The following is a 144179-nucleotide window of genomic DNA, read 5'->3' on the forward strand; positions in this document are numbered from 1 at the left end:
ACACCCAGTGCTCATCCCAACAAGTGCTCCCAATGTCCATCACCATTAGCCCATCCCCCTTCCTATCTCCCCTTTAGCAACCCCCAGTTTGTTCTCTGCATTTAAGAGTCTCTTACAGTTTGCTCCTTCTCTGATTTTATATTTTCTTTCCCTTCCCCTATGTTCATCTGTTTGGTTTCTTAAATTCCACATATGAGTGAAGTCATGTGATATTTGTCTTTCTCTACCTAATTTATTTCACTTAGAATACACTCGACTTCCATCCACATTGTTACAAATAGAAAGATTTCATTTATTCTTGAGAGATAGAGACAGCGTGAGCAGGAGAGGGACAGAGATAGAGGGAGACACAGATTCTGAAGCAGGCTCCGGGCGTTGAGCTGTCAGCAAAGAGCCTGATGGGGAGCTTGAACCCACGAACCTCGAGATCAGACCTGAGCTGAAGTTGGATGCTTAACTGACTGAGCCACCTAGGAGCCATAAGATTTCATTCTTTTTGATAGCCAAGTAATATTCCATTATATATATACACCACATCTTCTTTATCCATTCATCATCTGATGAACATTTGGGCTCATTCCATAATTTGGCTATTGTTGATAGTGCTGCTATAAACATTGGGGTGCATGTGTCCCTTCAAATTAGCATTTTTTTATCCTTTGGATAAACAGTCTGCAGTACAATTGTTGAGTTGTAGGGTAATTCTATTTGTAATTTTTTGAGAAACCTCCATACTGTTTTCCAGAGTGACCGCACCAGTTTGCATTCCCATGAACTTGCAAAAGTGTTCCCTTTTCTCCACAACCTCACCAGCATCTGTTGTTTCCTAAGTTGTTAATTATTCTAAATTTTTGTTCAACTATATTGCTTATATTTGTTTTGAACAAGTCTCTGGCTGTGATTTCTTCTTGACCTTTCTTTTGGGGAAAATTCCTCCTTTTTATTATTTTGGCTAAGTTTTTGTCTTTTGCATATTTTAAAAGCTTGCTATGTGACTTGCACCTGAGAGTACTTTTAGGGGTCATACATTGTCCAGGGCCTGGCACTCCAGGAGGTGTTTCTGGTCTATGCCATGTGCACTCTGCTGTTGCATTTAGGATGCTCTTACCCACTTGTCAGTCCTCTGCAGAGCTCCTCCTTGCTTGCAGTGGTAGAGTGCTTGGACTTTTAACTAGGTGTGCTTTGATTTGTTTGTTGAAGTAACCCTGGAAAACAAAGCGGTGGAGGACAGGGGGAGCCTAATAAAAAGAGAAAAGGAAAGGGAACACACACACTCACACACCACATACACACACACACACACACACACACACACACAGAAAGAGAAAGAGAGAGAGAGAGAGAGAGAGAGAGAACCAAAAAACTGTAAGGCTGATTCCAAGGAAAAAGAAAAGAAAGAAAACAAAAAGCAGAAGAGAAAAGAAGGAAAAAGAATTTAAAAAGCCTGGTCCAAGAAACAAAAGATGAAATGACAAAAAACAAATCAGAAACTATATGCCTGATTACAAAAGAAAAAAAGGAGGGAAAAAAAGAAAATGGGAGGAGTTGTCTGTTAGTGTCTAGGAGGTGGTGGCTGTGATGCTCTGGAGATGCTGCTTTCGAGAAGAGGCCAGCTGCATTGGCTCAGTCAGTCTTGCCCCTGTAAAGAAGTGGTTGCCAGGCACAGAAGAGCAGGGTTTGGTGTAAGTGGGTCCCGCCTCTAATGGGGATTGCAGTGCTGCTCTCTGAAGTCCTGCGGGGGGGGGGGGGGGGGGGGGGGGCAAGGGGGGCTGGCGGGAAATGGCACCACCCCAGTCTTTCAACCTCAGTCCAGGGAATCTCAATCCCCACTGCTCAGGCAGCCCTCACAGAATAGCGATGGCAGTCAGCTCGTCCTGCTCCACAACTATCCTGCGCCTTCTCCCTGGTGGATTGGCTGGATTCAAAACTCAAAGTCTTAAAGGACTCAGCACGGATCCATTCCCCTCCTCTGGAGTAGAGCCTCTCCACCCAGCTGACTAAAGGCCTTTGGCTGGCATCTGCAGGGTCTTTTGTCCTTGGGGGGCGGGGGGGGGGGGCAATAAACTCTCTTCCAAAAGTACCCCAAGAAGGGGACTGCTCTCTCCCAGTGCACCCGAGATGTAGACACCATGCTATGCACTCCGGAGCCAGCTCTCTTCTCCCCAGGAATTCGTACCACGGCTCCTCTCCAGAGAAAGTCTCAAATTGCCAAAATCTCAGAGTTTGAGCTCCAAAAGCTGTTGAAACAAGAACTGGGAAAGTTGAGCACTTCCAAAACCTCAAAGTTTGAGCTCCAAAAGCTGTTTGCAAAAAAGAACCGGGACACTCAGTACTTCTTGCTCCACAGTCCAGGGTCCGGTGACGTTTCCTCTTGTGCTAACTCTATGCCACACTCCTTCAACTCCTCTCTCTTTCTCTCCCTTTTGTCTCTCCACAGAAAGTGTTCCCTCCCCTCCATGGCTCCACTGTTTTCTCTCCCCCAATTCAGATCCATGTACCTGGCATCCGCCAAGCTGTCTCCTTCCAACTGTGGAGATCCTTCTGCTGCTCTGCAGATCTACTTCCTGGATGTTCCAAGTAATTTGATGTCAATACAGCTGTGTTTGAGGGACAAGGAAAGCCCATGGTCCCCCTATTCTCAGCCATCTTAACTCCTCCCCTATATGTATATTTTTAAAACTATTGTTAATGGCCTCATCTTTCTTTTTTATTTTTTAATATATTAAATGTACATAATATATTAGTGCAATAATGCAATATATATATATATATATATATATATATAATTTGTTCATAAATACCCAAATATAGATTAAGCCATATAAAGTGCTGATCTTATTATAGACTATGTTTTTAGAAATCTTCTTAGACCACTAAGAACATTTTGGAATAAATGCATATTCAGAAAATTTTGTGCATTATTATGAGCAAATTTTACCTATTTTCTCTTTGATAAACTTCCATTCTTGTGGAGTTTACGCAGTGATAATATTTGAAATTAAAAATTATACCAACCAAAATGAAACATATGTAAATAAAGATATCAGCACTTCTGTACGCACTAATTTCTGGTTCCTCCTTTAAATGATAGTAAGTGAATGTGTAGCACAGAAATTATATACCAATCATGGAATCCTGTAATTGCACTGATTAACTTTGATTTAATTACCAGATAGGAGTTCTCTAAGGAGCTCTTATTCTGAGAACTAAAAAAAAGCTGAATTATCCAGCTACTCCCACGCACACACATACTTAGCAGTTTTTAATTTAGAGTAATAGACACTTTAATGAGTTTTGAAAGATGAATTTTTCTTTTAATTATGTCACCTGTATCTCTTAAATCAACATAGGCAATGCCAGTATTTTTAGATAACCAACAGATGTCTTACCTACCACCCCAATACTTACTTGAGTAAAACCTTTCTCCTTTTTTACAAAAAAGTAAACAAATCTTAATGTTGCTATAATTCTTTTAATGAATTTGTATGAATATATTTTTGTTTCTTTGGAAATAATCTCCAAATTAATTTAGAGTATAAATGCAGGTAGCAAAGTTATCATCACTATATACTTCTATGGAATTATATCACACATGCATTTAATTTTCTAAAATTCCAATAAATATACTTGGGAAATAAGGAAGGAAAAAGATAGGAAGAAAAAAGGAAGAAGAGAAATAATTTACGTTTTCAGCTAATACACTTTCCATTTTCTTGATTTAGCATAGTCCCAGTGAGAAGAGGAGATAGGAGAAATGTATCTTCAATTCAGTCATTCTTCATTCCCATCTCTCTTTGTGTAAAAATTCCATGCAAACAAGTATGATACTAGTGTTTAAAATGTACCCTGTACACCATCTGGACTCTGAATACAATGTAATAATTTATCTTGTGCTCAACTGAAGAAGCAGCAACAGATTCCAGTTTGAAGACTAGCTATTTGGTTCCTTAGGAAATATGGTGTGTACATATATCATATTTTATAGATGATATAGAGAATTCTTTATGGCAACTTTGGTAACGTGATTTTCTCTTGCACACAAAATGTAGTACTCTTCATGTAATCTGTGACTATGTTATGCGCGCATATGTTTAGAAACATTGGGAGTGAGTATATAAATCACCTCAAAGTCATCACTGTGGTTCATACCCAACTCTGGTACACTGCTCCGGTCTTCAAATGATAGTCACTCCAGTCCACCTTTGTTGGCTGGGTTTCAGTTCCAAAGAGATTATCTCTTTGCTTGCTTGCTTGTTGGTCAGTTTGCTGGAGTATTTTTTTGTCATCAGTGCTATAATATCTGAGTCTTGGCATGTTTGAAAATGTCTTTCTGGGGCGCCTGGGTGGCGCAGTTGGTTAAGCTTCCGACTTCAGCCAGGTCACGATCTCAAGGTCCGTGAGTTCAAGCCCCGCCTCAGGCTCTGGGCTGATGGCTCGGAGTCTGGAGCCTGTTTCCAATTCTGTGTCTCCCTCTCTCTCTGCCCCTCCCCCGTTCATGCTCTGTTTCTGTCCCAAAATAAATAAAAAACGTTGAAAAAAAAATTAAAAAAAAAAAGAAAATGTCTTTCTGTCAGCTTTATGTTTGAAAACAGAGTTTCATTAGTGGGATAAGTTTTTTGGAATACATTTTCCTTTCCCTAAGAATTTTTAAGAATTCCTCAATCCTCTTCCAGCAGGTAATGTACAAAATTTCAAGACTATGTTAATTTGTTAATTTATTAAACTTACAGGTGATTTGACTTTTTTGCCTGTTGTGTATATTATTTCTTTATCTAGAAGTCCAGTGGTCTTGTAACTTCCTTTGACTATGTCTTGACTTTATTCTTTTGCATAAATCTTGATTGTGACATGATGAATCCTTCTGAACTATTAGTTCTCTGGTCCTTTTAGGTACTGTTTCCTGTTTTAGGTGAAATTTACATAACATAAAATCCACCATTTTAACCATTTTAAACTGTACGACTCAGTGGCTTTTAGTACATTCACAGTGTTGTGCAATCATCACTTCTACCTAATTTTAGAACATTTAAAACATGCTCTTCTAATGATAGGAGAAAAGCCCACCTTTGATGATAGTAGGATTCGATTTTTGGATATGCCAAAATTATTTTACATTTATGGCTTTTATATTTTTGATGTCATAAATATAGCTCCAATATACATCTTTGTACATACATTTTTGTCTGAATTTCTGATTACTTCCTTAGATCAAATCACTAGGAGCGAAATTATTGTACTTGAAGAGTGAGATAGATTCTTTTTTTTAAAATATAATTTATTGTCAAATTGGTTTCCATACAACACCCTATCCTCATCCCAACAAATGTCCTTCTCTCTGCCCATCACCACTTTCCCCTCTCCCCCACCCCACCATCTACCCTTAGATTGTTCTCAATCCTTAAGAGTCTCTTATGGTTTGCCTCCCTCCCTCTCTGTAACTTTTTTTTTCCTCCTTCCCCTCCCCCATGGTCTTCTGTTAAGTTTCTCCAGATCCACATATGACTGAAAACATATGGTATCTGTCTTTCTTTCTCTGCCTGGCTTATTTCACTTAACATAATACCCTCCAGTTCCAACCACATTGCTGCAAATGGCCAGATTTCATTCTTTCTCATTGCCAAGTACTACTTAAGATTCTTGATATATATTACTTTACATCATACCATTTTCCACTTTCTTAGTAATTCATACACTTCATTGAGGGCCATTGTTTTAAAAATGCTTATTATTTTGAAGCAGGGAGGGATTCATGGTATCTTTACTCATAGTCTCTTTACTCATTGCTTCCCACCCAGTGCTTGATTTGCAAATCTATACACAACAGTGGAGCTGTTAGTCTTCAATTTAAAACATTCCTTAAATATGACCTTCAATATTGTGTCCCCCCTCCCTCAAATATATTCAAGTCTTAACTCCTAGTACTTGTGAATATGACCTTATTTGGAAATAAAGTGCAGATATAATCAAGTTAAGATGAGGTATGTTGGTTTGATATACTGACCTTATATAAACCCTATATAATGAGTTTGATCTACTGATCTCATTATTAGAAGAGGTTAATTTGGACAAAGAAAAGGTGATGTAAAGATACACAGGGAACATCATGTGATGACAGAGACAGAATTGGAGTGTTGCATCTACAAGCCCAGGAACACCAAAGATTGCCAGCAACTAAAAGAAACTAGGAAGGAGGCATGGAATAGATTCTCCTTCAGAGTCTCCAAAAAGAACCAACCTTGCCCATATCCTGACTTCAGGCTTCTAGACCCCCAAACTGTGAGAGAATAAATTCCTGTTGTTTTAATCCACTTAGTTTGTGGTAATTTATTATGACAGCCCTAGGAAACTAATATAAATGTCAAATGCTAATACTACAGAGAGGTCAAGGAAGTTAAGGGCAGAAAGTGACAGTTTGGTTTAACGTGCAGGTAATTGATAGGACAGTGCATTGACAGAAGAGTATTAAGATTTAATACTTAAGAATATTATTGTGAGTGAGGAAGTGAAAATATTGAGTTTAGATATTTTGGTAAAGAAGGTCATGTGGGAATAGAAGAAGAGAGAGAAAAGTAGTAACTAACAGGAAATTGGTCAGAAAAGGGCTATTTTAACGTAGATTCTTACATATGTTTCAACCCTAAAGGGAAAAAAAAAGAGGGAAAGAGATGTGGAAAGAACAGGTAGCACAGATGAAAGAATGGGTCTTAGAAGATAAACCACTTTCACCAAAATGATAACAAATGATGAAAAGATGGTTGAAATGCATGGAAATGTGAAATTCTTGACTGATGTTCTTAATTTTTTTCAGATAAAGTGGAGACAACGTGCTGAGCAGAATAAGGATGATGGAGAAAGAACACTGAAGGTAAGTTGGGATTCGGGAAGATAGGAACTGATCACAGACAAACCCACATGAAAGGGTATCTAGTAGAGAGCAAGAATTTTCAAGTAGCACCTGTCTACACAATTGAGTGGAGTTGTATTGATTGTTGATTATTCATTGATTACCAGCAATACTCAGTAAACTGATTGTAAGAGCCCACAACTCAGAGAGTGAAAATAACCCAATGTAATTGTAAAGCAGCTATGATGAAATAACAAAGAAAAAATTGCAAAGCAGGAGTCAAAGTGTGGACTATCAGATCTGAAATTCATAAGAAAAAAGAGATCTCAACACAGTGGGAACGCTGAACATACTGAAACCAAAAGCATGAGAGAACTGTCAAAGAGAAGGTTGATGTCAGAGAAATCTGAAATTCTGACCAGCTCCTCTTTCTGAAAATAACTTCTCCACCGGCCAGCACTAATACCTGAAATTCCACCTTATCGTGCTTGTTTTTAAGAGGACTGTTAAAATAAAAATACAAGTATGAAATATGCCATACTGTTTCCTTAAGTTGTAAGAGTAAAAAAGGAGAAAAGAGAGGGAATAAGCAGGTCATCAGTTTCCATTCTATTATTATAAGTTGTTAGCAAAGTACTAGGGCACATTACCAATATGTCTTCTAAGCAAAAATATGGAGAACAAATAAAATTTGAAAGAAATGTAATCTATTAGCATAATAAAATAGGTAAATATTTCTTTGTCATTAGGAATAAATAACATTCACATAAAAGATCATACTTTGTATTAACATTTATGCAGGCAAATCAAGATTTAATCACTATTATGTAAAATCTATTAACATCTCCCATGATACCATGCTTGGCTTATTTCCTAGCATCCTCATGCATTTGCATAGGTTTTAAATGTGCTCAAACACACTCCTGAGGTTTTTGGGGTTTTTTTGTTTTGTTTTTTTTTTTTTTTTTGCTTACTATATTAATCTCTTTTTATTCTTTTGGAAATCTCTTCTAGGGTTAACTACTTCTGTTTGTTGATGATGAAATGTATAAGGAATCCACTTCAGAGGTTCACAAAGCTATGAGCACGGTCTTTCCCTCTACTTGAACTCAGAATTAAGACTTATGGTTCTTGGTTTGTTTTTTGGTTTTGTTTTTTAATATTCCAGCCCCAGAAGTAGTTTCCACTTCTTCAGGCAGTCTTATGCTTTCTAGCAGTAGTCTACAACCAGGCTCTAGCTTCTCCAGGACACTACACAGAATGGATTTAAATATGTAGTAAACTAAAAGCCTTTCTCTCAAATTGGTTTAAATGCATTTTTTTAGACAACCCACACGAAATTTTTTTTCTTAAAAACAATGCCTCCATTCCAAATAAATCAAGGTCAAAATAACTGAAGAGCTACAGATGACATCAGTCTCATTCATCTAAGTTCTAGTGTTGTGTGGAGGAAGAGAATTAGCCAGTTATGACAATGGGTGATACATCCAAAGTAACAGCCAAATTCATTAACATTTTTCCATTTCTAAACCATCCTTAAAGAAGATCACATATGGGGTCACACCATCTTTGTGGTAGTCCAGCAGGGCAACCATGCCATCTGGATCCATGTTTTCATCAATAAGGAATTGGTAGCTTTTGAAATTAGCTAGGATATGCTTGACCTGTTCTGCAGCCCCTGTCATAAAAGATTTTACTTTTTCTGGCTTCCGTTGTTAAAGTGTGCCTTTGATTGATTTCATATAATCTTTGATAAACTTCTTGTAGGCTTCTTTTGTGAAGCTGGATTCCTACAAGTGATAGTTCATGGTGATATCAACACCAGTGATTACTGTACTTCCAGTACCTTCACCCTTAGGGCCTTGCAGTGGATGCACTTCCACCAGTAAGTGAGTCATCCATGTTATTCACTGTCCTCCTGACCATCTTCCCCTCCACCTCCAGACACAGTGGGTCCGCAATCTCCTGAATCTTGTAGATGTCAGAGAACATCTCATTGTGACTGATGAAGTCCTGGTGGATGATCATAGACGGTAGCTGGAGAGGAGCCATCGTGGTGTTAGTTCAGCAGGCACCTAGAGGTCTGAACTAGCATGATGTAGCCTGAGCAGCACGGGGGAGGAGGGGAAAAGGGACAGAAAAGCCACACTCCCAAGTTTTGAATGTAAGAGTATAGGATCTTAAGAGATGCCTTCTGCTATGTTAACACTTCCTCTGCCCCTTCTCCTTCCCTCAGGAGTCCAAGACTAAAACTTCTGGCTTTCTTATAGTAAGAGAAAAAGGAATACCAGCAGACTGTATTCAGGTAGGGGCAGGATTCAGATTCTGGAGCTATAATGAGCAGATTATTCAACAAATTGTCTTAGGAAGAAGGCTAAGAAATGTTCCTTAGCCATTATCTTCTAAGCCTTCCCACTTTTCAAGGCATACTCTTCTGATAAGTCTGTTATTTGGCATTTCATTTCATCCTCACAAAGAAATTTTTATTACCTGAAGTGTAGGTGACATACAATGTGTACAACATAGTGATTCAACAACTCTATATATTATGTTATGCTCACCACAGGTGTGGCTACCATCTGTCACCATATTACACTCTTACAATACCACTGATTATATTCTCAAAGCTGTACCTTTCATCCCTGCATGGCTTACTCATTCCATAACTGGAAGCCTGTGTCTCTCACTACCATTCATCCATTTTGCCCATCCTCCCCTTTCCCCACTGGCAACCAACAATTTGTTCTCTATATTTATGGGTCTGCTCTTGCTTTTTTGTTGTTTTATTTTGTTTTTTAGATTCCATGTTTAAGTGAAATCATATGGTAGTTGTCTTTCTCTGACTCATTTCACCTGTCATAATACACTCTAGGGCCATCCATGTTGTCACAAATAGCAAGATATCATTTTTTTATGGCTGAGTAATAGTCCATTGTGTGTATATACCACATCTCCTTTATCCGTTCTTCTATCTATGGACACTTAGGTTGCTTCCATATCTTGACTATTGTAAATGATGCTACAGTAAACAGAGGGGTACAAATATCTTTTCCTCACAAAGAAATTCTTTAAGAGAAGTTGACAGAATACAGAATTCAATGAACACATCCCCTTGTTCAGTTGCACACTCCCATTTTTCTCTATACCTTCCTATTCCACTATTCATAATACTTGCTCTAATGTTAAAAATACTGTTGGACTACAAGCTCAGTGAAGATAGGGTTCATATCTGGCTTATATCTTTAGTTTTACCTGCTACATTCCTAGTACTTGGCACAGCTCTTGGAAGGAAATATACTCAATAACGATGAGGGGAATGACTGAAGCAATGAATGAACAATAAGTCCTCTATGGGGAAACAGATAGATTCTATAGAAGGTAGCTCTAAAAGGAAAGCCATGTCCTGGATTCCTCTCTTCCTCTGAAAGAACTCATTAAACCCCTTTTATTGTTAAGTACTTCTAATTCCATCATTATCACTTTTTTTTTCATATCATTTCCACTCATGGCAAAGTCCAATAAAGGCAAAATCACAGACATGATAAGTAAAGCAACAGAGTAAACTGAATGGATTTCTACACAAGTAGGCAATTTTACAACTTTAAATATTTGATCAAAATATGCATAATTATTACCAAGTCACCACATGACTCATTTGCTGAATGGTGCATGTCATACAAAAAAAAATTTTTTTTAATTCTTCCTTGATTTCATTAGAGAAGAAAGAAGTTTTCATTTGTAACTCAAGTAATTTCTAAATGGTGAATTGGCAGAAAGAAATAATCTGCCTTTCAAAAGAAAATGGTTTAGTTTAGAATTAGTAAGCAGGACATGTGGAATCTCTATCAAATTCACTTATGATTTGTCACATATTTTCATAGGCCTCACTGAGAAGAAATAGTAAATAATAACTTGATAATTATCATTTTCAGCAGGCATTTATTTTGAAGCAGAGTTGTATAATATATTTATTATCAGGTTGCTTCAAACTTATTTCTATATAGTACCTTGTTTATCCTAAAAATTACAATAAGGAAAACAGTATCATTACCAATCATCCTAAGCCTATTTGTACAGTAGTCACTGCAGTGGGGTGCCTGGGTGGCTCAGTCTGTTAGGTTTCCAACTTCGGCTCCTGTCATGATCTCTCAGTTCATGGGTTCGAGCCCTGCATTTGGCTCTGTGCTGACAGCTTGGAGCCTGCTTCAGATTCTGTGTCTCCCTCTCTTTCTGCCCCTCCCCCACTCACACTCTGTCTCTCTCTTAAAAAATAAACATCAAAAAATTAAAAAAGAACAATGATCACTGCGGTTTTTGAAAAATATGTTCTAACACCAGGAAACTAAAGAATACAGAATGTTCACAAATCACACACTACATTTTCTTGAAGCAAGTAAAACTTGCTATGCTAGTCTATCTTACTTGAAAACGTTTAGATAAAATGAGCAATGATAACAACAGCAAAGGGTGCTAACATTTATTAAGGTCTCCCTCTTGCCTCCTGTTGTTGAAACTACTTGCTCCATATAATTATAACTATGTAAATTTGATTTTTTTAATATTCATTTTCAAATGAGAAAACTGAATTTCAAAGAGTTCAATGTTTTGGGGGAGTTGCTAATATGTTTAGCCCTAATTCCCTTTATTCCTGACCCCAAGAAAATAATAAAGAAGAGTTTCTGCTCTGGAACATACTAATAAATTGCCTGTAACATCCATCTAAGCACAGACTACTTCCTCTTGCTTGTACCCTACAGAGCCCTGTTGCTCACATGTTGCCAGCCAAAGCTCAGAAGTCAGGCCCTCTGGTTTGCACAGGACACTAAGGTTACTGTCACACATCCTTATCAATGTGTCCTCACGACAGGCCGGAAAACCAAGGCGCCAAATGTCCAAAGCCGTATAACCAAATGAACATGTTTAAGTTGCTTACAAGATATGTTCACGCCAGGGAAATGAAAAGATGCAAGTCTCCTCATCGTATTTCAAGAAAACCGATGATCTATCCTCGGTGGGTGACGACATTCCAACGGGAGCAGAATCCTCCAGGAGAATCCATAGTCTCTGCCAGGGAGGAAGGCGGAGGAGACTGGTTTCTGGTGACGGAGATTAGAAGAGGAGAAACGGGTAGACTTTGCAAATGGGAGCGAGAGGAAAAGGGATCTGGTACGTGAGAACATAAACACACAAGCAGCAAGTGGGGAGAAATTCCAAGAGCCAGTGACACCTAACAAAATGCGCGTCTAGCTGTGCCCCCAGCTTGCGGCAGGTAATAGCCACACAAGCTCTTTCTGACAAATCTCTCCGCATCGTGCCCTCGCCCTAGAGGTGAATAGTTTAATTGGTTTAGAAACGAGCAGCCCACAATAGATGTCTGAGAACACAGACCTCAGTAAAAATATCTTGAAGTTAAAAGAGGAAAAACAATCTCGTACAGATTTTAATTACAGCTGAGAAAGTGCAGTCTTTCCAGAGCGTCTCACCGCGCCGAGCGCCTGCTGCGCAGCTACCAGTAGCGAATGAATGAAATGCAAAAGGGGCGACGGAGGAGAGGAGTGCAATCGTAGCCCTCGAAGGGGTTCGTCAGCTCCGCGGCCCCCACAACGTCACCAAAGCCGGGACTGTAAGAGACTATAAAGCCCGCTGCAGCGCCTGAACCTCAGTGATCCAGCCAGTGCCCGGGAACTCGCGCAGGGGCGATCCCGGAGTTCCCCGCAGGTGACAGCTCCTAACAACTCGCTTCTCGACTGTCTCATCCTTCCGGCCGGCTAGAGACGCAAACTCCTCGGAAAAAGTGCTTCCCCCGTTACCCATCACCTGCTGGCTCAAAGCATTTCTTAACCATCAAGGGCTGCGGTAGCCTCTCTACCTTGCTTCCAGGCGGCGCTGAGGTCTGCCCACCAGCAAAGGGACCAGGAAGCAGAGAAGACCTTCGGCTGGCGTCCGTGAGTGGGGAGATCGGGGCTGCAGACCAGCCTCGATGGGTTCTCTCTCCGCAGCCGCGAACTGGACCGACCGCGCGAGCACGGCGGGCGCGGATCCCGGGAACCTGAGCGCTGCGCTCGCGGCAGGGGCCGCTCCGGGGGCGACTGAGGCTGAGTGGCTGCACCTGCTAGTCCAAGCTGGCAACCTCTCGGCCTCGTCCTCTGCCCTAGGACTGCCCGCGGCCTCCCCGGTGCCTTCGCAACCCCGGGCCAACCTCACCAACCAGTTCGTGCAGCCGTCCTGGCGCATCGCGCTCTGGTCCCTGGCATACGGCGTGGTTGTGGCGGTGGCGGTGTTCGGGAACCTCATCGTCATCTGGATCATCCTGGCCCACAAACGCATGAGGACCGTTACCAACTACTTCCTCGTGAACCTGGCTTTCTCCGACGCCTCTATGGCCGCCTTCAACACCTTGGTCAACTTCATCTATGCGCTTCACAGCGAGTGGTACTTCGGCGCCAACTATTGTCGCTTCCAGAACTTCTTTCCCATCACAGCGGTGTTCGCCAGCATCTACTCTATGACGGCCATTGCCGTGGACAGGTGAGGAGAGAATAGGGAGGAAGGAGGGAGAAGGGAGAGCGAAAAGCTGGGCAGTGGGACAATGTTACCAATGACAGGGTGACAAGATGGATTTGATAAAAGGAAAGGGACTAGGAAAGAGCTCTTGGAGAAAGAAGTCACGAACACATTGATAATGCCCCAACTGGCTGAACCAGTTTCTGCTTCCATGGCTTCCCCCATTCTCCCTCAACGCCCCCTGATCTCTATTAATGGCATCTGGAGGGACTGAGAAGACCAATGAGAGAGATAGGGAAAGTCTGTCATTCCAAGTAGGACAAACTCAGCTAGAAACACTTAATACGAGCTTTCCCAAATGGCTGCAAACAATTGCTGCAAAACTTACGTTCTCTGTAAAATGTAGTTTTTGGTCTTCCTTCTCTCTGTAAGTCACTATTCTGTCAGAGAAATGGACAATGAGTCACCCTCCATCCTTCCTTCCTCTCTCTGGTCTGCTGGTCCTCATCCCCACCCATCCTATTCTCTATCCTTGCTCCAAAGCCAATAGTGGTTTGGCCTCCCAGTCATGGAACATCCATCAGAGGTAATAATACCTCTCCAAAAGATTGCTGTATGCTATAAGTTTCTACAGGGTCTTGGGTTAGATTTCACTTTTAATAATCTGGGGAGGCTATAAACTGGATACACCCTGTGCCTGGAAGATTACATACAATCTAATGTTTCAGATAATGGGCAACAACAACAACAAAATCCCAAATAATAAATGGTTACAAAACAATACACACCACTTTATACATAGCTATTTAAGGTAATTTTTTAGAATGTTCCCCCATCTACAGTGAGGATTCTGAGATTCTTAAGCAATTAAAAGAAGCTCCAATACTTTTCTGGTATCTAAATTTTTAAAGTTTCGGTTTGTATTTGCTCTCTCCTATTGAACATTATGAACTATGCATACTTGTGTCAAGACAATGGTAAACCCCTACCTATTATTGAAAGCTGTTTATACTCTAATTCAATATTATTCTTAAAAAAATCAGTAACAGTTGATCCCGTCCCTGTTTTGTGATTGGCAGCTTCACGGGGGATGTGTGGGGGTGAAGTGACTTTAACTTCAAGACTCAATGTCCTCAACTTTGAAAAGAAAAGCGAGCTTCTTTCTATATCAACAAAACTGTTTCAAAATAAAATGAGACAATATTCTCACTACATGAAGCCACTACCATGAGAAAAAATAAGACAAAACCAACTCTTTCCGTAAATCCATCCTCTGCATTTACCATTTTGAAACAGTGAGCACAAACTACTTTCACATGCTAGGCTTAGAGGATTAAACTGAAAGAGGAATGGTTAGGTGCCACTAATGAGGATAAATAAGCACAAAATCACATTTTTCAAAAGCCTCTGAAACTGCTAATCTTCCCTTTATCCCTGATCGTCTACATGTATCTCACCCTTTCACTTTTGTGGGGTCAGAAGTGTGTGTAAAGAAGGAACTGAAAAAATCAGCTCCAAGTTGAGGAACAGGGGAAATTGCCTCTGACCTTGCTCTACCAAGATAGAAATGAATGTTCCTTTGGTTTGAGAATCTGCCTTTTTGTTTTGTTTTGGGTTCCTTTCTAATCCATTACTTGTAAGCATGTGACTTTTAATGTGATCAGGAGGGACGTTAGCATATCATGTTATAAAATTCTCCTGAATATTCTTCTTGAGATACTAATAATTCATTATGAAATTTGATGAAAATTTAGTGTGTGTGAAATTGATGTTTCAAGCCTAAGGGGTCAAAAGGGGTATTTTTCCATTTATACAAAGTCTGAAGTGGTCTTGGAATTGCTTTAATTGATAATGTAATGTTATTTCAGTCACTGGCTTGAAATTAATGAATATTTTACTATTCATTACTATTTATTTAGTAGAAACATTATTTAATCACCAAAACAATACAAAATTTATGGAGCATGAAATTTGCAACAAAATTTGAAGCATGCTCAGCTCAGATTCTGAAAATCTTTTAAAAACTGTAATTTATAGTAAGACTTTGGGTAGACCACTGATGAAAAGAAATACAGAAATACAGAAAAACCTCATTAAGAAAATTTTTAGAATAAAATAAGACATATAAGTTATTAGAATTGCCAAAGTTTACCGTTCCACAGAATCTTTTTGCACTAGTGTCTTATCAAACATGAACTGGAAAAGTAGTCCTGTGATATCTGCAATTACTTTATAGATTCAAGTTTACATGCTTGACCTCCTCTGAGATATTTCAGGTGAGTCGTGGCGCCTTTGGTTATGGTTGCGTAGACTCTCCACTTCATATAGAACATAGGTAACAGTATGTACTCACAAAAATCATATTTTCCTGTATAATTAATGCTTTATTGAAATAATCACAAAGGTTATTAGTTCCCTAATTAGTTCTTATTGATAAAGGAATACATCATTTAAACTGCAGTGTGAACACTTGTCTTATTGAATTGTATTTTCTACCCTCATTTAATATAAACTGAATTGTATCCTCCCAGCCTCAATAGAAAACATATTTAACTCACTCTGTCCCTCTGCATAAAATCAAAAGATCTTCTGAGCTTAAAAACTATTTCAGCTTTGACACAGGCACAAATGGATTTTCTTCAGCTGCAGCAAAATGCTTGCAATCTCCTATGAACTTGGAAATTTTAGACCTGATTGTAGATAATCCCTTAATGAACACCTGTATTTCATAAATGGAGAACCTTACGGTAACGGTCACACATTTTGTTGAATAAAAGGCACTGCGTATTTCTTTAAGTGTTTGGTACTCATTCTGCACTGAGAGAATTGCTTGCTTTCTACTTCCACTTTTTTTTTTTTTTTGTATAATATTAGTATCTGTACTAACGATCTGAATGTGAGATCACAGGTTCTGGTCTCATCCTGAGACACATTACCTTCTGCTTTATTCGGAATCTGAGAAACAGTTTTTATTGGCTTAGAAACCATCTTTCAGTTCTACAAAGTTTCCTTTTGCCTGGAAGGCTACTTCAGCATCCCTACACACCCATAATACACACACACGTGCACACACACACACACACATACTGGAATTCTTTGCCAACAAGGTCACCGTTTCTCTTCACCATCCTTCCCAAATTTGCCATTTTGAATTTTAACATTTAAATATAACAATTATCTAAAAGATGCTAAGCTTTCCCAAGATCATACAATAAAGCCGAGATTCAAACCACTGTAATCCACTCAAGGGCCTGTGCTATTCTCAGCCTCTACGCTATTACGGCTCCTAAGGAATTCTGATGATTGAAGGGTTTAATTAGACAAAAATTATTACTTTCATTTAAATTAGAATTCAGTGCTTATTTATAGTACATAAACTATATAACTATATATATATTATATCTCTTACATGTATAATAAACACATCTTATATATATATATATATATATATATATATATATATATATATATAACCTTTGTTTTAATTAAGAATGTAGATATTGGAAATATATAAAAATATTGTCATTTGATTCATTTATGGCATATACTACTTGATATATGGGAATACTAAAAAACAGATAATATTTTCTCCCATTTTCTAAGTGCATTTTTGAGATCAAGTTAGAAGCTCTAGGAAGGTTTATTAATATATAGTAAAGAACAATTTCCAAGCTCATAGGCCAGTATTAATTGGAATATTTAATTAAAGAATTTTTAAAATGACATTCACTGTTTCTTACCTGGAAACCTTAAGGAACTAATTCAGTATGTTTTATTTAATAGTCCAAAAACATTAACAAAATAACAAAAAATACCTTATACTCTTGAAATCCAGGGACACACCAAGTATGGATAATTATTATTTTTTTGAAGTTTTTTAATGTTTATTTATTTTTGAGAGAGACAGAGACAGTGACACAGCATGAGTGTGGAGTGTGGGAGGGGCAGAGAGAGAGAGAGAGACAGACAGACAGAATCTGAAGCAGGCTCCAGGCTCCAAACTGTTAGCACAGAGCCCTATGCGGGGATCAAACTGACCAACAGTGAGATCATGACCTTAGGCAAAGTCAGAAACTTAACCTACTGATCCACCCAGGCACCCCTATACTGCAAATTCTTACAAAATTAGTCATGAGCACATAGTGAAAGCAATAAATATACATTAATCAAATGGGTAAAACATCAGATCATCATAGCATATGTCATCACAAATGCTTTTATATAACTAGCAGAACTCCAGTTGATATTAAGGTTATATTCAACATAATGGGAAAGAATATATTGAAAAAGAATTTGCAGCATATTTAACAGACCTAGTGTAAAAACAAAACCTTTAAAATATATAACACATTCTTACACACTAATAAGAAGATATAGTACTATATGAAAAGAACCAAAGTCATAAACTGAGTTGATAGAAGAAAAATTAAAATGTCTAACAAACATAAATTTATGGGTTGCTTACATTCTGTATCTCCGTTTCTTCACCTGCTATTTGCTCCTCAAGCTACTTAAATCTGATTTCATCTCCCAACACTCTATCTAGAGAGGCTTGTTGTGAAATCCAGGGGGCATTTCAGTCCTCAACTTCCTTGATTTTTCAGTAGTGGCCACCACCTATCATGTGGCTACTGTTTCTTGGCTTCCAATTTCCCTGGTCCCCTCCTTCTTCTTTGGCCTGTCTTCTATGCTTGTATTTCTGATTCTCTGCCTCTATGTAGTGATTAAATATATAGGTTCCTCAATGCTAAATCCTGGACCTGATTTTGTCCTAACTTTATTCTCTCTCCCCAAGTAAACTCATCTAAACCCATGGCTTTATTTTTCACTTTTGAATAAAGAGTTAGCATTTTTTTCTATTATCAAATTGGTTTCCTTTTGGATTATAAAAATGCATAACAATCTATACAGTAGACAAATATAAATGAATGAAAAATTAAGACTGGAGAAAATAAAGAGAGAAAATACAAACAAAATCAGTGTGAAGTTGTAACATGGATAGAGTCCTAACATTTATGAAAGAAAGAGTCCTAATCATTTATGAAAGGTGAACTTGAAATATGTCTGAGACTCTTAATATACATGCAAAAGAATACAATTAGTAATATAGTTTACACTATCTATAAAAATAATACATACACATTCCTTAAGGGCTAAGGGATTTCTAGTATTGAGTTTCAAGAAATTCTTTGTATGGGTAATAAAGAAGACACTGTCCTCAACAACATTGTCACAATGCAAAAGCAGGTTTCCTACAGATGTTTGTTAAGTGTTCCTCTGGGTGAGCTAGAGGCATGTGCCAAAGCAGAATTCAGTGAATGAAGTCTTCAGGGAACCAAATCTCTATTTGAACAGTTTCCAGGTGGCCAGATTTGATGCACTGAAGAAATTATAAGAAAGGATAAATCACATTTCTGCTAGAAGTATTTTCCTCACCTGAACTTTGGATATACCTTGGGAAGCAGATAACTCAAAGTTGTAATACACAGCTAAAACTCTCCAAATCATCTTTATTCCAGCCCCTAATCTCTGATCCTTATATATCCTCTATACCAGTCTTTCATTGCAATGTATTTTGTCACTCATTCATTTTAAGGGGCATATATTCACAGTGCAAAAATTCCAAATATCCAGCTCTCATTTTCATGACATATTTATATATATCTCACATATATGTATGATGTATATACACACACTCTGGTGTACAGTAAATTATACACATGCATAAATATAGATTTCTTTCCTTAAATTACTAAAATAATGTCACATTATTATGTCACTTAAAAATTTTTTTTAATGTTTATTTATTTTTGAGAGAGAGACAGAGCACAAGTGGGGGAGGGTCAGAGACAGAGGGAGACAGAATCTGAAACAGGCTCCAGGCTCCCAGCTGTCAGCACAGAGCCTGATGTGGAGCTAGAACCCACAAGCCATGAGATCATGACCTAAACAGAAGTCAGACACTTAAATGACTGAACCACCCAGGTGCCCAAAATTATTATGTCATTTTTAATTTAACAAACTACTAAACATTTATTGAACAAATTATAAATCTTAGACATTATTTGATATGAGAATTAGAAATTTATCTTACTCTATAATGTTCTTTAATTTTTAATAGATAATACATAAATTTGGTTTAAAACTCAAAAAATAAATGGCTCACAATTGAAAGTCCTGTATCTAAACCTTCTTCAAGCTCTGGTCATGTATATTCAATTATCTACTTGAGATTTCCACCTGGATGTCTGAAAAGCTCCTTAAACTCCACCAAACATGTTATCTTACCCCTAAACATTTTCCTCTTCCACTGTTTCCCATTTCAAGACACAGCACAAGGATCCATTCAGTTGTTCAAATAGCTCCCAAGTCTATTACCTTTTCTCTGTCTCTGTCTCCACTTCCCAAGTCCAAGCTACCATCATGGTCCTATTGTAAAAAAAGAATGATGCTTTCAAAATATATCTAAGAACATGATTCTTCACCCCTGCTTAAAACTCCTACCATGTTTTCCCACTGCTCATGTGAGAAAAAAAATATTCTTAAGCCAGACAATAATGACTGATTTCTTGACCTGTCCAATTTGATCTCATACTATAACTCAACTGCCTAAGCTCTGTTCCAGCCACTCCTATCCTCTTTCAAGTCCCTGAATGTATGATGCTATATTTTTGCCACAAAATCTTTGAACACAGTACACCATTTCAAATTCCCCTCTGACAATTCTTCATAAGTTAAGTGTACTCTTCTATTTATTCTTATAAAGTGTACTCTTCTATTCTACTTATCTATTAGATAAGAGCTCAAATGTCACTTTCACAGGGGAACCTTCTATGAGCCTTCTAATTTAAATAGATGTCCCTTTATCGACTCTCTTAGCATATGCCTGTCATGGCATTTTTCACATATTAAAATTCATATTTATATTTAAGACTATGTGATTAATAATTTCCTCTAATAGATTTGTAAACACCATGAACACAGGTTTCATTCTGATCTGAGTGCTCTTTGTATCCTTATGCCTGTCATACCGGTTTGCACATGATAAGCACACAGTCCAGACTTCTGAATAAATGAATCAGAAGAGTAATTAAACAAATGGAAATTAAAATAATGAGATATAAATCTTTGTCTATTAAAATTATCAGACATTGGCACGTATGTAGTGAAAAGGGCATTTTTACACAAACTTTTAGGCTGAACCTTATGTAACTGCCGCTTTTTATCATTTAAAATGTCAATTACTATTTCATATGGTTTAACCTAGCAGTTGTGTATATTTTGTCAAAATTTTTCAAGAGTTCAATTTGCCAATATATTCAAGGATATTTTTCAAACTAAAATTCAAAGAAATGAAAACATTAAAAATTCCAACAAAAGAAAATGATAGAGTAAATAATGAGGCATCTAAAAATGAAATTCCATGTAGAAATTTATTTTTTTATTTTCTTTTTTTCATTTTTTTATTTTATTTTATTTTTTTTAATATATGAAACTTATTGTCAAATTGGTTTCCATACAACACCCAGTGCTCATCCCAAAAGGTGCCCTCCTCAATAGCCATCATCCACTGTCCCCTCCCTCCCACCCCCCATCAACCCTCAGTTTGTTCTCAGTTTTTAAATCACATTTGAATACAACATAGGTCCTCTCAAGTCTCCAGGTACACATGTATTAATGTGGTAACATTAGCATAAATATCCAAAATTTTTAAAATGTTATAACCTTTCCTTATAAACCCCTTCTTACTAGTCTCCAATGATTTCAGAGTCCCTAGGGAGGTCTGACAAACAGTTCATCAGTAGTCCTCTTTAGCATTTCTATTCCCCCCATCCCACACTAGCGAAAAAAGAAAAGAAAGGAAAATCAGCATCCTTACATTGGTCCAGACCATGACAGTTTCTCTGGATGGGGAAGCCAAGTCCTACTCCAGATTGTTGTTTTGGGCAAATTTCATCTAAATCTGCAAAACTCGTAAGTCACAAACTTTGCCCTCGGCTTGAAATTTTTGTTACGATTATTTGTGTTGAAAGAGACTTTGGAAGAATGATCTTGTCCCTAATCTTTGCTCCATTAACAATTTCTTAATGACTAATATTCTTTCATCTTCTACTTTCAACTTTCTCTCCCTAGGGCTCAACAATAAATTGCATGTCCAGGATGAGGAATTGTCCATACCTCCTCTCCCCCATGCCTCATCACTCTGAACATAAATCATTTTTATTGAGGTATGATCACTGGTACATTAAATAAATTCTGCAAAATATAAAATTGGGGTTGGCAGACCTACCACTTCATTAGACACAGAGTTTGAATCCCATTGAGACTCAGCAGGATCTCTAACACATGAAGAATTTTTAGACTATGGATTAACAGTCTAACATAATTCTATACGTGCAATAAGATTGACTTGCTCTGATTGGTGAGACTTTTGTCAGTAATTTTATTTTGCTTTGTACTTTTCTTTTTTAATGATCTATAACAAAATGCACTTCTTTTACATGAAACAAATAATTAAAGTTCTGGAGATTGATGGTGAAGGCTGCACAACAATATGAATATACTTAATACCTGAGATGTACACTTAAAAACAGAGAAAACAGGGGTGCCTGAGTGGCTTAGTCAGTTAAGCATCTGACTCTTGATTTCAGCTCAGGTCATAATCTCATGGTTGGTGAGTTCAAGCCCCACATAGGGCTTTGCTCTAATAGCATGGAGCCTGCTTGGGATTCTCTCTCCCTCTCTCTCTGCCCCTTCCCAGTTCTCTCTCTCTCTCTCTCTCTCTCTCTCTCTCTCTCCCTCAAAATAAAAAAAAATAAACTTTTAAAAAATTGTTAAAATGGTAATTTTATATTTTGCCACAATACAAGTTTTTTAAATATTAATTAAAATACATATTTTTAAAGAACCAATAGTGACTCTAAGGTATATGCCAAACAGTTTGGACTCCAGAATAGAACAACAACTTGATTAACCTTTGTACAGACATTTTTGTGGTAGATGTGTTATGGCAACATTATTAAACACAGTTTCTAAGCTGAATTCAAATTTATGAAGAAATCTCTGGCAAGACAGTACTATTAACATTATAACAGATTAGTTTATAGGCTGTGAAGTCTTTTTCCCAGGAATTGTATAACAATATCTCAGCTGTGTGGAATAATTTAAAAGCCTGGCTAAAGGTACAAGGATAAATTTAGTTTGGTATGTGACATAGGTTTTTTTTATTTTATTTTTAATTTTTAAAAGTTTACATACAAATTAGTTAGCATATAGTGAAACAATGATTTCAGGAGTAGATTCCTTAATGTCCCTTACCCATTTAGCCCATCCCCGCCTCCCACAAGCCCTCCAGCAACCCTCAGTTTGTTCTCCATATTTATCAGTCTCTTCTGTTTTGTCCCCCTCCCTGTTTTTATATTATTTTTGTTTCCCTTCCCTTATGTTCATCTGTTTTGTCTCTTCAAGTCCTCATATGAGTGAAGTCATATGATTTTTGTCTTTCTCTGACTGACCAATTTTACTTAGCATAATACCCTCCAGTTCCATCCACATAGTTGCAAATGGCAAGATTTCATTCTTTTGATCGCCAAGTAATACTCCATTGTATATATATAACACATTTTCTTTATCCATTCACCCATCGATGGACATTTGGGCTCTTTCCATACTTTGGCTATTGTTGATAGTGCTGCTATAAACATGGAGGTGCATGTGTCCCTTCGAAACAGCACACTTGTAGTCCGGTGGGTGACATAGGTTTTTAAATATTTGCTTAAATCCCTCATTTTGAGCTTTTTTATCATCTATCAGATATCTTTCTTCCCATCTGCTCAAGTATCAAGGTTATTTAAAATTATCTTTTATGCATACCTGTAAAGTAAGGAAAATATGTATATGACTATATCACTAAGCAAGCAAGTGGGCTCAGTGTTCTAGAGCTGGCTAGAGGGAATCAACTGCATGCATTTCTTCCCAACTCAGCATTTAGTGATATTACTTTTGTAGCTTGAAATCATGGTTAGAGTTTACACTTTGAAAATCTGAAGACACTAGAAATCAGAAGTTTTGTTTTCTGTTTGATTTTTTTTCCCCTCAGAACTCTTGTAGTTAAACATTTACCAGCACATAACTCACTATATTTGTAGTTACTCTCTTAACAGATACTTCTCGAGTACCTTCCAACTACTAAACGTAGGTATGGTGCACATTGGAATAAACAAGTTAGATATGGCCCATACCCTAATGAAACACTGAATTAGTATATCTATCTTGAACCCTTCAGCTGTATTTCAGAATTTTAAATCCAACAACCTATTCAACTTCACCATTCAGATGTCTAACAGGCAGCTCAGACTTTACTGAGACTGAGATAGCCCCAGAGTTTACATCCCAACTGAGTTCCTGATATTCCTCCAAACTTACCCCTGCACTCTTCTGAGGTCAAAATCTGAGCCTCAGGCCAAAACTCTTGGAAGTAATCTTGCCTCATCTCTTCTTTCATACTCCATATCCAATCCATCAGCAAATCTAGCACCTTTATTTTCCAAATATATGTAGAATCTAATCACTTCTTAAGATGTCTACTGCTGCCTCCCTAGTCTGAGTGAATTCATGTCTCACCTAACCCACTTTCCTACTCTTGCTCTTGTTCCTCTGGTTTCTTCTAAATGCAACCACCAGAGTGATCCTGTTAATAATGAATCTGATCATTTCCCCTTCAATAAATTCTCCACTGGTTCCCCCGTTCTCTCAGGGTAGAAATCAAAGTTCTTACAGTGGTCTATAAGTAACTAGTCCTTTGTTACTCTCTGATCTTATCTCTTTCACTTACTGCTCCACCATCACTAGTTTTCACTGTTTCAGCAACATACAAGGCATATTTCTACTTCAGGATCTTACACTCTTTTTTTTTAAGTTTATTTTCTTTATTTTTGAGAGAGAGCAAGAGAGAGAATTCCTAGCAGGCTCTGCACTGCTAGTGTAAAAACTGACACGGGGCTCAATCCCACAAAACATGAGATCATGGTTCTCTGCGCTGAAATCAAGAGGGTGACTCTTAACTAACTGAACCACCCAGGTGCCCCCAGGATCTTACATTTTATGTGAAACATGCTTTTTTCAGATAGCCATATTGCCTATTCCCTGTACTGCTTCTGAACCATGACTAAGCTACTTAAAATTGCTTTATTCTTTCTTTTTTGTTTGTTTTTTTTGTTTGTTTTCATTTTTTTATTAAGTTGCTTATTTTAATTCCAGTATATTAACATACACTATTAGTTTCAGGTGGACAATACATTGATTCAACAATTCTTTTTTTTTTGTTTGTTTCTTTATATATATATATATATATATATATATATATATATGAAATTTATTGACCAAGTGGTTTCCATACAACACCCAGTGCTCATCCCAAATGGTGCCCTCCTCAATACCCATCACCCACCCTCCCTTCCCTCCCACCCCCCATCAACCCTCAGTTTGTTCTCAGTTTTTAAGAGTCTCTTATGCTTTGGCTCTCTCCCACTCTAACCTCTTTTTTTTTTTTTTCCTTCCCCTCCCCCATGGATTCCTGTTAAGTTTCTCAGGATCCACATAAGAGTGAAACCATATGGTATCTGTCTTTCTCTGTATGGCTTATTTCACTTAGCATCACACTCTCCAGTTCCATCCACGTTGCTACAAAAGGCCATATTTCATTTTTTCTCATTGCCACGTAATATTCCATTGTGTATATAAACCACAATTTCTTTATCCATTCATCAGTTGATGGACATTTAGGCTCTTTCCATAATTTGGCTATTGTTGAGAGTGCTGCTATGAACATTGGGGTACAAGTGGCCCTATGCATCAGTACTCCTGTATCCCTTGGATAAATTCCTAGCAGTGCTATTGCTGGGTCATAGGGTAGGTCTATTTTTAATTTTCTGAGGAACCTCCACACTGCTTTCCAGAGCGGCTGCACCAATTTGCATTCCCACCAACAGTGCAAGAGGGTTCCCGTTTCTCCACATCCTCGCCAGCATCTATAGTCTCCTGATTTGTTCATTTTGGCCACTCTGACTGGCGTGAGGTGATACCTGAGTGTGGTTTTGATTTGTATTTCCCTGATAAGGAGCGACGCTGAACATCTTTTCATGTGCCTGTTGGCCTTCTGGATGTCTTCTTTAGAGAAGTGTCTATTCATGTTTTCTGCCCATTTCTTCACTGGGTTATTTGTTTTTCGGGTGTGGAGTTTGGTGAGCTCTTTATAGATTTTAGATACTAGCCCTTTGTCCGATATGTCATTTGCAAAAATCTTTTCCCATTCCGTTGGTTGCCTTTTCGTTTTGTTGGTTGTTTCCTTTGCTGTGCAGAAGCTTTTTATCTTCATAAGGTCCCAGTAATTCACTTTTGCTTTTAATTCCCTTGCCTTTGGGGATGTGTCGAGTAAGAGATTGCTACGGCTGAGGTCAGAGAGGTCTTTTCCTGCTTTCTCCTCTAAGGTTTTGATGGTTTCCTGTCTCACATTTAGGTCCTTTATCCATTTTGAGTTTATTTTTGTGAATGGTGTGAGAAAGTGGTCTAGTTTCAACCTTCTGCATGTTGCTGTCCAGTTCTCCCAGCACCATTTGTTAGAGAGGTTGTCTTTTTTCCATTGGATGTTCTTTCCTGCTTTGTCAAAGATGAGTTGGCCATACGTTTGTGGGTCTAGTTCTGGGTTCTCTATTCTATTCCATTGGTCTATGTGTCTGTTTTGGTGCCAATACCATGCTGTCTTGATGATGACAGCTTTGTAGTAGAGGCTAAAGTCTGGGATTGTGATGCCTCCTGCTTTGGTCTTCTTCTTCAAAATTCCTTTGGCTATTCGGGGCCTTTTGTGGTTCCATATGAATTTTAGGATAGCTCGTTCTAGTTTCGAGAAGAATGCTGGTGCGATTTTGATTGGGATTGCATTGAATGTGTAGATAGCTTTGGGTAGTATTGACATTTTGACAATATTTATTTTTCCAATCCATGAGCAGGGAATGTCTTTCCATTTCTTTAAATCTTCTTCAATTTCCTTCATAAGCTTTCTATAGTTTTCAGCATACAGATCCTTTACATCTTTGGTTAGATTTATTCCTAGGTATTTTATGCTTCTTGGTGCAATTGTGAATGGGATCAGTTTCTTTGTCTTTCTGTTGCTTCATTGTTAGTGTATAAGAATGCAACTGATTTCTGTACATTGATTTTGTATCCTGCAACTTTGCTGAATTCCTGTATCAGTTCTAGCAGACTTTTGGTGGAGTCTATCGGATTTTCCATGTATAATATCATGTCATCTGCAAAAAGCGAAAGCTTGACTTCATCTTTGCCAATTTTGATGCCTTTGATTTCCTTTTGTTGTCTGATTGCTGATGCTAGAACTTCAACACTATGTTAAACAACAGGGAATGGACATCCCTGTCGTGTTCCTGATCTCAGGGAAAAAGCTCTCAGTTTTTCCCCGTTGAGGATGATGTTAGCTGTGGGCTTTTCATAAATGGCTTTTATGATCTTTAAGTATGTTCCTTCTATCCCGACTTTCTCAAGGGTTTTTATTAAGAAAGGGTGCTGGATTTTGTCGAAGGCCTTTTCTGCATCGATTGACAGGATCTTATGGTTCTTCTCTTTTTTTGTGTTAATGTGATGTATCACGTTGATTGATTTGCGAATGTTGAACCAGCCCTGCATCCCAGGAATGAATCCCACTTGATCATGGTGAATAATTCTTTTTATATGCCGTTGAATTCGATTTGCTAGTATCTTATTGAGAATTTTTGCATCCATATTCATCAGGGATATTGGCCTGTAGTTCTCTTTTTTTACTGGGTCTCTGTCTGGTTTAGGAATCAAAGTAATACTGGCTTCATAGAATGAGTCTGGAAGTTTTCCTTCCCTTTCTATTTTTTGGAATAGCTTGAGAAGGATAGGTATTATCTCTGCTTTAAACGTCTGGTAGAACTCCCCTGGGAAGCCATCTGGTCCTGGACTCTTATTTGTTGGGAGATTTTTGATAACCGATTCAATTTCTTCACTGGTTATGGGTCTGTTCAAGCTTTCTATTTCTTCCTGATTGAGTTTTGGAAGAGTGTGGGTGTTCAGGAATTTGTCCATTTCTTCCAGGTTGTCCAGTTTGTTGGCATATAATTTTTCATAGTATTCCCTGATAATTGTTTGTATCTCTGAGGGATTGGTTGTAATAATTCCATTTTCATTCATGATTTTATCTATTTGGGTCATCTCCCTTTTCTTTTTGAGAAGCCTGGCTAGAGGTTTGTCAATTTTGTTTATTTTTTCAAAAAACCAACTCTTGGTTTCGTTGATCTGCTCTACAGTTTTTTTAGATTCTATATTGTTTATTTCTGCTCTGATCTTTATTATTTCTCTTCTTCTGCTGGGTTTGGGGTGTCTTTGCTGTTCTGCTTCTATTTCCTTTAGGTGTGCTGTTAGATTTTGTATTTGGGATTTTTCTTGTTTCTTGAGATAGGACTGGATGGCAATGTATTTTCCTCTCAGGACTGCCTTTGCTGCGTCCCAAAGCGTTTGGATTGTTGTATTTTCATTTTCGTTTGTTTCCATATATTTTTTAATTTCTTCTCTAATTGCCTGGTTGACCCACTCATTCTTTAGTAGGGTGTTCTTTAACCTCCATGCTTTTGGAGGTTTTCCAGACTTTTTCCTGTGGTTGATTTCAAGCTTCATAGCATTGTGGTCTGAAAGTAAGCATGGTATAATTTCAATTCTTGTAAACTTATGAAGGGCTGTTTTGTGACCCAGTATATGATCTATCTTGGAGAATGTTCCATGTGCACTCGAGAAGAAAGTATATTCTGTTGCTTTGGGATGCAGAGTTCTAAATATATCTGTCAAGTCCATCTGATCCAATGTCTCATTTAGGGCCCTTGTTTCTTTTCTTTATTGACCGTGTGTCTAGATGATCTATCCATTTCTGTAAGTGGGGTGTTAAAGTCCCCTGCAATTACCACATTCTTATCAATAAGGTTGCTTATGGGGGCGCCTGGGTGGCGCAGTCGGTTAAGCGTCCGACTTCAGCCAGGTCACGATCTTGCGGTCCGTGAGTTCGAGCCCCGCGTCAGGCTCTGGGCTGATGGCTCGGAGCCTGGAGCCTGTTTCCGATTCTGTGTCTCCCTCTCTCTCTGCCCCTCCCCCGTTCATGCTCTGTCTCTCTCTGTCCCAAAAATAAATAAACTTTGAAAAAAAAAATTAAAAAAAAATAAGGTTGCTTATGTTTATGAGTAATTGTTTTATATATTTGGGGGCTCCAGTATTCGGCGCATAGACATTTATATGTGTTAGCTCTTCCTGATGGATAGACCCTGTAACTATTATATAATGTCCTTCTTCATCTCTTGTTACAGCCTTTAATTTAAAGTCTAGTTTGTCTGATATAAGTATGGCTACTCCAGCTTTCTTTTGGCTTCCAGTTGCATGATAAATAGTTCTCCATCCCCTCACTCTCAATCTAAAGGTGTCCTCAGGTCTAAAATGAGTCTCTTGTAGACAGCAAAGAGATGGGTCTTGTTTTTTTATCCATTCTGATACCCTATGTCTTTTGGTTGGTGCATTTAATCCATTTACATTCAGTGTTATTATAGAAAGATACGGGTTTAGAGTCATTGTGATGTCTGTATGTTTTATGCTTGTAGTGATGTCTCTGGGACTTTGTCTCACAGGGTCCCCCTTAGGATCTCTTGTAGGGCTGGTTTAGTGGTGACAAATTCCTTCAGTTTTTGTTTGTTTGGGAAGACCTTTATCTCTCCTTCTATTCTAAATGACAGACTTGCTGGATAGAGGATTTTGGCTGCATATTTTTTCTGTCTAGCACCATGAAAATCTCATGCCAATTCTTTCTGGCCTGCCAAGTTTCAAAAGAGAGATCAGTCACGAGTCTTATAGGTCTCCCTTTATATGTGAGGGCACGTTTACCCCTTGCTGCTTTCAGAATTTTCTCTTTATCCTTGTATTTTGCCAGTTTCACTATGATATGTCGTGCAGAAGATGGATTCAAGTTACGTCTGAAGGGAGTTCTCTGTGCCTCTTGGATTTCAATGCCTTTTTCCTTCCCCAGTTCAGGGAAGTTCTCAGCTATTATTTCTTCAAGTACCCCTTCAGCCCCTTTCCCTCTCTCTTCCTCCTCTGGGATACCAATTATGCGTATATTATTTCTTTTTAGTGTATCACTTAGTTCTCTAATTTTCCCCTCATACTCCTGGATTTTTTTATCTCTCTTTTTCTCAGCTTCCTCTTTTTCCATAACTTTATCTTCTAGCTCACCTATTCTCTCCTCTGCCTCTTCCATCCGAGCCGTGGTGGTTTCCATTTTGTTATGCATTTCGTTTAAAGCGTTTTTCAGCTCCTCGTGACTGTTCCTTGGTCCCTTGATCTCTGTAGCAAGAGATTCTCTGCTGTCCTGTATACTGTTTTCAAGCCCAGCGATTAATTTTATGACTATTATTCTAAATTCACTTTCTGTTATATTATTTAAATCCTTTTTGATCAGCTCATTAGCTGTTGTTATTTCCTGGAGATTCTTCTGAGGGGAATTCTTCTGCTTGGTCATTTTGGATAGTCCCTGGTGTGGTGAGGACCTGCAGGGCACTTCCCCTGTGCTGTGGTGTATAACTGGAGTTGGTGGGCGGGCCGCAGTCAGACCTGATGTCTGCCCCCAGCCCACCGCCGGGGCCACAGTCAGACTGGTGTGTGCCTTCTCTTCCCCTCTCCTAGGGGTGGGATTCACTGTGGGGTGGTGTGGCTCGTCTGGGCTACTTGCACCCTGCCAGGCTTGTGATGCTGGGGATCTGGTGTATTAGCTGGGGTGGGTAGGCAAGGTGCACGGCGGGAGGAGGGGCAGGCTTAGATCGCTTCTCCTTAGGTGATCCACCTCAGGAGGGGCCCTGTGGCAGCGGGAGGGAGTCAGATCCGCTGCCGGAGGTTTGGCTCCGCAGAAGTTGGATGTTTGCGCAGAGTTGGGTGTTTGCGGGGAGCGAGCAAGTTCCCTGGCAGGAACTGGTTCTCTTTGGGATTTTGGCTGGGGGATGGGCGGGGGAGATGGCGCTGGCGAGCGCCTTTGTTCCCCACCAAACTGAGCTCTGTTGTCAGGGGGCTCAGCAGCTCTCCCTCCCTTTGTCCTCCAGCCTTCCCGCTTCCCGAGCAGAGCTGTTAACTTATGACCTCCCAGACGCTAAGTCGCGCTTATTGTGGGAACACAGTCCGTCAGGCCCCTCCGCTTTTGCAAGCCAGACTCGGGGGCTCTGCTTGGCCGGCGAGCCGCCCCTCCGCCCCGGCTCCCTCCCGCCAGTCCGTGGAGCGCGCACCGCCTCGCCGCCCTTCCTACCCTCTTCCGTGGGCCTCTCGTCTGCGTTTGGCTACGGCGACTCCGTTCTGCTAATCCTCTGGCGGTTTTCTGGGTTATTTAGGCAGGTGTAGATGGAATCTAAGTGATCGGCAGGACGTGAGGTGAGCCCAGCGTCCTCTTAAGCCGCCATCTTGCAAAACCCACTTATCTCAATAAGATAATATTAACGCAAAATGCAAAACATGAAAATTTTTAAAAATAAAACTATTACATAAATAAATGAAAAATATTTATCTTCACAATAATGAAATAAATGCACATACACCTACAAATATTTTATATTAATACAGTGCTAAAGAAAAAAGCAGGTAGAAATAGAAATCAGAACAACCTTTCAAGAAATCAATTTGGTAATGTATATACTGAAATTGCTCATTACTTTAAGCACAACAATTTTACCTGTAGGTATCTATCCATAAAAAATAAAGTTGCAAAGAATGATTCATTGTTTGTAATTTTTTCACATTACAATAGGTCAGAAATAGACTTTCTTATGCATGTTTTAGGCTATTATATGGTGACTAAGAATAGTGTTTTGAAAATATTTATATTCAAAGAGCATGCAATAAAATATTGATTAAAGAGAATGTAGGTAATTATTTAAATAGATAAAAAATATAATTATATAATGATATATGAATAAATACACATACACAAAAATTAAATCGCATAAAGGAAATGAGAAATGAACCAGGATATATAGCAATGTTGTCTTTCAGTAGGAGGATTGTGGGGAATTTGTATTTTCTTCGCATACCCTAGGATCTGGGGAAAAACTGTAACTTTCTCTAAAGCAGGATAAGATTATTTTTCCAGAATTTCATTTTGTAGTGAGACCTGAATGTTCATATGCTTTCTCATTACTCTGTTATTTTGTGATTTATTCCATAGAAGCCTGGACAATGGTTCTGCCTTTTCTATAACCAGTTCCTTAGAACTCATCCTGAGTTTCTTTACATGTACCTGTTTCTGCAAATCTCTGGAGTTATATAAAAGAGTATATCTAATGACCCTTTGTACAGTATTTCCCATTTGTGTGCTATTTGGATACAGTTCAACTATTTGATTTGTTAATTTTCAGGGAAAAACACTCTGATAGGTTGTTTAAAAAAATCCTACAAGCACCACATATATAAAGATTCAAAATAAATGGAGATGGAGAAAATTGTTGACATTGTCTGATATGATGAACTTTCCTCTGTAGTTTTATGAAGTTCATTAATCATCTTCAAATCTTCCTCATCTTTACTAGGTTTTGTTATAGTCATTGTTTTGTTTTCTGTTCTATCAGCTACTGAGAGAAGTATGTAATAGTCCAACTATGAGAATGTATTTTTCATTTTAGTTCTGTCCATTTTGCTCTGCATATTTTATAGCAATGTTAATACAATTCTAGGATTTGTTATGCTTTCCTTTTAAATATATCTTTTTATCATTATTAAATGTCCATTCTTCTATTTAGTATCACTTCATGCCTTAAAGTCTAATGTTTGTGATACTTACACAGCCAATCTTTTCTGGGGGAGTTAATGTTTACATGATAACCTCCACTGTGCAAATGTTTTTATACCAAGAATATCTAATATTATTAGAAATCACAAATTTGATTTCAGTGATGTGTGGGAATCTAAGTTCCAACTATATAACTTCATTTCATTTCAAAATTCACATGCATTAAAACTGATTTTAATTGATATGCAAATGTAGGACTTTTAATGCACGTATAGATTCCTTTAACAGCCACCACAAACAGAACACAAAACAATTTTTCCCCTCATGCTATACCTTTGTATTCATACCCTCTCCCTGGCCTAAGTTCCTGTAATCACTGATTTATCATCCACCACTGTAGTTTGGTCATAATCATATAATATATACGCTTTGACACTGGATACTTTCACTACCATCTCTGAGATTTATCTAAGTTTTTGAGTGCTTCAAAAGCCTGGTCCTTTTTATTGCTGAGGATATTGCATTGTGTGGATGTACCAAAGTTTTTTCATCCCCCCTGGGAAAATATTTGGGTTGTTTCTAGTTTTGAGCAATTGTGAATAGAGCTGCTACAAACACCCATGCACAGAATTACGTGTGAACAAAAGCTTTCATTTCTCTAGGGTAAATAACAAAGAGTGAGATTGCTGCACCCTATGATAAAGGTATAAAGTTGTGCTACCGCCTCATTCCTGTTAGAATGCCTGTCATCAAAAACACAAGAAATAACAAGTGCTGGTGAGGATGTAGAGAAAAGGGAACGCTTGTGCACTGTTGGTGAACAGCCGCTATAGAAAACAGTATGGAAATGTCTCAAAAAATTAAAAATAGAACTCCCATATGATCCAGCAATTCCATTTCTGGGTATTTACCCAAAGAAAACAAAAACACTAATATGAAAAAAAATGTACCTTTATGTTCGTTGCAGCATTATTTATAATAGCCAAGATATGAAAGTAACCTGTATGTCCATCAGTAGATGAATGGATAAAGAAGATGTGGTATATGTATACAATGGTATATTACTCAGCTGCAAAAAAAAAAAAAAAAAGGAAAAGGAAAAGGAAAAAAAAAGAATGGAAACATACCATTTGTGACAACATGGATGGACCTAGAGGGTATTATGCTATGTGAAATAGTCAAACAGAGAAAGACAAATATCATATTACTTCACTTATATGTGGAATCTAAAAGATAAAACAAACAAAACAGAAACAGACTCATAAATAGAGAACAAACTGGTGGTTGCCAAAGGGGAGGTGGGTGGGTGGATGAGTGAGATAGATGAAGGGGATTAAGATGTACAAACTTCCAGTTGTAAAATAAATAAGTTATGAGGATGTAAAGCACAGTATAGGAAATACAGTCAATAATATTATAATAATGTTGTATGGTGACAGATAGTAACTACCCTCATCTTGGTAAGCATTTTGCAATGTATATAAATGTGAAATCACTGCGACGTACACCTGAAATTAATATAATATTGTATGTCAACTCTACTTCAATGAAAAAGAGAAACAAACTATGAAACTGTCTTCCACAGTGGCTGTACCATTTTGTATTCATACCAGCAGTATATGAGAGTTCTACTTATTGCAGATCTTCATCAGCAATTGATGCTGTCAGAATTTTTGTTTTTATTTTAGCAATTCTAGTGTGTGTACAGCTGTATCCCAGTGTGGTTTTAATTCACATTTCATTAATGGATAATTATGTTGGACATCTTCATGTGCTTCTCACGAATATTTATTTCTTCATTGGTGAAGTTCAAACCATTTGCCCATTTTTCAATTGGATTGTTTTCTTATAGTTGAGATACTATTTTGAATAGCCTTATTGAATCATGATTTACATTCCATAAAATACAGTCATTTAAGTACACAATTCAATAATTATTCATAAGTTTTTAGTTATGTAACCATTAACACAATCTAATTTTAGAACATTTTCATTACCCCAAAGAAAAACCTCACTGTAACTGTAGTCACTGCCCGATCCACACCCATACCTAGACAACTACTATGCTATTTTCTCCTGCTATAGATTTTCTTTTCTAGAATTTGGTATAAACGGAATCATACAATATCTAGTTTTTTGTGTATACTTGAAATTGGTTTCTCTGTTTTTATTTTTTAAGTTTTATTTATTTGTTTGTTTGTTTGTTTGTTTGTTTAGAGAGAAAGCAGGGGAGGGGCAGTGAGAGGGAGACAGACACAGAGAGAATCCCAAGTATGTTCTGTCAGTGCAGAGCCCGATGCAGGGCTCAAACTCACCAACCATGAGATCACCACCCAAGCTGAAATCAAGAGTGAGACAATTAACCAACTGAGCCACCAGGGCACCCCTGTTTTCTCTGTTTTTAAATTGGGTTATATGTCTTCTTATTAAATTGTAAGAGTATTGGTGTATTTTGGACACAAGTCCTTAATTGGACATATTATTTACACATATTTTCTCCCTGTCTTTGGCTTGTCTTTTCCCTTCCTTCATGGTGTATTTGAAGAGCAAAAATTTTTAATTTTGCTGAACTACAGTATATCATTTTTCCCTTCATTGTGCTTTTGTGGTAAATTCTAAGAAATCATTAGTTACTTCAAGATAGTGAAGATTCAGTTCTATGTGTTTTCTTGATAGTTTTATAGTTTTAGATCTTACATTTGTATATGATATCCATTCGGAGATGATTTTTATGTATAGTGTGAGATAACAGGACAAATCATCTTTTCTTGTGTGAATATCCAATTGTCCCAGTACTGTTTGTTGAAAAGACTACAGTTCCCCCCATTGAGTTGCTTTAGCACATGTGTCAAAAATCAAGCAATAAATATAAGTGTTTATTTCTGGACCCTTGGTATTTCTAGTTCATTGATCTATATGTCTATTTTTCTGCCAGTACTATACTATCTTGATTACTGTAGCCTTGTAATAGGTTTTAGAATATGGAAGTGTAAGTCCTTCAACTTTGTCCTTATTTTTCAAAATTGTTTTGACTATTCTAGGAGATTTGCATTTCCAAAATTTTTTAAGATCGGCTTTTTATTTATTTTAATTTTATTTAAATCCAAGTTAGTTAACATGTAATGTAATAATGGTTTCATTTTTGGTGCTACTGAATGGAATTTTTCAGTTCATTTTCAGATTGTGCATAGCTAGTATGTAGAAATCCAATTGATTGAACTTGTATCCTGTGACCTTGCTGCACTTATTGATTAATTCTAATGAGTTTTGTTTTTTGTGGATTCCTGAGGATTTTCACCATGGAAGATCATGCCATCTGCTAATAAAGACATTACTTTCTCCTTTTCAATATGGGTGACTTTTATTTCCTTTTTTTCTTTTCTTTATTTTTTCTTTTATTTTTGTTTGTTTGGCTTCTGCCTGATTGATTACCCTGGCTAGAACCTCCAGTACAACTTTTAATGGAACTGATGAAATGGGACATCCTTGCCTTTTTCCAGATTATAGGGAGAAAGAATTAAATTTTTAACAATTAAGTATTATGTTAATTGTAGATGTTTTCATCAATGCATTTTATCAAGTTGAAGAAGTTTTTCTATATTCCCCGTATATGGAGAGTTGTTATTCTGAAAAGATTTGGGATTTTGGTAAATTGTTTTCTGCATCTGTTGTCATGATCATGTGATCATTGTTCTTTATCCTATTACTATAGTATATTACATTAATCAATTTTCAGATCAAACTTGAATTTCAAAAATAATACCCACTTTTCCACGATGGATAATACTTTTCGTATGTTTCTGAAATAACCGACATATAACATTATATTAGTTTTGAGTATACAATATAACAATTTGACATTTGTATACATTATAAAATTATAAAGTATACAATATTTATAATATTGTATAAATTATAAAATTTTATTGTATAAAATTATATTAACTATAGTCTGGTTAACATCCATCACGACACAGTTAAAATAGTTTTCTTGTGATGAGTACTTTTAAGATCTATTCTGTTAGCAAATTTCAACTATGTAAACAGTATAAACTATAGTAGCCATGCTATATGCTACATCCTCATGACTTACTTATTTTATAACTAGAAGTTTGAACCTTTATGCACCCTTTGGTTCTGGTATCATTGTAATACTAACCTTACATAATGAGAGGGGGAAGTGTTTCCTCCTCTGTTTACTGGAAGAGTTTTGAGTATACAGTCTTTTGTTCCCTTTTAAGAATTCTTCAATTTGGGGGCACCTGGGTGGCTCAGTCAGTTAAGTGTCCGACTTTGGCTCAGGAATGATCTTGCTGTTCCCGAGTTCAAGCCCCACGTTGAGCTTTGTGCTGATAGCTCAGAGCCTGGAGCCTGTTTCAGATTCTGTGTCTCCCCCTTTCTCTCTACCCCTCCCCTGCTTGTGTTCTGTCTCTGTCTCTCTCTCTCAAAAATAAATAAACATTAAAAAATAAAATTAAAAAAAAAGAATTCTTCAATATTACCTAAGTTTCCTAATTTGTTGGCATATTGTTGTTCAGGAAGACTTGTTACAGTTATGGCCCACAAGGAAGAAAGACTATTAAGATAAAATTATCTTATATTTACAGGTGCATTGTAAGAGGAGAAAGAAGCAACTCTTACAAAAAAGTGAATAACTACATTTTCATTTTCTCAGTGTATCTCATGTGTGAACTGAGTGATCACCATCTAAAGAGTAGCCTCATGTTACTTTCTATCCACGTTTTCTAATTTATTTTCCTTCACAATGTTTACTACTATTTTGTTTCCTACTATATTCATAGCATCTAGGATACTGACTACATATAGTTGGCACTCTACATATTTCTTGTATGACTGGCTGAATGGATGAACAGAAGACATTTTTAAATTGTTCTCCTATCACTTCCTAACATTGAATAATGTGGGCACAATTTACCTTAATGAGATATAATGAAAATATAATTAAAAAGAAAAATAAGATATGAAAAAGCCTTCATTTTCCATCTTTATTATCCAAGTTGAAAGGTTATCCATTGCCTGTTTTCTTCCATTTGCACAGGTAAATAAGCCTTTACATCATCACAATGTAAATACTCACAGATTTGGAAATCCTCCTGCTTGGTGAGTGTCATCATTCCTATGATTTTAAGGATAATCTAGGGGAGCTGCTACATGCCAGTATTTACTTCGGAAAGCAGTCTGATGTGGTGTAGATCCACATTAGACAAAACTGGTGGGAATTAATTCCTAGTACACGCAAAGAAATTTAACAATCTCCAAGTGTAACACTGAATGTTCCCATTTAATCATTGAACCATTGAGTAGGAGTTGTTCTTATTGAAGTTGCATAGAAAATTGCATTACTCTCTGTATAGAAATATGTTTCAGATGGAGATTTAGAAAAGAAATAACTGATATACTGTACCACCCTGATGGGATAGGTTTGTATTAGAGAGCTAGGGACAATATCAAAAGATTTTCCAATCTTTAGATTAGAATTTTGGCATAAACTTATTTTTCTTTCCATGCCAATCACAAGTTTTAAGAACCATGTTAATTCTTTTTGTTTGTTTTTATCTCAAACTTACCTCTTTAGCTGGTTTTTTATTTTTGTTTTTGTCCTAAGTGTTAATTTCATTTTATTCAACATAGTTTGGGATGATTTAGATTGAGTGTCTACTGTGCCTGACATTATCTACATCTCTTTGTATATACTGTGTTATTTAATGACATTTTAACCTCATGATCATATTCTATTATTCCCATTTAGTAAAGTTAAGGAAACTATTCCTTTAAAAAAAATGCATACATGCTGAAGTCTCCTTTTGTAAACAGTTATTCACTCTATCCAAATATTCAATAACCTTAGAAGTAGTCAAATATTCAACTGTCCAAATATGCAATAGCCATTTGCAGTCAGTATTCAGCTCTCATTTGACTCCTATAGATACTTTGTTAGGTGCTACAGAACACAGAAATGAATAAATCAGAATCTCCAATGAGTTCAAATCAAAGTATGAGCATAATACTGTTGGAGCACTGAGAAGGTTAAAAACTAACTCTGGACAGAGGGAAGGGAAGAAATCCACAGTGATCATTCTGTAATCTGAGTGGAAACTGCAGGATGCCTAGAAGTTTAGCAGTCGTAGAACTTTACAATAATGTATGTATGAGCGAGAGGGAAATCATTCCAGCAAAGAAACTACCATGTGAGAAACATGAAATTGTCAAAGGATATGTGAGCTGGACAATTTCTATTTTTCAAGTCAGATCTTCTCTCTACTTATTCTATGCTTTTTTCTGTCCCCTCCTCCCAGGCTAATATTTCTGTGGACTATATGCATCGAAAGGGTCCCTTGCTCTCTGGCCTCTTCTTTGGCTTTGCCTAGTGGGAGACACTTGAAGGAGATGGGAGGAAGAGAGGAGAGCGACTTTGGAATGTATCCACTCTCCTTCCATTCAGGATTGCTGCAAATTGGCTAAGTCCAAAACAGTATCCATATCTCTTGTCAAGTGCTACTCCCCCAAGTGTTCATCTCCTCAGTTCAGATTATAGCATCCTTTCATCCTTGAGACCTGGGCAGGAGGACACCCATGCCTCCCAACTCCTTGCTGTTGCTAGTCCCAGGAATATTCATTTCAAGTTGATTTCCTTTAACAACTTTGTAAAATGGGGTTTGTAAATGGCTTATTTATTTAATTTTGTAAATGACCTCTTTATTAAACTCTCTTCAGTTTTCCCACTTAAGTGTGCCATTGTTTTTCCTGGAGCTCTGACTTATACAACATAGCAAGTTTCAGCAAAAGTTAAGATATTTAGTGCCAGTTAAGATATTTAGTGCCACTGTAGTAAAGTGTGTGCAGAATTGCAGCTAATCCTGTCAAAAGTGAAGAAACAGTGAAATTTTTAGAAAGATAACTTGAAAGACATTGTGAAGAAAGCTAAGAAAGAGTAGCATCCAGGAAACCCATTATGGTGATGTTGCAATAATCCAGGCATTGAGAGTTGGAAGAGAGGAACAGAACAGATTTGGTGATGTCAGAAGGTGGACTGATAAGATTTATGATTGTGCAAAGGAAATGAGAAAAAGAAGAGGTTCAGAGTAACTCATACATATATACAAATAATATTTATAATGAGTATACTGAAAAAAGTATTCATTTTCCAAAAATGAAAAACCTATTATTGAAACATAAGCTTTTTTTCATATATGCATAGTAATATTCATGTTTTTTCTGAAGATATTCACACTGTAAAAGGGTATATATAAAATAATTTCCATCCATTCTCATAAAGCTCTTAATGTCACTGTTGGTTAAAAAAAAATGTCTGCCAGGGGGGCCTGGGTGGCTCAGTTGGTTAAGCATTAGACTTCGGCTCAGGTCATGATCTCGCAGTCTGTGAGTTTGAGCCTCATGTTGGGCTCTGTGCTGACAGCTCAGATTCTGGAGCTTGCTTCAGATCTGTGTCTCCCTCTCTTTCTGTCCCTCCCCTGCTCATGCTTTGTCTCTCTCTGTCTCTCAAAAATAAATAAATGTTTAAAATTTTTTTAAAAAAAGAAAACTGTCTGCAAGAACTATGGATTTGCAGTACCAGTTATAATATGTGGTTTTACTTAATCACATGTATATAAAAGACATATAAAAGGAAAGCCAAGTAATTATAAGGGGAAGCTAATAGATGGAAGGAAATTTTGGCTCAATACTATTTGATATATAAGTCATACTGTAGTACTCTGCAAATTACACAAAGTTACTTCACTCGGTTGTCCCAACAATCTGCTTCTTGTCATAATTCTGATTATAAGGGCCTGGAACCATAATTAGTTTTCAGACAACCTCCCTCTGATTAAAATTATAATCTCAAAGTTATGCGGGAGACTACTTTCATCTATTTCAACAATTCACCTGAAGTTTATAATCCCTTAACTCACTCAGTAAGTGGTGATTCATTCTATTCCTGATTCTTCAGGGCCTTCAACAACAGAGGGAAAAAAAAAAAAAGTATTACCACTGGAGACAGTCCATTGTGCCCTACAGAGTTGTGATTCATCTTTCTCCAGAAAATGTGGTCTGAGCTCTACCTCCTGTAGCAATCTAAAACTGTTCTACTATCTACACTATAGCTCTTCATTTATGTGTATTAATACTTATTTTATATTTATATTAATGAAAATTAATATAAATATATAAACACATATATATTAATATGTGTATTAATATCTATTTTATATTTATATATTTTAATAATTATATACTTATATAATATATAACATATTTTATGTATTATATATTGTATATATTCTTTTTGAGAGAGAGAAAGAGAGAGGTAGAGGGAAAGGGAGAGAGAGACTTTTAAGCAGGCTCCATGCCCAACGTGGAGCCCAACTTGGGGTTCAATATCGCAATGAGATCATGACCTAAGCTAAAATCAGGAGTCACCCAGGTGCCCCAACATTTGACTAAAGCTTGCAAGTGTCTCAAGTCTTTTCTGGTTAAGAAATTTCATTTCCTTTACCCATTGACTATAATATGACCTGTCTATTGCCCTTACCTAGGAGTTTCTTTAGCTCTTATTCTAACTCCTCCATTTTGGGGCAAACTTTTGAATTCTCTCTTCATCTAAAAACTCTTTTCCTTATAGAATGAAATAAAATTGGATTGATTTTTTTTTCTTATTGACCTGAAAAAGGGCTTTGGATGCATTTTAGGAAGCATATTACCTTATAGTATAAATAGAATATCATGTATAATTACACTATACACAATTACATCTAGTGTTTTGTGTTATCTGTATAAAATATTGAATACTAAAAATATAAGTCCTTTTCAGCTTCAAATATATTTTAATGAAAGCATTGCTTTCAAAAAAATAATCTGCCAAGAGTTCAAAACTATTCTCATGGGGAATTAGTTTCTATATATATTATATATATAATTTATTTAATGTTTATTTTTTAAGAGACAGAAAGAAAGAGAGAGCATTAGCAGGGGAGAGGCAGAGAGAGAGAAGGAGGCACAGGATCTGAAGCGGGCTCCACACTGTCAGCAGAGAGCGCGATGTAGGGCTGGAACTCATAAACTGTGAAGTTATGACCTAGCTGAAGTCAGATGCTTAACCAACTGAGCCACCCAGGCACCCCAGGAACCAGTTTCTTAACAAAGTTAACTTTTCAATATATGATTGATAACATAAAGATGACTTTGTGAAAGCAGCACTTTCAAAGTGATATATAGAAGTGGTTATATATGTTCCCCTTAATTTTCTGAGACAATATAGAGATGACACAAAATATTAGTAAATTGGACTTTAAAAAAAGGGTTTATAGTTTTACAGTATTTATGGTATTTCATAGATGAAATAACCTATTATTTTCTGATTTTGAAATTATTTATCATCAGAGATAATATAAATAGCATAAAATAATTTTTAACAGTAAATTTTATATTGTTAATATAGAAAACTACTTCTATTTTTTTTTTCAACATTTTATTTTTGGGACAGAGAGAGACAGAGCATGAACGGGGGAGGGGCAGAGAGAGAGGGAGACACAGAATCGGAAACAGGCTCCAGGCTCTGAGCCATCAGCCCAGAGCCCAACGCGGGGCTTGAACTCACTGACCGCGAGATCGTGACCTGGCTGAAGTCGGACGCTTAACCGACTGCGCCACCCAGGCGCCCCGAAAACCATTTCTAAATTGAGGTCTGAAATGTTGAGGAGAAATTGTTTTATGTGGTACTCACTAATGAGGTAGCATTTTATTATAAATCATTTTGTAATTATTATAAATAATTAGAATTTAAAGATTACCTGATTTATATAAAGCTCTTAGAATAGAGTCTGGTACAGGTGTTAGCAATTATTGCTTTTATTGTTAAAAAAGAAAACCTAAATACATATTGGATATATATCAGTGAAGTCATGATTAATACCTCTCCAGCTTTATTTGACATCTTTGCTTTTCCTTCCTCTGTGCTGTAGAGAATCTGGCCTTTCTAGTTTCTCAAATACCTCTTGCTTCCTCTAACCTCAGTACTTGCTGTTCCACTTTTTCTTCAAATCCCAATTCTAATTAACTCCTATTTATTGTTCTAAACCAATGTTGCTTCCTCGGAGAAGCCTACTAATATCTCTACCATCATTTCAACCCACACCCCAGACTAGGTCAAATTGCCTATTTTAGGCTTTATGATTACTAGTACATGTCTTCTTAACACTGTGTACACAGTGGAGATAATTTTGCAGACTTCCTAAAGGATTGGGCTAGATAAACTAGCCTACTGACAGAAATGCAAAACTGGGCTAAACTTGTCAAGGGGTTGTAAATGACAGGGTCACCCATGGTACATGTAGAGTTCTTTAAAAATTGCAGAATATAAAATGAGTATAACAAAGAGAAGAAAAGTCAAGTTTAGAATCATAGGATAAAAAGTGGTGGTGTATTCTCCCCTCCCCTAAATTCCTAAATCCAATAAAATTTTGAAATCTGAAATGCTTTATATAATTGGATTTGTTGTGGAAATCATATGACAGTACAAGTTTGCATTCAGGTTCATAATGGGTGACATGAAAGTATTTTATACAGATTCAAGAATGGAAACAGAGGGTACCAAATAGGTTAGATTGTATTTCACTTAGAAATCATGGGGGAAGGTGCTGAACTCACACTGGCCATTACAGTAAAGCTCCATGGAAAGTTTAACCAAATATCCAAGAGGCGATGTTTCCCAAAGAACATTTAGGTAGTAATTTCTTACATATTTTGTGATTATTTGAATAATGTCTTTCTTCTGTGTTAGACTCTGAATTCTACAAGAGTAGGAACCATATCTATCTTATTTATCAATATGGTCAAAGAATGTAATAAAATCTTGGGAAAAAAGCATTCAAGAAATAATTGAAAACAAATAGCTGATAGTCAATTAATAAATGAATAGGTAAATCTAATTGCTGAATTTAAACCAAAAGTATATAAAATGAAAGTCAAGTACTTTCACTATTCTGAAACTTTATTTTTATTTTTAAAATTTTTTTAAGTTTTATTTATTTATTTTGAGAGAGAGGGAGTGAGTGAGCACACATGCATGCATTCAAGCGGGGGAGGAGCAGAGAGAGAGGGAGAGAGAGAATCCCAAGTAGGCTCTGCACTGTCAGCATGGAGCCCAAGGCAGGGCTTAATCTCAGGAAACCTGAAATCATGACCTAAGCCAAAATCAGGCGTTCGACACTTAACCAACTGACCCAGGCACCCTTGAAACTTTATTTTTTAAATCTAATTTTCTTCAAGTGCCAGTCTGTAAATTTTACTTATAAAAATCAAAAAATCTGGGTAAATAAGCAAGTTATTTGTTTCTTGCTTGATAATATTTTGAAGTTCCTATTATATGTGTACATATATTTGAATGTATGTATATACAAGCTTATTTTAATAAATACTTGTTCCCTTCAAAATTCACTAAGACAATAGTTATGACAAAATAATTAACTGGCTCACTCTTATTTAAAATACTTATGAAAAAGCATAAATAAAATTTGTCTGCAAAATGCCATTTCAAAAAAGATTATATTTCTCTCTAGTGATTTTTCAAAGCAGAAAATGCCTTAGCACCAAAGGCCAGAAGTTGAAACAGTATGGGTCATGAACAGCTGTTACAACGAATCTTTATTTTGTACAGACAATAGGCAGACCACATTATATATATGGGCTTTACAGCCTAAAACATTGTCTACCGTGACCGGAAGCAAATTGGAAAACAGCAAAATCCACATCATTTGAGGCAAATATTCTTTGCATTGTTAATCAAGTGCATATCTGAAGGCTGTACACTGTCTTTCATATCAAAATTTTAAAATGTGTAGAGGCATATAAAAATCCAGAAACAGAGCTTACTAAAAACGCTAACAAAAGGAAGAATCATACCAGATATCAAGAACAATCGCACATGGAAAAGGCTTGCTTATTGAAAGTAAGTAACGGTATGTCGAAATATTCTGTTTAGACATCAAAGAACCAGAAAAGACCCTTCAATTATATCAGAAAAGTAAGTGGTAAAAGAATGTGGTCTTGTCTTAGAATGGAAAGGAAAATTGATAAAAGATGGCATTTAAAATAGGAGCTTTCAGTGGATGCTTCTGAGAATTACAGACTCTATAAAACATAATTTTAAACTTGTTTGAGTGATATGCTAATTGAAAGAGTGAAGAATCCAATCTTAGCTATTACATATCAAATGATCATACTAAGGGCACTAATGTACTTGAGAATCTGTTTAGTAAAGGTAAGAATGGTAGTGAGAAGCTCAGACAAAAACCTTGGAAAAGCTAATGTGATCATATCAAAGATATGTATTTCTTTAAAGGAGAAATAAAGTACTAACAATCATTTGAGTGATATTATATCGCAGATTGGATTATTTCTTCTCAAGGTCCAGAGGATATTTATTTGGATGAGCCTAAGGATCCACTTTTTTCATGCCTACTTTTGAGCAAATTGTTATTGCTGGAGAGAGCCACAGAACAGGAAATATTGATGCCCCAATGAATTCCTAATTACCAGTTTCAAATTAATCTTGTCAGCAGTGCCTGGCAACTGTACCTACTTCTATGGCCAACTGGCTCTCCCTTTCTACAATGTTTTAACATTCCTTTATTTTCCTCAAACCATTACCATAATTCAATCTCCCTGGTAACACCTTATTTCAAGCAGCAATCATCTCTCACCCAAAACAAAACAATAGCCAGTTTACTTATTCCCACTGCTTGCATTATTTTCCTTCCTTCAATTAATACTAAAATCTCCTCACTAAAGTCTGATTATTCTCTTCCTTTGACTGATCACCTTGATTTTTCTCCATAGGACAAAAAATCTACGACCTGCTCTACAATTCTATCTCAGACCACTTCCTCCTTCACACTCTGTTTCCATTACAGTAGTCTTTATTCACGTGCACAATGCTTTCCCCATCCTTACCCTTCACTTTGGTTTCCTGGGCCTCTTGTACCAAAGTGCCACAGAGTGACTTGAAACAAGAGGATTTTACTGTCTTAACAGCTCTGGAAGCTAGAAGTCTGAAATCAAGGGATTGGCAAGGGCCATGCTCCCTCAGAAAACTGTAAGGAAATCCTTTCTTGCCTCCTCATAGCTTTCTGTGGTTTGCTGGAAGTCTTTGGCATTCCTTGTCTTTTAGATGCATCAGTCAAACCTCCATCTTCATGTGGCATTCTCCATATGTTTCTCTCTATTCCCAAATTTCTTTTAAATCAGTCATATTGGGTTAGGGCCCACCCTAATGACCTCATTTTAACTCACTTGCCTATATAAAAACCCCATTTACAACTAAAGTCACATTCTGTGGTATTGGGGTTTAGGACTTAAACATACCTTTTTTAGAGGGACACAATTCAACCAATAAAAACTCACCATTTATGCAGGAGTTTTCCACACGTCATTTGTTCTTCCAGAAATCTTCCTGGCAACCCTTACTCTTCTGCCACCTTGCCTAGTTACCTTTCCAAATTTCAACCCAGAATGACTTGTCTTAGGAAAGACTGAGTCACAACCTAAATATGTTTTTCCCAGTAAATGCATTCACCTGGCTATATATTCCTTGCCTTTTAACACTTATCACATTTGTAATTTTGTTTATTTTACATTCCTTGGTTATTATCTGTCTACTTCACTAGACTGTGAGCTCTGTGAAGGTAATTTCTCCTTACTATTGTTTCATATACCACAGTAGGCATTCAATAAATGTTTGGTTGAATGAATAACAGATCACACCAGAAATGACAAAAATGTCAGCTTGAAGTTCCTAAATTTCTGCCTTCACTGAAGTGTTAGTTAATGAGAACATAAATTGACTGTCTTCATATAATCCCAACAAAACAATATTCTATCTGTTTGGAAATAATTTCTGTAATATAGAGTAACTTAACATCAAAATCAAGAAGCAACTTGTACTATTTTGAATTATCTGTGCTGTAATAGTAATACAGGACTTTAACACTGTACATGCCAGTCAAATTCTCTTTTCAGTCTCAAAAAAATCAACTCTCTAAACATCCAAATTGCATTCATAAACTTCCAGGCAAGCAAAAAAGCAAAATATCATGATAGAGTTGAAGAATATTCAGTTCAGTACAACAAAATTTATTGATAAGTGCTGTGCTTGACTCTAGAAACTCCTTAAGCAACCAGCTAATATAATGAGAGAAATGCTGTGGTGAATCATAACCAACAGCAGTGGAAACAGAAATACCCAACTATAATTATTCCCTTTCTATGCTTGACTCTTGTCTTTAGTATTGCACATAAACGCTTTCAGATTCAGAGGCAAAATAGGATTCGTTGGACGGCATCTACCTTGAATATTTTTCTCTCTCTTCCACAATTCCTTATATGAACTGCCATATTCAAAGTCTTCATCTGTATCCATATGGACTTTGGAGACTGGCAGAACTGTTTTAGAATTCCAGCTTTTACCATCTGGGTCATTTTGACCAATCTCTTAATGTATTTAAGCTTCAGTTTCTTTTTCTGTAAAACAGAAATAATAATATTATCTGGTTGATTAGACTGTTTGGGATGTTAAATATATATAATGTGTATAATAAATTGCCTGCTTATGGTTGGCAGTCAGGAAATGTTGCTATTATTCACCAACATAAGCATAAGAGGTAAATTATAAAACAATTTTCAATTTCAAACATAGGCATTTTCAAAGCATAAGAGACTTAAAAACTGAGAACAAACTGAGGGTTGATGGAGGGTGGGAGGGAGGGGAGGGTGCGTGATGGGTATTGAGGAGGGCACCTTTTGGGATGAGCACTGGGTGTTGTATGGAAACCAATTTGACAATAAATTTCATATATTGGAAAACAAACAAACAAACATAGGCATTTTATTTTCATTGTGTGGTTCACTTTATTTCCAAAACTATGGTACTGTTTTTATGATTTTTTTACCTAACATTCATTTTTACCTATTAGCTGTCATACATAATAAATTAAGGATATTTCCTTTAAGTAAACTTCAACTAAAGTTAATATGATGAGTAGTACATAGGTAAGTTCCAATATATCTATCTATATCCAATTCTGCCTAATAGTCATAAAACAGAGGGCAATAAGCAAATTAAAAAAAAATTATTCTTATCTTGAAATATTTATTCTTAAAATTAAAATGTTTTGGACTTAAGTAATAGTCATTCTTTGATTATATTGTTGCCTTTGAAAAATTTACAGAAATCAAAATATATTTGAGAAACACATAATGGTCAATTGCAAAAACAATTTCAACAATGTTTTGTTGATAGAAATGTAAAAATATAATTAATTTTGTGTATAATTTCAAATTAATTTTCTTCTCTATTAGCCAGAATTTGGCAATTAGGCATATTATCCAATTTGAAACTGTCAATTGTTTCTCCCAGACATATTATTAATATTTTAACAAGTGAATAAAACTTGATTTTTGTTACCATATTCAAAGTTTCCAATTTCCCAAAACTTTGCTCTCTAAAAATCATATGTGTGTTTTGAGAGTCTCAAGTATATTTTTCTATAACTATTATGTTATACAAAGTTACACAGGCACTATGAAGATTTTCATGGTAAACCATGAATTCAATTTTAGAGGTAACAGCAAGGCATAGCCTCAGTCAAACTTGACTTATTTATTATTATCTGAATCCTGATCTTGTCTCGATATTTTTAGATGGAGTTGTTGATGATATCCTTTATAAGGGATTCCTCATTTTTGTCAGATAGGTTTATCCATATTAGTTCTCCAGAATTTTCTTCTAAAAAGTTAAACATACAGAAGAAAAATGGAGGACTTGAGGTACAGAACTCATATTTTTAAGCATTTACTATGCACTTTTCCAGTTCCATTCAACAGACATTTATGAATTCTGATAATGTGCAAGGCACAGCACAAATAATCAATACCTTTCACTTACCTTATTTCTATTGATCTTGACTTCACCCCTATGAGGTGAATGTTCTTGTTTCTATTTTTAAAATAATAAAGCTGAGGTTCAAAAAGTTTGCATAAGTGACAGAATAGGATTTGAAACCTCAGTATGCCTGATTCCTAAGACTATGCCATGATTATCATTCCATGCTGCCTCTACAAAGCAAAATCCTTATCAACTTGCTTACCAGAGACAGATAACTCCTTTGAAACTCCATTTTTAACTCTGCTAGCAAGAGAACCAACAAAATGGTTTTGTTTGTTTTTGTATAGGTATATGGCCATTATTGATCCCTTGAAACCCAGACTATCTGCCACAGCAACCAAGATCGTCATTGGAAGTATTTGGATTCTAGCATTTCTACTTGCCTTCCCTCAGTGTCTTTACTCCAAAATTAAAGTCATGCCAGGCCGTACTCTTTGCTACGTGCAATGGCCAGAGGGTCCTAAACAACATTTCACGTAAGTTAATTCTCTATTGTGGTTTTCAATTCAATTTATTGAACACTTAAAGAACTATAGGTTGGGAGCAACAATTAAGCAAATAAAACATAAACATTTCCCCAAGGGTCCATATGTTATTTGGGAAAAGAGACACATTGAAGTACTAGAATACATGGGTGCCTGGTTGGCTTAGTTGGTAGAGTAACTCTTGACCTCAGAGTTGTGAGTTTGAGCCCCACAGTGGGTGTAGAGATCACTTAAAATCTTAAAAAAAAAAAAAAGTTTAAAATACTACAATATGGTATGGTCAATAAGTTTTATAAATTACAAAGGTTACTAACATGAAAAATGAGATGACTTTTATATGGGGTAACTCTAGAGAGTTTCCTGGAGGAAGTGATAAAATCCCTGGAGATGAAAGCAATGCACAAAGGAAAGCAGGGTTGTTATTAATTGAGAAAAGAATGGGAAAGGAAGAACTGAAGCCCAAAGGTGCTGATTGTCCTTTTAAAGTCCTGGTTAGGGATAGGCAGTTCTGGTAGGTTCTTGGTTGTGCTCCTTTGTTTTAGCATTAAAGAAACATAAACACTAGGTTGGAAACTAATTATGAATGTTACACAATAGAATTTGGTATTTCATATTTTGGACACATCTTAAGAAAAGCAAAAGGAAAAAAAGTAATTGGGCAACTGTTTGCATTTTTTATTCCGATAATTTAAATTTTAATTCAATAAAATCTAATGCAGTGTCCTATTTTTTCTTTAAAAAATAACCAATGATGCAAATACAATGGTAATCTTTTATAATTTTTTTAATGTTTACTTATTTTTGAGAGAGAGACAGAACACAAGCAGGGGAGGGGCAGAGAGAGAGGGAGACAGAATCCAAAGCAAGCTCCAGGCTCTGAGTTGTCAGCACAAAGCTGGACATGGGGCTCCAACTCGCAAACCACAAGATCATGACCTGAGCTGAAATAGGACGTTTAATATAAGGGTCATTTTTTAAAGCAGTCACTTTATCAAACTTCTCTACCCAAAGTCCAGATTTGTTTTTAAGTTTTTATTATAATTCCAGTTAGTTAAGATACATTGTTATATTAGTTTCAGGTGTACAATATAATGATTCAACAATTCCATACATCATCTGGTGCTCACCATGAGAAGTGCACTCCTTAATCCCCATCACCTTTTTAACCCACCCCTTCTCACCCACCTCCCTTCCAATAGCCATCAGTTTGGGTTTTTTTTTTATTAAGAGTCTGTTTTTTTAATTTCTCTCTCTCTCTTTCCCCCTTTGCTCATTTGTTTTTTTCTTAAATTCTACATATGAGTGAAATCATATGGTATTTGTTTTTCTCTGACTTCCCAGAGTCCAGATTTTTAAAGAAAAATATTAGGAAGTATTTAATTGAAGGAAAAGCAGGAAATAGTTATTAAACTGAATACTGTTATTCTATCTGATATTAATAAATCTTAGCTGTATAACAAAATAAAAGTAATCATAATAATAAAATCAAGTTATTTGTTGACTGAATTGCTTCCCACTGACTGTAACTCAATACTTAAAAAGCTATCAGGAAGGCAAGGAGGTTTAAGATTCCCTTTACAAAGAAACAGGTATTGAGAAGACTAGTATACCGAATTCTTTAATTTCCTTAAAGCCTTCCTAAGACAGCGGAAACTACACAAAACTTTATACAAATTTTAATTGTGTGGTTATATTATCAGTTGCCCTTCTATTCCTCCCCAACTTCATCCTTATCAATTTTTTAAATATTTATTTATTACTTTTGAGAGACAAGGAGAGACGGGGGAGGGGCAGAGAGAGAGGGAGACAGAGGATCTGTCTCCATGAGATCGTGACCTGAGCAAAAGTCGGATGCTTGGCTGACTGAGCCAGCCAGGTGCCCCTACGTCCTTATCATTTCGACTTAAATCTATAAAAACGTAGAATTTAGTTTGCTAATTTATAGCATCTTGACACTGATGTGATTAACACACCCGAATGTTATTTACCAAATTAATAATGCTATCAAATGTGTCATGACATTAGAAATGCATGTAAATGTCTTTACCTGATTTTTTTTTAATTTTTTTTTAACATTTATTTATTTTTGAGACAGAGAGAGACAGAGCATGAATGGGGGGAGGGCCAGAGAGAGAGGGAGACACAGAATCTGAAGCAGGCTCCAGGCTCTGAGCTGTCAGCACAGAGCCTGATGCGGGGCTCGAACTCACGGACCGTGAGATCGTGACCTGAGCGAAGTCGGACGCTCAACCAACTGAGCCACCCAGGCGCCCTTTACCTGATTTTTTTAATTATAGTCATATATCTTGTGGATCCAGTGTGGTTTAGAATATCTAGTTACATTTTTTTCTTTGGATAAAAACAATTTATTTCAAATATTACTGATGTTGCAAGGGTATATAGAATAATTTTGCATATGAGAAAATACCTGTCAGTTGATTTGTTTATTCTGTCTCATCTTTTTGTCTCTGATGATAAATTTAATTAGGTTAGCTCAACAATTACCAAGCAGAGAAATGGCATTCGTCCAGAACCTCTAGGCAAGGAGAGCATGGGCAGTTTAAATTAGCACTGCAATGCAGCTATACTTTTTGTATATGAATCAAAGATTGGCAAGGATCAGCTGGTAGCATTTGGACAAATATAGTAGACAAGAGAATGATATTTTGATAAATTTGTGAAATGAGGACTTGGAGAAAATGTGGAAATAATCTTTGGAATTTTCAGTTATGATTTAAAAGAAAATGAATTCAAAGTTCCCCACATATTGCATCTCAATATGATCTTCAGCTTGCGTTTGTTTGTTTTTATTTCTTGCAGCTACCATATTATTGTCATTGTACTGGTGTACTGTTTTCCATTGCTCGTCATGGGTGTCACATACACCATTGTTGGAATTACTCTTTGGGGAGGAGAGATCCCAGGAGACACCTGCAACAAGTACCATGAGCAGCTAAAGGCTAAAAGAAAGGTACTGTTCATATAATTTTACCCAGCATTTGTGTAAGCGGCTCATCAGAGGGAAAAAACCTAGTTATGACATTTTAATATAATATGATTTAATGCTTTACTCCTATTTTTTTGTCTTGTTTTCTTTCTTTTTATCAACTCTTTCTTTCAATTTCTTTTTGTCTTCTATAAGCACTATCCATGTACAGAATCGGTCTGGAATAGTCATTTTCTTACAGGACTTTTATTTACCTTTTATAGAGTATTCTCAATTACTCCACCTGCAACTTATGAAATTTCACTTTAAGCCCAGTGATTATATTTCTGCAGCTGTAGCTATCTTTATCCTTTATTGAACAGAATGCCTCGGATGCCCTCTAATCATCCAGCAGTTTCCTTTATCCCCAGGATTTTTCTTAGTATGTGCTATAGTTTCCTAATATCCATCTTCCTATCCCTCTCCCACGCCTCCTGCCCCTCCCCTACCTCCAACCCGCCCCTCCCCTCCCTCATCCCCATCTGTACACAGCCATCATGTATGTCTGATTAAGAGATGAGAGCTGCATTAATATTCTTCTACAACTTATTGGGTGCATGAAAAAGCTTACTTTTGAACAATTCACATGAAACAAAAGCTTCTAAAGATTATTATGTTGACATTTTACTAGGATTATTTTTTTCATTAAGATGTTTTTACTATCATGTGACTCAATATGTGAAAGTTTAAACAAATGTGTGGAGTTAAAAAGAATCTTACAGTCATCTATTCCATCTTTCTCTTTTCAGTCGATGTATTCCTAATGCAAATCAGAAATGCTTTCCCAAAGATAAGAGTCATACTGATTATGCCAATTATTATTTATTCCATTTACGATTCCCTTATTTATGTAGAACTACTACCTACCACATGGACACTTCCCTTAAAAAACACTCAACAATTTAAAAACCACTTACCTACAAACACTCACTTAACAAAGATCAATCAGGTTTTAAAATCTAATGTAGAAATTTGATTCTATTTTAGTACTGATACGTTTTTCCTCTGTTATCGGTAAATAGTGGAACATAAGACTTATGTTCAGTTAACATTTCACCATGGTCTCTAGTATTTGGAAACAAAAGAGTAAGCATGAAGTTCACATTAATTTACTCATTTCAACCTATAATATTATGGATTTATTTCTCTTTCAAAAAATTACCTTAATGAAGTACACAAACAACTAAATCATGCCTTTAGCATCTAAAAAAAATTAAAATTTAAAATTTTAAAAAAGCCTCTAAAACTAGAAGAATTTCAACAACATGGTGACCTTAAATTAATAGTTTCTCTTTCTACTTTGTAATTTCAACCCTCACTTGCTAGCATCTTGCTCATATTGCAAGATACTCTTTGCAGGTACTATTTTCTTATAGCTATACTTCAGGTTCATCACATTAAATAACTGATACGGATTTCAGAATAATGTCTGTCTTTGTATTACTCACCTAGTTTCTCATCTTTCATTTCCTTCTTATGGCTTAGGCATCTTTTTTTTTCTTTTTTCACATTTTTTCCCTGTTTACTCCTAAACAAATTAAAATAAGCCCAGTATTTGTTGATTATAGTTCTCTTTTTCTCATATACATGTGATATCTTCTAGAAAGAAATGAAAATTTAATCTAACTGTTCCTCTTTATTTTTGATTTGAGTCCCAGGGACAGGAAAAGCAAGAGAGAATATTTTTGTCTTTGGCCTTATATACCTGATGAAAGTAAGGCATAAATATTTAATTTTTATTTCATTACTCTTCAATTTCAAAGTATGAATATCAACTCAAACTGAGAGAGTGACCCTTCTAGAACATTTTAAGAAAGCCAGACATTTAAAAGCTCCAGTCCATATTTCTCTGAGATTGTGTTCTGGGCTAAAATAATACAAAATGGCATTCATGCCATGAACTTCTCATAATAAATCAACTTGTCCCTGGATTTCGTTCACAGGCATTTATTAGTATGATCATCAGAATTAGTATGATCATCAGTATTTTGTCTAAAAATTTAAAATTTCAAAATTGAGCTGGCTTTCCTCTTAATTATTTGTATCCAAAATTAAAATATTGTCTGATATGGCTTGGAATATAGTTTTTTATCTAGTAATCATATGTTTTGGGGTTTTTTTAATGTATGTTTATTTTTGAGAGAGAGAAAGACACAGCACGAGCAGGGGAGCGGCAGAGAGAGAGGGATACAGAATCCAAGCAGGCTCCAGGCTCCGAGCTATCAGCGCAGAGCCTGATGTTGGGCTGAAACCCACAAACCATGATCATGACCAGAGCGAAAGTCAGATGCTCAATCGAATGACCTACCCAGGTGCCCCATATGATTTTTTATTTATTTTTTTTAACATTTATTTATTTTTGACAGAGAGAGACAGAGCATGAGTGGGGGAGGGGCAGAGAGAGAGAGAAACAAAATCTGAAGCAGGCTCCAGGCTCTGAGCTGTCAGCATAGAGCCCAACGTGGGGCTGGAACTCATAGACCAGGAGATCATGACCTGAGCGGAAGGCAGATGCTCAACCTGACCCAGGTGCCCCGCCCCATATGATTTTTATATTTTAATATGACAACTTAGGTCAAAAATATAAACCCTGCTCTGGATGAGCATTTTTAATTATACGCCATCTTCTGGAGAATAAATCTTTGATAATACAGATTGGATTCAGAGATTAAACAAGAGAGTATTGGTTATAACAGTGCAAATTCATCATGACCATGGGGGGAAACAACTCCATAAGAAACTCTCAGCCAGCCTCCTGGTAATAAATGAGTAGTGGAACCCCCAAATACATGAAAAAATGAAAGCTTAAGAAATTTTAGTCAAATCACTGAAATCTTTGCAACTATTGAGAAACATTGCTTTCATTTCTCTTTCTCCCCCAATCTGCAGAAATTGTGCTCAATTTCAAACATTGATTAAATTCTCTGAAGAACAGTCAGTAAAATAAATTACTATGTCGATGTTAAAGAGAATGTATCAATCCAAACATTAAACTAATATGAAACTTTCAGATAATTGAAGATTAACTTCCCTGTTCAATCTTTACATATGTCCTACCTAAGTATATATATATTGTTTGAAAATACTACTACTAGTTCTAGCCAACACCAGGTAAAAAGACTAAATATTAGTCCTAAGAAATAAGTTAATACTTCTGGAAATATTTCCTCATTAAAACTGGAGTGCTGAAAATGAAAATCACTATTAAAATCCAATGACTCTACAAAGCTCACTAAACGCTAGAAGGATTGTCTGATATTTGAGTCACATATATAGAACTAGTCTTCCAAAAAATGGTAACAATCACACTAACAAACTCTTTCCTATATAAGTGTATTTTACAACTTCAAAGCACATTGTATACCTCATTGCACAACCAGATATCCTTAATTTATAGTAAATGTTCTAGATTTTAAATTACTGTATGTTATATACCTATTGGCTTTCAATATAAGACTATTTAAAAATACATATTGAAATAATAATGTACCTTTAACGTAATAAAGTGATTAACTGAAGAATTCTGGCACTTTATTTTTTTTTTATTTTTAATTTTATTTAAATCCAAGTTAGTTAACATATAATATAGTAATGATTTTAGGGGTAGAATTTAGTGATTTATTTACCTATAACACCCAGTGCTGATCCCAACAAGTGCCCTCCTTAATGCCCATCACCCAGGTAGTCCATCCCCCCACGCAATACCCCTCCAGCAACCCTCAGTTTCTTCTCTATGGTTAAGAGTCTCCTATGGTTTGCCTTCCTCTCTCTTTTGCTTCTTATTTTTCCTTCCCTTCCACTATGTTCACCTGTTTTGTTTATTAAATTCCACATTATGAGTGACATCATATGATATTTATCTTTCTCTGACTTACTTCACTCAGCATTATACACTCTAGCTCCATCTTCATTGTTGCAAATGGCAAGATTTCATTCTGTTTGATCGCCAAGTAATATTCCATTATATATATATATATATATATACATATACATATATACACACACCACACCATTATACACACACCATTATATATATATATCTTCTTTATCCATTCGTCAGTCAACGAACATTTAGGCTCTTTCCATAATCTGGCTACTGTTGATAGTGCTGCGATAAACATTGGAGTGCATGTGCCCCTTTGAATCAGCATTTTTGTATCCTTTGAGAATCTCGGCACTTCAAACAAGTGTATTTTCAAATTGTAGCAAATTATAAAGTATTGATTAAAACCACACAATCCCAAAAGTCTTGGCTCTCATTAGTTTTATTATTTTTGTAGTAATTGGTTAATATTCTTGCCAAAGCTCTCCTTCAGGAAATGTGTACTATTTCATACATTACGTTGCTATAATATTCAAATTGAAAATTGAATTTGAAATATTTTTACAAAGTTTTAAGACAGAATGTTTTTCTAACATTATCCTGTTTACTGAACTTGTTATACTAATGCTTACATTCCAGTGTGAGAATAATTTAGTGTCTAGAAGAAAAAACTGACCCTGGTCTACTTTATTCTACTTACAGGTGGATATAGCCACAGATTTTGGCTACCTTTAAAACCCTGGCTAAGATACCATGTATGAAAGTAATCTACTTGAAGTCATAACAATTATACACCAAAATCTGAAACTGTATCTCTTTATGTTGGAATATAAAAAGTCATATTTTAAATACCTAGTGCAGGGGCACCTGGGTGGCTCAGTCAGTTAAGCATCTGACTTTGGCTGAGGTCATGATCTCACGGCTCGTGTGTTCGAGTCCCATGTTGGTCTCGATGATGACAGCTCAGAGCCTGGAGCCTGGTACAGATTCTATCTCCAACTTTCTGTCCCTCCCCTGCTTGCACACACTCTCTCTCTATATATAAATAATCATTAAAAAAATTTTAAATATCAAATGCATAACTCACAAGCTGATTTAAAATACATTTGCAGTTTAAAAAATCTATACTAGAATGATAGCTCTGATCATAAGCTAAAATTTAATGAATCCCTTTCTTACTGCTATTCTAGATTAAAATCAAATGCAGTATAAGGAGGAAAATATTTATATTTATAAATAAAAATATTTTAAGCACTTCTATATAGAAGTTCTTGATAATTTATCAACAATTTTTCATTCAGGCACTTTGAGAAAAGTTTGTGCTTTGGCTGGTGGATCAATGAGAATCATTAGAACATATCTGCTTTTTTAACTTTGAAAATTATCTAAATATTTTAGTCCATCAGGACACGATGAATATTTATATGATTGGGTCTTTAAAAACCTTACTGTCTTCAAGAAAAAGAACGAAGATCAAAACAAAGTAAAAAAATACTTGAAATTTATGGTAGATAGGAAGAATATTACCATGAAGTACTTCTAATTGAAACAGTGAAGCTTAAAGAAAACAAATACCTGTTCAGTTCACTAACTTTTACCCCACCTGGGGCTATAACCCGCAATCAGGAGTGCCTCCTGCACCTGAGCTTTGCATTGACTGCAAATGCCACTTGGTTTAAAACCTTTGATTAAATCTTCTCCCTGTTCTCTATGGGTGGCAGTGGATAGGAATCATTTTTTAAAGCCTAGAAAAGTTTCTATATATTTATTTCTGCTTTTCCAGTAATACTCAAGAAGAGTAATTGTTTACTCCTTTTTTGAAAAGATGGCACTTTAGGAGGAAATATCTACAGCCCTTCAGTGCTTGGCAATCACTTGAAAAGATTTCTCTATGGATTACCCATTAATATTTCTCATTCTGCAATCACAGGTGCAGGAAGATTGGGACCAGGTTCAGAAATCATGGATTTCTCACAGGAAAATTAAGTTTAGTGTGTGAAATCTATAACAAGTGCTACAAAATCAATCTGCAGGAATCTGTTGCATTTCTATACACTGATAACAAACTATCAGAAAGAAAAATGAAAATCTCACTTGCAATTGTATCAGAAGAAAGAAAATACCTAGGAACAAATTTAACCAAGGAGGTAAAGACCTGTACACTGAAACGATAAGGAATTGATGAAAGAAATTAAAGGTAACACAAATAAGTGAAAGTTCAGGCTCAGGGATTAGAAGAATTAATATGTTAAAATGTCCATACTACCCAAAGCAATCTACAGACTCAATGCAATTCCTATCAAAACTCCAATAGGATTTTTTTTTTACAGAAATAGAACAAACGATCCTAAAATACGAATGGAACCACACACACACACACACACACACACACACACACACAAAACCCTGAATAGCCAGCTAAAGCAAACTTGGAGGTATCATAAATGGAGGTATTATGATCCTTAATTTCAAACTATATTACAAATGTATAGTAATTAAAATATTATGGCATTAGCATTAAAGCAGACACATCAATCAATGGAACAGAACTGAAAGCCTAGAATTAACTCACACATATATGGTTGATTATTTTACAACAAAAGAGCCAAGAATGTAAAATAAGAAAAGGAGAGCATGCTCAATAAATGATATTGGGAAAACTAGACAGATACATACAAAAAAATGAAACTGGACCACTGTCTTACAATTCTCAATACTTCAGGACACACAAACACATAAATGTACACATGAGCATAGTATCAATTATTATAGGTTTTACAAAATCACTCTCTATATGGACAGATGAGATTGAATAAAACTCATCTACTGATGTGTGTTGTCTAAAACTTAGATCCAGCTCAAGTTTATTTATATGAGTTGTGGATTGAGATTCCAGTTTTATTTTCTAGATGCTTCTCTGTTGTATCCACCACTATTTATTGCATAACCCATCGTTTCCAACACTAACTTAAAATGTCACAACTATCATATTCTAAATTCCTCAAATGTGTTTGAGACTCAGTCAACTTTCTATTCTGTTCTATGGAGCTGTTCATGCTCATCACCACATTGGTTAAATTAATGAAACTTTATAATGTATTTTAATATCTAACAGGGCAACTCTCCACTGCATTTGTCTTTTTTCTTTCCAGAATCTTCCTAGCTATTTTTACTTGTTTACTTTTACATAAAAATTTTATAAAAACATTTTGTCTATTTAAAAATGATTTTTGTTTTTGGAATTAGATGATAACATTTATTAACTTTGGGAGAACTGGACCATAAATATTTAGTAAGGAGAAACAGAAAGGGTTAATGAGTGGATAAACCAATGGCATTCTTTTATGTTACTTGAGACAATTGAATGTAATGACTGGGAGCAGAGATTCTTAGTGTGCCAAGTTCAAATGCTGACTCTGGGGCATATCTTGGGTAGTATAAACTACCTGAGCCCCAGAGAGGCTACAACCCTTTTAAAATGAAGTGAAAATAATAATAATGCATTAATATCCATATGGTTGTATAGACATTAAGTGAAGCAATACATGTTAAGTCTCCAAAAAGTACCTAGCTCATAGAACTGTTCTCAGTGGGGCACCTGGGTGGCTCAGTCGGTTAAGCGTGCGACTTCGGCTCAGGTCATGATCTTGCGGTTCGTGAGTTCGAGCCCCGCGTTGGACTCTGTGCTGACAGCTTGAAGCCTGGAGCCTGTTTCAGATTCTGTGTCTCCCTCTCTCTCTGACCCTCCTCCGTTCATGCTCTGTCTCTCTCTGTCTCAAAAATAAATAAATGTTAAAAAAATTTTTAAAAAAAGAACTGTTCTCAGTAATTGATATCTGTTACTTTAGGCACTTTACCATGAATATACATGCCAGTATTGTAGAGATCAGAAAGCATCATGTGGTAGCAAATTAAAGAGGTATAAAGTTGGCCATTTGTCTTTTTAAACATAATATTGACCTACATTGTGTCTGTGCTCTTAATCCCCTTCATTTATATCATCCATCCGTCCACCTGCCTACACTGACTTCCTTCCACATACATATTATTTAATTCTCACAATAGCTATATGAATTTTTCTTGCTTTACAGAAAAAATGAAACCAAGTCTCAAACTTATAAAACTAGTAAGTGGCAGAACTTGGACTTGAATCCTGGACACAAGTTTTTAGGGCTGTGTTCTTTTAGAGAACTAGTTGAGAGACCCAGGTTTCAGAATGATACCTTATGTCTATTACTTGTATTATACAAGGTACATTCCTATATATTGTCTGTACTGACCTTCATAATTTCCACAGTAAGTAGGCCTCATGGAAGGCATTTCCTTCCATTCAACAAATGAGGGAATTAAAGCTCTAGGAAGGTGAACGTTGCCCAAACTTAAACAGCTGGTAGTTGTACACATGGAACCCATTTAGTGCTATGGAATGCAAGATAACCATTCCTTCCATTACGTTCAACGCACAGAATTGGCAGCTACCCTTAACCAATATTTTGCTCATTAAAGTTTTCTGCCTGGTCATTCTGTTACACATCCGAGCTTACTCTAGAATAGTGCTGTCCAATGGAAATTTCTGTAATGAAGGAAAGGTTCCATATCTGCCATGTCCAATGTGGTAGTCATTAGCCACATGTATCCAATGAATTAACACCAAGTACAGCTACTATAACAAGAAATGAAAATTATTTTATTTTATTTTATTAATGTAAAATGAAATTTAAATCATCACATCTGGGTAGTGACTGCCATATTCCTATCAGTGATGCTCTAAAAAGGAACAATAAACCAACTAATTATTATACAACCAGTGTTTACTCTCACTTACTGTGATAATATAGTAAGAATTGAAGAAAATTAGCAATTCTACCATTAGATTCTTAGAAAAAATAAGATTCCTTTAACATTTTGCTTATAGGATTCTGATATTTGAAATATTTTTTCTCTATTCTTGATTCTTATTACATGTCTTGTGTATTTCAACTGTATTGTGTCACATATATACTTATTTTTGCTAAGTTTCTTAAGCCATAAGTAAAGATTTCTTTGTAACAAAAGGGCCATCATGACTTCGTTGCATTTCTGACATCATACCTAAAACAAACACATGTAACATATTTGTTCAGGGTTAATGGGAAAAACAAAACAAAACATGAACTGTGGAGTCACATCGGCTGGTTTGATTCCTGGATTGTCAGCTACTGGTTCTCTGACTCTTAATCTCTCACCCTCCATTTCTTATTTATAAAATACCAAAATACTTTTTCTTTTCTAGAAACTTTTTGATGAGGGCTAATCAAGATAATGTATGTATTAAAGTGTCTGGTACCTAATGCTCATGAATATGCGATTCCAGTCTGCTCTCACTTTCATCTATTCGTGAGACAAAAATAAACCTAATTATGATCACCAATAAAAAGAACAATGCTTATGGTAGCTTTATAAAAGCAACAAGCATTTATTGTGCTTGTTCTGTGCCAGACACTTGATTTCGGTACTTTAAATAGATTAGCCAATTTAATTCTGACCACCACATGGGGAAGGAACTATTATTATTTCATTTTACAGATGAAGAAGCAGTCAATAGATAGGTTAAGGAACTGCCTCATCTATTGAATAATAAAGACTTGAAGTCAGCAAATCTTATTCTAGAGAATGTGTTCTTAACCTATTACACTGATCATTTCTGTATGTTGCTCAAGGGGGGAAGTAAATAAGATAAAGTAGTTCTTTACTTATTTTTTGATTTGTTTAATTAGCAATAATACAATTGAATTACATTATTATATTATTTACTGACATTCTTTTTTTTAAGTTTTATTTATTTAATAATACACCCAACATGGGGCTTGAACTCACAACCCTGAGATCAACAGTCACACCCTCCTCCAACTGAGCCAGCCAGGTGCCCCATTTTTATTGACATATTCTGAGTTAAAAGGCATTTGAAGATTAAACTAACCAAAATATATAACAATGTTTTGGAAAAATAATTATTTCCCAGTACCAGCAGTCAACTTAAAATTTATTTCTAGTACCAGCAATCAACTTAAAAATTAATTCTTAATAAACAATTCATCAGTAAACTAAGACTGAATGCAGTTACCCAACTGAAGAGGCATCTACTTTAGATATGTAAAAATGTGCACTAAAAATGTGTTTCTGATCATTACAAATCATAAAAATTCCCCAAATTTTCATAAGAAGCACATTATATCACATCCTCTGAAGGATAATAATAGTGAATATAGGCACAACCACCTACTGAGCATCGTGAGCACAAATTCCTCTGCTCATCTCTCTTGCTCCTTCCTTCCATTCTCCACACCAACAACCTACTGAAGCCCAAGTCAGAGCTGCAGAGAAAACTCCTTCTGCCAGAACTACCTGCTCCTATTTACATTTATTTTATTTCAACTTTTTATTATTTCCAATTCATTTTAAAAAACCTTTCAACCAATGCAGAGAATTCCACTGATAGCATTGTTCCTCTTTACTAGAGGTAACTGCTTAATAACAGGTTAGTAAAACATTCTTTGAAAGAGATGAATTGCCGAGTGATCATTTATGCAGCTATTTTTGTGCTTCCAAAAGTAAGAGAGTGAATATCACCTGTTTTCTTCTATTCCTATTTAATTTTGCATCATTGTCATACAGGCTGTGTTAATAGTCATGTGTAGTCTTCAGCTTCTGACACTTTGTCAGCAGGGGATGACTCTAGCTGTTTATTCAGCATGGTGACAGATTGATTGGTACTGACTCATATTTATATACTTTCTCCAGCTTCCATTTCAAAAGACCCCATTTGTTGGAACAAGAGCTAACTTGGGATACCTGTGGTAAAAAAAAATTAAAGCAAATACAGCTAACCTAAACCCTAAGAAAATGAGCTCATAAAACCAGATGGCCATTTTTTTAAGCAATTCAAATGAAGACAGAAGTCCTCTCATTCAAATTCATAGTAAATAAGCTAGCATGGACCTCTGTTACTTTATTAATTTTTGAAATAAATGGCCATTAGGATTATAAAATCTAGATTTGATAACATTGATACTCAATGTTTCTTTAGTTAACTATTTTTAATTATAATAAGATCAGAAGCTTAAGCACTGATGGCTAGATGGATGGATGGATGGATGGATGGATCGATGGATCGATGGATCGATGGATCGATGGATGAAAGAATAAGGTTTTGAATCAGCTACCTACTCATGAGTCACGTATATGATCTCATTTAATAGTCTCACTAACTCTGAGGTTCTACTGTACTACCTAACGGCTGATGTAACCAAGGTTTAGAGAGTTTAACTTGCTTAAAATTATGTATTAAGTGAGTAGAGGAATCTTATTTGGATCCTAAACTAACACTAAAGTCAAGGAAATAACCCACTGCTATCCTATCTCCCTTTATACAGTTAGAGTACATTATGCTTAATGTCAGTAAAAGAGATTTTAAAAAGAAGGGAAATAATTCATGTTACCATTCTAACACTGTTTAGCTTTTTATACAATGAATGCTCAATACATAAATGTTAAAAAAACAAATCCCTTCCATAAGTTAAATCAGTCTTATTCTATTGTCCATGTAACTCACAGTACCTCTCACCCCTTTCAATTATCCATGAATGTTCCATTCATCATGGAATTTTATGTTAGATTTGTTTTAATTTAGTGCTGACATAATCTTCCATCTTTCTACATGGAATCTCTTATCTGGAAATAGATTGGTTTTTGCTCTTTAATGTATAATTTTCTTCTTCATTCATGACTTTTCATTCCACTTTCAGTACATACAGCTTTGAGGCTGACAAGATTCTTGTTAGAATTTATTTCAATGTTTTCCACCTCTTATCTGATAAAGTAAATCTCTATAAACATTAATGTCTCTTCCCCCTCCCAAGACTAACGTCCATCTCTAAATGCTGTGTCCTCCTGTTTCACATGCTTGAGTAGTTTTTAATGTAAAGTTAAAAACTTTTAGCCAGGCTATGTGTGCATACATGAAATATCCACTTTGCCAACAATGACATATTATGTAATAACCATTTACAATATTTAATTTTAGAATTAAGCTGTATTTAAGTTTGAGTACTTTTAGAGTATTCTAAAAAGTAGAGAATGAAAGAATAAGGTAGATTAAAAAGGCAAATGATCTATATGATCTGAAGAGAAAACAGAGTATTGAAAGAATACAGTAGATTAAAATTAATTTAAACTTATGTTTGTAGTGTTCCTAACAATTGTGGGTCATTTTATCACAGGTAAAGCTTCTGATCTATTGTAGAATACTGAGTAGGAGATATGCCTTACTCACCATTGTATCCTCAGTGCTTAGCATAATGCCTCTGGATGAATGGATGGATGGATGAAAGAAAAAGGTTTTGAATCAGCTACCTACTGATTATATAGATTATAAAATGTGAAGTCACCTGATGTGACTTGTTAAAAGTCAAAATCATTGAAGGGAAGAACGAGGTCTGGAATTTAGACTTCCTGAGCTCCACCCTGCTATTCTGCCCCTCGTCCCAGCACACACAGGAAAGATTTGAGTCTAAATCTGCAGAATAAGGTCAGTGTCTTCAGAACTATGTTAATATCCTCAGCACTAAAAATGAAGTCTACTTATCTATTGCTGAATGAGTTAAACTGCTCTTGAAAAGTTTTCATATTTCATTAAATAAAAGTATTTCTCAGCCCAGCCTCAAGTAAAATATGGTATAGGACTTTCCCTATTGTTCAGATTCTTCCGATAAGCTGAGAAGTCTAGTCAGTAAAAAGACTTTATATTATGCATATAATACTCATTATACAATTCTAAATCCCTTTAGTATCAAACTATGCTAGAAAAAAAATGCCTCTTTTCATAAAGGAGAAAAACACACCCCTGCACCTTATTCAGCTTTAAAAGACCCTGTTTCTAAATTCAGTCCCATTCTGGGGTACTGGGGATTAGAACTTTAACACATGAATTTGGGAGGGGGACACAATTCAGCCCTTATCAATATCAAATATAAATTGCCTGACCATGTAAAATAATTAATCAAGAGGTTCAGTAAACAGAATGATGGGTAGCAGGGGTATACTTTTATGCTTAAGTTTTTCATATCTCCATAGCAGACTTGCTAGCCTAGCAAACATTTCCACAAACTTCCCATTCTGCCCCATGCCCTCAGCTGGTAAACTTCAACTATAAGTCTTTTTCCTAAAAAAAAGAAAGAAAGAAAACTGCCTTCCAAAAACCCAAAGAATACATTGAAGAACAAGCTTTTCTTTCTTAGTGCCCCTTTGGTTGACATCTAGGACACAGGGGTTGACAGAATCAAGGGCTCTCTCTCTGCTGGAGGCAACCAGTACAAGGTATCAGATTACATTAGCCACTTCAGCCACTGGAGGAGCAGCTATGTGAATTCCACATGTGTAAGTATAGGGCTCACCGTGGATCTACCTTGGTTAGGTAACAGAATATGCATATCAGTTATATTTCAAAATATCTGCCAGATATGATTTAGGAGTGTTGAGGTGATGTGGGGGAGAAAGGTGCAAGGAAAACGTATGAGTTCGATAGAGAAGCCATAATTAACAGCCACAGACTAAGTGACTTAAAAACAGAAATTTATTTTCCCGAGGCCCTGGAGCCTGGAGATCAAGGTGTTGGTAGGGTTTGGTTTCTTTAAGGTCTCTTTCCCTGGCATATAGATGACCATCTTCCTCTAGAATCTTCCGGTGAGTTCCCTCAGTATCTAAGTAAGGACAGAAGTCATATTAACTTAGGATCCACCCATATGACCTTCACTGCACTTTATTTAGCTTTTTAAAAACCTTGTTTCTAAATTCAGTCCCATTCTGAGGTACTGGGGGTTAGAACTTTAACACATGAATTTGGGAGGCGGGCATGATTCGGCCCTTAACAAAGAAGTTATTCATAACTTTTAGAAAGAAATCCTCTGATTAAGTCATTTCAGGGTTCTGGAACTTGCTGGCACCAAGGAGTATTTCTATTTCTGCTCTTACAAAGATGTAAGTTCCTTAACAAGTTGAGAGTGGCTGGGTTAGTGCTCCCCTCCACTTCATTCAATAGGCTTACTGTCAACCGAAAAAGTCGAAACCATTTTTGTGTTTGTTTGACTTGAACATTTTACTCTTTTTCATCTTTATTTGGCAGTTTGCTTTTGAGAGCCCTTTCACCACCGTTATCCTCCAGCCCTTTTTTTTTTTTCATCCCTACCCTCAATGGAACAGTTCCTTTTAAAACTATTTCACCTTCCCATCTTTACACAATCTTTGCAGTGATTCAAAGTGCCCGGCATGATACCTGCACCCCCCAACCCAGTGATCTATGACTCTTACTCCCCCCTCCCACCCATGGTTAATGAGAGCCAGTTCCCAGTAATCTCCCATTTTCATTGACCATTAGTTATGTGACCTGGTTTTCAACTAACTTCATGTATATCACTTTTTCTCGTGTGTCCTGAATGAAAAATGTAAATTTTCCCAAGGACTGTAGATTGGTGGAAAGGGAGAATTTGTCTCTTAAAACATAAAACTCCTTTGGCTTGTCTTCCCAAGTCAGCAACCAGGTAATTATGCACATCTCTCTCTCCCTCTTTATCTTCTCTTTCTCCAACTTTCCTTCTTGCAGCCCCTGCTTGATCCATTTCTCTGCTCCAGAAAGACCAATGCATCCACAATTTTTAAAGACAAATTTAGCACTGTCCCAAATTTAGTTCAAACTGTAGCACTGTTCCTATAATTCAAATAAGTCCAAACTGGAAAATTCCCATCTATGTCTATTACCCTTCTCAGCAAACAATATGTACTTCTTTATACTCAATTTTGCTCCCTTCCAAGACAGGAGATGGTTACAAATAGAAAGATAATGTTGTTGTTGTTGTTGTTGTTGTCGTCATCATTGTTTTCTGTCACAGTATGTTGCATAAACCCTTTATGTATGTGATTCTAATTATTTGCTCTAAGCCTTTTTCAGATGTCTTTCTGCTCCTTTTTTTATTTTCATTTCATCTCTGAAAAGATTTCAGAGAGACTTTACTCCTTTGTGTAGATGGCTAATGCTAAAGGACCATGATTCTCTGTACTTCTATATGCTTTCCTCAGTGTATTTCTGAATTTATGTATTTTTTAATACATAATACATAAATACACTTATATTCCTTCCAAAGCTCTCTTTAATCTGTTTTTATTTGGAAATATTTAGAACTGGTGAAATCGTACATTGTGAATTTTTCTTATGTTTTCATTCTCAGGTATTATCCTCAGATTATTTCTGCCTCATTATTTTATCATTCTCCAACATGATCTGGCAGCATTATACAAATCTCTGAAATAGGAATTTCTAAAGCCTTTTGCCACAGCCACCTAAGCCCAGCTAAGAAGAATGATTTTCACATCAACACCTTAAAGGAACGCACACATGTTTCACATATTAATTCTGTATAGGAAAAGAGCATCTTAAAAGAACTGAAAACAATGGATAGAATAGCAGTTGCATACCAGAAGAGAACAGGAATTCCAGTACTAATTAGAATAAACAACAGGTCCTTCAATGCTATCCATACTGAATAAAAGGTGGAAGATCATGTATGAGATAGTAATTTCCTTTATATTAACAGCACCTCACTGGAAATTGAAAACTGATGATTGATGGTCATAAGCTTATATACCACAGTTAATCCAGCTTGAATCCCACAGACTGGTTTATTTTCAAACAAGGTTTCATGGACAACTAGAAGACACTGCTTTGTTCACTTGACTGAGAAAATAAACCAGGTCTCCATCATCATAACCCCAGGCTACATTCTAGCCATAAGATTTCATAGGACATCTCACAGAACATTTCTTTACCAGACCAAGGATTTTTACTAGGAAGGACTCTGTACAGGGAGCTCTAATTCCACTGCTGGGAGACAATTAATAAATCAACTTGCATTTACTTGGAGATCACCTGTAATACACTGAGTGGGAAACCATAGACCTTATAACTCAGTTTCTATTGATCTCCTGTCTTCCTATAAGACATTTTAGAATTTAGGCAACTTTGAGAAAATGATTCAGATGTGAAGGTTTTTACCCACACCTTCCTCAAGTCCCATAGTCCTAAAAGGAAGCATAGTTCAGGAATGTTTTGCTATAGTGATTTCATTTCTTAATACATATGTGATACACAAATGGCTGTTTGATTATATCCATTATATAAAAAACCAAAAAATATTTTGCCATAAGCAAAAGGAACTGTTTTCCAGCATGTGAAGTTGTTAATATTTTCTAAAGGTTTTGGAAAAAAGTCACAGAATCCCTGTCTTTGGGTGATTGAACAACACAGATCAGATTCTTATCTCTCTGCAATATGTTGCCTCACACACAATCATCTTTTTTCATCCAACTAAAGTACCAGGTTATATTAGTTGGATGAAAAAAAAAAAGCTTCTAGGTTTTTTTTTAGCTTCTAGTTTTGTTTATATTAATTTTAAGAAGAAAAGGATGAATCTATTCATTTTGAATCTCTTTATTTTATTTTATTTTTCAGAGAGAGAGAGAGAGAGAGTACACACATGTAGGAGAGGTACAGTGAGAGAGGGAGAGTAAGCAGGGGAAGGGCAGAGAGTGGGAAAGAGACAGAACCCAAGCAGGCTCCACACTGTCAGCACAGAGCCTGATGCAAGGGTCAATCTCACTGACCATGAGATCATGACCTCAGCCGAAATCAAGAGTTGGATAAATAACTGACTGAACTACCCAAGTGCCCCCTTGAATCCTTTTCCTAAGAGTGTTGTAGCTATACTCCAATTTGAGAGCTGGTGGATCCAGCAAATGACCTTAAAGCATTTCTACTGATTTTTATCTTCCAAATCATTCTGATTCAAACTTCAAAATGCATTTCATTTTAATTTTAGGAAGTATGGCTCCTTAAAGCTGGTAAATGCCATTCCCTTAAGGCCTTAACAATGGTCGCTTCTGGGTCTGATTGCTCCTTGATCTTAGCTCCACAGCAACACAGCTCTTCTGCAGTACTGAACAATTCCCGGAATTCTATCTGGATTCACTTCAGGGTGGAGCTTATTACTCACAAGGCTCATCGTCTACACACTTCATCACGCTTCTGCGAACTTCCTCTGGTCACAGTGTTCTCATGTTCTTTATCCACACATTACTTGGGCTCTGATCTTTGCACTTTCCTCTCAAGAGCAGTCTTCCATCAATTATGTGAAGTTCCATCCTTCACTTTACTATGACTCCCCTCAAAATTCAAGCATGCTCATATCTCTTCCATCTCTTGTTTACATCCACTTCCTCCTCTTGTTAACCAATCTTATACTCCTCTCATTAAAGCTTTGTGGCTTCCAACACACTATTCTGCTGAAACTATTCTTGCCAAAGTTACTTTTGCCATGTTTGTTGCTAAATTCATTGGATATATTCAGTCCTTGACCAGATAGAAGAAATAGATATCTCTGATCACTTCCCACTTGCCATGTCTCTCCTGTGTTATTTGTCCCTTTTCTTGCCTCAGGCCATTCCTCTTCAGTGTCTTTATCTGGCTTTTCTTCTTCTAGCCACCTCTAAATGCTACCCTTTACCCCAGAGGCCCATCCTTCTTATTTTTATAGCTTTTGTCTTATTGGGATCATTTCATCTACGTCAACAGCCTTGAAAATTACTTCAAATCTACATTTACATTATGCCCCATATCTAGACTTTTCTTCTGAGGTCCAGGCTGTAAGCTCCAGACTAAAATTCTATTAATCATCTCTCACCCCAGTCCTATGTGTAATATAATAAATGTTTCAAAATAAGCTGGTCAAAATGAAATAATCATCTTTATTTATGAATTCTTCTTTCCCAGTTCATAGAATATTACTAATAGCTGTAAAATGGCCCAGACAAAACAGAACAAAAAACAAAACAAACAACAACAACAAAACCTGGAAATAATCTGTAACATCTCCCTTTTATCAACCGAAATAGAATCAATAACAAGGTCAAATTAACTCTGAAAGCACTCAGATTACCTTCTTTCATAAGCTCCGGCTCTACTCTTATTTAGATATACATAATTTCTCCCCAGGTTATATACTTGCCTACGAAAGAACCTCCTGCCTCCATTAAGTCTCACTCAGATAAAATCCATTCCAGTGTCTTCAAAGTGATCTCTCTAAGATCTGAATTTTTTAATGCCCTCCATAAAATCCTTTAATGGCTTCTCTGGCCTATAAACTGCATGTTGCCCCTCCCTAATCTCATTTCCATCTACTCCTCCCAAGTTCTTCATCAGCACGTCTTATATTATACACTATATGCAAGTGGGTCAAACCATTTGTACTACTAGAGTAAGGCATAAATTTTGCATATTTTATTTTCTGTGACCAGGACTCTCTTATCTCCTACTCTTTCACCCCTTCCTTTTCTGCTCCCTTCACTTGGCTATTTCCTTTCTGTCTTTTGATTGTATCACAACCACTTCTTGTAGGAAGCCTCTTTGATACCTCCACCCCAATTTGCATTCAGACACTCACAATATCATATGGAAAACTCTAGCATGCAACTTATACTACATTATATAGAAAATATCCATTTGCTTAACTATCTCCTCCAACAAACTCTACAAAGCTGAAGAGCAACGTTCATGTGCTATTCATCTTTAGATATTCAACAATTTAGAGAGTGTCTAGCATAATTCAGGAACTCTTATAAATGCTTTTAAAATGAACTAATGAAGCTGTTTCCTTGGATTTTTTTTTCTGATGACCAAATGCCCTTGAAATAAGATTGAAAAACAGTGAGAATTTGATACTTCTAAATTCATAGACGTTGAACTTTCAATATTTTGCATAATTTTCACTCCTCATTTTTCTTCTCTACCTATAAGCTTCATGAGGTCTCAAGGTATATTTTCTTTAATAATTGACATTTCTCCTGGATGCCTGATGAACATAATTCTTTCAAAGTGGGGACAGATGATAGCTTAATTCTGCTATTCCTTTATTCAAGTGAGTCATTACTTTAAAAATAATTGTTATCATATGTGAAAGTTTATACATAATGTGAAGAATAGAATATTTCAAATGAATCAAAGGTTGCTATATGTTGCTTGCTTATGTGTCTTAAGCCATTACTCAAGTGAATCATGGTCTTCTAATATTATGACTCAAATATTAAAAGATCATGACTCATTTTGGCTCTCCAAATCTGGTTTTAATTTTTGATAAGACATTGTACACTAATTTTCATGTTTTATAAGTTGCTAACAAGAATAGACTCCAGTCAAAAATAGCAGCAATTAATGGGAACTCAACACTTCAATGATTTTGCTAGTTTAAAAGTTCTAAGAAAATTATTCTTCTCTTCTAGTAGTGATAGAAAAAAATCGTATTATAGGAGTATAATTTTGGAAAGTGATATGAAATACTGACAAAACGAATCAAGTATTATCAAGTAATTATCAGTATTCACATAGTCATAATTGAAATATCTAATACCTTGTATTGATTTCAGGTATTGTTATAACATTTTCATTTGTAACAGTTTTGATATATCTCCTGAGAGCCTACATCCTTTAATTCATTATAATCACCTTTTCCTGTAACTATTTTAACATATTTATCATAGTTATTTACAGGCCTTATATGAGAACTGCCGAACCTATCGACTCCTCTTTTCCTTGATTATGAATCACATTTTTTATATGTGCTTATATAATAATTTTTGGTTTTATACTGGATATCATGAGATAGGATGTTAAGAGACTCTGTATACTACTATCTTCATTTGAAAACTGCTGTGCTTTCTTCTAGCAGTCAGTTAAATTACTGGTGGATCATTCAAATTTGTGGAAATTGGTTTTATACTTTGTTAGGGTAAATCTATTTTAGTTTTTCCCTTAGTTTTAGGGTTAATCTCTTAACTGTGGGTATAGCATTTACTCTTAAGGCCTAGCTCTTCTGGAAAAACCCAAGATGTTTACTGAGACCGTCTAATTTGGTGAGACTCAAACTCTAAAATTCTGTCTCCCCCTTTAGAAGTGGCTGCTAAAATCTGTTCACTCTTGCATCCTTTTAGCTATTGTTTACCTCCCAAATTGCTCATAGCCTTGGTCCTGCACATGTGAGTGTAGGACTGCCAAGGACTTAGGAAAAGTTTGCATATATATATATATATATATATATATATATGCATATATGCATGTTCACTCTCCTTTTGATCACTCTCCAGTGTTATGAAACAGTTTTGCTGTTGTTACTGTTGTTTATATTTTTTTAAGAATTTATAACTATTTTTGGGAAAAATGAATTATGTGCATACACACATATACATATGTGTACCTGTGTGTATACATATACAAGCCACTGTCTATGTACTGTATGCAATACAATATACCCTCTATATATACTTGTGTACATTATATACAAATTACATAATATATTAGTGGGGTTTTTTTTGGAAACATCTTTATATACGTCCTGTCCTTTATCTTTGGTTGTACCTTTTGTACTACGTAGTGACCCACGAACTTGGACTAATGTTTCATTTCATATTCTCCAATATCCCAGCTAGGAGTTTCCTCTAACACAAGTCATTAGTTTCTGACATTACTGATCTAATTGAACCCCCAAAATTTAATTTTCTAGATCACTTCCAATTTTCCTGACACATGATGAGGAAGACTTAAATTTTCTATTTTAGAATATATTTCTGGAATCATTAGAGCAGAGAATATCACTTTTTCCCAAAAGTTACTCATGCATCTAAAGGAGTAGATACATAGGTTATGTTCTTTTTTCTCAGAGAAACTTCACAAACCAACTGAAAGCCCAAATAGTAATAGGAAAAAATCCTGAGATTATATGCCTTGAATTGATTTTATGTTCTATGTATTATGGTTAACAGTTAAATGGTCATTACAGTCAAACTGTTTTTAACTTTTTAAAAATTTTATGATGTTTTTATTGTTCAATTAATAGTTTATTAAATAAGTTTCACTTTACTAATTTTCCAGTGGTAAAGCTAAAACAAGTATCAGCAACAGAACATTTATTAATCTTTTTCTTCCTGGTAATATAATAGTGTTTAATATAGGACAGCTTTCCAAGGGATACATTTTATCCTGTTATTTTATAGAAATATGTTATATTGGAGAAATGGCAAATCCACTGTTAAGTATAAAATAGTTAGGCTTGTTATTTTCTTTCACCGTAATGGAAAACATAGATTTGATGCCACTTCTCACTTTTTTATTCTCTCTCTTAATATCTCTGTCTCTATCATTCACAATCACATACACACATATATACACGAATAACAGGGACTATAATGAAAAAAGAGCTGTTTTTTAAACTCCTATTGTCTGCACATTTTCTGTTATAAAATTTGACAAAATTTCTTGGCTCTCTAGTACTCAGTCTGCATTTTACCCATTATCCCCCTGTTGCCGCCATAGCCTCTCTTTGCCTTTAAAAAAGGCATGTTCAGGGGCGCCTGGGTGGCGCAGTCGGTTAAGCGTCCGACTTCAGCCAGGTCACGATCTCGCGGTCCGTGAGTTCGAGCCCCGAGTCAGGCTCTGGGCTGATGGCTCGGAGCCTGGAGCCTGCTTCCGATTCTGTGTCTCCCTCTCTCTCTGCCCCTCGCCCGTTCATGCTCTGTCTCTCTCTGTCCCAAAAATAAATAAACGTTGAAAAAAAAAATTAAAAAAAAAAAATAAAAACGGCATGTTCATAGTCAATTTAGGCCAGTGTATCAATGATTTAAAACACACATATAAATTAGTCAGATTTGGGAATAAAATAAAAATGAATATCTCAGCATGCCCAGAGTATCTTATGAGCCTGGCATCCACGTTTCCATTTAAACATCACAACCCCCTGCATGATGAGTGTTCTTGTCTTTTCCCTCCTAGTAACACTATTTATATGAAGAAAGATTAAGTAATTTTCTGAAGGCCACAGAGCTGTTTCTGAACAAGGCCTAGATTTAAATCAAGTCTTAGAGTCTAGTGCTCTTGACACCATATATATTTCTGTGCAGTGAAGTCTTCAAGGTTTCCTTGTAACTATTCCAGAGAGTCTGTGCTTAAACATACACCACTGATTAGCATTTGATGAATGATTAAAATTTTTTGGCCTCAACACTAAATAGAACCAACTTAATAAATCCTTAAAATATCAGGGAAAGAATTCCTCTCTGCAGCTCCTTAAATAAATTCTGTGTTTTGGGTCTCTCCAAATTTGGAAATCATTCTTCCTAGGCCAAGCAATGAATTGTGATGTATTAATATAAATATTAAAACTAATATCAAAAGAAAAACATTACTTTCTAGAAAATATCAATAGATAATTAACAACTCAAAGGAAAAGTCTAGAAAATAAAAGAACTAAACACATCCACAAATGAGCAATTGAAAATATAATATCTTACATTTATTATTGCTAAGGACCAAATTGTGTCCCCCCGGCCCCCAAAAATTCACATTTTGAAGCTCTATCCCTAATATGATTGTATTTGAAGATAGGGCCAGTAGGGAGATAATTAAGGTTAAATGAGGTCATAAGGATGGATGGGGCCTTGATTCAATAAGATTAATGTCCTAATAAGAAGACACACCAGAGAGCTCACTCTCTTTCTTTGTGAACATACAAAGAAGAAATCCTGTGGGACCACAGTAAGATGGTAGCTGCCTACAATCAGGAAGTGGACTCTCATCAGAAACTGACTATACTGGTACCCTGATCTTGGACTCGTAGCTTCTAGAACTATGAGAAAATGAATGTCTGCAATTTGAGCCATATAGTCTACAATATTTTATTATAGCAGCCTGAGCTAACACTATTATTTTATTATCAGCTATTAAAATATCATAGTAGTTTTGACAGTTTTCCCCCATGGAATCTTTAAAAGCATTATTTTAAATAATCTTCCTCACAATCCTACGAGAAAGCTGAAGTTTAGGGAGATTAAATAACTTGCACAAGATCACACAGATAATTTGCTAGTGATGCTGTGTGACTAGAATTCTTATCTCCTGGCTTTGCATCCATTCTTCTATCTCCATACCCATGTTGTGAGACTAAATAATAACCGCTTTGCATATGTGAAGACTCATTAGCATTAGCACCATCTATCACTGTTAAAAATATGACAATGTTAAAGACTATTTTGCACAGTGCAAAATTATCCATATAATATTAATATAGAGAGAATCCAAGGAGAAACTTTATAATGCTCTCTCTCTATGAAGATAAAGGTATATTTTATTCAGACTGCCACAGCCTTGGACTATCTATAAGAATGCCAATTATTTCATTTTTTAAAAAATTCTAAAATATATATGTTATACTTTATATTTTATTTTATTTTAAATTGTATTTTATTTTACATATTAAATACTATTCCATTGACATATAGATTTATTTATTTATCTGAAAAAGCGTAATCGTGTCTTGTATGTATTATTGTTCTAAATTCTAGAGATATAGGGATAAACAAAACTAAAATGTTCAAGACCCTCATGGGATTTGCATTCAAGCAGAGCAGAGAGACCTCCTAGATAAACAAAATAATGAAAAGATGTACTGGTAGTAATACCTGGAACAGGAGATTAACGTGTTTAAGGATGAGAAAGACGAGTGCTGGAGCATAAAGAACCAAGGAGAATATGTAATGGGTAAGGCTAGAGAACAGAGCAGAAGCAAAATGCGGTAGAAATTTTAAGCAACAGAAAGAAGATTTGGTTTTATTTATTGCAGATATGATGAGGAAATCATTTTAACTAGAAAGTCAATCTATTTCATTTTTTTTTAAGTCACTCTAGCTATGGAAGTAAAGACCAGTGTAGGTGATTATTACATTCAACCAGGAGAAAGATAATGGTAACTTTTGCAGAAGCTATAGCAGTAGAGATGAAAAGCCATGAAGAGATTTAAAACATATTTTGGTGACTTGGCCAACAGGATTTGCCTCGGCAATGAATGCAGCAGTAAAAATGAGGGGTACAAAGAAACAAGCATGTCTTCTGAATGTCTGGCTTCCAGTGCTAGATGGGCGGTGGTGTCACTTACTGAGATAGGGACATTCACAGAAGAACCAGCTTTGAAGAAGGGAAGAGAATGGAAGCTTTTTTTATACATAAAATTTTGAGATGTCTCTAAGACATCCCGATGAATCATCTATCCGGGGGAAGATGGTGGCCTGAAGCTCTACCTTCTCATCTACAACTTGCTAATTTTCCTGAGTGAAGCAGCGACTGAGATAGGACAGTGGGCAGAGCTCAGGGGGGTGTGTGAAATACACCTCATCATTGCTGAGACCGTGAGAATGTTAAAGCTCCCATTATGTACACGTGGGGCAGACTACCCTCTGCATCTTCCAAGAACACATAAGCAGATTTGCTGCTTGAAGAGAACACTTCCAGTTTATCTTCACAGGCAAGGATGAACAGAGCCTGGAGTTGGATAAAAGAAATAAAAGCAAGGGTGCCTGGCTGGCTCAGTTGGTACAATATGTTTGTGACTCTTTATCTCAGGGTTGTGAGTTCGAGCCCCATGGTAAGTGTAGAGATTACTTTAAATTTTTTTAAATCTTTAAGAATTAAAAAAAGAAATAAAAACAAACCATAGAGAACCCAGCTGCTTAGAAACAAGAAGCAGAATACCAACAATAAGCTATACTTCATGAACTAAAACACAAAAGATCATTTAATTATGATATGAGACTAAATATATGGTTTTTAAATGTAAAACTCCAACTTTTAAAAAAGATGCCACCATTGAGAAGTGAAGAAATAGATCAAAATACAAATATACAAAACATCTAAGGATTATGAGGGGAAAAAAAACAGGTTAGAGGAGAGGTCTAGGTTAGAGATATGAATTCATTCACTTGAATAACCAAGAACTTACTGTATACAAGAATGTTTTATTGGGGTGCCTGGGGTCTGTCAGTTGAGTGTCATACTCCTGGTTTCGGCTCAGGTCATGTTCTCATGGTTCATGAGTTCAAGTCCCTCGTTGAGCTCTGCGCTGAAAGTGTGGAACCTGCTTGGGATTTTCTCCCTTTCTCTCTCTGCCCCTCCCCCACTCTCTCTCTCTCAAAATAAATAAACTCAAAAAAAAAAAAAAAAAAAAGAATGCTTTATTTATCTTTATCTCCAGAATCAGCTTCTTCTACTTCTTGACAATACTCCCTGTTAGAGAAGAAATGCATATCTACTTGACATTTAACTGTAATTAAAACACTGCCAGGCACCTCCCATATGTACCAATTGGCATTAGTGAAACTGAGGTAACTCACACAGTGCATGTAGCATAGGCTTTTCAGATAACAATTTCTCAACAAATTTTAGTTTCCCTTCAACTTAGGAGACAACTGTTTGTCCTTTACTTTTATTTTTTGAGATATGTATGTATATATGTACTTATGTATGTATGTATGTATGTATGTATTATCCTCTTTCCTAAACTGTCTTATAAAACTAAAAGTACATGTTGTTACATTTTTGAGTTAATTACTTACAAAGAAAAGTCATTTCTTTTTTCTTTCCTTTTTTTTTTTTTTTTTTTTTTTTTTTTACCATTGCTGCTATTAAAGGACAAAAGCACAAGCTTCTATTGACTTATATTTGCCTTAGGGTGTAAATAAATCTATCCTGACACAAGATCACATTTTACAAAAATAAGTTTGTGTGTGGAAATAGTTTCTGTAGCCACCATTGAAATAAAATGCAGTGAACAACACAGACATGTATCTAACTTACTCTATTTGTGGTATATCAAAGTCAAATCCAAGAGCATATGAAGGCTATGCTACTGTAATGGTCAATTTAATGCATCAACTTGACAGGGCCACAGGATACCCAGAGATCTACTTTTTTTTTTTTTTTTTTTAATTTTTTTTTTTCAACGTTTATTTATTTTTGGGACAGAGAGAGACAGAGCATGAACGGGGGAGGGGCAGAGAGAGAGGGAGACACAGAATCGGAAACAGGCTCCAGGCTCCGAGCCATCAGCCCAGAGCCCGACGCGGGGCTCGAACTCACGGACCGCGAGATCGTGACCTGGCTGAAGTCGGACGCTTAACCGACTGCGCCACCCAGGCGCCCCTACCCAGAGATCTACTTAAACATATCTGGGTGTGTCTCTGAGGGTGTTTCTGGAATAAATTAGCATTTGAATTGGTGGACTGAGTAAAGCAGGTGGCCCACCCCAGTGTAGGTAAATATCCAATCTGTCAAGAGTCTGGAAAAAACAAAAACAAAAAACAGAGGATAGTTGAATTTTTCTCTGCCTGACCACCTGAGACATCAGTTGTCTCCACCAGCTTTCCTGGGTCTCCAGCCTGCACATGGCAATCATAGCATTACTCAGCCTTCCTCGCTGTGTGAACCAAGACCACACATATAAAATGTTCAATATATTTGCAGAAATAATTAATTATGAAGCAATGCCATAATGCCATTAGCTAAACTGATTACAAATGGTTGGCTAATCAGGAAAAAAAATGTATTCTCTCTTAGATCAAATACATTTTTTATATGAAAATGCTTAGAAATTGGCTGCTTCTAGGAAAGCCAAAAATATGGAAATATGTAGTATATAATAGGGAGCTGTGCAGCACAGTGGATGTCATAGTTGTAGTAGTGTTCTCCAGAGAAACAGAACCAACAGGAAATATATATATTTACATGTATATTGACACACATATATAATTAATTCATATATATGAGTACATTTAATATATATAATTCATTCATTCTTATATTCCTATATTCATTCCTATGTTCATTCATTCCCATGACATTAAATATCATCTATAGATCACTGACTCTGAAGTGCATATTATAAATCAATACTACTTCTATGAACTCTAAGTTTATGTGATCAGTTACATACTTGATGTCCTTGCTTTGAGTATTTCTCAGGTATTTAAAAATATAAGATACACAACTGATCTCTGAGTCTCCATGTCTGACTTTTCCAAATACCAGTGCATGACACCTCCATTTACCCAGATACTAATTCCTAAGAAGAGTGATTCTTAAACTGCCCCCCTCCTTGCTCTCTCGCCCTCACCTGATCCACTACTAAATCCTAATGGTTTTCCTCCCTAAGATATCTCCCATCTCTGTACTTTTCTCTGTGTCCATCGAAATAATTCTCCAAGATTCTATCATGGTCAACAAGTCTACCACAACAGTCTCTCCCACTCACTTCTGCAGGTCTGCATTTGTTCACACCAAATTCATTCTTCACTCAGCAGCCACAATGAGTTTTTAATGAGATATAATTTACATATAACGTTCTATTAGTTTCAAGTGTACAGCATAATGATTTGGCATTTGTATGTATTACAAAATGATCACTACATTAAGTGTGGTTATCATCTATCACCACATATAGTTAAAAGTTCTTTTCTTGTAAAAAAAATACTTTATTTTCTTGTGATTACTTTTAAAACCTACTCCTTTAGCATCTTTTAGTATACAATACAGTGTTAGTAATATAGCCACTATGTTGTATATTACAAATGGTGTTTTTAAAATATAAATCAACTCAGCTCCAAGCTGTAAGTGTGGAGCCTGCTTGAGATTCTCTCCCTCCTTCTCTCTCTACCCCTCCCCCACTCATGCAAGCCCAAGAGCACTGTCTCTCTCTCTCAAAATAAATAAATATTAAAATGTAAATCAACTCACTATCAGCTTGCAATTTTTCAGTAGCTTCCCAATATTCTTAAGAAAATAAATAAAGGAAATTGCAAAAAATAAATAAAGGAAATTGCAAATCCTAAAAATAAGCTATACGGTCCTACATGACCTTGCTGTCACTTACTCTGCCAACCTCGTTCTGTACCACTTTGCCATCACACACCATGTTCCAGTAACACTGGCTCTTAGTTGTTTGAACACATCAAGCTATCTGCCATGTTTTGGTCTTTACACTCTATTATCAGGGCCTAAAATGATGTGCCCTTTATTCATCTGTCTGTACATCCTCTGGGTTTCAGCTTAAATAGTGCTTCCTCAAGTAGACCTTCCATAGTATTCTACAAATCTAGACATGATTATTTTTTCTTTTTTTTCAATTGTTTTAATGTTTATTTATTTTTGAGAAAGAGAGAGAGAGCAAAAGCGTGCAAGCAGGGGAAGGACAGAGAGAGAGGGAGACACAGAATCTGAAACAGGCTCCAGGCTCTGAGCTGTCAGCACAGAGCCCAACGTGAGGCTCAAATTTGAGAACAGCAAGACCATGACCTGAGCTAAGGTCAGACGTTTAACTGACTGAGCCACCCAGGTGCCCCTGATTGTTTTTTTTTCTATAGAACTTATCATAATTTGTAATTTCACAGTATTTTTATATTTACTGTTTAATAAATGTCTCATTAATAGGATGTAAATGGTGGGGAAATAGATAACTTTTTTCTCTTTTTTTTAAATTATTTTATTTTTTTTTATTTTTGAGACAGAGAGAGACAGAGCATGAGCAGGGGAGGGGCAGAGAGAGAGGGAGACACAGAATCCTAAAAAGGCTCCAGGCTCTGAGCTGTCAGCACAGCGCCTGACGTGGGGCTCTAACTCACAGACTGTGAGATCATGACCTGAGCTGAAGTCCGATGCTTAACCGACTGAGCCACCCAGGTGCCCCACTTTTTTTTCTTTTTTAATTTAGCACTGTATCTCTAGAGGCTGGGGCCTTGGTTTCTTTAGAAAAATGGCATTATTGTACAACATTCATAATCTAAGTGTACAATAAATTAGATAAGCAAAAATAATTGACTTCCTTCTGAAGGCTGTGCCATCACATGGTTCAAATAGCTATTCTTTTCAAATATCTTGCTAAACACAAAAGTCAGGGGCAATAATAATTATTTTAATTTAGATATAAGATATTTAAATGCATTTTTGTTTTATTCACTTAAATAATATTTTTGAAGCAGAATTAGACCCATAATTACAAAGGACAAACTGATGGTTGTCAGAGGGGAGGGAAGGAGGAGATGGGCAACTGGGTTAAGGGGAGAGGGAGATACAGGCTTCCAGTTATGGAAAGCATAGGGCATGGGAATAAAAAGCACAGCATAAGGGGGAAAAAAGAAAATGAAATTCTTCCTTCCATGTTCAAAAATACATATTTTTGAAATCTTATTACATGCATAATAGGGCAAAACACTGGTAAAACAAAGATAAATATGCTTCTTACAATTAAAGTGTTTATAAAATGAGTGGGAAAATCAGATAACTTCAGTCAACAGGTAATTATTCAATGTCAAGAACTATTCTAGGTTCTGGAGACACAAAGAAGTATAATGCATATGCCCATATCTGGACTGAAGGAAACAGAAGCATGCTTGACTGTAACATGTATCTGTGTTATAAGATATAAGCATGATATGCTAAGTCAATTAGACAGCATCTAACACTACTTGCATGAAGAAATGAGAGAAGCTACTGAGAGAGGTGAACTTGAGGTGACCTCCTAAAAAATGGATAGAGAAGTTTACATGGAAAGGTATCAGATCAGGGCACTCTAGGCAAAGTGATAAGCATGTGCAAATCACAAAGATTTATTTCAAGGTAACTACAGATAAGGATAATAACATTATTTATAAGCCATGCTTTCTTAGTTTATCATATATTATAGAGAAAAATATTAATTTTCAGTGGCTGATCTTATTTTCTACTAGATTTGATATTGGAAAACATAATTTTAAACATTCTAGATTTATACGGTTTCAAAAAGCAATTAAAGTGTGCACACCTTCAAGATAAAAAACCAACTGCAAAAGTATCTTAAAACACTGGCTGGATCAACATTTCAGACCACAATGTATTAATAACAGTGTTTTATTTGATTTTAATTTTTAAAAATGTTATTTATTTTTGAGAGAGACAGAGACAGAATACGAGCAGGTTAGGGGCAGAGAGGAGGGAGACACAGAATCCAAAGCAGGCTCCAGGCTCTAAGCTGTCAGTACAGAGCCCAACATGGGGCTCGAACTCATGAACTGCAAGATCATGACCTGAGGTGAAGTTGGATGCTTAAGTGACTGACTCACCCAGGCACCCCTTAGTAACAGTGTGTTTTTAAAAGGACAAGTGATGTCAATATAGAGGAAGACAAAATCTCTCAGTCTGGCAAATGATGTCAGCCTAGCCTTTTTTCCTGGCCAGGCATGCTCCCAAGATACCAGATCTACCCCAGAAATTCCTGGCACAGAAAAGGAGTTGCCCTATGGCAACTGGTTGCAGTTGTTTTTTCCTTTTACACTCACTTCCCCAGAAAGGTAACTGAGGAAAAAATTCTCTTCACTCTCTCCCCTTCTGTGAATGTCAAAGGGTCTTAAATCCTAACAGCAACTATTTATTTGGGACTAAAGTAGTCTTCTCAGTAGACCTACTTTATGGCTACCGGGTGTAAAGAATACAGCATTGTTAAGAACTTATACTTCTTTTCCATTTGTCTTTAAACACGCTCTACATAAATGAAATATATCAAAGTAAATGGTACCACATGAGCACATAAAACATTTGTAGTACTGAATCCCTATTTCATAGTTTTAGTGTACATAAATCTGTCCATATTCACATTGCATTAGACAAACCGAATTCTAACCTCTTGTTCCCGGCCCACTCCACCATTCCAACTTCTTTTCTCACTCTTTCATCTTCTAGCTTTAGGAAAATGTCTCATCTCACATTAAGTTCAAGTGGGTAGATCCTCAGCAAAAATGGATGTTTGACTATCCTTTACTTACACATCCCCTGAGCATCTAAATGCAGAAAGAAGCAAGGGCTATTTTTCTAAAGGTTTTGAGAAGCAGAATGTATGCAAAATGAGTCCTTAGCCAATGAAGAATTAAGAGACCCAGGAGTCCTAGCTCTGAACCTGTCTTTGTGATCTTGAGAAAACACTCCACCTCCTTGGTTTTAAGTCTCTTATTCATAAAATAAAGAAACTATGTGGTCAAAGGTTTATCATGATAAGTTCATACATTTGAAAGGTTTGTTTTTGTTTTTTTCTTAATGAGTATAAAAAGCACTAAGCCTGTAACACAACTCCACTGGGTCATCCATCAGTGTTACCCACAAATGCATCTGCTGGCCTTGCCTCTCTCAAAGGACAATGTTGCTATCAGCACGATTTTCCTTTGTTGAGTCTCAAAGTGAGTGTTAGAACTACCTGGCCGATGCATACTCTACAGCACTCGTGCTGGGCATTGCATTCTGTAGCACACAGTCTGTGTCAACAGAAACTGGAGCAGGAAGGTAATAAGGGAATAGAAGTTTTGAAAGGTAGGATGAAAACGTCATTAAGCAGAGCACAAGTTTAGTTTGAAAATACTGGGGTATCTTCTAGAGTTTTATATAAGGGAGAAATTTGAAATGCAGAGTCAGGAACGAGCTCTTTACTGCCCTCCAGTTAAAATGTTAACAACCCAGCCCCTCTCGGTAGGTAACAGCACAAGATACTGATCAAAGAATTTCAGACTCTATTCTCGTTATCAGACCACCTTCTCATAGTCCATTATGAATTAGTATTTTTGTGTTTTGTCCATATGTTGTGAACAGTATACTTTTATTACATTTTTGTAATGTAATCATGTCTGCCCCTCCCCTGCTTGCACTCTGTCTCTCTCTCTCAAAAATAAATAAATGTTAAAAAATTTTTAAAAAAAAGCTTTTGTTAAAATTGCTCTTGATTATTTGGATACCCATGAAATGCTGGTAAAGAAATCTACTTCTACTGTTTTTTTAAACTATAGAAATTGTTTTCTGGCTATTTTCTGTTTTAATTCTCTTCCTCTAATCTATAAGCCATAACGGCCCTGCTCCTTCAGAGGTGAACACCTAAGTGTGATAACAAAGAAGTTTTGCCTTAATCAATTGGATTTTGAATTGTATAAAAACCAAGAAAAATCTATCATCTCATTCAGCAAGCAAGCTTTCTATGTGCTTGACATTATTTCTGCTGCAAAGGAATTATCATGGAAAACAGTGCTCATGAGGAAGACCATCTATAACCTAGGAGAGGATCAACTGATGTAGAGATCCTAGCCTATCTTGCTATATATGCTATATTGCCATAAGCAATATGGCTAAAAGGAATTCTATATTGCTAAAAGCAATTCTACAAGCAATCCAAACCTCTTTAGAAATCTCCATTTTCTGGGACCCTGCATAGTATTTTGCCTCCTATTTTGCTGGCATGAAGCCATATTACCTAGCATCATCAGCATTTCAAACACCATTATTGTCTTTTTAGGCCGCCATAACAAAATACAATAGACTGGTGGCTTAAACAACAGAAATGCATTTTCTCACAGTTCTGGAGGTGAGCAGTCTGAGTTGAAGGTGTCATCAAGGTTGGTTTCTTCTCAGGCTTCACTGCTTGGTTTGCAGACTGCTGCAAACCTCTGTCTTCCCATGGTCTTCCCTCTGTGTGTCAGTGTTCTAGTCACTTTTTTCAAGAACACCAGTCATACTGATTTAGCCCTCAACGTAATGAACTCATTTAACTTACTTAGCTCTTTAAACACTTTATCAACAAATATAGTCACATGCTGACATACTGGGGATTAGGACTTCAATAGGAATTTTGAAAAGTGACATCAGCAAGATGACCAAATAAGACATGTCTTGTCGTATCCTTACTCAGTAACAATTTGGCATCTATCCACAGGCAAAAGTGCCTTTTGGGGAGTTGAAGGATCCAGATAGGACACTCTTGATTATTCTGATGCAGTCCCAGAAAGAGGAGAATCATTTTGAGAAGGCAGGCCTGCATCCAGGAGGCTGAAACGAAGTCCCACCTATAGACCCAGAAACATCTCTATACCCTTGAGAACTTGGCTATAGCTCCCTTGGCTGTAAGTTAAGAGAATTTGCCTCTCCCTAAAAGTGACCCAGCCCAATGCCAACAGAGTCTTTCTCAGAGGTGATTCCTCCCGAGGGGGTATGAGAGCATGTGAGTGAGTGAGTATCCACTACCCCAGCTCTGCAGGTGCTGCCGAAAAGGCCCACATCTCTCTCTCTCTCCATCCAGAGAACTGGATCACGAGCTGCAGGACTAGGAAGCTGGTGAGTGATTGGGAAAACAGCAAGCAGGGTAAATGGAACCTATTATCAGAAGCACTTGGATTCTACTAACCCATTATGGACTCCACCAGAGGCCCATCCACAAGCAACTGGGAATGCCTCTCCTGCAGGTCTCCCACCGACCCAGTTACCAAATTAATATGTCCTGAGGATCTAATGCAAAGCATGGTGACTGTAGCTAACTATACTGGGTTATATATTTGCAAGTTGCTAGTAAATCTTAAATGTACTTACCAGGCACAAAAATACAAAAACAGTAACTACGTGTGGGGAGAGAGAACTTATTGTGGTAATCATCTCTCAATACATCAAATCATCACATTGTACATTTTAAACATACACAGTATATATCAATTATATCTAAATAAATAAATAAATAAATAAATCTTATAAATTTTTTAAAAATGGGGGATCACAGTTTGGTCCATAAGAAGCCTCCATTCACTTCCATCTCTAACCAGGATCCCATAACATCAGTCTTTATTCTTCTTGCTATAATGTACTTCCTTTTCTAATTTCATCTCATCTTCCCTTTTATGGCTGCATCATTTTCTTTGGCTTTAGATAATCATAAGCCCAAAATCTTACAATGTTCTCAAAGTCTAAGTTTCCAATGGAAAAAATGAAAACACACTAAAAATGAAGCATGACCAATAACACGTAAAGAAGTAGAGTACAATACCACACACATGCACACACATAGACAGAAATGTTTTCCATATTTGTACACATACACACATAGTTTTCTTTTTCATTTGTTAGGCTCGACATAATTTCGTACTTTTTTAAGTTTATCTATTTTTGAAAGAGAGAGTGCATGCGCATGGGGAAGGGGCAGAGAAAGGGAGAGAGAAAATCCCAAGAGGCTCCACACTGTCAGCATAGAGCCTGTCATGGTGCTCAATCTCACAAAATGGGAGATCATGACCTGGGCTGAAATCAAGAGTCTCAACTGACTGAGCCACCCAGGCACCCCTTGACATAATTTCTTTCTTTTTATTTTATTTTTTAATATAATTTATTGTCAAGTTAGCTAACATACATTGTATACAGTGTGCTCTTGGTTTTGGGAGTAGATTCCTGCGATTCATCACTTACATACAACACCCAGTGCTCATCCCAACAAGTGCCCTTCTCAATGCCCATAACGAATTTTCCCCTCTCCCCTGCCTCCCCCCCCCCACTCAACCTTTAGTTTGTTCTCTGTATTTAAAAGTCTCTTATGGGTTTGCCACCCTCTCTGTTTGAAACTATTTTTTCTTCTTCCCTTCCTCCATGGTGTTCTGTTAAGTTTTTCAAGTTCCATATATGAGTGAAAACATATGATATCTGTTTTTTTCTGACTGACTTATTTCACTTAGCATAATACCCTCCAGTTCCATCCATGTTGTTGCAAATGGCAGGATTTCATTCTTTCTCATTGCCCAGTAGTATTCCATTATGTATATAAACCACATCTTCTTTATCCATTCATCAGTTGATGGACATTTGGACTCTTTCCATGATTTGGCTATTGTTGAAAGCACTGCTATAAACATTGGGGTACAAGTGCCCCTATGAATCAGTGCTCCTGTATGCTTTGGATAAATTCCTAGTAGTGCTGTTGCTGGGTCATATGGTAGTACTATTTATAATTTTTTGAGGAACCTCCATGCTGTTTTTCACAGCAGCTGCACCAGTTTGCATTCCCACCAACAGTGCAGGAAGGTTCCCATTTCTCCACATCCTCACCAACATCTGTTATTTCCTGAGTTCTTAATTTTAGCAATTCTGACTGGTGTGAGGCAGTATCTCAAAATGGTTTTGATTTGTATTTCCCTGATGATGAGTCATGTTGAGCATCTTTTTATGTGTCTGTGGGCCATCTGGATGTCTTCTTTGGAAAAGTGCCTATTTATGTCTTCTGCCCATTTCTTCATTGGATTATTTGTTTTTTTGGTGTTGTGTTTGGTAAGTTCTTTATAGATTTTGGATACTAACCTTTTATTCAGTATGTCATTTGCAAATATCTTCTCCCATTCTATCGGTTGCCTTTTAGTTTTATCGATTGTTTCCTTTGCAGGCCAGAAGTTTTTTATCTTGTTGAGGTCCCAATAGTTCATTTTTGCTTTTATTTCCCTTGCCTTTGGAGACATGTCAAGTAAGAAGTTGCTGTGGCTGAGGTCAAAGAAGTTGTTGCCTGTCTTCTCCTCTAAGGTTTTGATGGTTTCCTGTCTCACATTTAGGTCTTTCATCCATTTTGAGTTTAGTTTTATGTTTGATGTAAGAAAGTGGTCTGGTTTCATTCTTCTGCATGTTCCTGTCCAGTTCTCCCAGAACCATTTGCTAAAGAGACTGTCTTTTTTCTATTGTATACTCTTTCCTGCTTTGTCAAAGATTAGTTGGCCATACATTTGTGGGTCCAATTCTGGGTTCTGTATTCTGTTCCATTGGTCTGTGTGTCTGTTTTTGTGCCAATACCGTACAGTCCTGATGATTACAGCTTTGTAGTAGAAGCTAAAGTCTGGGATTGTAATGCCTCCCACTGAGGTTTTCTTTTTCAATATTACTTTGGCTATTTGGGGTCTTTTGTGGTTCCATATAAATTTTAGGATTGTTTGTTCTATCTTTGAGAAGAATGCAAATTTAATTGGGTGCAATTTTAATTGGGATTGCATTGAATGTGTAGATTGCCTTGGGTAGTATTGACATTTTAACAATATTTATTCTTCCAATTCATGAGCATGGAATGTCTTTCCTTTTTGTGTGTGTGTCTTCTCCAATTTCTTTCATAAGTTTTCTATAGTTTTCAGCATACAGATTTTTGACATCTTTGGTTAGGTTTATTCCTAGGTATTTTATGGTTCTTGGTGCAATTGCAAATGGGACCAATTTCTTGAATTCTCTTTCTGTTGCTTCATTATTGGTGTATAGAAATGCAACCAATTTCTGTACATTGATTTTTGTATCCTGTGACTTGTTGAATTCATGTATCAGTTCTAGCAGATTTTTCATGGAGTCTTTAGGGATTTCCATGTAGAGTATCAAGTCATCCACGAAAAGTGAAAGTTTGACTTTTTTGTCAAGTTGGATGCTTTTTATTTCATTTTGTTGTCCGATTGCTGAAGCTAGGACTCCCAATACTATGTTGAACAACACTGGTGAGAGTGGACATGTCTGTTGTGTTCCTGATCTCAGGGAGAAAGCTCTCAGTTTTTCCCCATTGAGGATGATATTAGCTGTGGGCTTTTCATATGTGGCTTCTATGATGTTAAGATATGTTCCTTCGATCCCAACTTTCTTGAGGGATTTTATTAAGAAAGGATGCTGTATTTTGTCAAATGCCTTTTCTGCATCTATTGACAGGATCATATGTTTCTTATCCTTTCTTTTATTAATATGAAGCATCACATTGATCGATTTGCAAGTATTGAACCAGCCCTACAGTCCAGGAATGAATCCCACTTGATCATGGTGAATAATTCTTTTAACATACTGTTGAATTTGATTTGCTAGTATCTTGTTGAGAATTTTTGCATCCATGTTCATCAGGGATATTGGCCTGTAATTCTCCTTTTTAGTGGAGTCTGGTTTGGGAATCAAGGTAATGCTAGCTTCATAGAATGAGTCTGGAAGCTTTCCTTCCATTTCTATTTTTTGAAACAGTTGAAGAAGTTTAGGTATTAACTCTGCTTTAAATGTCTTGTAGAATTCCCCTAGGAAGCCATCTGGCCCAGGACTTTTATTTGTTGGGAGATTTTTTTTAAATTTTTTAAAATATTCATTTATTTTTGACAGAGAGAGAGATAGAGCATGAGAGGTGGTGGGACAAAGGGAGAGGGAGACACAGAATCTGAAGCAGGCTCCAGGCTCTGAGCTGTCAGCACAGAGCCTGATGCAGGGCTTGAACCTACAAACTATGAGATCATGACCTGAGCTGAAGTCAAATGCTTAACCAACCGAGGCACCCAGGTGCCCCTATTTGTTGGGAGATTTTTGATAACAAATTCTATTTCTTTGCTGGTTATGGGTCGTTTTCAAATTTTCTGTTTCTTCCCATTTGTGTTTTGGTAGTGTGTGGGTGTCTAGTAATTTGTCCATTTCTTCCAGGTTGTCTAATTTGTTGGTATATAATTTTTCATAGTATTCTCTAGTAATTGTTTGTATTTCTGTGGTGTTGATTGTGATCTCTCCACTTTCATTCATGATTTTTATCTATCTATTCTCCCTCTTTTCTTTTTGAGAGGTCTGGCTGGGGGGTTACCAATTTTGTTTAGTTTTTCAAAAGACCAGCTCTGAGATTCATTGATCTGTTCTACTGCGGGGTTTTTTGTTTGGTTGGTAGGTTGGTTTTGTTTTTGTTTTTGTTTCTTTTTTGGGCGGGGTGGGGAGAATTCTATATTGTTTATTTCTACTCTAATCTTCATTATTTCTTTTCCTCTGCTGGATTTGGGGTTTCTTTGTTGTTCTACTTCTAGTTCCTTGAGGCGTGCAGTTAGATTTTGCATTTGTGATTTTTCTTATTTCTTGAGATAGATCTGGATTGCAATGTATTTTCCCCCTTAGGACTGCCTTTGCTGCATCCCTAAGGGTTTGGACTGTCATGTTTTCATTTTCATTTGCTTCCATATGTTTTTAAATTTATTCTTTAATTGCCTGGTTGACCCAATCTTTTTTTTTTAGTAGGGTGTTCTTTAACCTCCATGCATTTGGAGACTTTCCAAATTTTTTCTTGTGGTTGATTTCAAGTTTCATAGCATTGTGATCTGAAAATATGCATGGTATGATATCAATTCTTTTATATTTATTGAGGGCTGTTTTCTGACCCATCATATGATCTGTCTTGGAGAATGTTGCATGTGCACTTGAGAAGAATGCGTATTCTGCTGTTTTTGGATAAAAAGTTCTAAACATATCCCCTTGACATAATTTCTTATAGGCATTACTCTAAGTTAACGTTAATTGCATGCACATGTTACTTGGAGTTGGCACAAGTGTCACATTTCTTGGATGGCACTTACCCAGTATGCCCATATTCTCATCCATTCTCATGCTAGCAAAATTCAACTCGGCTTCTGGACCACCTGCACTTTTTTCACAGCTATCATTGCTTAGTTCTTATTTTCTCACTTGAGACTGAACTTTTTAAGACTAGTCTTTGAAACAGAAGTAGCAAAAGCTCAGCCTAAGTAGCCCATGAAATGGTACCTTAAATTTTGATGCTGTTATTGAAATTTTTTTCCATATCTTGCTCCTGAGAATATCATTTTAATTTGCTAATGTGTGGTTAGAATGAACAGGCCTGAAATTTTGACTTAAAGAAATATAATGGTCTATTTAAGAACATTTGCACAGACAAAAGGCATGGGCCAGTGTTAGGGTGTGATCCATGGGATGGTCCTCCAGAATGCACGTTCTGAAGAGGTTCTAATCAAAACAAGAAACTTGCTCTCACATGGAGTTGGTAATTTCCAGTTCGGATATTTATAAAGAATAAATCCTGCACTGAAGAATATGACTCCTAGATTTTTTTTACGGTTGGCAGTATTTTATTTCATTTCCTAGACTTAAACATTTTTTCTTTTATGACCTAAACCTCAAAATCATCCACCCTACACTAATTTAATATGAAAGATAAGAACAGCTGCAGGCATTCCAGTCTAACCTGTACAGGATACAAAAATCAAAGATTTTTTTTCCCCTTTGATACACTAAGAAAAGGTGCCCAAAGCTCATTTTCACTAACCAAGACATGCATTTCTATCCTGCCTATGTTTGCTTGTCACACCTCCCTTCTTCCTCCTGCTAGGAAATGTCTGTGCCAAGGACAGTGGTGGGTAGCCACAACTGTCCATGTTGCCATGGAAAACAAATCCCCTTGTCTCAGAGGCAGGCGCATGTCTCAGCTTCATGAAATACTCAACATCAATCAATGTTTTTATCAAGTCACAACAAAATTTGTTAGGATATGATGAAAGATTTGAATCATCTCCATTTCAGTCTCTTTATCTTGCCTAAAAATTTCGGGATTTTTAGGAAGTCTACCAACTGAATGCCTTTCCTGCCTAGTATTTATGTTCTAGTGCCATTGTCCAGCCATGAAACACAGGGGAACTGCTCACAGCATGTGCACAGCTGTCACTGCTCATGGTTTGTGTTTCAAAGTGTTCTTTTCCTTAGCAATTTAAAGAGTAGGATTACAATTTCATGACTTTGGCACTTCACAAAGTAATGCAATTACTCCCACCCAAGACCCCACTTTTGCATTTACATTAAACCTGGGTCCTGAAAGTTTGATATCAGAAATAATTCCACAAGGTTTTGTGAGCAGAGACTGAAGCTAACAGTCAAAATGTATTTTATAGAAATAAATGAATGAAATATATTATAGCCGTGTTTCACTGTGAAAGATCTTTTCTTTTAGGGTCTTTTAGATTTTTCCTAAACATTGTCAAATAAGTTTTGAAATGTTTTATATCAAGGTCTGTAAGGCTCTATATATGTGAATTAGAAGTTATCTGAAACTTCTCTTCCAGAGGCATTTTCATTTAATTCTCCACTTACACTTTAATTTTCCCCCATTATGGACTTCTTCCACGTGGTTGGAAGTCACGTAAAAGACTCTGATAGCCTTTGTACGTCTTTAACTATTATTGGAAAACAATTTCATGCATAGGGAGTTTGTGGTCAGCCTGCAAAAAAGCATTCAAAGAAGTGTTTATGCATATTTGTTCATACCATATTTAACATAGTAGCCTGTACCTTGTTCACACTGTTACAGATTTTTTTTGCCCTTAACACTTATTCAGAATAAAATTTAATGCTTTCATGCACCCCAAAAAATATATTGGTTATATTGTTTGTATGCTCATACTCTTGAATTTGTTTGCCTAGAAATATGAAACAGCAATAAAATGTCATGCTCATTTTATATATGCATGCCCATTTTAAACTTGGAGGACAAATGATACCAGTAATCAATGACTGGATAAAATTATGGACATCTCTTAACCAACTATATGTCCTTTAGTTTCTTTCATTTTGTATTCATTTTCATTCATTAATTTAAAACATTTTTTGAGCTGATTATATGTGAAGTCCAGCCTATGTGCCTGAAATGCATCAACAAACAAAGTAAGAAGAAAATTCTTGCCCTTTTATATTCTAGCATGAGGAGACAGAAAGTAAAGAATAAACATAAAAAACTGAAAAGAAAGAGCAAGCTAAGGGGTTGGGAACTGGAAAGGCAGACTGCAATTTTAAACAGGTCGGTCAGAATAGGAGTAGCAGAGAAAGTGACAGCTGTACCAAGGCGTGAAGGAGATGAGGGTGTTACCAGTGGGAATAATTACGGGAAGAATGTTCTGGAAGGAGAATACTTTTGAGCAGGAGCTTGCCTGCATCATGTTCAAGGAATAGTATGATGTTCATATGTTCAAGATAAAAAGGCAATAGAACTTGTTTCATTCCTCTTACATCCCCTGAGACTACAGTTACCATGCACTGCGTCATTCTTGCTTAAAATAAACTAGTAAGTTCTTATAAATATTATTTCAATTTTATATACATGTTTATATTCATGCATTTTTTAATTTACATTTTTTTCATTATATTGTAAGCTTCTTCAAGATAAGGAATTGTCCTCTATTCATTATTTTTCTCTACACTGTTTTTGAGACCTACCAGACACTCAATAAATGTTAACTGTAGGCAAGGGGGAAAAAAGAATTAAAAATCTTACTTTTAAAACTCTAGCCTAAGGGCACCCGGGAGGCTCAGTTGGTTGACTGAGTTGGTTGACTCTTGATTTCGGCTCAGGTCATAACCTCACAGTTCATGAGTTCGAGCCCAGCATCAGGCTCTACAGTGACAGCATGGAGCCTGCTTGGGATTCTCCCCATCCCTCTCTCTGCCCCTCCCATTCCCTCTCTTGAAATAAAAAAATAAAAAATATATACTTAAAAATTAAAAAATAAATAAAATCTAGCCTAGTTTCATGAACCATAGCGGTCAAAACTCTTGGTCTTTGCCTCAGTTTCTTAAAACACATTGAAAACCAACTAATAAGTTATTGTATAAGTGTGAATTGTAATAAAATATAACTCTTAACTTGTATGCCACAAATCCATGAATGAGAAATAGGAGAGATAAATGCAGAAATCTGAACATAGCTTTTCAGGGGGTGGAAATGCAGTTTAAAGAGCACTGAGAAAAAAGGCTTTAGATGGTGCAGCCAGTGATGACATTCTGTGAGCTATTGACCTGGATCTTCAGCTCTGATGACCAATGTCCATCAGATCAATGCTAGTCACGTGGATGTTAGAGTGATGAGACCCTTAGGAAAGCTTTGCCTTCCACAGTGATCCACTTCATGATTTGTCTTGTTCTAGAATCTCTCCTGACTCTTAACCTTGCCAACATTTCATCTGAATCCCTAGCCTGCAGAGAAATGACAAGCCAGGTCATAAATAGTGTGTTTCCATAGTTCTAAGATGCCCCATAGGTCATTTATGTCAAGACTTTCTCTGATTTGTGTTCTGATCTGTTATGGGTAAGCTCCCAAGTTAGTTTATTTAGCATATATTATTCTAAACATTTTACTATTTCCATATTGCCAAAAGAAGTATGAACAAATTTAGTAGAGAGATTGCTAATGAGAAATGTTAAATGAGGTCATCATAGGATAGTAGTATTATTTCCTTTTCCACACAAAGCCAAGCTACTTTGAGTTTACCTTTCTTATAGTCACAGACAATGCACAGATTTTATTTTATTTAGGGACACATAAAACATCCTCTCATTCAACCCACTATTGCAAATTGTACACTGTCATTCATTTTTCGTTCATTCTATATCTAATTGTTTATGTTCAGCTATGTACTTGGGATTGTGCTAGATGCTGGGGATATTAAGATAATTAAGACATTCTCTTTGCCATTTAGGAACTTAAGGCCTAAAGGTAGAGAAATACAGGTTGATATTCTGCGGCCAGGGCTTTCTAGAATATTTTGCTTCAGAGGTGTGGAAACCGAGGAAATGATTCATGCTTACCAAAAGACCTAATGTATAAGCCAGATGATTGCCTATTTACAAATTTAAAGTTAATGATATTTCCTCAGACTAATGTGAATATTCATCATCACTATGCAGAGAAACCTTCCCCAATATCAGATTATAAGAGAAACCATATTAATATTCAGAAGGTTGCCTCATGAGCATGGTATGAGAGTAAAGAAAACCAAATAGTCTTCACTATAGTCAGGCTATAATAAATACTGAGGAACCAGCCCAGCCCTTACAGCCTAAATTATCCCCAGTGATGCAGCAGTTTGTCTAGGTATAATATCTCTGCTATTTTACTGTGCAGGCTAGCACAGCCAAATCTTGCTCCTCTCTCCCCTAAACTCTTTGGATTTTTGTAAACACTTATTGTCTTCATGCCAGTTAAGATACATTTGTTTCTGTTTGAGTTAGTGCCACCCATTCATGTGGGCTAGGTAAAGAAGGATTAGTGACATTAGCATGCTTTCTTGAGGCTTACCTTAGGCAGCTGTCCCTGTATTACCTCTTACTTTTCTAATACTAAGCCTTAAGCATGCCATGTATTTAACTATATTGGCAGAAAAATATGATTTGCAGTACATTTAATGACTTTTTGAATTTTCCAAAACTGACCTCTTTACTTCTTTCCTTTTAGGTTGTAAAAATGATGATAATTGTCGTGGTGACATTTGCCATCTGCTGGCTGCCTTATCATATTTACTTCATCCTCACAGCAATCTATCAACAGCTGAATAGATGGAAATACATCCAGCAGGTCTACCTGGCTAGTTTTTGGCTGGCAATGAGCTCTACCATGTACAACCCCATCATCTACTGCTGTTTGAATAAAAGGTAAAAGCAAAATTACTAAATGCAAGTTTCTTGCCACTCCTGGTTTAGCTGAAAGCATATAATGTTGTTCCCCCTTTTGCACTAAAAATGCAAAAGTAAGGGGTGCCAGGGTGGTTCAGTTGGTTAAGCATCTGACTTTGGCTCACATCATGATCTCACAGTTCGTGGGTTCGAGTCCTGCATCAGGCTCTGCACTAACAGTTCAGAGCCTGAAGCCTGCTTATGATTCTGTGTCTCCCTCTCTCTCTGCCCCTTCCGCATCTGTGCTTTGTGTCTCTCTCTCTCAAAAATAAAGAAATATTAAAAAGAATTTTTAATGCAAAAAGAAGGAAAAATTGAAAAATTCACTGACAGGAGTACAGAGCATGATTTTTTTTCTAGACTTCCTCCTACTTTATGAAGTATCCCACCTTAACCATTACATTCTCAAAACAATATGCTTAGAAGTTCTAACTGGGAAATTTTTATTTCTGCCTCCAAACCCATCAGAATTTTGTCTGCGCAGGAAAAAAAAAATGCCCAGTTCAAAGAAATTAAGATAACTCATAGAAATGTACAGATAATTTCTACAAAATGAAAAGATGATGGCATATGTGAGTAGACTCTATTAAGAAGGATGTTTTGTAAATACATTTCAAAATAGAGGATGTTGCTGCGAGGGTTCTAGAAGCAACAGTCAGGGCAAGGAGAATTCCAACCCTCCTTCCTATATAATGAGGTCAGTGAGTAAGAGAGGGTGCAGCCTCCATGGAAATGAGTTCTGAAGAAATTGAGGTGGCCAGGGAAAAGCTACTTTCAATTTTTTCTAAGAAGTTTATTTTGAAAGAGACAGAGAGAGCATGAGCAGGGGAGGGGCCGAGAGAGAGAGAGAAAGAGAGAGAATCCCAAGCAGGCTCTGCACTGCCAGCACAGAGCCCAATGCAGGGCTCAAACTCACAAAACTGTGAGATCATAACCTGAGCCGAAAGGGAGAGTTGGTCGCTTAACCTACTGAGCCACCCAGACGCTAAGGAAAATCTACTTAAAAAAAATATTTGTTTAGTGTTTATTTATTTTTGACAGAGAGAGAGAGAGAGGCAGAGCATGAGTGGGGGAGGGGCAGAGAGAGAGGGAGACACAGAATCCGAAGCAGGCTCCAGGCTCTGAGCTGTCAGCACAGAGCCTGATGCGGGGCTCGAATCCACTGACTGTGAGATCATGACCTGAGCCGAAGTCGGACGCTCAACCGACTGAGCCACCCAGGCGCCCCAGGAAAAGCTACTTTTAAAGTAAACTTTTTAAAAAGCAGTATTTGAGTGTAGTCAGATTTAAGACTGGAAAGAATCATAAAATGTCATTTCCAGATAAAATCGTCTTGGTTGTAATGGTCAGAACATGGAAGGGCATGGTTAAATTTCAGAAGATTGATAATTCCCTTAATAAGCCAGTGTGTTCTGGGGCACCTGGGTGGCTCAGTCGGTTAAGCGTCTGACTTTGACTCGGGTCATAATCTCACAGTTCGCGGGTTTCAGCCCCGTGTCGGGCTCTGTACTGATAGCTCACAGCCTGAAGTCTGCTTCAGATTCTGTGTCTCCCTATCTCTGCCCCTCCCCTGCCTGTGTGCTCTCTCTTCCTCTCTCTCTCTCTCTCTCTCTCTCTCTCTCTCTTTTTCAAAAATAAATAAATAAACATTTAAAAATTAAAAAAAATAAATAAACCAATGTGTTTTGAGCACAACTAGAAACAGAACTTCATGTAAGTAACTGTAAGCTAAATCCTAGGCTCTCTTTCCAGTTGGCCTCCACTATGCAGTGCTTTACGTTTGTTAATTACTTAATTCTTCTTTTCTTTCATTAACTGCATAAAGCATATATCAATTCAAGCCACCCCACAAGGAGTACATCTGTTTTTCATCAACTTCACTTAATGGTTTACAAAGCAAAGGATTTTGTATTTTCACATATGATTAGATAAAAACCATCAAGGTTAGTAATTAATTCTAACATTAAATGAGACTTTAATTTATAAATGTGTAATCATTTCTAAAAGAAGCTATTTTCAAATGCATCATTTTTAAGTGCCTTAACTGGCAAGCCTAATTCAAGTACACTTATGCAGATGTATAAATTACTGAAGAAAGGTACACTGTTTCTTTGGCATATGGATTACCTGATGCTGGACAACTTTACTATTCAATGACTTGCTTCTAACTCATAGGAAGTTAAGAGTCAATTCATGAAGAAAACTTAAAAGATTAGTACCAATAGTGCGGCATACATTTTAAGAGTTTGACTAGAAAATCAAATTCAAAAACTGATTGTGTTTAATTGCCTTAAATAGGGTTTTCTGTGGCAATTGAAGGAAATTTCCACTTGAAAACATGGCTTTTTCTCTCTGTGGCCTGCTTCTTTCTCTTCAGATTTCGAGCTGGCTTCAAGAGAGCATTTCGCTGGTGCCCTTTCATTGAAGTTTCTAGCTATGATGAGCTGGAGCTCAAGACCACCAGGTTTCACCCGACTCGGCAAAGCAGCCTTTACACGGTGACCAGGATGGAGTCCGTGACAGTGGTGTTTGAGCCCAGTGACCCAGACAACTCCAAAGCCAGTCGAAAGAAGAGAGCAACCCCAAGAGACCCAAGTTTCAGTGGCTGTTCCCGCAGGAATTCCAAATCTGCCTCCACCACGTCAAGCTTCATAAGTTCACCCTATACCTCCGTGGATGAATATTCCTAAATCCATTTTCTGAAGTGCAAGACTAGCGTTAGGGCATCATGGTGCCAGCATAAGCCCCCATTCTCCTGTTTAGCAGTCCTGTTTTACCTACTCTCTGGAAACAGAGGGCAATTTTGGAGCAGCTATGCTTCAATTGAGAAAGGTAGCAGAGAAATGTAACAAAGACACTATTAAGAGATTTACCCCCTCAAAAATAAAATGGGCTCTTAATTTATGCTTTGAAAATTCCAAATTATTACATGCAACAAACTAAACATAGATCTGAAAAATACTTCTAAAATGTTCCATTTTTCTCATTTAAAAGTTGCAATTACAGGGGTGCCTGGATGGCTCAGTCGGTTAAAGCATCAGACTCTTGATTTCCGCTCAGGTCATGATCTCACTGTTGGTGAGTTCAAGCCCCTAGTCAGGCCATGCATGGACAGGGAGGAGACTGTTTAGGATTCTCTCTCTCTCTCTCTCTCTCTCTCTCTCTCTCTGTCTCTCTCTCTCTGTCTGCTCCTCCCCCACTTGCACTCATGATTTTTTTTTCTCTCTCTCTCAAAATAAACTTTTTTAAAAATAAAAGAAATTTTAAAATTGCATATGTATTTGTGACACTAAAGTGACATATGATTTTTCCAAAAGATTAAAGAAGCTTTGTGGTGAGTGACAACAAAATCTATATAAATTAAACATTTTCATCTAATAAAACAGAAAAAAGTTAAATGACTCATTTTTCTCATTAGAATGAAAGAAAATTAGCCTCAAAGAGTAGGAATTAATGAAAATCTTTACTCAAATGAACTCATTTGGAAGAATGAAAAATTTTAAAGATTTAAAGATTTTTCTCCATGAAATGTAACTGGAAAGGAAATCTAGTAAAATTATTATACAACATACATGTCACTCTTTTTATTATTTTTTCTGAGAAAGTGGCATCAAAAGAAAAAAAAAATCCTTTACTTTTTGACCGTTACATATTTTAAAATACCAAGCTAAGAAATAGTCAAAGTTAGGATCTTAAAAGGACAAAGCAAATTCCTATGATCCTCTTTATTTTTCACAAATACTTAAAAATTTTTAGAAAATAGGCAGATTATAGGGGCGCCTGGGTGGCTCAGTCGGTTAAGCATCTGACTTCGGCTCAGGTCATGATCTCATGGTTCGTGAGTTTGAGCCCTGCATCAGGCTCTGTGCTGACAACTCAGAGCCTGGAGTCCACTTCAGATTTTGTGTCTCCCTCTCTCTCTCTCTCTACGCCTCTCCTGCTCTCGCTCTGTGTGTGTCTCTCTCTCAAAAATAAAGAAACATTAAAAAAATTTTTTTAAAGAAAATAGGCAGATTATAAAACACTAAAGATGCCTTCTAATGAAGGGGAGAATCCCAATTGTCTCTGAAACTGGGTTACCAATTTTTGTAGGCAAGAATTAAAGATAGAAACTCATAATTATTATGGCAGACAGGAATATCTACCAGCACCAAAGAAGTGTCTCTCCCCCAGAACTCAAAGAGAAACAAAGAAGTTGGACATCAACTTTATCAATTTTGGAGCATCTTTATCCTCTTTCTCCTCCCACTGAAAAATGTGTAAGGACTAGGGGAAAGTATCAGAAGATATACTCAAATGAAAATCCTTAGAAAAGAAAGTCTATGTACTACCTGTATATACTAATAAACATATGTAGAAAGGTGAATCAACTGTTAGAATAGAAAGCAGGACAATATTTTGGATGTATGTGAACTAATAGTAGGCAAACAAGAGTATGATATACACAACTCCACAGAGAGGTGTATTTTGTCTATTTAAATAATTCAGAAACCCCCTAGAAAGAAGTGACCTAATGGTCCTGAGGAAGCATCTATTTACTATCACAAAAATTTACTGACATATTTCTGAGAGCCATAACAAAATAAGATCTACTTTAAGTGTAGAATTTATCTTCCAGACCTCAGTGCTTATAAATCATCTTTCCTTGGATTAAAGATACTGTCAATCTTCCTCAAAAAAGCAGAAACCTTCTGAGAATGTGGATGTACCACACAAACTTTTCAGAAAGTCTAAAATATTCAGTTAGTTTTTTTTAAAGCTATCCAGCTAAAATAATTCCCTGTAATGCTTTACTCGACTGTTATACCTCCATCAATATAGAGTCAACTATTGTTTTGCAAAACAAGATAAAAGCAATTATTCAAGAGGAAATCACAGTCTGTTGCCACCGCTAAAGTAAATTTTCCAATCCTTTTTCCTATTTTGAACCCAAAGCCAGAAATATTTGATTGTTACAAAGTGTTCAAAGTCTAAACAACCCCACCATGTATGTAAGCTGATTTCTTCTGATTACACCGATAAACAGACACACATACATAAAGACACGAGTATGCAAATACAATCATCTCAATATATGTAACTTCAAAGAACTAAATTCAAACTTGAATGCTAAAATAGTCAATGGTTATTACAGGGTTGCCACAAACAGTTCAATACACTATGAAGCTTGTGTGCATGCTTTGGATAAGCAAATTTATCATTATTTAGTATCTCATTGTTGAATATAATGTTTTTAAATGTTCATTCCAAAATATGTAAATGCTTATCATACAATGTCAAAGTGTCAACAAAAGTCTAATATTTTAAAGCACACATTATCTCCTTAAACTTACAAATGATTATGAGACTAGCATTAATTAACATTCTAGATACACAGGACCATCTTTAGCTGCAGAATGTGGATGTGAAGTTTGGCCTTCAGTTTCACTGTAGTCAGCTACCACCAAATATAGGGTGAAAAACATAACTCTTGGCCTTCACACATAGTAGGAGCACTTAGTATAATTTGCTAAAACATCTAAGGAAAAATAGTCCTTCAATCTGCTGTTTTGTTTTGTTCGGTTTGGCTTTGGTTTTTTGGTCTTTTTCAGTAGATGTGTTGTTGCTGGGTGTAGCAAGTATCATCCTTTGAGTGTGACAGAAATACCTGAGGTCCAGATAGTACCTTTCTAACACTTTTAAGGGGAAACTGACATCATTAACTCACTGTTTGTGACTCTTAAATGAAAACTTATAAAGCGGAACTTTTTAAGGTCAAAAGTTTAAAAAATAATTATAAAACAACAACAGTATGAAAGAGAGAAGATTTTAGCCCTTTTGTCTGAATTCTGACACTGATAATTATACAATAATACACATGGAAGTAATTTTCAGTAGAGGTCACTTTAAATAAAGCTATGTTGATACTTTCACATTTGTCAGGGCTTGGAATAATTTCTCTCCAAAATTCACCCTACCTTCTGAGGTTAAAGTTCACTGCAAATCTTTTTCATTGTTTGAAGGTAAAAACTGGCTAGAAATACTAGGGAGATAGTTAAAATATCCTAGGATATTTTGGATTTAGATCAGTGACAGAAAAATACAAAATATTTTGGGAAAAATCTGAGAGAATCAAGAAGCTTTGCATAATTTTAAATACTTATAAAAGACAAAAATAAATAAATAATTAATGTTGTATTTTCATTATTTTGCATCTGGAAGAAGTGTTTTTGAAATTACTTGCATAGGAAAAAATTAAAGCAACATGATTATTGTAGAATCCTATCTAAGAGCTTTTATTTTTTTAGTAAGCTTAGTATGCTGCTGCATTATTCCATCTCCCAATTTCATGATGGTGACATTTCTGACCCAGCAGCCAAATCTGTATTCCTTTCCAGATCCTGCCAATCTCTTATCAGCAGAGATCCGACCAACTTCAAAGTGACCTCCACTCTTACAAAGCACATAGAAGAATGCCAGGGAGCTTAGTATCAAACCTCAGAAGCACAAAATAAATGTGAGAAATCAATGCTGGCCAGCTCTAATCTGAACTTGAATTTTGTTGATGCAGAATTTCAGCAGAAAACCTCTGATTCGTGTCTGGTAAATGATTCCATCCAATGCAAACGCAGGAGAGTTACAACTTCTCACAGGTTTAACAGTAACAAGTTGAGATCCCACTTGTTGTCAATAGTGTTCCAAAAGTTAAGGAAATGAAGCATGACGCTGGTCATATAGAATGATATTGTAATAATTTCCCTTAGGGCCAAGCAGGAATGAAGAATAAAGTACAACAGCTCTCTGTACAAGGTCAGTGATTGTGTGTTGTAAAATAGCTTGGTGAAAACTCTGTGTATATAAGAAATAAATGAGTATAAAGTTTGTAATTAGTGAATAAAGCATTTTTAAGTTGTGGTAATTGTACTGAATAGGGTTTGATATATTCATACCCTTTGTGTATGTGGTAATATCTGACGGATTTGCTTTTGCTTTTTTTCTGTAAAATATTAAAAATAGGATTAAAAATGAAAGCAGCCCTAATATTTTCCTACTGGCTAGCAAAACATATATTATGGAAGGTCCTGTCTTGTCTGAACACACTCACCCTCAGAACTATCCTTCCTTATCTTTTCTCATTAAAAATATCTAGCTTTCCTAAGTTAACTTGATGCAGGAAAAAAAATCTATAGAAAGAAAAGTTATCAAAATGTAGAAAAATATTCGGTGTGGATATCAGGAGCAAGTGAATTAGAATGTGGAGCTGAAACAGTATGAAGTTGAGTATATAACATAGCATTGTAGAGCCATGACTTCAGGGCTCTAACAACCAACAGACAAGTTTAAAACCTAAGTCCCACCAGCTGATAGCTGAGAATGCAGAAAAACTTCTTTGTAGGCTTCCTGGGCAGCTCCACAGACTGCTCTCTCAACACCTTCTCCCATGTGCTTTGAGAAGAATGCCCAAAGATAATTCTGTGTCAGGAGTCAGCAATGACCCTCACTACCTACCCATTTCCAAGAGTTGCTGTGATCCATTCCTCTGTCCCACTCAGATAGAAACCAAGTGTTCCCTACCTTATCTTACCAACTTGCCATAAACAGAAGAGAAAAAAAGAAACAGGATATTTTCACCTGACCACCACATATCCAAAGCATCAGGACATAAATTAAATGTGGAAATTAAATTACATGCTATTAAACAATCAAAAGATCAAAGAAGAAATCACAAGGGAAATTAGAAAATACTTGAGATGAATGAAAAGTAAAACATATTCCAAAACTTATGAGACGCAGTGAAAGTAGTGTTTGGAGGGAAATTTACAGGTGCAAATGGCTGCATTAAAAAAGAGGAGATATTTCAAATCAATTGCTCGACCTTACACACTTTCTAGTTAGAATAAGAACAAACTAAACCCTAAACTACTAAAGGGAAGGAGATAATAAAGATTAGAGCAGAGATAAAAGAATAGAAACACAATAGAGAGAATCAACAAAACCACCAGTTGGTTCTTTGAAATGGTCAACAAATTTGACAAACTTTTAGCTAGACAGTCATAGAAAAAAGAGAGAGAGATGTAAATAACTAAAACCAAAACTGAAAATGATAAAAGAATACTAGATTAGATTATCTAGGTAAAATGCAAATTCCTAGATATACACAAATTACCTAAGGTTAATCAAGAAGTAATAGAACATCTCAAATACCTATAACAAGTAAAAAGATGGAATTAGTAAAAAATAAATAAATAAATAAATAAAAACAAAAAGACTAAGAACAGCTGGCAAACATTTAAAGAAAAAATAACAGCAAGCCTTCTCAAATTCTTTCAAAAACTAGAAGAGGAATATTTACTTTTACAGCTCATTCTATGAGGCCAGCATTAACCCGATAACAAAGCCAGATTAAAAAAATCACAAGAAAACAAAATTACAAATTACAAATATCCCTTATGAATATAGTTACAAAAATCCTTGACAGAATCCTAGTAAACTGAATCCAACAGCATATTACTAAAGGGAGTGAAAACCTCATACACTGAAAACTACAACACATTGCCAAAAGAAGTTAAAAACAAATAAATGAAAAGACATTCTATGTTCATGGATCAAACAAATAATAAACTTAGTATTAAGACATCAATACTACCCAAAGCAATCTAAAGAGTCAATTCAATCACTATTAAAATTATAAACAGCATTTTTTTGCAGAAATGGAAAAGTCAACCTTCAAATCCATATGAAATTGCAGGGTAGCCACACTGATGAAACAATCTTGAAAAAGAACAATAAAGTTGAAGGGCTCCAATCACACTTCTCAATTTCAAAACTTAGTACAAATTTACAGTAATAAAGACAGTGTAGTACTGGCACAAAAACAGACATATTCTTGGGCCAACAGAATAGAATTAAGAGTCCAGAAACAGACTTGTACATCTATGGCTAATTGATTTTTGACAAGAGTGCTAAGACCATTAAATGGGGAAAGAATAATCTCTTTAACAAATGGAATTAGGAGAACTGGATTCACAAAAAAGAAAAGAATAAGGATGCAAAGAATTACAATACAAAATACAAAACTGAATCCAAAATGCATCAGTAACCTAAAGATAAGCACTAAATGCATTAAATTCTTAGAAGAAAACATAGAGGTAAATTTTCATGACACTGGAATCAGCAATGGTTTCTTAGATATGACACCAAACGCATGAGCAACAACAACAAAAAAAAATAGATAAAATGGACTTTAGCAAAATTGAAAACTTTTGAGCATCAAAGGACATTCTCAAGAAGGTAAAAAGACAACCTACAGAATGGGAGTAAATATTTGCAAATCATATGTCTGATAAGGGTTTCATACTCAAAATATATAAAGAACTCCTACTACTCAACAACAAAAAGACCAAAAAAACCAGTTTAAAAATGGATGAAGGGTTTGTGGGGTGGCTCAGGTTGGTTGAGCATCCGACTTCAACTCAGGTCATGAATCCGTGGGTTCAAGCTCCACATCAGGCTCTGTGCTGACAGCTCAGTCTGGAGCCTGCTTGGGATTCTGTGTCTCCCTCTCTCTCTGCCCCTCCCCTACTCACACTCTGTCTCTCTCTGTCCCTCAAAAAATAAAACAAAACGTTAAAAAAAAATTTTAAACAAAATGGTTGAAGGGTTTGAATTGACATTTCTCCAAAGAAGGTATAAAAATGTCCAAAAAAGCATATGAAAAATGTTCAACATTATTAGTCACTAGGGAAACCACAGTGAGATACCACTTCACATCCACTTAGGATGGCCATAATTAAAATTGAGACAATAGCACAGTTTGGCAAAAACGTGGATATACTGAAATTGAGTTGAGTGAAAGATGGTACAGCTGCTGTGGAAGGGTTTGGTAATTCTCCAAAACATCAAATGTAGAGTTTCCATAGGTTCCAGCCATTCCACTCCTAGGTATCTACCCAAGAGAAATGAAAACATGTCCACGCAAAACTTGTACACAGACATTCATAGCAGAATTATTCAAATTCGCAAAAAGGGGAAATGATCCACATGCCTACTAGCTGACAAATGAATAGACAATACATGATATTTCAATAAAATGAAATATTTGGCAATCTATAAAAAGAAATGAAATAATAATGGTGCTACAAACATAGGTGAAACTCAAAATCATTATACTAAGTGAAAGAAGACAGTCACAAAGGACCACAAACTGTATGATTCCACTTATATGAAATGAACAGAATAGATATGTCTAGAAAGAAAGAAAGCAGATTTGCTGTTCCCTGGCTGTCTTGTGCTGGAGGGGAGAGAAAGGAGTGGAAAAGGGTAGTGATTGCTAGTGGGTACAAGGTTTCTTTGGGGAATGATGAGAATGCTCTAAAGTTAGATTTTTGTGTTATCTACACGACTCTGTAAACAGGCTAAAAACCACTGGATTGTATGCTTTAACCAGGTATAAATTATACATCAATAAAACTGTTTGAACAAAAAGGAATAAGGATTTCAAGGAGCAAATCTAATGGGAATATCAATATACTATATCATTAGAAGAGCCCAAAGGGAAAAACCCATCAAATCAGCAAGAAAAACTGTTGGTTGAACAGACCTTAACAGGACCTTACAAACTAGTGGAAGGATTGGTTCTTCTTTTACAAATGCAACTGAATTTCTTATAATGTTTTCCCTTATTATGGCCATTATCCTATGAGGTATTGTGATTTATAATAAGAAATATGTGTTTGGTCCTACGTCCCATTGCTAGCACAAAGCTTATAAACCTCTTGGAATTTGCTAAATTCTGAGAGCAATAATGAGGTGTTATGTTAATGCAGTGACTTTGGGCTCCACCTAAGGATTAGGACTGGTTGCCGTGAGAACTAACCACATTATTAAACTTTCAGTCCCACCCTTTACCTCCAGAGAGAGGAGAGGGAATGAAGTTGAATCAATTGCTGATGGCCAGTGATTTAATCCATCATGCGTATGTAATGAAATCTCCATAAAAACACAAAAGCACTAGATTCAGGGAACTTCCAGGTTGGTGAACACAGTCTCCACTAGGTGAGTGGCCCACCTGGAGAGGGCATGGACCCTCCACACACTTTCCTCACACCTTGCCCTATGCATCTCTTCCATCTGGTTGTTCTTATATATCCTTTATAAGTACATAATAAGCCAGTGATCTAGTAAGTGAAATATTTCTCTGAGTTTTGTGAGCTGCTCAAGCAAATTAATTGAACCCCAGGAGGAGGTAATGGGAACCTCTGATCTACAGCCAGTTGGTCAGAAATATAAGTAACAACCAGGACTTGCAATTGACATCCTGAATTGGAGAGGGTTGTTGGAAACTCCAGTCTGTCACCAAAGGGTAAGAAACACAGGTAGCAACCTTGGCTTGAGACTGGCATATGAGGTGGAGCCAGTTGGGGAAGCAGTCAGTCTTATAGGACCGAGCCTCTAACCTGTGGATCCTGATGCTACCTCCAGGTAGACAGTGTCAGAATTGAGTTGAATTCTCAGACACTCCCTGCTAGTGTCTGAGAATTGCTTGGTGTTGTGTGGGAAGACCTCACTTGCGCACGCACACACACACACACACACACACACACATTGGAACTGGGTCCAGGAAACAAAAGACCCTGAAATTGAACTTAAGTATTTCCTTCAGAGAATCCCAGCCCATAGATAAAATTTACCCTAGACTCAGAAGCATGTTGCAATAGGTTTCCAATCATATAATAAAAAGTAATCCAGTGATTCGGTATTTTTAGTTACAAGCAATAGAAATGAACTCAAGGGCACCTGGGTGGCTCAGTCAGTTGAATGTCTGACTTTAGCTCAGGTCATGACCTCAAGGTTCATGAGTTCGAGCCCCTCATCAAGCTCTGTGCTGACAGTTCAGAGCCTGGAGCCTGCTTTGGATTCTGTGTCTGCCTCTCTCTCTGCCCCCACCCCCACCCCACTTGTGCTCTGTCTCTCTCTTTCTCAAAAACAAAGATTTAAAAAAATATTTTTTAATTAAGGAAAAAAAAAGAAATGAATTCAGGTAATCTTAGTCAAAAAGAATTTTGTAAAACACATTAAGGTAACTCACAAACTCTCTTTGAGAGCTGGAACATCAGGCCTGGGGCAATGCAGTCACTGGCCATAGACAAAAGAACATCTCAGAGCCGTTAAAGTGGCAATACTGCCACCAGAACTGCTGGGCACAATCATTATCATTTACAAAATTTTCATCACCAAAACCAGGCACCCAAGGCTGCTGCTAGTATTGCTGCTGCTTTAGCCTCTGTTAATCGCATGTCGGTGCCACCGCAGCCACACCTCCACTGGAATGGGTCCTCCTGCATCTCTGCTGCTTTGCTTCACTAGCTTTCAATCCAAAGCCCACAGTGGCTGCATCCAGTTGCTACAGCCTAGGCTGGGTGCTTGCCCTTAGCTCCAAGCCCAGTTGAAAAGGACTATTAGATTTTCTGTTTATAACACGGGAGACAGGCTCTGCCTTATAAGTGGAAATTCCCCAAACACACACGCTAAGTATTCAGTAAGAATGATAGATGTCTGTTACAAGTGCCTTGGGGAAAGAAAATGTATTTAAATGTTATGTAAATATCTTATTTACTACAAGCACAGTTTGCAATTTTCCTTTTATTTCGGTTATTTATTTTTATGGCTATTGTTAACCATATTTTACAAAATTTTCAAGAGCATTATTCTGAGGAAAAAGGTGAAGCTGTTTATTTTAATTGAATTCTCAGGAAATTTCTTCACTCTTTTCAAGATTATTGTTACTGTGGCTAGAGAACATGAAGAACAATTGATACAGTTTTTAAAGGTTAGAATCTTTGGCTACTGATTGGCAGATGACATCACCAATAGGGGAAATTAACATAGTTGCTGTCTAGATATAATGTCACCTTCATAAATATGTGTTTAATTAAAATAGCTTCTATGACTCTGACAAGACAAACAAGGAATGAGGAATGACCCAAACTCCTCCTAATGAACTTGAAACCCTTCCCAGTCTGAGATTTCAGGAGGACTAGGTGAAGTCAAATCAAATCAAAAGTCCTCTTTTGATTAATTTATACTTTATTACCAATAAAATGCTATTTTCAGTTTATAACAAGACAACTGTAGTTCCTTTTAAAGTGTATTGGAAAAGCTACAGAAAAAGATCCTAGTGTATAAATGAAAAGGCATCAGAATATGGTTCTGTGTGCTAAATCAGAACTCTCATTTGTACCAGAGATCTCAATTGCTGGGTCCCTTCTGCCTCCAACTTCCAAATAGCCCAAGAGTGGATCTGTGTGGGTGGCCTTAGGTGGCCTGAGAGGACAAATGGTATTTTAATGAATTTATCCCCTGAGCATATATGTTTATGCACCAGGCTAAGGAAAACACTAAAACATGTAAAGCTTCAACTTTGTGTTCCTAAAAGGCAGACCCCAAAAGTAAATGACTCTTTATTTAACATAGCACCATTAAGTCTTACATAAGTAAGCATAGTGGGTGGAGAGAGTTTGCAGGATGCATGGTTGAACTAATTGATATCAAAATATGCAATCATGACACCAACAAATTCTGAGCGCCCAAGAAGCCACTGAGAACCTGAACTAAGCAAAGAGAAACCAAGTGAAACTGACCTAGTGGGGGGTCCAATAGAGACCCTGGATCAATGAAGAGTAGAATGAGGCTTTTAAGCAAGAGAAACTGACTTAAAAATGTTGGCTACTAGGAAAAGGACCCTGACATCTCAAAGACAGTTTGCATACCTTAAAATATATTTGTATATTCAAAGAATTCATGCTAAAATGACAATCTTGACAAATATGGCTAATTACTAAAAAATGAAAGGATTTGGCTGAAATTAAACTTTCTCTGCTTACATAATAAAGGCACAAGAGATCAAAAAGAGCATCAATTTCCTACACAACACTCTTTACCCTTTCATTCAAGGCCTTGTGAGTATAGGTCAGAATAAAAGTGTTTGTTTACTTAAGTATAGTCATCCAGACTATTTGGTCCAAACAATTGTGAAACGTTAATTCCCTACTCACCAGGGTAGAACTTGCTGCTACACAGGAGTTCCATCTCTTCCTTTCCAGTTGCATCTCATCCATTCCCTCTGTCCCATACCACCCCTGGCCAAGTCAGTGCTCTGCCTTTTTCCTACACTTATGTTAGCCCAAGGTGGGGTCTGCGAATGCTTACAGTGGGAATGATAAAGAGATAGTTGACTACAAACCGAAAAGCTTTAAGAGGAACCAGAGGGACAAATGATTTCTTAGTCCTCTACAACTTAAAGAACAAGATTATAGTATGGAAAACATAGGTCTATGATGAATTTACTAAAGTTGACAACTACCTCAATAAAAAAAAATGAAGAATAGTTTTAAAAATCAGATGCGGCATTCACTTACAGACAAAAGTTGAAAATAGTTCTACAAACATACAGTCAACTTAAAGCCAACAGAAAATAAAAGTTAAATAATTTTTCTTTTGGTAATTTGAATTTTAAATACCAAATACATATTTGCATTAAGTAATGATCAATTAAATGTATGATGCCAAAAACTTTACCTTAAACACTTTACTTTTCATATGAAGTCCAAAGATAGAACTCTTGCTTTTAGAGTATGTGGCTCTCAATGAACTAAGCTCTTTTCCTCTGTGGCTTTGGTATTTTCTAAACTCAGCTTCCAATGTGAGTAAGTTTTCTTGAATCAAGGCATGTGGGAAAGTTTAGGTACACCTCATTCCTAATTATATTCCACTGACAAGAACTAGACGCATGGTACCACCTAAAGCAAGAAAGCCAGAGAAATATAGACCTTGGTTAGGCAGCTGCTTCTTAGCAACAACCTTGCACTGTGACAGGGCAGCATAATTCTTTGATGGAAATCTAGCTTCTGCTGCAGATTACCCATCTGATCATCAAATATCTATGCGCAACATTAGTGCTCAACACAGAATATACCCCCACACACCCCACTGTAGACATCACAAAATGGCACCCAGTTACTGTGTCCAGCTCAAAGACCAGGATATCCTGGTGGTGTACAGTCCTCTCCATCTGATATGGATAGGGTTACTCATGGTCCTGCAATCGACAATCTAAAATGGCAAGCCTTCTGCTCCACTCCACATCCAGTATACAATGGTGGAGAAGGGACAGAATGAACATAATTACAAACTCAAATTCAGAAAAGGGAAGCATGGGAAGCACACAGCCAGCATTGGTCCTTAGCAGTGATGAAATTCCAGAGGATAAGTATTGGGTATACCTCTTCTCTTGGCAGTGGACTCCTTTAGTATCCCATTGTAATGGCTGTCATGTCTAAAAACACATGCACCTGGGGCACCTAGGTGGCCAGTTGGTTAAGCGTCCAACTTCAGCTCAGGTCATGATCTCACATTTCGTGGGTTTGAGCCCTGCATCAGGCTCTGTGCTGACAGCTCGGAGCCTGGAGCCTGCTTCGGATTCTATGTCTCCCTCTCTCTCTGCCCCTCCCTTGCTTGTGCTCTGTCTCTCTGTATTTCTCAAAAATAAATAAATGTTAAAAAATTTTTTAAATAAATAAAATAAAAACACATGCACGACAAACATATGTATATACTCAAATGGAAAAATGAGATATCATTAGCTTCCTCTACTATTGACTATGGGTATTAAAACATAAAATAAGTAAAAGTGCTCCTTATATGTAAATAAACATGCAAAATCATTAATCATTACACTTATTTTTCACTAATTACATGTAAGTTTTTCTTAATATTCTGGTCTGTAATTCAATCGCTTACTCTTACATACTGAAAGGTGCTATATTTTCTTAGGCGATTAACAAATATTTTAACCAGTCTTATATGAACATTGAAGAATGGAACTCTTAATTTAGAAGATTTAAATATTTAGGAAAAAATTGTTTTCAAGTTTTGTGAGTATGCATGCAAGAAAGATTTTATAGGAAGTATCCTTCTTTGTTCTCGGATTATGGGAAACCTTCTTTCAGACTTGGAGGTTCAAATTCTTAGTGAACCAAAATTAAGCAACCTCTTTGCAAGTTCTTTTGACCCTGAGTATGACAACTAAGGTCTACATGCTAGCTGTTCTCCTCAGGCTGAGAAACCTATTACCTTAAATTTAGATATGTCTGCTTCCTCTCCTGGCTTAGCCTCTCTCAGATTTCATCTCCCGATTTCTCTCAGAAATCAAAGGAACTTATGCATCCATGAACCAACTATTTCCTTTTTATGCCTGTCAGAGTCCATGGAGATCATGGTCAAATATAAAAGGTAGTCCCCACCTACCTCATATGATAACAGAAAAGCAGACTATGAAGGACAGCCCTTTATAGATAAAAGTGAAAGCAACTAAAAATATCTAAACATTACATAATTAGCAAAATATAATTACACATTATGTAATAATAATACAGTTTATTATTATGACCATCCTCAGAGAATATAGTGAGTATATAGACTATTAGAGTATAGACCATTCACAATAGTCCATAATATTTTACCGAGGCCATGAAGATTTCCTTTCAACATAGACTTAGAGGATGCTCAATTTATTCCTCTTATTTTGTCTGTTTTGAACAGCAAATATTTGTGAGAAGGCAAGAGAAAAGCATGCCCAATTTAGTAGGAGATTTATTTTTAAGTTAATGTGTTTATTTCAGCAAATCAAGTTCATCACCAGCTTCAATCACCCTCACCCTCCTTATTACCAATTAGAGCACTTAGTCTATATTTTTAGTCATGAATAGCTTATTAATTTTTCACACTATCTTATAAAGTAATAAAGAAATTAAAGCAGAAATTTTAAACATCCTGCCCAAATCACTTGCTACTGGTAAAACTTAACTTTGAACCCAGGCAGTCTGACTCCAAAAACTACCTATGCCTTCGACTAGTAGAGTGAGATCCAGCCACATGACCTTGGTGAAGTAAAGGTTGTATATGTCTGTCTCTGATAATAATCTTAGGAAACAAACAACCCTGACACATTTTGACATTTTAATCTTTAAAGTGTGAATATTATGTGGCAGTTTTGAAGTAGATGAACTACTACTTCCAAACCTCTCAAAATATATGGTGTTTCAGAGAAGATGCTGATCCATAAGATGCTGAGACATTTCACGAGGTCTAGTTATCCTGATGAATAAACTCCCGTTCTGGTTCTTATTCTAAGCTGAGGGTATCCCAGGGTTGATTCCAAATCAGGAGAGTTGTTTTAGCAAAACTCACAGGGAACTGGAGAAAATATCAGAATATTGGCTAAATGGCGCATTAATTTCCTCCATGGAAAACAATTATTCAGGAAATTGAAGAACACAGAATCACAAAAAAGGCTATTATATAATGTCATTTTCTTTTATTGGCTTTCTCTATTTTTTTCCTCAGACTGCAATTCTTATCTGCTACTAAGACACTGTTGATAAATGTAGCATCTATCTTGTTGAATCCTCAAAACAGTAAGCCCAGTCATTTATGAACAATAATTTCACTACAACAAAATAAATTATTAAAAAATATATGGTAAGGTGCCATGGGAACAGACTGAGGAGAGCACCTCTGCCTACCTGGAAGAATTACGAGGAAAGAAGAGATGGATAGAGAATAATTTTCACAGGTGATGCTGGAGGTAGATCCTGAAGGATAAATAGGCATTCTCAAAGAGAAGAAAAAGTCAAGCATAGAAATCAGAGTGCACAGAGGGAAAGAGGCCTAAACAATCCACAAGTTTTTTCCCACTAACTCTAAATTACCTTCAAAATTAAGAGTAAAGAAAGATAGGGGCCCCTGAGTAGTTCAGTCAGTTGAGTGTCTGACTTTGGCTCAGGTCATGATCTTAACGGTTTGTAGGTTCGAGCCCCACGTCAGGCTCTGTGCTGAGAGCTCAGAGCCTAGGGCCTGCTTCAGATTCTGTGTCTCCCTATCTCTGCCCCTCCCCTATTCACTCTCTCTCTCTCTCTCTCAAAAATAAACACTTTAAAATTTATTTAAAAAAAGAGTAAAGATGATGGTACATCATTAGGCAACACTAAAATTGCCTTGAGGTTTGAATATGCCAAATAATAAATTACTCCTGCCAGATAGAGCCAGTTACCTTTTACAATATCAATTTAGATTCACACAACCAAAGAAGTGCTCAAATTTTCCTCACATTCTCCTTAGGTTCTTCCAGCCATTCATCAAAGTCATAGGAATGGACACTAATCTGATTACAAATGACCAACGCCTTTCCTGTCTATAATATTTCAGATCAAACTCAGTGTGAAGTGAATTTTCTGAATCATTACAAGCAATGAAATAGATTTTTTATTCTTCTACATTATTGGTATAAGCCGTTGGCTTTATTGGATACAAAACATTTTATTTTGACCCAGAAACATTAATGCAATAATTTATGTTTATTTCAGGAAGACTTTAATATGAAATATTTAGCTTTGTTTCCTTACCATGGTATTTAAAACATACGTGTTCAGGGGCGCCTGGGTGGCTCAGTCGGTTAGGCGTCCGACTTTGGCTCAGGTCATGATCACACGGTCCGTGAGTTCGAGCCCCGCGTCGGGCTCTGTGCTGACAGCTCAGAGCCTGGAGCCCGTTTCCGATTCTGTGTCTCCCTCTCTCTCTGCCCCTCCCCTGTTCATGCTCTGTCTCTCTCTGTCTCAAAAATAAATAAAACGAAAAAAAAATAAAACATGTGTTCGCTCGATGTCTGACACTAACCTCTTAACGTCAGGGATGAGATGAAGGAAAAGAAAAGGATCAAGTTTGAGTGGAGCGATAAATGGCTTAAGGTGGAAGAAAGACACATAGAGATTGGAATGGAGTGACACCAAGTTCAGAATGAGTCAAAGCTGGAGTGAGGATCATGCATGAAGTAACTTTGAGGCATTATTCCATTACTAACAAAGCCTTCCCATAATTGTCATTTATTACTGTTTAAGAGACATATGCAATATTAAAATAATGATAGATAGATAGATAGATAGATAGATAGATAGATAGATAGAATTATTTTGTTGCAGAATTTTATATTAATTAGGGTGGCCCTGTTTGGAATTATTATTATTATTATTAAGTTAATATGACAGTTCAAACTTTGAGTAGATTTTAATAAAGAGCAAAGTTGAATACACAATACTAATATTCTAAAAAAATCTAGTCCAATAAGTCATCTTAGGCATAGGTAAAACAAAAAAAAAAAATTGAAATGGGCTTTGTTCTTATCCTTACTGTTAAATGAATCCTTTCCACTTCTACTTATGACTGAGAAAAGATCAAAACACGTACTGTTCATTCATGCTATGCTAGGATTTGTGCCAAACACTACAAATATCATTAAGAACAAAATAGAGATCAGGACTTCCTAGAACTTACGGACAAGTGAAGAGATGGTACTCAAACAATTACCTGGGTATGCATTTAATTATGACCATTGAAGAATTGTAAAGGGGAAAAAATCACAATGAGAATGCTTAGGAAGGAAACATAAGCTAATTTGAGAGGCCAGGGAGGTTTTCCCGAGAAACAGACATTTAAACAGAAACCTAGGATGATCCTGATTATCCAGAAGAAAATGGGAGATTATTTTTTCAGGCACAGATAAAAGTGTATCCAATTTTTTGAAGCAGGGACCTGTCTTGCTTGTGAAACCAAAAGGTGAGCAAGGCTCTGGCGTAGGTATTGAGGGAGTGTGACATGAGAGGAAGCAGGGCCATGTGGTGGTTGCTGTACCTCTGCCCTATTGCAATTTCTCATGTGATAAATACTCACCTCACAAATTCTTACAGTGGCCTCTGAAAGAGAGATAAGGCTAACTTCCCATGCAAAAAAAATGAATGCTTATTTTCTATATGCATGTGGCTCAGATTCCATCGGGTATTTTTTGTTGTTGCTACTGTCAAAATTAAACAATAACAAAATGCTAGAGACCAGTACACAACACTGGTTTCGCTGAACTATAAATGGGGACCAGCAAATAATGTCCAATTTTCTCCCCATTTCCCACAACTCCACAGATACTCTCTGCTCAAGATTATCAGGTTATAAATCCAACGATTACTTCTTTTACAAGACAACTCAGGAACATTTGTCACATATGATCACTTCCTTCTTGAAGTGCTTCTCTTGGATTATGGTAATTCACCCTTACGTTCTCCCTCTCCCTCTCTCTCCAGCTACTCTTCTTGGTCTTTTTGATACTCCTCTCAGTGTGGAAATGTATCCAAAGCTAAATCCTGGGCCCTTTTCTCTTCTCTGTCTATATATTCTCCCACCCAGACCTATCGTTTAACATATCCCTATCTCCTAAATCATCACCTCCAATACTGATCTCTAGTTACATATCCTAAATCATTACCTCCAATTCTGACTTCTAGATACATATCTCTATCTCCTAAATCATTATCTCCAGTTCTAGTTGTGTTTATCCAACTTGACATTTCTACATGAATGGAATCTTCACACAGGCATCTCAAATATAATATGGTCAAAAGAACTCAATGCCCCACCTGTATTATAAGAACTAACATTTCAAGTGATATCTTGATGTCTTCAAGTCTCACAGGGTCTCAAAAGTCTAGCTGTGAGCTCCCCTGCTCTTTCCAGAAGTGCTCCTACCCAGTGGGAAAGGTTCCCCTAGTACTTCTCCGATCAGCTGGACCAAATGCACCCCTCCCACCTCGTCTTCAACCTAACAGATTCACCTCCCAGCTGGCCCATGAAATTCCTCAAACAAGCTAATCATATCCTCTGCAGGAACCAATGGGCCCTGCACCCTCTTGTTACTACAAGGCCTGCCTTCCACAGCCCGTCTGGTTCAGCCAGCTCCCAAGTACAACATCTATATGGCCTAATCTAGCATGCAGTGCCCTCTTCCCCTGGGCTAAAAATACATGACTAATAAACTGCTGTCAATCTCATCCATCCAGTATCAGGACGTTTGACTATCTCCTAGATTTTGGGGATAGGATCCTTCCTTCACCAATGGGACCAATCGGAGATGGTCATAACACCCCCAAAACTAACTCTTCCTCTGATCTACATCTCAATACATGATGCTACCATCCAACAAGTTGCTTAAGCCGGTAAGCTATCTTTGATTCTTTTCTTTCCCTCCTACCCAAACTAACCAGTTTAAAAGTCCTGTCAACTCTGTCTTAAAAACTGTTTCTTTCCATCTGCATTACTTCCTACATTTAGCTAACATTATCTCTCACCTATATCACTACAGTGACCACGGAGCTGGATCCTTAGCCTTTACTCTGATCATAAACAATTCACCATTCACACAACAGTCAGTTTAAAGAAACTCCAGTGGTTTTTCATCACACTTAAAATATACAATATTTCCCTAGTTTACAAAGTCTTAAATGATTGTATTCTGCCTGCCTTTTTGATTCATCTTGCTTTATGCTTTACATCACCCACTCTGCTTCAACCATATTAACCTTCCTCTGTCCCTAGGACTAGATTTTTGCCTTTGGGCTTTTACATTAGTTGCTCTTTCTGCCTGGAAAGAGTACCTTCTGATCTTGTCATGGCTGGCTAATTACTGTCAATCAGATCTCAGTTACAATTGTATCTCCTCTTAGAAATATTCCCTGATCTCTCAATCTCTTATCATATCATCTTTTAATATCCTTCATACATTTATCACTATCTGATATCTTTCTTGTTTATTTATTTGCTCATTTCCTTTATATCTGTCTCCGCTACCCAACTGAAAGCTGATGAGAGCAAGAATCTTGGTTGGCTTATTTACCAATGCAGTCTCAGATCCAGAGCTATGACTGACATATAATGAAAAATTAATGGTTAAAAGAACAAATGAATTAAACAAAGGAATGCAATTGTTAAAGCATAAAGTTTGGATTCATACAGGCCATTGTTTAAATCCCAATGTATGATCTCTCTGAATCTTAGTTTTCTTCAGTACAATGGGAATGATAACGATTTCACAGGGGTTTTCTGGGAATTAAATTAGATACGGTGACTTTTATTTTTCTAAGAAATTCCTAGAATATAATAATAATAATAATTAATAATAATAATAATAATAACTATCTGCTTCAGTCAGCTTCTAATAAAATTTGAGACAACACACAGAAATAAGTAAATCAGAATCACAAACTCCAATTCATTCAGATTACTCAGTTGCTAGACAGTTTCTTTAAGAAGATTGAACAGAAGTTGTATAATTTCCTTGCCAGCTTCTAGTTATAATCCACCCTTCAAATAATAGCAAAATAAGTAAGCTATTAATAAGAAGTATTTATGAGAGAAAGTCTTCCCTTTACAGCTCATTTGACTGGATTATAATCTTATTATTTATATTAAATACTATCTCTCAAACAATGCTTAAGGCTCAGGACAATTGTGTAGAAATATACAAAAGTCACAGTGCTATAATGCTACACTGAAAATTTATGTAGGTGCTTGGTATTAAAAGAGTGGAAAAATTATTACGCAGTTTCGAAAAGCTGAAACGCAATTCAACTTCCCTCATCCTTTTGAGCTACAAATGCTATACATTTTACATTATTGAGAAATGATCATGACATGTATCTAACAAACTTTCATTGACAACAGAAAGATTAATTTCATCATGAAACATGATTTTTCTATGAAATTGTGTACAACACTAAAACCAAACATTTATCAGAAACAGACATTGAACATTTTTCCCCAAATTATTTCCATTCACACCATCTCCAACATACAACATAGGATCTATTATATGATGACAGAAATTGTTCTATTCTTGTTCTAAGACTATGTCAAATCCATAGCGCACGACCAAAAATAAAATTCAACATTGGAAGCAAAACTTAAGTAACATTTGAAAGTAGTCACTGGGAACTTCTTTTACTGTATGAGATTTGAAAATTGGTATGTTAGATTAATGTGGTATAGTACTCCACTGTATGTAGTTATCATACTATATTGTATGGTTGAACACTGGGGTGTTTCCAGTATTGGGTCATTACGAACAGTGATGCCAAGTGGTATTCTTATATTTGTCTTGGTCAAAAAAACCGTATATTGGTCATAGGGTTGTAGGGCATATGTATGTTCAGCTTTAGTAAATGCTGCCAAGCAGGTTTTAAAAGTGGTTGCAGTAACTTATTCTCCTATTGTTTTTAGTTGCTCCACACCCTCATCAACTTTTGAGTTATCTTTTTCACAATAGCTGACCTGGCCCCTGCCAGGACAAGTTATATTACTGTTTTAATTCTTTACTTAGGACCAGTGAAGTTGAGCACCTTTTTAAAAATGTATTGGTAATATTAATCTATTCTTTTATGAAGTGCTTTCTTGAGACCCTTGCTCAATTTTTTATTGGATTGCTTGTTTCTTCTAATTGATTTGTAGGATAGCTATACATTTTAAGTATGAGTACCTTGTCAGTTATGTGCATTTAAATATATTCTTCTACTGTGTGGTTTGAATTTTCTAAGATTTGATTAATATCTTTTGATGAATAAGAGTTCTTAATTTCAATATACTACTATTTACCAATCTTTCCCTTTATGGTTAGTGCTTTCTGTGTCTTTAAAGAAATGGTTGTCTACCTCAAATTTATGAACATAATCTCCTTGGATTTCTTTTAGAATCTTTTTTGTTTTACTTTTGACATTTAGATCTGGAATCTGTATGGAATGATTTCTGTGTATGGTGTGAAGTATGTGTCAAGATTTTTTTTCTTACATATATCTAATTGCTTCAGCACCACTTATTAAAAAGACCATCTTTCTCCTGCCTCATCACATTGAAATGCCACTTTCTGGCAGTATGAATATGTGTACATATCATTCTGGATTCTGTTCTATTCCATTGGTATATTTATCTGTGTTCCAAACGGTCTTAATACTATTGCTTTTAGTAAGTCGATATGTGTTAGGTGAAATCCCTCCAGCAGTCTTGGCTACTCTAGGTTCATTAAAGTTTGGCATTAGCCTGTCATTTTAACAGGAAAATTGTTCACCTTTAGTTGAGATTGCACTGAATATAAGAATAAATGAGAGGAAAATTGACACCTAAACAATATTGAGTTTTTAATTTATGAACATATATACTTCCATTCCTTTAAGTTTCATTTGTGTTTCTCAATAATAATTTGTAAGTTTCTGTGTAGAAATCATTAGAATTATTCGTAAATACTAGGTATCTTAAGATACTATATTAATGGTATCAATTTTTAATTTTATCTTATACCTATTTGTTTCTGGTACATAGGAATAAAATTGATATTTGTATGTTGATTTTGCATCTGAATAGCCTTGTTAATTCACTCATATGTTCTAAAAATATGTCTACAGATTCTTTTGTATATTCTACAAACAGCACCATATCACTTGCAAACCATAACAATTTTATTTTTTTTCCTAGTTCTTTAACATTTATTTCTATTTCTAGCTTTTTTATACTTGCTAAGAACTCCAGTAAAATACTGAATAGAAGTAATGATAGTAGTCATACTTGTTTTGCTCCCATCACAGGGGGGAATGATGCTAATGTCTCTATCAAACATATTGTTTTTATAAGATTCTTATGATTACACTGGGCCCACTGAGCTAAACAATGAATAGATGAATAGATGGATGATGGATGGATTGACTACCATCCCAAGAAAAAGATTTTATAAGTTTCAGGCACAACTCAGAAAAGTTTTTAACTACAGAAAAATGTTGACACAATCAACAATTTCATCCAGAGAAAAAATACTTTTCATTTATTTATATGTAAAAGATGGTCAAATTCGAGAAGGCAAATGATTCATTTTACAACTATGGTTAGCACCAGATCAGAGGGATATAAAAAACCCTTGTGTTGGTGGTAGAAGGAGAGACAGTTGGAAGAAAGAAAGCAAAGCAAACAGCTATTGAAACTTTTATCACTACTTTGTTCAAACATACACTAGAACTGGTTTTGAAAGATGTTAATTTTCAATTTAAACCTGTAATGTTCCAGTCCTAGGTATATATCTTAAAAATGTTCCCATATGTGTACCACGAAATGCATTCAAGAATACTTATACCAGGGGTGCCTGGGTGGCTCAGTTGGTTAAGCGTCCAACTTTGGCTCAGGTCATGATCCCACAGTTTGTGAGTTTAAGCCCCATGTTGGGCTCTGTGCTGACAGCTGGGAACCTGGAGCCTGCTTCGGATTCTGCATCTCTCTTTCTCTGCCCCTGCCCCATTCACACTCTGTCTCTCTCTCTTTCAAAAATAAATAAACATGAAAAAAAAATTTTTTTAAGAATGCGTATTATACCAGAGCACCTGGGTGGCTCGTCAGTTAAGCATCCAACTTCAGCTCAGGTCACGATCTCCAGTTTGTGAGTTTGAGCTCCACATCAGGCTCTATGCTGACAGCCCAAAGCCCTCTTCAGATCCTCTGTCTCCTTCTCTCTACCCCTCTCTCACTCACTCTCTCTCTCAAAAATAAACATTAAAAAAAAGAATGCTTATACCAGTACTATTCATAATTGCCCCAAGCTAGAAACAACCCAAATGCTCATCAGCAGTAGAATGGATAAATAAATTGTGGTGTATTCATTCAAAAAAGTAGAGCAACAGCAATTTTGCACACAGCAACAAAAATTAATGGGCTGTTGAGAGAGAGAGAGATGCCTGAGGACTCCCAGCTATTTCAGCCCTCAGCTATTTGAGTCTCCCCAGACTATGCCCCAAACACATCAGTGAAGATACCTTTGAGATGACTCTAGCCCTAGCCACTATCTGAACACAACAGCGTGAGAAAACTTGTGTTAGAACAGCCTACCTGGGCTGACTCAAGACCCATATTCATAAACAAAATAAACTATTTTGACTATTAAAAAAAATGGGCAGGAGAGTACTAAGAAGGGGAGTACTGAGTGGATTGCTTGCTAGTCAAACATATTTCTTCCTGCCCTCAATTTGTAATAATGTCCATACTCTGTCCTGATCATAAGAATTAGTTACCTCTGCCAGGAGGAGGACAGAGGACACAAGTGGAATTATGGCCTATAATTCAATAACCCAGAGTTCTAGAAACGAGGCACCCAAATTTCTCCAACGTGGTCAATAGGAATGATGGCAAGTGATGGGTCCTGCTTAGACCCCCTTGTTTCCCAGATCCATGTACTGCCCTTTTTGAAGATCAAAACCATAGAAAAGTATTTTACTTATGTTATATATTGAGATCTAGAGGATGACTTCCAATGCTACTAAAATGTTGTCTTTAAACAGAACTTCACCAGGCCTTCAGCAATCCATTAAAACCCTCTATGAGGCAGCAGCTTCTGGGTGGTGCAAAATGTCATATGACCAGTGAATTCCATGTTCATGGGTGTATTTCCATACACTCTTGCTATAAATTGGGTCTCTTCATCCAATATGATGAAGAATTCTGAGAATTCTATGACAGTGGATCAAACACTATACTCTCAGATAAAGGTGATGGCTGAGACCCTGCAGGCAAAACATTACCTGCAGTATGTATATATTCCTCTCAAAAGAGCTTCAGAGTGAAAAGGCCCAATCTATTCAGCCATTCCAATATTTGAGGCTCAACATTGGTTTCGGTTGTTGGAAAGTTAGACATTCAACAGTAGCAAAGCTACATCCACCTAGATAAGTCAAGACGTATACTGTTAGGCCCAGACATACTTCCATCTCTCCCATCATGGCCACTTTGTACATGTTCCCATCAGTATGAATAAACATAGATATTAAAAAATAATTTTAAACCCTGTAATGTAATATCCTAATAATTGTTAGAGAAAATAAAATATATGTGATTATACATGTTGTATGTAATACATTAATATATTACACAAAGATCTCCCTATACTATTATCACTGAATATACTTTCTTTCTAGAAGGAAATACAATTCAGGAAGTGTATCTATTTTTTTATGGACTTAACCTACATTAACTTTTGAAAAACTAACTCTCATCCGAACCTCTGCAAAGAACTAAGTTTTAGTTAACTGCTCAGGGTGTGCACATTAACGTGTTTATTTTAATAGCAGCCTCTCTACAATAAGTGTCTTGACTTAACGTTAGAGAAAAGTACTTCTCAGCAGTAAGGGCATCGTCTTAGTCAATTCAGGCTGCTATAACAAAATACCATAACTAAGTGCCTTATAAACAACAGAAATTTATTTCTTACAGTTCTGGAGGCTGGAAATCAGAAATCAGGGTGCCAGCATGGTCAGGCTCTGATGAGAGCTCTCTCCTGTATTGCAGACTGCTGACTTCTTGTTGTACCCTCACATGGCATATAACAGAGAGCAGATGTGAGCTCTCTGGTGACTCCTATAAGGGTACTAATCCCATTCATGAAGGCTTCACCCCCATGACTTCATCTAATCCTAACTACCTCGCAAAGGTCCCACCTCCTAATACCATTACCTTAAGGGGTAGGGTTTCAACATATGAATTTTAGGGAAACACATTCAGTCAATAGAAGGTCATCTACTTTATTACTAATACTTTGATCATTGCAGCTTTGTGCATGTAGCTGTAGAGAAATTTGGAGAGTGATTGTATTTTCAAAGAGTTTTGAATGATGTTGAAACTGACTGCATAAATGGCTACCAACTCTTCTCCTCCCATCAAAGGGAAGAGTCCATTTCTCCAGTTCTTGAATCTGGGTTAGCCATGTGACTTACTTCACCTAATGTAACATTAGCAAGCATTATTATGCAAGTAGAAGGTTGCCAAGAATTTGTTTTTAATGCTTGGAACAAGAATAGAGCTTGCCTATTGTTGCATTTAAAACCTATGTGGAGAGATATATGGTCCACCTGCTCTTTGGTCATTCCAGGCATTTGCCAAACATGTAACTGAGGCCATACAGAACCAGTCAGACCTAGCCACCACACCAGCTGATCATAGATACCTAAGTAAACCTAGCTGTGATCAGCAAGGCCAACCCAGATCAGAACAACCCAGAGGCAATGGGAGCTAAATAAATTGTTATTTTAAGCTAATTTTAGAGCTATTGGAGGTTGTGTTTTTTTATAGAAAAGTTTACTAGTAGATACAGTGGTGGTTGTTTACCTTTGTCTTATTGATTTTTTTAAGGAAACAAATAATTTCTATTAAAAGGAAATAGAACATGGCAGGGATGTCCACTCTCACTGCTGTTGTTTAACATAGTGTTGGAAGTTCTAGCATCAGCAATCAGACAACAAAAGGAAATCAAAGGCATCCAAATTGGCAAAGATGAAGTTAAGCTTTCACTTTTTGCAGATGACATGATATTATACATGGAAAATCCGATAGACTCCACCAAAAGTCTGCTAGAACTGATACATGAGTTCAGCAAAGTTGCAGGATACAAAATCAATGTACAGAAATCAGTTGCATTCTTATATACTAATAATGAAGCAACAGAAAGACAAATAAAGAAACTGATCCCATTCACAATGGCACCAAGAAGCATAAAATACCTAGGAATAAATCTAACCAAAGATGTAAAAGATCTGTATGCTGAAAACTATACAAAGCTTATGAAGGAAATTGAAGAAGATATAAAGAAATGGAAAAACATTCCGTGCTCATGGATTGGAAGAATAAATATTGTCAAAATGTCAATACTACCCAAAGCTATCTACACATTCAATGCAATCCCAATCAAAATTGCACCAGCATTCTTCTCGAAGCTAGAACAAGCAATCCTAAAATTCATATGGAACCACAAAAGGCCCCGAATAGCCAAACTAATTTTGAAGAAGAAGATCAAAGCGGGAGGCATCACAATCCCAGACTTTAGCCTCTACTACAAAGCTGTAATCATCAAGACAGCATGGTATTGGCACAAAAACAGACACATACACCAATGGAATAGAATAGAAACCCCAGAATTAGACCCACAAACGTATGGCCAACTCATCTTTGACAAAGCAAGAAAGAACATCCAATGGAAAAAAGACAGTCTCTTTAACAAATGGTGCTGGGAGAACCGGACAGCAACATGCAGAAGATTGAAACTAGACCACTTTCTCACACCATTCACAAAAATAACTCGAAATGGATAAAGGACCTAAATGTGAGACAGGAAACCATCAAAACCCTAGAGGAGAAAGCAGGAAAAGACCTCTCTGACCTCAGCCATAGCAATTTCTTACTTGACACATCCCCAAAGGCAAGGGAATTAAAAGCAAAAGTGAACTACTGGGACCTTATGAAGATTAAAAGCTTCTGCACAGCAAAGGAAACAACCAACAAAACTAAAAGGCAACCAACGGAATGGGAAAAGATATTTGCAAATGACATATCGGACAAAGGGCTAGTATCCAAAATCTATAAAGAGCTCACCAAACTCCACACCCAAAAAACAAATAACCCAGTGAAGAAATGGGCAGAAAACATGAATAGACACTTCTCTAAAGAAGACATCCAGATGGCCAACAGGCACATGAAAAGATGTTCAGCGTCGCTCCTTATCAGGGAAATACAAATCAAAACCACACTCAGATATCACCTCACGCCAGTCAGAGTGGCCAAAATGAACAAATCAGGAGACTACAGATGCTGGAGAGGATGTGGAGAAACGGGAACCCTCTTGCACTGTTGGTGGGAATGCAAATTGGTGCAGCCACTCTGGAAAACAGTGTGGAGGTTCCTCAGAAAATTAAAAATAGACCTACCCTATGACCCAGCAATAGCACTGCTAGGAATTTACCCAAGGGATACAGGAGTACTGATGCATAGGGGCACTTGTACCCCAATGTTTATAGCAGCACTCTCAACAATAGCCAAATTATGGAAAGAGCCTAAATGTCCATCAACTGATGAATGGATAAAGAAAATTTGGTTTATATACACAATGGAGTACTATGTGGCAATGAGAAAGAATGAAATATGGCCCTTTGTAGCAACATGGATGGAACTGGAGAGTGTGATGCTAAGTGAAATAAGCCATACAGAGAAAGACAGATACCACATGGTTTCACTCTTATGTGGATCCTGAGAAACTTAACAGAAACCCATGGGGGAGGGAAGGAAAAAAAAAAGGAGGTTAGAGAGGGAGCGAGCCAAAGCATAAGAGACTGTTAAAAACTGAGAACAAACTGAGGGTTGATGGGGGGTGGGAGGGAGGGGAGGGTGGGTGATGGGTATTGAGGAGGGCACCTTTTGGGATGATCACTGGGTGTTGTATGGAAACCAATTTGACAATAAACTTCATATATTGAAAAAAATTAAAGAAAGAAAGAAAGAAAGAAAGAAAGAAAGAAAGAAAGAAAGAAAGATAAAAGGAAATAGCTGGTCTCTGTCACATACTGTTTTTGCATTCCTTGAATGCTGCCTGCCCAAGTAAAAGGATATTCAAAATCCTTTCCAAGCATTCCTTCAAAGGAACTCACAATTTAAGTATTTTGAGTCAATCTCTGATGGACTATGTGATTAAATATTCTAACAGGGATTCAATACAATACCAGTTTCATCCAAATTTTCTTCTTGGTGCTTATATGTTTTCTACTGGAATGAAAATAGATAATAAGGATTTATATGGCTGTAGCTACATTATAAAAAGAAAAAGAAAACATTTTTGAAAATGAGTTAAAAGATACCAAAGATATTAACATCACTGATACCATTTTTGAATCTAAGTCAGAACTCAATTATTGGTTGTATTTGCTGTTTATTTAAAAAGTTACTTGGAGGAGTTGCGGCAAGATGGCGGCTTAGGAGGACGCTGGGCTCACCGCACGTCCTGCTGATCACTTAGATTCCATCTACACCTGCCTAAATAACCCAGAAAACCGCCAGAGGATTAGCAGAACAGAGTCGCCGGAGCCAAACGCAGACGAGAGGCCCACGGAAGAGGGTAGGAAGGGCGGTGAGGCGGTGCGCGCTCCACGGACTGGCGGGAGGGAGCCGGGGCGGAGGGGCGGCTCGCCGGCCAAGCAGAGCCCCCGAGTCGGGCTTGCAAAAGCGGAGGGGCCGGGCGGACTGTGTTCCGACAGCTAGCGCGACTTAGCGTCTGGGAGGTCAGAAATTAACAGCTCTGCTCGGAAAGCGGGAAGGCTGGAGGACAAAGGGAGGGAGAGCTGCTGAGCCCCCTGACAACAGAGCTCAGTTTGGTGGGGAACAAAGGCGCTCGCCAGCGCCATTTCCCCCGCCCATCCCCCAGCCGAAATCCCAAAGGGAACCGGTTCCTGCCAGGGAACTTGCTCGCTCCGCACAAACACCCAACTCTGCGCTTCTGCGGAGCCAAACCTCCGGCAGCGGATCTGACTCCCTCCCGCTGCCACAGGGCCCCTCCTGAAGTGGATCACCTAAGGAGAAGCGATCTAAGCCTGCCCCTCCTGCCCCCGAGCACCTTGCCTACCCACCCCAGCTAATACGCCAGATCCCCAGCATCACAAGCCTGGCAGGGTGCAAGTAGCCCAGACGAGCCACACCACCCCACAGTGAATCCCGCCCCTAGGAGAGGGGAAGAGAAGGCACACACCAGTCTGACTGTGGCCCCAGCGGTGGGCTGGGGGCAGACATCAGGTCTGACTGCGGCCCCGCCCACCAACTCCAGGTATACACCACAGCACAGGGGAAGTGCCCTGCAGGTCCTCACCACGCCAGGGACTATCCAAAATGACCAAGCGGAAGAACTCCCCTCAGAAGAATCTCCAGGAAATAACAACAGCTAATGAGCTGATCAAAAAGGATTTAAATAATATAACAGAAAGTGAATTTAGAATAATAGTCATAAAATTAATCGCTGGGCTTGAAAACAGTATACAGGACAGCAGAGAATCTCTTGCTACAGAGATCAAGGGACTAAGGAACAGTCACGAGGAGCTGAAAAACGCTTTAAACGAAATGCATAACAAAATGGAAACCACCACAGCTCGGCTTGAAGAGGCAGAGGAGAGAATAGGTGAACTAGAAGATAAAGTTATGGAAAAAGAGGAAGCTGAGAAAAAGAGAGATAAAAAAATCCAGGAGTATGAGGGGAAAATTAGAGAATTAAGTGATACACTAAAAAGAAATAATATACGCATAATTGGTATCCCAGAGGAGGAAGAGAGAGGGAAAGGTGCTGAAGGGGTACTTGAAGAAATCATAGCTGAGAACTTCCCTGAACTGGGGAAGGAAAAAGGCATTGAAATCCAAGAGGCACAGAGAACTCCCTTCAGACGTAACTTGAATCGATCTTCTGCACGACATATCATAGTGAAACTGGCAAAATACAAGGATAAAGAGAAAATTCTGAAAGCAGCAAGGGGTAAACGTGCCCTCACATATAAAGGGAGACCTATAAGACTCGTGACTGATCTCTCTTTTGAAACTTGGCAGGCCAGAAAGAATTGGCAAGAGATTTTCAGGGTGCTAGACAGAAAAAATATGCAGCCAAGAATCCTTTATCCAGCAAGTCTGTCATTTAGAATAGAAGGAGAGATAAAGGTCTTCCCAAACAAACAAAAACTGAAGGAATTTGTCACCACTAAACCAGCCCTACAAGAGATCCTAAGGGGGACCCTGTGAGACAAAGTCCCAGACACATCACTATAAGCATAAAACATACAGACATCACAATGACTCTAAACCCATATCTTTCTATAATAACACTGAATGTAAATGGATTAAATGCGCCAACCAAAAGACATAGGGTATCAGAATGGATAAAAAAACAAGACCCATCTATTTGCTGTCTACAAGAGACTCATTTTAGACCTGAGGACACCTTTAGATTGAGAGTGAGGGGATGGAGAACTATTTATCATGCGACTGGAAGCCAAAAGAAAGCTGGAGTAGCCATACTTATATCAGACAAACTAGACTTTAAATTAAAGGCTGTAACAAGAGATGAAGAAGGACATTATATAATAGTTACAGGGTCTATCCATCAGGAAGAGCTAACAATTATAAATGTCTATGCGCCGAATACCGGAGCCCCCAAATATATAAAACAATTACTCATAAACATAAGCAACCTTATTGATAAGAATGTGGTAATTGCAGGGGACTTTAATACACCACTTACAGAAATGGATAGATCATCTAGACACACGGTCAATAAAGAAACAAGGGCCCTGAATGAGACATTGGATGAGATGGACTTGACAGATATATTTAGAACTCTGCATCCCAAAGCAACAGAATATACTTTCTTCTCGAGTGCACATGGAACATTCTCCAAGATAGATCATATACTGGGTCACAAAACAGCCCTTCATAAGTTTACAAGAATTGAAATTATACCATGCTTACTTTCAGACCACAATGCCATGAAGCTTGAAATCAACCACAGGAAAAAGTCTGGAAAACCTCCAAAAGCATGGAGGTTAAAGAACACCCTACTAACGAATGAGTGGGTCAACCAGGCAATTAGAGAAGAAATTAAAAAATATATGGAAACAAACGAAAATGAAAATACAACAATCCAAACGCTTTGGGACGCAGCAAAGGCAGTCCTGAGAGGAAAATACATTGCAATCCAGGCCTATCTCAAGAAACAAGAAAAATCCCAAATACAAAATCTAACAGCACACCTAAAGGAACTAGAAGCAGAACAGCAAAGGCAGCCTAAGCCCAGCAGAAGAAGAGAAATAATAAAGATCAGAGCAGAAATAAACAATATAGAAACTAAAAAAACTGTAGAGCAGATCAACGAAACCAAGAGTTGGTTTTTTGAAAAAATAAACAAAATTGACAAACCTCTAGCCAGGCTTCTCAAAAAGAAAAGGGAGATGACCCAAATAGATAAAATCATGAATGAAAATGGAATTATTACAACCAATCCCTCAGAGATACAAACAATTATCAGGGAATACTATGAAAACTTATATGCCAACAAATTGGACAACCTGGAAGAAATGGACGAATTCCTGAACACCCACACGCTTCCAAAACTCAATCAGGAGGAAATAGAAAGCTTGAACAGACCCATAACCAGAGAAGAAATTGAATCGGTTATCAAAAATCTCCCAACAAATAAGAGTCCAGGACCAGATGGCTTCCCAGGGGAGTTCTACCAGACGTTTAAAGCAGAGATAATACCTATCCTTCTCAAGCTATTCCGAGAAATAGAAAGGGAAGGAAAACTTCCAGACTCATTCTATGAAGCCAGTATTACTTTGATTCCTAAACCAGACAGAGACCCAGTAAAAAAAGAGAACTACAGGCCAATATCCCTGATGAATATGGATGCAAAAATTCTCAATAAGATACTAGCAAATCGAATTCAACGGCATATAAAAAGAATTATTCACCATGATCAAGTGGGATTCATTCCTGGGATGCAGGGCTGGTTCAACATTCGCAAATCAATCAACGTGATACATCACATTAACAAAAAAAGAGAGAAGAACCATATGATCCTGTCAATCGATGCAGAAAAGGCCTTCGACAAAATCCAGCACCCTTTCTTAATAAAAACCCTTGAGAAAGTCGGGATAGAAGGAACATACTTAAAGATCATAAAAGCCATTTATGAAAAGCCCACAGCTAACATCATACTCAACGGGGAAAAACTGAAAGCTTTTTCCCTGAGATCAGGAACACGACAAGGATGCCCACTCTCACCGCTGCTGTTTAACATAGTGCTGGAAGTTCTAGCATCAGCACTCAGACAACAAAAGGAAATCAAAGGCATCAAAATTGGCAAAGATGAAGTCAAGCTTTCGCTTTTTGCAGATGACATGATATTATACATGGAAAATCCGATAGACTCCACCAAAAGTCTGCTAGAACTGATACAGGAATTCAGCAAAGTTGCAGGATACAAAATCAATGTACAGAAATCAGTTGCATTCTTATACACTAACAATGAAGCAACAGAAAGACAAATAAAGAAACTGATCCCATTCACAATTGCACCAAGAAGCATAAAATACCTAGGAATAAATCTAACCAAAGATGTAAAGGATCTGTATGCTGAAAACTATAGAAAGCTTCTGAAGGAAATTGAAGAAGATTTAAAGAAATGGAAAGACATTCCCTGCTCATGGATTGGAATAATAAATATTGTCAAAATGTCAATACTACCCAAAGCTATCTACACATTCAATGCAATCCCAATCAAAATTGCACCAGCATTCTTCTCGAAACTAGAACAAGCAATCCTAAAATTCATATGGAACCACAAAAGGCCCCGAATAGCCAAAGGAATTTTGAAGAAGAAGACCAAAGCAGGAGGCATCACAATCCCAGACTTTAGCCTCTACTACAAAGCTGTCATCATCAAGACAGCATGGTATTGGCACCAAAACAGACACATAGACCAATGGAATAGAATAGAAACCCCAGAACTAGACCCACAAACGTATGGCCAACTCATCTTTGACAAAGCAGGAAAGAACATCCAATGGAAAAAAGACAGCCTCTTTAACAAATGGTGCTGGGAGAACTGGACAGCAACATGCAGAAGGTTGAAACTAGACCACTTTCTCACACCATTCACAAAAATAAACTCAAAATGGATAAAGGACCTAAATGTGAGACAGGACACCATCAAAACCTTAGAGGAGAAAGCAGGAAAAGACCTCTCTGACCTCAGCCGTAGCAATCTCTTACTCGACACATCCCCAAAGGCAAGGGAATTAAAAGCAAAAGTGAATTACTGGGACCTTATGAAGATAAAAAGCTTCTGCACAGCAAAGGAAACAACCAACAAAACTAAAAGGCAACCAACGGAATGGGAAAAGATATTCGCAAATGACATATCGGACAAAGGGCTAGTCTCCAAAATCTATAAAGAGCTCACCAAACTCCACACCCGAAAAACAAATAACCCAGTGAAGAAATGGGCAGAAAACATGAATAGACACTTCTCTAAAGAAGACATCCGGATGGCCAACAGGCACATGAAAAGATGTTCAGCGTCGCTCCTTATCAGGGAAATACAAATCAAAACCACACTCAGGTATCACCTCACGCCAGTCAGAGTGGCCAAAATGAACAAATCAGGAGACTATAGATGCTGGAGAGGATGTGGAGAAACGGGAACCCTCTTGCACTGTTGGTGGGAATGCAAATTGGTGCAGCCGCTCTGGAAAACAGTGTGGAGGTTCCTCAGAAAATTAAAAATAGACCTACCCTATGACCCAGCAATAGCACTGCTAGGAATTTATCCAAGGGATACAGGAGCACTGATGCATAGGGCCACTTGTACCCCAATGTTCATAGCAGCACTCTCAACAATAGCCAAATTATGGAAAGAGCCGAAATGTCCATCAACTGATGAATGGATAAAGAAATTGTGGTTTATATACACAATGGAATATTACATGGCAATGAGAAAAAATGAAATATGGCCTTTTGTAGCAACGTGGATGGAACTGGAGAGTGTGATGCTAAGTGAAATAAGCCATACAGAGAAAGACAGATACCATATGGTCTCACTCTTATGTGGATCCTGAGAAACTGAACAGGAACCCATGGGGGAGGGGAAGGAAAAAAAAAAAAAAAGAGGGTAGAATGGGAGAAAGCCAAAGCATAAGAGACTGTTAAAAACTGAGAACAAACTGAGGGTTGATGGGGGGTGGGAGGGAGGAGAGGGTGGGTGATGGGTATTGAGGAGGGCACCTTTTGGGATGAGCACTGGGTGTTGTATGGAAACCAATTTGTCAATAAATTTCAGAAAAAAAAAAAAAAAAAAAAAAAAAGTTACTTGGAAACTCCTTTGAGGTACTTGTAGCAGTGAAATCATTTGCTTGCGTTCAGCAGGAAGGGACTTGAATATACTCCTGTTTGGTCCATCATGAAATGTTAAAAACAATAAGAATCTTAAAAGAACCACACAAACATGTTTAAGATGACTCTTAGACGATAAAAATGTTCTCGAAACCTAACACCACAAAAGAAATGATTCACACAACAGAAACACAAGAAAATAATTCATACAAATTCAGAGGAATTACTTTAACAATTCAAGATAAGAAAATGTCTGGAGTGATCAGAAAACAAATGCAAAATATTTAAAGACTGGAAGTATCTATATGATTCCTTAGCTCTTCACTCAGGAAAATAGGATGACATAGCCTGCCATCACGCCCTTTAGCGCTTTCATTAATTAATTCATTCAATTAATGCTTTCATTAATATGCTTTTCCAAACACACATACAGAGAAAAATGAAACTATAACATAGATGCACATTAAATTTCCATTTAGATTGTCAAATATTTATTAGCCTTTCCATAGGTTAATGCATGTGCTTTTGTGTCTGCTTCTATTGCTAATTATGTGATCTCAGAAACAGTACCTTTTATGTGTTTCACTACAAAAAATTCCTGAAGATTTGATCATAGAAAAAAATAGGTTTAGTGTCTAATGTTTACATTAGTCCTTTGCAGTTTTCAAAGCATTTTGATGAAAACAATTATTTTGTCTCTTCACAGCATATATAATATGCATATTATATATATAATATATAATAGATATTAGTGTCTATATTTTACATTTAAGCAAGTTGGAGTTCATTAAGGTTAAGTTCTTTGAAATGTACAAATAGATACTAATGTATATTTAAAATACATTTTAAAAATATGATCCAGAAAATGACTTGGCATTTCAGAAGTATAGATGTGATGCCTACCTTACTTGATTGACAGCAAACAGATGACCAAGATTAGGAGCAGACAGTTGTCAGAAGTATGATTTCTTTAAAAGTAATGTGGAAAAAAATATATGTAAGTCACTATATTGGTCAGGGTTCTACTGAAAAAAGTATATAAATCTACTCTACCTAGTTTGGGCAAAAAGCAATTTAATTCCTTGAACTTTCTAAATCATTAGAATGCTTGAGAAGTGGACCCTGGGCAAGTCCCTAGGAATGACTCCAGCAAGGGCATCACAGACCCCACCTGCCCAGTATGCCACCTGCTCTGTCTTTCCAAAGTCACAGAGGCCGGCCGATTCTTCTTCATTATCCAGCCGAAGTTCAAGATTAGTTGTAATACTCCTCCTCTAGGAAGACTGAAGAACCACTCAGGTTTATACCTCCTCTATAACCAGTATGATGTCAGTACAATGCAGTTTCTATTTGCATTCCATTCCATTTATTTGTTTTAATGTGCACTTCACCTTCTAAACTCAGTTCTTAAGGATGTGTTCTCTTTTTAAATTTTTTTTTTCAACGTTTATTTATTTTTGGGACAGAGAGAGACAGAGCATGAACGGGGGAGGGGCAGAGAGAGAGGGAGACACAGAATCGGTAACAGGCTCCAGGCTCTGAGCCATCAGCCCAGAGCCCGACGCAGGGCTCGAACTCACGGACCGCGAGATCGTGACCTGGCTGAAGTCGGACGCCTAACCGACTGCGCCACCCAGGCGCCCCAGGATGTGTTCTCTTTTTAGTTTAGCTATATCCCTAAGTGTTTACATCACCAGCCCTGAATTATAGTAGGCCCTCAATAAATTTTATTAAATACTTATTTCGTATCAGTCATAATACTAAGCATTTTACATGAATTAACTTATTTAATATTTGTAATTTCCCTGTAAGGAAGGCCCAATTAATATCCTCACTTGAACCTAGGCAGTCTGGACCCAGAGCTCACATCCTAACCACTATACTACCTTTCCTCACTGTAAAGGTAATGTCTCCTTGGGGCTCCTGGATGGCTCAAGTCAGTTGAGTTGAGTGTAGGACTCTAGATTTTGGCTCAGGTCACAATCTTATGGTCTCTGGGATGGGTTCCTGGGATGGAGCCCTGTTTAGTGCTCTGCACAGCAGGGAGCCTGCTTGGTATTCAATCTCTCTCCCTCACCCTCACTCTGCCCCTCCCCAACTCTCCCTCTCTCTCTCTCTCTCTCTCTCTCTCTCTCTCTCTCTCACACACACACACACACACACACACACAAGATAAACATTTTTAATTAATTCATTAATAAAATGTCTCCCAAAGAAAGCAGGTTTCTTCAAAAGGTTTAGACAAAAAGCAGTTAAAAAAACAAACAAACAAAAAGAATAACAGTCAATAAAAGAAAGACAAGATCCACAGATTTCAATCAAACTATAGAGACTGAACTAATTTAATGGAATTTTAATGAAGTTTTTTAAAGGCCATGTATATTGAAATAATCATCTATCACAGTTTATTACTTTTTACAATTAAAAAAAAAACCCACAGAGCTAGAACCTGTTTATAAAGGCTTTAAATGTGACATTCTATGAAAGAATTCAGATGCGGTAGAGGATGATTTAAGAAATGAGCTCACCACCCCCTGATCCAAAGCTTGGCAGGATAAAGTACTTTGTAGATGGAGAGCTTCATGATGAGAGTTTTGGGGGAATGTGACTAGAAAACAGTCTTTCAAGAGGGTGGGAAGAAATGGCTATTGTATTTCAAATACCCTTAATTAGTTTTTCAGTAAATGTTGGATATTAACCTCACTGACTGAAAAAAAAAAAAAGCTGTAGACTAAGGAATTTTCTCTTTCTCCATTGAAAGCATTATTTCAGGAAGAAATATCCAAAAAGACATGCAGCATAAGAAAGAAGGCAATGTGAGGATCCTAGACAACTTGGAAAGTGGATAATTAGGCCCATGGAGGGCTACAAAACAGAAACTACTGCTTTGTAATAATTCCTATTAATTACTCATTTCAATGGCTTTTGGGGAATAGTGCAATATTCCTATAATCCATTCTTTACCAACTGAAGGAAAGGTGGGTTAGTGGCTCAAGACTACGCAAAGCAAGACAGTGGCATCTCTGAGACCATTCCTTCATGTCCATGTGTCAGCTCTCCATTTGTCTGGGGAGGATTCCTTCCTTCTTAAAGGAACAAACACCACACATGACAATCACTCGGCATTGCAAAACCCAGATGAAAACATTGTAAAAACAGTAACTACTTCCCAAAGATTTTTCTAAACCAATCCTCATAAATATTTCATTCTGTTGTTTCTGTTCAAGGTAATTGCCCTGGTCTATAGCCACTAGTAGATAAAAAAGAGATAAACTGTATCAAATCATTTTTCATTGGCTATCTCTGCCACCAAATATACCTTTATAAAGGTACAATCTTAAATATTTTTCTTCATAAGACTGTCAACATTATTCTTGTTTAATATAACACACTTACATATAACCAAAATAACAATAACATCAATAATAATAAGTTATTGGGCTAAAGATTCATTCTCCTACTTCTGGTCTTTTCTTTTCACAAAGGGTATGCACCTATTTTGTATGTTTGGCATTGATGTGAAGCCTTTGCACAGTCAAGAGAACATACTAATGGTACCTACATATAATTTAGGACCAGATAATGCTTTTCATTATTTCATTTCATTCAATTCCATCGTATATAAAATAGATTCAATTATGTCGAAATGATATACAGAAGTAACTTAGTTACTGAGTGAGCCAACCAAAATTTCAGCATTCAAATCTCATCATTGCTTAAATGTTGCTATTTATCATAAAAATTCAGCAACCCTCAGGAATTTAAACTTTACTGAGTCTTAATGTGAGAAATGTATAAGCTACAGTGTTCACGGATTTAGAAATCCAACAAGCTCCAGAACATATGTTTCAAAGATAAGATGACTTTATATTCTGGTTTGTCCCCTGGGACAAACCTGTTTTGCATCTGTTGGCTCTGCATAGTAATTAGTAACACCCCTTTCATTCTGTTTAGATAACAGATTATTGGCCTACCTGCTTACTGATGACAAAACTCTATTGCATTATCAAATTTTGATAATACATGTTTATCAAAGTGTTCATGGGCCAATAAGATAAAAACACAGAGGAAAGCAAACCATAAAAGACTCTTAAGAGAGAGTTAAGAGAACAAACTGAGGATTGATGGAGGGAAGTGGGGGGGGGGGGTGGCGCTAAATTGGTGATGGGTATTAAGGAGGGCACTTGTTACTATGAGCACTGGGTGTTATATGTAAGTGATGAATCACTAAATTCTACTCCTAAACCAATGCTACACTATACGTTAACTAACTTGAAGTTAAATAAAATCTTGGAAGAAAAAAAAGTTCATGGGCTCTATTAGTAAAAACAAATAGTACAGATATACAAAGTGGTTTTGACTTTGTCTCTTAATTATTTTAACAAAGACTAAGACTAAGAGGTTCTCACTTTGCTACTGTTCCATGACTAAGACACCTAAGAATTTAAACCTTTAGTTATGCTTTCCTATATTTCTCCTTCAATCCAACCTGTCAGTGGCTAGTCACAGCCTAAAACAGCAGTTCTCAGTGTGTAGCAGTGGACAGACACATGACTATTTTCATAATAAGCTGAAAATGTAAGTTGCCCATTTCACTCCCATTCTTCATAAATGTATGGTAGTGTTTTCTGGAGATTAAATGATGTATGATGACATCATCACTCTGATAGCTAATGGAAAGCATGCTTGTGCATTCTGTTATGTTCTAGAGTTTTCTAAAGTATGGCTTAAGGCATAAAAGTCTACGTGTTCAGATATAACTCATTTTTTTCTCAGTACCTCTACTGTATTCTTACTATGTTCTTTGATTATACATGCCATAATCTCTATAACTTCATTATCACACAGTAAATCATTACTTTTAAATCTCCAAATTTTTTCATATTTCCTTTTTATTTCCTACATAGAAATAAAACAAGCAAGTTTACTGCCTAATCTTGTTTTGTAAAAATAGTTTTTAATTTTTTTGGAAACTTTTCTAAATTTTACATTTTATGTAGAGCTGCTATTGTTTTAGGATTTAAAAATATTTAATTCCAAAATTAAAAAAAAAAAAGTTTTTCTTATGGATCATTAGTTTTAAAAGAGAGCAGCCCACTCCAAAGAAACTGGATAAAACTATAAATAACAACACAAAAATATGATGCAAGTTACCTTTCCCTTAGTTTTATAGATATTAATAATTTACCTTGCTTTGTGTCGTTTTATTCAATAAAACTTTTTTTTTGAGTTTACTTATTTATTTTGAGAGAGAGAGAGAGCACATACGTGATAGAGAGCACAAGTGGGGGAGGGGCAGAGGGAGAGGGAGACAGACAATCCCAAGCAGGCTCTGCACTGTCAACGCAAAGCCCAAAGTGAGGCTTCAACTCAAGAACCATGAGATCTGAGCCAAAGTCGAGTCTGATGCTTAATCAACTAAGCCACCCAGGCACTACTCAATAAAACATTTTTTAATAATATTATATCAGCCTTGTTGCAGTGTGATTTTAGACTGTGCACAGTTTAAAATAAAAGGAATTTTAACTCATTTAAAAGCCAGTATGGAGCAATAAGAACTCTCATTCATTACTGGTGGAAATACAAACCAATAGAGTAACTGGAAAACTATTTGACAGTTTCTTACAGAGGTAAACAAACCTTTATCTGACAACCTGAAATTTCACTCCTAGGCATTTACTCAAGTGAATTGAAAACTTATGTTCACACAAAAACCTACACACATATGCTTTTGGCTACTTTATTCATAATTGCCCTAAGCTAAAAATGACTAAGATGTCCTTTAACAGGTAAATTCATAAAAACAAGTAAATAAATAAATAAAAACAAAAGTAAAAGCGAACAAACTAAAACTGTGGTACATCCATACAATGGAGTTCTGTATTCAGCAATAAAATGAAATGAACTATTGATTCATGCAACAATATGGAGAAACTTTAACTGCATTTTGCAAAGTAGAAGAAGTCAAACCCAAAACCTACAAATTACATGATTCCATTTGTATGACATTCTGGAAGGGCAAAACTATGGAAATGAAAAACAGATCAGTGATTGCTAGAGGTTGAGAGGGAGATTCCCACTATAAAAGGGCTGTACAAGGGAAATTTTAAGGTAATGGAACTGTCCTGTGTAGTACTGTGGTGGTGCACACATCTCTTAATGTATTTTTGTCACCCTCCCCCCTCAAGAAACCAGTATACCACAAAGAATAAACTTTACTTTATACAATGTTTTAAAAAATTAACAGACTGCTGGGAGATCCCAGGATAGAAAGCAGACTGTGAAATTAATCTAACTGCATTGCAAATATCTGGTGTAACCTCACTGAAGGGCATTTGGGGATTGGGGTGGGGGAGAGAAGCTTATCTAAGTAATTTTGGAAAAGAGCATATTGCCTGGATACTGCAAGACTAAAGACCTCAAAAAACTACATATAAACACTGTATTCTTTTTTTTTAACTTTATTCATTTATTTTGAAAGAGAGAAAGTATGTGCACAGGCACACGCATGAGCAGGGGAGAGGCAGAGAGAGAGAGGGAGAGAGAGAATCCCAAGCAGGCTCTGTGCTGTCACTAGAGAGCCTGAGGTGGGACTCGATCCCACAAACCATGAGATCATGACCTGAGCCAAATCCAAGAGTTGGATGCTTAACCAACTGAGCCACCCAGGTACCCCTAAACACTATATTATCAATGACAAATTTGATTCTCACAGGAATACAGGTTAGCAATTCTGGACCTATTATACTGTGTGTGTGTGTGTGTGTGTGTGTGTGTGTGTATGTATATATACATATATACATACACACACACACAGTGTAATAGGTATATTACATAGGTATAGTGTATATATATATATACACACACACACACACACACACACACATACATATACATATATACATATACATATGTATACATATACATGTATATATGTGTGTGTGTGTGTATATATACACACAAATATATATGTGCCATGTATAGGTATGTATATCAATATATAAATAATAATTAAATAAACTGTAGATAATGAGAGTCAGGGTACTCACTGTCAGAAAAAAAAAAAGTTACAAATAAGCAAGAAGGAAGGCTAGAATAAACCCTCTGGTACTGCATTAGAGTTGGATATATTACTGTAAATACATAATTATTTTATATAAACACAAAGACAAACAAGTACAGATATATGTGTATACATAGTCATAGACATACAAATATTTCCTTATTCTGTCCGTTTAGAGACCTTAGTAGCAGTACACCCCAACAGCAATGAGCACACCCAGTGCCCAGATAATGCTCTCTAAATATCATTCTCCAATAAAATGAAGAATTTATTTCCCCTTGGAAAAGACCTGATGCTAAGTCTGAAGTCAGGGAAAATTCAAGATTAGCTTGGAAAATTTGATATTTCAAAAAATATACAGAAGACAACCTGAAGAAGCTCCCAACGACTAAAGATAAAAAATTTGAGCAACAAAATAAACAATGTTAGCATTGGATTATAACCCCCAATTAAAAATAATTATTCTTGCAGGAGAGCAGTTTTATTGAAGGAAAATAATATTTACAGATTATCATTCTACCAAGTAAATTATCCCCCAGAAAAACAAATAAAAGTTAGAGCAGAGAAACTGGATGTTTCAAAAATCAAGAAATTATTGGCATTTAAAATCCAGAGCACTAAATTCCAGAGCTAATGCCAAGGAGCTGATATTAATCAATCAAAACCATCTTGCTAGGGATGCCCTAAAACTGAACTAAGATGTATGATCTTTGCAGATTAACTTATGTTGTATCACTAGGATCAGTATTATACTTAGTTTGTACTAAAACAATTTCTACTAAGAGAACTATATGATGGACTTTTAAGCAGATCTGTGAATCATAGTTTTACTACATGGAAAAATTTTAATAACTGCAAACACAATTATTTCCCTGTATTTAATCAAATTAACTCAGCAACTATTTTCTTCACAGAAAGTTAAAAGTTATTCCTTTAATTACTTAGGAAAACTACTTAAGTGTGCATATTGATCTGAGCTGATATGTATTAACAGATACTTCCCTAGATAACCTCATTCTGCAAAAGATGTAATTTTGAGATGGGAAAATAGTTGCTGGGGAAAAGAGCTTTATGTTATTTAAACTTAATGTGACTCTAAGGAGATTGGGGTAAAGACGCAGTTTGCCAAAAGCCTTTAGGAGAGTCACAAAGAAGAGGGAAGGGAATTAGGCAGCCACAGTGGCCACAGAAAAGCTGAATTTAGAATGAAGTACCAAATACTATGCCATTTCGAGTCAGTAGCTTTTCTAGAATCATCATGGGTTTTCAAGGATAGAATAGAGATATTTACGAAGTCAAACAGTCAAGACAGGGAAAGCTATTAAACTTAAATATCCACATTATGCAGCAAAACCTAAATGTAGGACTGACATAGTCCCTATTCTCAACATTTTTTTTTTTGCCAAATCCAACATGCTGTTATGCAGAAAAAAAGGAAGGACTAAAAATTATTGGAAGCAAGTATTTTTTCTTTAGTTCTATATGCGCATTATGGCTAGTTTTTATGTGTCCTTACTACATAGTATTTTAATAATCTCACTAAATGGATATCAAAGTTAGATCACATGATCAGTTTACAAAATAAATTATTCTGAATATGATTGAGAGAAGCTACTGGAAGCTTCACTGTGAAGCTTCACTTGGGCTCTGCCCTCAAACATGGTAAATAAGGAATGAACCAGAGAGAAGGGGGGAAGGCATCAGTGCAACAAGAACAAAGTGATTTGAAGCCTCAAATAAACATAGTGAATTGGGAGAAAATTGCAGTAAAAACAAGTAAAAGGTTTAAGGATGCTGATGGCCTTAAGTTTGTGCCTTAAACCCCAATCGGCAGATTATCAGAAATCATTATCAAGATTTTCCCATAGATGAGAGCACAACTCAAACAACTGGTACTCAGTTCTCATTTCTCTAGACCTCATGTTGGGCATCTTAAGACCTCCAGAGCTAAAGGATTCCCAGGGAGAAGTAACGTTGAGCCAAAATGTTTCTTCTCCTATGAGAGGAGGTCATTACCAAACAGCTTTTTGTATGGTAAAACTGTTGAACATTATACATATGTTAATTAATTTGAGTAAAACTGTTGAACATTATACATACGCTAATTAATTTGAATGAAAGGATCTCCATGCAAAGCAACACTGTTATAAATGACGCATACTTCTATAATTACAAATTTTTAATGCTTTGGGTTAATAAATCCCAAGATAAACCCTAATTATTGCTAAATATGTATGGTGGGATCTTGAACCAAGCCTTGAGGTATTAAATTAAAAAACAATATACTCTTACACAGGAATAACAAGAATAACAATACATGGAACTTGATGACACTTCTTGTGCTATTTATTATTATAAAAGGAAATTTGCATCATTCTTTTGGATGTTGAACACTGTGACTATGTCCCTACCTGAAGTTTGGACTAACTTGAAAATCAGGGATGTATACATTCCACAGCTATACTGCTTGCAGCTTAAGGAACTCACTTCTGGAAAGCTGTTTCTTCCTAATTCCATCCCACTGCCAGCATAGTCCTTATTAACATAATTCTTTTATTCTTGGGAGGTCCTGGTTTTCAGCATATGACTGGTACAGAGAAAAAAATCCAAGTAACAGAGGATATGCATGAGGCTTAGCCGCTCTGGAAAACAGTTTGCAACTTTATGAAAAGTTAAAACACACGTACTAATCCCACTCCTGGCTATTTATGCAAGAGAAATAAACTTATGCTCACACACAGAGTAGTCAAAATCTCATCCCAAATGGATGCAGACATCAGTGTCACGTAGTCCTAATTGGGGCCCATTGTCCTGTGTAGTCATGCTCGCAGGACACTGGGAAGACCAGAATAGAAATATTATAAACCTAAAGGCAGTTACAGAGAAAATAAATGCTTTTTGAGTTCATTTTGAGTCTGAAGAGAATCAAAAGCAGCTAATGTTCTCAAATAGATTTAAAAATTTTTTAATGTTTATTTTTGAGAGAGAGAGAGAGAGAGAGAGAGAGAGAGACAGTGCAAGAGGGGGAGGGGCAGAGAGAGAGGGAGACACAGAATCCGAAGCAGGCTCCAGGCTCCAGCTGTCAGCACAGAGCCCAAAGTAGGGCTGGAACCCACGGACTGGGAGATCACGACCTGAGCCAAATTCGGATGCTCAACTGATTGAGCCCCCAGGTGTCCCTCAAATAAATTTGAATCAGACTTGCTTTAGAAATTGACCCTCATGTTTCCCTACAAAAAAAAAAAAAAAAAAAAACCTCTCACGGTAGAACAGACCAGTAGCTTGCTCCAAATGGTTTCCTAGGGAGATCACACCCAGAGTTTGATTTTTTAGCCTCTCCAAGTACATTAATCTCTCTGGTTTGTGGGCGAATTCTATAAAACTCAACCCTGTAGAACAAAAGATAGAAAAAGATAGAAAGGATTAAAAAACAATTAAAATAATATCTCAATGGCTTTTAAAGATTATAACCTAATCCTTTATTCTTAGACATTTATCCAGTTCTGTGACATTTTATTCATAGACTGACAGGCTTAGTTTTAAATTTGGTTTGTTTTGCTTTAGTGTGAGTTTGTATTCTAATCTCTTTTTTATCTTTTATTTTCCAGTTTTTCCCTTTGTGAATTATTTATATTTAAAGAAAATGAAGTGGAAATTAAGCACGGTTATGTATTTAGAGGATAAGGTGGAACAGATTTACAACTGAAGTGCACTGAGATATAGAATAGACCTTTTCCTGCTATCTTGACATTTCAGCTGATGCCTCAAAGCTGGATAAAATGGATGAATCATTGTGAGAAGCACATCAAACTTAATAAGAGCTATGCAAACAGGTCCTTTGACAACTTCAAGCTACATAAAAATGAAAAAAATCTGTATAAGTAGAGAGCATTATGGTGGTTGGCCTCTTGAGCGAGAGGGCAATGGGTGTCTAGCCTCCTCTTCGAGCTAAATTGAAGAAGGGAAAAAAACTCATGGAGTTTACAATTGTCTGCAGTGGAAGAGACTAGAATCTTGTATTTGTGAGGCCTCCTCTTCACTCTTACCAATGGAAGCATGGGAGCCAGGTGAGTAATGCTCTTATCCCAAGCACCCTGACCTCCAGGACTCCCACTTGATGTCAGATGATGGTAATGCTGCACTTGGCTGATGGAGCATTAATGATCCAAAGCTGGGAAAGCAAAAGCACATACTTCTAAAGTAGAAACATAAATACTTATTTACCTCTTTATTCATTGTATCTCAAATATAAACCCCAGGTAGGCAGCATTATGTAGAGCCCAACTTTTCATCAAATAGACCTGTGTTTTCAGCCTTTCCTTCCTAGTTATGTAAACTTAGGTGACTTATATGACCTCTTTAAACCTCAGCTTTCTTACTGGAAAAATATCAATATATTATATAATGTGTGTGTGTGTGTATGTGTGATTCAAGTATCTGTTGTGCAAGTTAAATAATATGTGTAAAGCACTTAGCACAACATAATGTATAGTCATTCTTTCATAGGTATTGTTGTTATTATGATTATTATTTCTTTAAGGACAAGGTTCATATCAATATAATAGGACTACTTACATGTTCACAAATATTTGATGATTAAATCATTTCCCTAATTAATATCTAGTACATATATATATGTATATATATATACATATATATATATATATTATCTCAATGGAAGAAAACATTTGAGAAGAAAATTAACGTCCATTGATGAAAGTTGTTTTACTAGCACTTATGACCTATAAAATATCGAAATCACACTTTCAAAAGTTCCAAGACAAGGATTCCAAGAAGCTTCCTAATGTAACCATCTCCATCAAAATTTTGATAAATTTTGATAAATTTTCTAACATACATTACCCTAAACTTTGCTTCTATAAACAGGGTAAAGGCTGTCACAGTCAAGCAGTGGCAAAATACCTGATTTGTCATTTATGGAAAAGCATAAAGGTGAGGGTGATTTGTAAAAGAAATAACGCATCGTTAGTGGTGTCCACTGGCAAAGCAACAAAATTTCTTAGAGACCGACTTGGGGGAAGGTGTAATCATCCCATTAGATGACTCACTGAATGGTGGGAGGTCAATACTGGTAATCCAAAGGCAAATGTCTATTCTTGACTTTGTAAGTAAGTATTCTGTGGCATTCTTACATGCCCAGGAAAAGAAGCTTACTTGGATACATACATACCCTGTTTTCCTGTGAAAATAGCTTCCAGAAATTCTAGCAGGCTTGGAAACTTTTCTTTGAGCAATCAAATCTCCTAAGATATTTTGAGTTGTTTTTTCCTGCCCGGGGTTAAGAAACTGTCTACTTTTCAAAAGTCAGTCTTTAGAGTAATGACAGAAACAATTTATAATTGTTGGAAAAAATTCCAGCAAACAAAATTAAACAATTAAGGAAGACTTTAGTTAAGTGTATTGTAACAAGGATGAGAGATCAGAAGTCAGTCTGTGCTCAACCCCCTGAAACAAAGGGTGGGGCCATTTTTTAGCATGGTGAGAGGGAAAACACTGGTCATCGGTGTCTGCCAGTGGATCTCACCAAAAGAAAAAGCAAACTTTTTCTTCTCTTCATGATAAGAGACAGTTTTATAACTTGGAGAAAAGTATGCACTGAAATTAGGCACCCACCTTCCTACAGAGAGGAGGAGATGGGGGCGCCGTCTTCTGTAATGATGACATTTCAAAGAAATGGCTCCCAGGTCCTTGAATAAGATAGTTCTGGTACTGTCAAAACTGGCAACAGGCATTTAAAAAGATTTACACCTCCTTAGGTGAGGGGAACAAAAGAAAAATAAAGCATTGGGACTGCATCAAAATAAAAGCTTTTGCACAACAAAGGAAATAAAGAGACAACCCACTGAATGGAAGAAGTTATTTGCAAATGATATATCTGATAAGAGGTTAATATCCAAAATATATAAAGAACTTATACAACTTACATACAAATGGCTAACGGACTCATGAAAAAATGCTCAGTATCACTCAGCATCAGGGAAATACAAATTAAAACCACAATGAAATACCATCTTACACCTGTCAGAATGGCTAAAATTAACAACTCAGGTAAC

At 36.6% G+C, this 144179-nt stretch overlaps 1 protein-coding gene and 1 pseudogene across 1 annotated transcript; one reads left to right on the plus strand and one right to left on the minus strand.

The window, feature by feature from the left end:
- Positions 1–8149: 8149 nt before the first annotated feature.
- LOC122468116 lies at positions 8150–8914 on the minus strand (annotated as a pseudogene).
- Positions 8915–12080: 3166 nt separating this feature from the next.
- On the plus strand, positions 12081–98217 carry TACR3 (tachykinin receptor 3). The gene is made up of 5 exons (XM_043571334.1): positions 12081–13372; positions 48432–48620; positions 51450–51600; positions 94204–94400; positions 96799–98217. The coding sequence occupies exons 1-5, from the start codon at positions 12825–12827 to the stop codon at positions 97109–97111; spliced, it is 1398 nt and encodes a 465-aa protein (XP_043427269.1). The 5' UTR covers positions 12081–12824; the 3' UTR covers positions 97112–98217.
- Positions 98218–144179: the final 45962 nt, after the last annotated feature.

This window comes from Prionailurus bengalensis, chromosome B1, assembly GCF_016509475.1.
Source record: "Prionailurus bengalensis isolate Pbe53 chromosome B1, Fcat_Pben_1.1_paternal_pri, whole genome shotgun sequence".
NCBI classification, from domain to species: Eukaryota; Metazoa; Chordata; class Mammalia; order Carnivora; family Felidae; genus Prionailurus; species Prionailurus bengalensis.

Coding starts and splice junctions, on each gene's coding strand:
- TACR3 (XM_043571334.1), top strand. CDS start 12,825: ATGGGTTCTCTCTCCGCAGCCGCGAACTGGACCGACCGCGCGAGCACG. Junction 13,373..48,431: donor ACGGCCATTGCCGTGGACAG/GTGAGGAGAGAA, acceptor GTTTTTGTATAG/GTATATGGCCATTATTGATC. Junction 94,401..96,798: donor TACTGCTGTTTGAATAAAAG/GTAAAAGCAAAA, acceptor CTTTCTCTTCAG/ATTTCGAGCTGGCTTCAAGA.